A 144179-nucleotide genomic window follows, 5' to 3' on the forward strand; every position below is an offset into this window, starting at 1 on the left:
AATTTTGTTCCCTTTCTAAAATTATGGAATAATTCACACAAGTAAGGAAACACTGATAATTCCTACGGGTGTCAACTTTGGTCGTGAACTAAAATGAATTAAAAGTGCCATGTTCTTTACATGACTGTAGTGACAAATGATACTTTCTTTGGGTTTTATTTCTAATCTAAGACTTACACAAAGTGTATGGATTTGTGGGGGTATCATTATCAAGAGGGTCTTGGGCACTATAGGGCTTTGTTCTTATTGTACTTGATTTGCTTCTAATAAAAGACTATAACTCCTTGAACTCACAGTTAACCATATTCCAGAGGCAGACGCCGTTATGGAATTCAGAAGGACCAAATGATTTCATGTAAGCCAGCCAAACAGGCTGATAGAGAAGCAACTTACATAGGAACATTTTTTCCTCTGCAAAATAGAAAGCATAATATCTGTATGTAAGAGATAGACCTATATCCATGGAATGTTGGGTTAAAGTTGTCTATTGTATTTGAATTAGTATTATGCACAAGTGACAATTATTTGCCTTTCAAATTTATTTTAAATTATTCTATATTATGCTGTAATGGTGAAAATGTGTCATTATTAATTTGTAAAACCCATAGAATGTATCAAACAAAAATGAACCCTAACATAAACTTTCATTAATAATAATGTATCAATATTTTATCAATGGTAAAAAATGTACCACACCAATGCAAGACACTAATAAAAGGGATCATTGCATGTAAGGAGAGAAGGAAATACTGGAAGTCTCTGTACTTTCTATATCATTGTTCTGTAAACCTAAAATTGATTTTTAAATATATACATAGAGAAAGCAAAAGATTCAAATTTTTATCTGTAAAACTTCAAACTCACAAAAGTATAAACAGGAAAATTTACCTAAAACCTCACAACTCAGTGATAAGTATTGTCAAGATATTTTGATGAACATTATTCATTTCTGCTTCTCTCTCTTTCTCTCTCTCCTCCCACCTCCTGCCTTACTCATTATTTTTCAGAATTACTAGGAACATAGATTGAATTTGCACTGCCTCTGTCTGGATTCAGATTCTGGCTCTGTCACTACATAAAAATGTGGAATCAGGCAGGTTACTTGCTCACTTGTGCTTCATTTTCTTTATTTGTAAAAATGAGTAATTGTAGATCTTACATCATTGAATGGTGAAATAGTCAAATATAATCATAAACATAAAGAACTGATCTCACTGCCTATGCATAATGAGCACCAAGTAAATGCTACTGCTTTGCCAGTTCTTCTTCATATTCTTATCTGCAATACAGAGTTATTCCAGGTCAATGAATATGGAATGTGTGTGTCATCATTTTTAAGACTGCCAGCTCCATCAATTATTTTTATCAATTCCATTTTGATGAGCATTTGAGTTTATTTCCATGACAGAGGCATGGATGGCTTTCACATTATGCTGCCATAAATATCCTAGTTCATGAATCTTAACTGATTTATTTGATTATCTTCTTGGGATACATTCCCAAGCAAGGACTTGCTGGGCTCTCAGTTGCTATCAGTGTACATCTCCTTCCTGTGGTATATATACTTGAGTCTCCATCACCTTGCCCTTACCTGCCTCCCCATTCCTACACTTGGCCATTGCTTTCACTCATAGTCCACCCTCCTATCATGCTGAGTTCCTTTCAGCTCCCTCAATGAGTTGCACTTTTCTTCTTTCAACCCTTGCCCATATTGCTAACTTTTCTTCCAATAATGTCAGCATACTGTCTTGTTGTCATCTACTTTTTAAATTATCTGTAACCCTCGCTAAAGTCTAAGTTCTATGAAAACAAGCACATCTGTCTTTAGAGTTTGATTTCACCACTGACACCAGGTACTATAATGTTCTGATGTTTTAGACATTGCTATCATCCCTTCTCCCGAAGCAAATTAAGTTTCTGATTTAATTATCCATATAAATGAAGTTTTGTGAAAATTGAGGTGGCTGTACTGTGTATATCTCACTGTTATGATTTGAATGTGAGGTGTCTCCCAAAAGTTCCTGTATTAATGCAGAAATGTTCAGAGGAGAAATGACTGGAGAGCTGTGACCTAAGTTCATTCTAGTTTGAATAGACTGATATGGGTGGTATTTGTAGGCAGGTGGGGTGTGGCTGGAGAAAGTAGGTCACTGAGTACAGGCCCTGGAAAGGTGCATCTTCCCTGTGCCCACTTCCCTTCACCCCTGCTTCCTGACCCTGCATGAGCTGAGCAGATTTCCTCCAGTGGGAACTTTCCCATGATGTGCTGCCTCACCTTGATCCCAGGTAAGGGAGTTGGCTGCCTAAAGACTGAAACCTCTTAAACTATAAACCCCAAATAAACTTTTTCTCCTCTAAGTTGTTCTTGTTGGATGTTCCGGTCACAGCGATGCAAAGCTAACTTAAGTACATGCTGACCAGTGTAGCTTCTCACAGTTCAGTAAGACACAAAAAAGTAGCATATTGTTGCTGGAAACATTTTTGATCCAAATAAAGATCTTGAATTTAGAAAACCTAATTCATGCTACATCTCTATTTCACAAGAATCTGTCAGTTTCTCAGAATGGGGATATAGCTCAATTGGAAGAGTGCACAGGGCCCTGGGTTCAATCCCTAGCAACATACACACAAAAAAAAGTTTCCCTTTATATTTATAAATACCAGTTTTTCCCTTTATATTTATAAATACTCCTGCCTCAGCCTCCTGAGTAGCTGGGACTACAGACAAGCATCACTGTGCCCAGCTTTAAAAATTTTTTTTTTAATTTAATGATCGTTAGATGATTTTCTTGTCTGAAAATATTTATACAACTGTGCAGAAAGCATGCTTGGAAGATAAGAAAAAAACAAGGAGTGAAAGGAGAATATTCCATATAAAGTAGCATTGATATTATCATATCAGTCACTCCTCTGCATCTGTAGGTTCCACCTCCATTGATTTGAACACTGGCAGATTGAAAATACTAAGAAAAAGATAGCTGTGTCTGTACTGAACACATAGACTTTTTTCTTACCATTTTCCCTTGAACAATACAGTGTAACAACTATTTACACAGCATTTATATTGTATTCAGTGTTATAAGTGATCTAGACACAATTTAAAATATTCAGGAGGGTGTTTGCTGATTTTATGCTAATACACCCCATTTTGTATAAGGAACATGAGTATCTGAGGTTTCTGGTATCTTTGTGGGATCTGAGAACTAATCCTTCATGGGTACTATGGAATGACTGTATAGCAATGAAAGGTGGTAGTAAGGAGAGGAGCTCCCTAATCAATTACTGAATCCTCACCTAGATTATTAAATTCAGAGACTCAAATGTTCATTAAATACCACTAGACACATCATCATAGATTGACCATACATTTATAACATAATCATTGTTATAATATGCTATAATAGTTTGGAAGGGAAGGACAGTGAGGGAAGGATCTGCTTGGTTTGAGATGTAGGCTTGAACTAGCTCATGAAAACCATTGTTGAAAATTCAGGGGTTTTGTGAGCCAGTGATCAAACAACTGGCAGCTTGAAATCAGTCTTATTGGGAGCATTTGATCATCTAACACTATAACAGAACTTTTGTTTATTTATTTATTTATTTATTTTTTGAAGTTGATTCATCAGCATACCACTGTTTTCCACACAGTGTGCTAAGTGCCTTCAGCATATTATTTTAAAAGCAGATGGCCTTTCTTGGATAATGCTAGTAATTTTTGCACATCGTAAGTATGTTTTGAAGAACTATCTTGTCAGAATTAGGACTTTGTGGCGATGTGGTTAATGAGAGAAGTTGGGCCTTGCTCCATCTGTTGGCATGAGGACAGGGATGGTTTTTCCAGACACATAGACAAGGATTGTTCAAATCAGGAATGTGAAAGGAAACTGCTTTGCCTGGATCAGAGGCATCTTAGTGAGATGGCTATATAGATGCATTGGCTTCCTCTCATGATTGTGACAAATTTCCACAACTTCAGTGACTTGAAACAATGAAAATTTATTATTTTATTGTTCTGCATGTCAGAAGTAAAAAATGGGTTATCAGGGCTATATTGCATTGGAAGTCTTTAGAGTGGAATCCATTCTGCTGCCTCTTCCAGGATTTAGAGACTGACCACATTCCTCAGATTATGGCCCCACATCAAAATGACCTCTACTTTCTTCCTCATGCCTCTTCTCTAACTCTTTTGCTTCCTTCATTTACTTACAAAGAGGAAAATGTAATTGTTTTGAGCTCAATAAATAATCCAGAATAATCTCCCCATCTCAAGAAATTTTATTTAATTACATCTGTGGTCTGATCTGCCTTGTAAACTAACATACTTAAAGGTTTTGGGAATTAGAATATGGACATTTTTGACAGGTTATTACTCTGCCTAGCACAATGGGTAATCTGGGGTATTTGATTATTATGGGTCTTACAGGGTAAACTGAAGAGATTAGAGACATTGAGACTCATCAAAGGAGTGATTTAATGACAATGGTATTTTAATAAAATTAATATTGCAACAGATGGCTTACCAAGACTGGAAACTATTTTAATAGTAGATTACTTGTAGTAATCTATGTAGAAAGTGATTAGAATATGAACTATGAGATGGCATTAAAATACATGCTACCACTACGTATTTTCTAGCACTTTGTTCTGGACAAATAAAAAATGAATTCACACACACATATATATATATGTACCTCACATATATAATATATATAACATGTTTATATTTATATATAGATATATATATAGATAGATATCTTTTTGAGACAAAATTCACATTTTATCCACTCAATCCCATTTAATGTATATAATTCAATCATTTTTTAGAATTTTGCAACTACAACTAAAATTGATTTTAGAACATTTTCATAACCCCTAAAAATATCTCTTACCTCTTAGCATTTATCTCCAGTATCCTAGCCCTGGGCAATATAGGTAAATTCTCTTTCCCATAAATTTGTATTTTGGGGCACTTCATATAAGTCAAATCATACAGTATAAGGTCTTTGTAACTGACTTCTTTCACTTAGCATAATCTTTTCAATGTCCATCCATCTTATAGCACAATTAATACTTCAGTATTTTTCATTCCCAAATAAATTCCATTATATGAATGTACAGCATTTTATTTAACCACTCCTCAGTTGATAGATATTTGGATTGTTTCCTCTTTTTGTATATCATGAATAATGCAATTATAATATTTACATACAAGTTTGGGTAGACCTGTTTTCATTTTGTTTAGTGTACACCTAGGAGTTGACTTGTTAAGGAATGTGGTTATTCTTTATTTAACAGTTTAAGGAATAGCTCACCTGGTTTTAAAAGTAAAATGCATCATTTTACATTTTAAGCAGTAGTGCATGAGAGTTCCAATTTTTCCAAGTTCTTGCCAACATTTGTTATATCATTTTTTCTTTAAACCATCCTAGTGTGTGTGTGTGTGTGTGTGTGTGTGTGTGTGTGTGTGTGAAATGGTATCTGATTGTGGTTTTAATTTATATTTCCTAATGAATAATGGTGTTAAATATCTTTTTTTCTCTTTTTGTTAATTCTTAAAAATTTGTTCTAATTAGTTGTACATAATGAACATCTTTTAGTGCACTTTTTGGTCTTTGTATATCTTCTTTGGAGAAATAGCAACTCAGATTTTTTTTTGGGGGGGGGCGGAGGATACCAGGGATTGAACTCAGAGGTACTAAACCACTGAATCACATCCCCAACCCTATTTTGTATTTTTTTTAGAGACAGAGTCTCACTGAGTTGCTCAGTGCCTCACTTTTGCTGATGCTGGCTTTGAACTCATGATCCTTCTGTCTCAGCCTCCCATGCTGCTGGGATTACAGGCCTGTGCCACCATATCTAGTACAACTCAGATTTTAGTACTTCTGGGAATTGCTTTAGTTAACTTTTTACTGTTGACTTGTTAATACTCTCTATATATCCTGAATACAAATCTCGTATTAGATAACATGTGTGAATATTTTCTCCTGTTCTATGGACTATGTTTTCTTTGTCTTGATAATTTTAAAATACAAATCTGTTTAATTTTAGTGAAGTTCAATTTACCCACATTTTCTCTTCTTACTCTTGCTTTTGGTGTTATATCTAAGAAGGTTTTGTCTAACCCAAGTTCACAATGGTTACTTGTTTATTTCTTTTAAGAACTGTACAGTTTTTACTCTTACATTCAATGCTTATTATCTATTTTGGGTTAAAGTTCACATATGGTGTGAAAAAGTTGTCTAACTTCCATACTATGCATGTGGGTATCAGTTGTCTCCAAAATAAAACTCCCACAATTTGACTTCATACCTTGATCCAAAACTAATTAGCCATTAAAGTAAGAGTTTGTTTCTAGATTTATATTTCTATTCCATTGGTCTTTTTTTTTTTAATCTTTTCTTTTGTTTTTGTTTTTTTGTTTGTTTGTTTGGTTGGTTTTTTTTTATCTTTTTTTTATTGTAAACAAATGGGATACATGTTGTTTCTCTGTACATGGCGTAAAGGCATACCATTTGTGTAATCATAAATTTACATAGGGTAATATTGTTTGATTCATTCTGTTATTTTTTTCCCTACCCCCCATCCCTCCCATCCCTCTTTTCCCTCTATACAGTCCTTCCTTCCTCCATTCTTGCCCCCCTCCCTAACCCTAACTCTAACCCTAACACTAACCCCTCCCACCCCCCATTATGTGTCATCATCCACTTATTAGTGATATCATTCATCCTTTGGTTTTTTGAGATTGGCTTATCTCACTTAGCATTTCTCCAATTTCATCCATTTGCCTGCAAATGCCATAATTTTATCATTCTTTATGGCTGAGTAATATTCCAATGTGTGTGTGTGTATATATATATATATATATATATATACACCACAGTTTCTTTATCCATTCATCAATTGAAGGACATCTAGGTTGGTTCCACAATCTGGCTATGAACATTGATGTGGCTATATCTCTGTAATATGCTGATTTTAAGTCCTTTGGGTATAGGCCAAGGAGTGGGATAGCTGGGTCAAATGGTGGTTCCATTCCAAGTTTTCCATTGGTCTTTATGTCCATTTTTATTCCAATAACACTCTCCCAATAAGTTATAACATTGCAGTAAGTATTGAAATTGAGAAGCATAAATTTTCAACTCTGTTTTTCCAATTCAAGACTGCTTTGTTTATTTTGGGTAACAAATTTCATAAGAGTTAAGAGATCAGATTGTTGATTTTTGAGAAGGAACTTGCTGGGTTTTCTGATGCTTATATGGAATCTGTGATAATGTTGGAGAGTATTGCCTTTGTACCAATATTGTCTTCCTGTTCATGAACCTTTTTTTTTTAAGAGTGTCTTTGAATTTATTCCAGTCTTCTTAAAATTTTTCAACAAAGTTTTCAATTTTGAGAGCATAAGTTCTGTTCTTATTTGTTAATTTTATTTCTAAAGTATTTTATTACTTTTAAGACTATTATAAATGAAAATTTTCTTCTCAATTTCAGTTTTATATTTTTCATTGCTGCTGTATGGAAACAAAATTGAGTTTTATACATTGATTTGAAATATACTGAATTCACTAATTGGTTCTAATAATTTTTAGTTGACCTTAATAATCTTCTATGTACAAGAAGATCATGTCATAGTAAAAAGATTCTACTTCTTCCTTTTGAATTGGATGTCTTTAGTTTGAGTTTCTTACCTCATAGACCTAGCTAGAAATATCAGTACAATGTCGAATAAATGTGGTGAGAAAGGAAATACTTTTCTTAATGCAGATTGTAGCAGGGAGAATTTAGTCTTTCACACCTGAATTATAACATTGTAACATGAGTATAATGTCAGCCTTGCATAGATACTTTTTAAGAGGTGGAAGAAGTTCTCTTCTATTCCCAGTGTATTGAGTAGTTTTATCATGAATAAATAGTGAGCTTTATCAAATTTTTTTCCTGAACCTGTTGAGATAATTATCTGTCTTTGTCTTTTTTTTCCTATTTACATGTTGTATTGTTTAATTGATTTTTGAATATGACACCACCTTGCATTCCCAAGATAAATCTCTCTTGACCTTGCTGTAAGATCTGTTGTGTGTGTTGCTAGAAATCTTTTTGCTAGTCTAATCAATCTTCATTATTTGTAGTTTCTGTACTTGTGAATTCACCTTCTTGCTAAAACACACTATTGAAAATAACCCCATGATTACTTCTGAAGGAATGTCTAGTGTTTTTAAGAGAAGAAAGTCTGCAATGTGCCTTACGGAGAAAATTTGTGTTACCTGAACTTCATTGAGGTAAGGGCTACGGTACTGTTCACCATCAGTTGAGTTAAAAAAAAAAAAAATTTTTTTTTTTTTTCAGTACCAGGGATTGAACCCAGGGATGTTTTACCATTGAGCTACATCCCCAGCTCTTTTTACATTTTATTTCCAGACAGGGTCTGAGTTGCCCAGGTTAGCCTCAAACTTGTGATCCACCTTCTTCAGCCTCCCAAGTTGCTGAGATTATAGGCATGCACCACCACCCCCAGTTTATGTGTTCGACCTTAATAAATCAACAATATATATTAAATGAATTGCCTTTAAATAAAAATACACAAGTTGGGAATGTAGCTCAGTGGTAGAGCACCTGCTTAGTATGTATAAGACCCCTGGTTTGATCTCCAGTATAGAAAATAAAACAAAATAAACAACAACAAAACCCCAATCTAAACATAAATACATGTGAAACAAGGCTGTGTATTGACTGGTTAATGAAAATCTCATGACCATGGGACTTTAACTCCAAATTTCCTCTAGAACCACTAGTTCAGTACTAAATCAGTGTTCTCAGTGGTTTTATAGAACATAACTGCTATGAATAGAAAGAATCATTTGTGGTTTCTGAGAATTTTTGCATATATATTTATTAGAGAATTAGTTGACAGTTTTCAGTTCTCATGCTGTTTGCAATCAGGATAATACTGGTACTATAAGCATGAGTTGTGATTTGTTAATCTTTTTGCTTTTTGAAAGAGTTTGAAAATTTGAAATTATTGTTTTTTGATATTTGATGAAACTCACCAGAAAAAACAAAAAATCAAAACAAAAAAAAAATTAGACCTTAATATTATTTTGTGAAAAGATTAAAATTTTCTAAATGCACAAATAAAAGTTAATATAGCTGGCTTGACAAATCTCCTAGAGGGGCTTGATCATAGTTGGTTGGTGTCTGGGAACTTAGATTTTGGAAGGATTCCCAACCACTCCAGAATTGATGAGCAGCTCTCATTGTGCCTTAACTGTTTATATAAACAATGCAGTTTATGTTGAATGCTCATTTTCCTTCTAGGAGTCTGGAATTTGGGGACTAGACAGAGATTTCTACATGACCAGCCGCTGAATACTGTATCCTATGAGGTTTCACAGTTACTAACATTTCACAAATGTCAAATTTGTTGCTGGGAAATTAAGCATGTCCTGTGTGATTGATGACCCTTGGAAGCTTATGGAGTTTTTGTTTGATTGTTTTTGAATTTTATACCTTTTTCTGTTTTTTTTTTTTTTTTTTTTTAGATTGTGCTTGGTATCTTTTTACATAAAGATGAAAAGCCATGAATACAAATTATATGTTGCACACTGTGAGTTTTCCTAGAGGATTTCCAACACTTTAATTCAATCTCTTTTCATATTAAAGAACTATTTGGAGTTCCTCTTTCTTCTTGAGTCAGTTTTAGTACTTCATGTCTTTCCAGGAATTGTTCATTTCATAAAGTTAGCCGATTTTGGAAAAATTAGTCACAGTGTTCCTCTATAGTCTTCTGTAAGATCTGTAGTAATGTTCTGTCTTTCATGTTGTTTTTAGTAATTTGAATCTTGTATATTTTTTTCTTCATCTGACCAACTAAACATTTGTTGATTTTGTTGGTGTTTTCATAGAACCAGCTATATATGGTTTTATTAATTTTCTTTTTTGCTTTTCTGGTCTATATTTCATTAATTTATGATCTAATCCTTATTAGTTTTTACTCTCTGCTTGTTTTAGGATTTTTTACTTATTCTGCTTTTTCACTGTGTGAAGGTAGAAAGATGGGTCATCAATTGAGATCCTTTTCCTTTTTAAATATAGACAAGTATAGCTATAAATTTCCCTCTTGAGTTGTGGTACAGTGGTAAGGGTAGAGGCTCAGTGGTAAAGCACTTGCCTAGCATGTGCAAGGCCTTAGATTTGATCCCCAGCATCACAGAAAAAAAAAAAAAAAAGTAAAACACAAGCAAACAAAAAATAACAAATTGACCAACAAAACAAATAAAACAAAACAGAGAGAGACCGGAAGACACACATGTGCTTCTTCTCTCTTGCCATACAATACCCTGTGCCATCTCAGAACTCTGCCAGCAAGAAGGCCATCAGCAGGTGTGGACACAGCAGCAGCAGAGGCCAAGGCAGCCCCCCAGAGCAGAGGCTTCCTCATGGCCTCCAGAGCAACCAACTTTGCTGACACATTTGACTTGAACGTTTAACCTCCGGAATTGCAAGAGAATAACTTTGTTATTAAAGACACTCAACCTGTTTTACTTTGTCATTGAAACCCTAGCAAATGCATATAGGAGATGACAAAATGACTATTGTTTTAAGACACTAAATTCTGTGGTGACTTATTACATAGCACTAGTTACCTGAATACCCCCACCTCAAAACCTCATCTCCTTAAGATGGGAACTCTGGACTTGTGGGATAGACTTGTTAAATATTGACCATATGAGCACATGGGAAGAAGAATGGAGGCTTAGCTAGCTGTCATTAGTCTCATCTAATTATCTGAAGAACCCCAAAATTCAAGTCCCATCCCAGGGAATCAAGGTCTGGGAAGCAGCAAGTGATGACTACAAACTCAGAGACCATGTCAGTGTGCATTGCTTGCCTGGGAACCACAGAGAAGCCTCTAACGTGATGTACTTCCTGAGATAGCCAGTGCTGGAAAAAAATCAGAAATGTTAGCACCTGTACATTTTTTTTCTTCCTTCAACATAAGTCATAAAGAATGAAGTCCTGAAAGCCATATGAGGTCTGCAGCAGGTGGATAGAAGGGGGACACTGGGTGCTTCTGCATTCAGGTGGATGGACAATGAAGTAGCCATGGAGGGAGTTGATCTAACATTGTCATCTCTGGTGCCAGAATGTCTCAACACTACAGAGCTGCTGTGGGAACAGATAGCAAGGGTGGGCTTTTCGGAGACTTGAGGGGTTCTCATTGTCAATTCCCTGAATCCAGGCAAGTAGATACCTGCCATTCAAATGGAGGGAGTCCCCCCCACCAAAAGTATAGTGAAGCATTGTGATAGTTTGGATATGAAATATCCCCCAAAAGCTCACATGTGAGAAAATGCAAGAAGGTTTAGGAGAAATGATTGGGTTTTGGGAGTCTGAACCTAATCAGAAAATTAAACCCAGATGGGATTAACTAAGTGGTAACTGGAGGCAGGTGGTGTGGTTCAGGAAATGATTAATTGGAGGTGTGGCTATGGGGTATATATTTTGTATCTGGAGAGTCTCTCTCTCTCTCTCTCTCTCTCTGCTTCCTGATGATGTGAGCTGCTTTTCTCTGCCACACGCTTCCACCATGATGTCCTGCCTCACCTGGAGCCCTAAGAAATGGAATTGGCCTTCTATGGACTAAGACCTCTGAAATTGTGAGCACTGAAATAAACTCTTCCTCCTCTATAATTGTGCTGGTCAGATCATTTAGTCACAGCAGCAAAAAAGCTGACTAAAACAAATGTTAAGGTTAGAAGTTCATTATTGACCATTATTGGAAATAAGTCACAGGTAATGTACATTTGGGTAACAGAAATAATTACCTCTTAATAAGAACTTCACATATCCTGAACATAGGTACCAGTGAGAGAGAGGAGCCGAGTAAGGAGACACATCCCAGACAGGATAGGTACTTTACAAGACTGTGCAGCAGGAAGAGGTTAAGCTGAGTTTTGAACTAAGGCCAACCATATTTAGTGCTATGATCTTGCACACAGGCACTGTTGCCATGCACTGGAGAACTGAAGGCTGCATGTTTTGTAAGGCAGCAGGGCATGAATCCCACTGACACAGTGGCTCTGGGAGCTTAGGGACACTCTGTCTGCCTGACAGTGTTAGTTTTATTTAATCTGTTCAATGTTTTTAAATCTCATAAATGACCCATATGGCAATCATAGCCCTCTAAACTTGAAAATAACTACCTCCACTGACCAATGTTCTATAAAGATCTTTTCTACATGTCCTCATGTTCCTTGTGTCTATACTTAGATTATTTCATTGTGGCAATACAATATGATATTTTTTTCACTCATTAGATTATAAGCATGGCATGGCTCTTTATTTCCTATTTAAAGACCCTGTACCAATATCTTGCCAGTAGTTGCAGGACCTTCTGCTGTTGAATTCTAAATTTCTCTTTTTCTCTACTGCAAAACCATGGTATAAACATCTTCACACAGAATTGTTTTCCTTGTTTGCTTATTTCCTTCAAATATATTTCAAGAGGTGAGATTTTACAAAGCCAAGGTATATGACCATTTTTAATACTTCTTAATGTATGTTTTAAAATCATTTCCCAAAGGACTGTAAGAATTTGAGCTCCCATTGGTGATAGGGAAGACTACAGATTTATTCTCATATTACTAGTCCTGGGAGTTATGGTCTCATCTGACTTGATAAGCTGTTTTATTCTGCAGAATGAGGCTTGCGTCTGTCCAGGAAAAGCACATTTTGTTTGTTTATTTCTGTGAGCTCTAGTAGGACTAAGTGCATATCTCCTAATTCTCTTAATTTAAACTATGCTAACTATTAAAAGATCTGTATTTTCTAAAACATAAATTACCAAAATAAATCTCCCTCTTTCACTAATTTAACTGCTTTTACTTTTCACTGTTACTTTTTAAACTCTTTTTTTCCTCCACTCTTTTACTGCTTTTATTGCATTCCATAAATTTGGGTACGATGAGTTTTAATTGATCTAAAATAATTATCTAACTTTCTTCCCAACTCCTTCTTTGACTCATTATCTATTTAAGAGAGGGTTGTTTAATTTCTATGTTTTGTGAATTTTTAAAATTTTTAAATTTGTTTCTGAAATTGATTTCTGATTTCATTTCCTTGTGGCCCAAAAACATACTTTGAAAGATTTTGGTGATTTTAAACTTGAGGAAACTTATTGTATGACCTATTATATGTTTTGTTTTAGAGATTTTTTCATGTGTTTTTGATAGGAATGTGTATTATTGAATTTATTGATCTATATGTGTCTCCTGGTCTGTTAGCACTGTTAAAGTGTTCTATTTATCTGTTAATTTTCTGCCTAATTGTTCTATTCTTGATTAAAAAGTAGGATATGGTTATATTATTATTGGTGAATTGTCTACTGCTTACTTCAGTTCTATTAGCTTTTGCTTCATGTATTTTGGGACTTAGTTATTAGGTGCACATATGTTTATAATTGTTATATCTTTCTCATACTTGGATTGACACTATAAAATATTTTACTTTATCTCACTAACATTTTTTGCTATAAATTCTGATATTAGTAATGCCACTTCAGATTTTTAGGGTTGTCGTTTGCCATCCTTCCTCATTCATCTTTTTGTTTCTTGGAATTGAAAATATGTCTCTTGTAAATAGCATATAATTGAATCCTTTTTAAAATTTTTGGTTATTAATCACATCTAATAATCTCTCTTCATCTTCAATGTTATTATTAATATGTGTGGTTTTATGTCTACTGGTTTCCTTATATGTTCTATATGCTGTTCTACTTTCATTCCTCTATTCATCTCTTACTGCTTTCTCTTGTTTTAAGTAAATATTTGTAGTATAATATCTCAATTCTAGTCATGATTTTCTTCACTATATATTTTGGAATTATTAGTGGTTGATCTAGAGCTTGTCATATATGTATTAACATATCAGAAACTACTTCAGATTTGTACTTATTTTCAGTGAGATATGGAGATATTGCTTCTATATGACTTTATTTCCTCTTCCCCCATTGTGCTATTATTGTTATATATATTACCTGCATATTTGTCACAAGTCTAGCAATATATTTTTTTAATTATTATTTTAAATAATTTTATAATATGTGGCATAATATAAGGAGAGACATATGCTTATAAAATTTGACACATTAGTTTTATTGCTAGTTTCATTTCTCAGTTTCTGTGAATTGGAATTATTATCTGATGTCATTTTCTTACTTCAAAGCATCTTTACTCCAATTTGCCTCCTCCGTGTTGTTATTGTCAAATATATTACATTTCTATGTGCCATAAGCCAAGTAATGTAATTAGATTCATATTCTTCCACACAGTTGCCTTTAAAATTAATTATGAGAAGGAGAAAAATATGCATTTATGTTGTCTTTTGTTATTACATAATTAGTTTTCTTGTTGCTTTTTTTAGGGGGTATGGATTTGAATCACTGTCTTGTATTACTTGTTTTCAGCTTGAAGACTATCTTTTAGCTGGGTGCGGTGGTGCACACTTGTAATCCCAGAAGCTCACAAGGTTGAGGGAGGAGGATCGAGTTCAAAGTCAGCCTCAGCAAAAGCAAGGCAATAAGCAACTCAGTGAGACCCTGCCTCTAAATAAAATAGGAAATAGGGCTGGGAATGTAATTATAAATCACAAAGTTGGTGTGTGTTGGTTGGTATTCATTTTCTTTAGATTTTTCTCTCTATTCCTCAATTTGTATGATTATTATCAATTTATCTTGGTGAGGATCTCCTTGGCTACATCACAACAAGACAATGACAACATGGGGAGCACCCATGTGAGTGGGAGAGATCTCATGGGAATACAGGAAGCCAGAGGAATTCAGGGTCCATGCTTATACTTGGGTAACTTACTCTCGTGAGAATTTACTTATTCCATAAGACTAGCATTAATCCCTTCTGAGGGTGACACTTCCATGACTGAATTATCTTGTGCTAAGGCCCACCTCTTAAAGGTTCTACCACCTCTCAATGGTACCATTTGGATCAAGCTTTGAGGACATGAACCCTGTGGGCTCACTCAAACCATATCCAAACTGCAGCATTCTGCTCCTGTTCTCCAAGGTTAATAACCTCACAATGCAAAATGCATTCATTATACACCTAGAGTCCCCACATCTTAATTCATTTCAGCATCACTTCAAATCTAAGTACAAACTCTTACCTGGGATTCAAGGTAAATTTTTCCTGATGTGATTCTGTCAAACCAAAAGCAAGTTATATAGTTCTCTCACTAGAGATTTGAGGAATTCACAGAGAGGGAACCTCAACTCAGGACAGGTAGGATTCTTGATGTACATGATGAAAATGAATTTTAACATGTACTTTTCAGAGTCACAGACAAAGGTTTATTTAGGAAAGCAGAGACACATTCCAAGGAGAATGTGGCCTATCTCAGGGAAGATATTTTTTGAGAGTAGGGGATAAAGTAAGAAATACACATTCGAGGAAGAAAATTGAGCATCTTGACAGTGAAAAGGCTTGAGGGTAAAGCAAGGAATATACATTCAATAGAGAATGTGTGCCATTTCCAAAGGAAGAGACAGCAACCACTGGGTGTGGGTGTTAATATTTATAGAGGGACAGTTGTGGGGGCATGGACTAGTGGTGGAGCCAGGTCAGAGTTAAACAACTTCATGCCAGTTTTCTAGCACTTGTATTTTGCCCTCATGTTATTTTTTTTGCAGGCAAGGACATAGATCAAGGGTATGGGGTCAAGGGCACAGAGCTATGGGGAAGTCTAAGGAGAAGGGCTGGGTTGCTCAGGAATGCTGGTTTGGCATTTCAAAAGTTCATGGGCATTTTCTATCTTCCAAGGGCTCATGGTCTTTTTGTTTTCTTAGACTCAGCTCTTTTCTTTTCCATATCCCCTAATTTCTATCTCACTTCCAAGATAAAATGTTGACACAGGGATAGGATAAATGTTCCAAAATAAATATTTCAAAAGAAAGAAGTGAGCATGTTCTTTGCAGTGGAATGGGCTGGACCCCCAATGCTCTGCTGGTCACAGCCCACATTACTGTTCTCTTGGGCTACAAACTGTTGTCTTCAGCTTTCTCAAGCTGATGTTCACAGCTGGTTACCTTTTTAGGGTCCTGGCTACATCTCTACTTTTGTGGCTGTACTGGGATTTTTGGTGGAGAATCTGTGTAGCTCTGCCCCCATGACAAACTTCTTCTTGGTCTCACAGACTGTCCTTTAAAATCTTTGGTGGAAGCTTTCATGACCTATCACTCTTGGATTCTGTATGCCTGTGGAATTAGCACCACATGGATGCCTCCATCTGCAGCTTCCTTTTTACCAGAGGGGCAGCTCCAGTTGTGCATGGGCACAGTTTCCTATACCAGGAGCAGCCATGAAAACTTCCCTGGAAAGCAAGGAGCAGAGTCCAGAGGTGTTCCTGGGTAGAAAACCCATGGGGAGTGCTGCAGGTTCTTTCAAACAAATTTCTTCTTCTAAGCCTATGAGCCTATGATGGGTGGTGCAACCTGGAAGATATCTGAGATGTTCTCAGATATCATCTTGACAATTAGCACTGTTTTAATCCTGGCTAGTATCTTCAGTAAGCACTTCTAGACTACTCCCTTACATTGGGTTTCCTCAGTCCTTCCCTTTTTGAGCTATTAATTTTCTAAATCTATCCCTTCCACTTCCTTTTAATTTTGAATTCTACCTATAGGTCATGTAATTATTTCCAAGTCCTACTACAAGCAGTTAAAAACAAAGGAGCAGCACTTTGCTGTTCAGAAATTTCTTTTGCCAGGTAATCTCAATCATCACTTAAAATTTGATTTTCCATTAATCTTTAGGGCATGGGTATAGTTCAGACAACTTTTTTGCTACTTTATACCAAGAATAGCCTTGATTCCAATTTCCAATAAAATATTTCTCATTTCCATGTGAGAACTCAACAAATTCTGGTCCTAACCACTTATCTAATCTCAAAGACACTCTAGTTCTTTCTAGTCTCCATGTCTTCAAAGCCCTCACCTGAATTTCCCATAATAATTTGTGTTCGGTGTTCAAAGATTTTTTGAGTTTACTCCAAAATCTTCCAACCTCGGCCCATTAACTAGTAATTTCTACATTTTAGATATTGTTATAGCAATTACCTCACTCCTCAACATCATTACACTGGGGACCAAGCTTTCAGCACATGAACCCTTGAGGGACAAACCACATTCAAACAACAGCATACTAGCCCTGGTCCTCAAGATTCATATCCTTCTCAAAAACTATAATCATTCCTTCTGCAATAGTCCCAAAGTCTTAACCTTTCTAGTATTATTCAAAAGTCAGAGTCCAAACTCTCATTTGAAACTCTTGCATCTGTGACCCAGTAAAATAAAACACAAGTTACATACTTCTGAGGTATAATGGTGGAACAGGGATAAGATTAACATTCCTATTCCAAAAAGAAAAAAACAAAAAATAGGAGAGCAGAAAGGAGTAAGTAGACCAAAGCAACACCAAAAACTTGCAGGGAAGACATTATTTCTTAAAACTCCAAGTCCAGGATCCTGTGTACACTGGGGTGGAGGGTGAGTCTCCAAGGGTTTGGGCAACCTTGCCTCCATGGCTCTGCTGGTCACAGCACACATGGTTGCTCTATTGGGCTTCAAACTGATGCCTCTGATTTTACAGGCTGGTATTATGTACTGTTGGTGTCTCTAATTTCCTAAGGTCTCCAAAGTAGTTATTTTAATCAGCTTTTTCACTGCTGCCACCACAAGAACAATTAGAGGAGGAAAACTTTATTTTAGGGCTCATGGTTTCAGAGATTTCAGTTCATAGACAGCAGACACTATTCCTTAGGACTCAAGGTAAGGTAGAACATGGTAGCTAAAGAGTGTGGGAGAGGAAAGTAACTCAAAGACATGACATGAAGATCAGGAAGTAGAGAGGGAGAAGAGAGAGCTCTACTCAGCAAGGGAACCCACCTCCTCTAGCCATACCCTACCTGCCTGTAGTTACATTAATCCCTATCAGGGGATTAATATATTGATTAAGTTAAACCTCTTATAACCTAATCATGTCATCTCTTAAACTTTCTTGCATTGTTTTACATGAGGTTTTGGGGGACATGGTACTGAAATCACAACATTAGTGTTGCATTTGCATAACCATTAGGCATTATAGTGAAGAATCTACACCAGCTATGTCCTTGTTGTAGGCCTCTCCCTGTATTCCCACTTTCCTTAAAAAACCTGGAGCTTGAATCTCATTGTTCTTGCTTTCTACATGCCTGAAAAATCAGCACCAAGTGTAAATGGTCAAGGTGTCCTTAGTAGGAGACTTGCCTGGGCCCAGGTGAAGCTCACCTAAAATAGCTGTAGAACACTTTGCAAGAAAGTAAGGGCTGAATCTCAACATAGTCCCAGAGAGTGAGCCCTTGAAGGGCACTCTGGTCCCATTCCTTGAAACAATCTGAAATATCCAGACCTCTGGTCCTGTGATGGGAGGGGCAGCTCTGAAGATTTCTGAGATGCCCTTGAGGTCTTTTTCATATTGTGTTAATTAGCATAAGGCTCCCTTTTATTTATGCTAATCTCTTTAACAAGTGATTGCCTGCCCTGGCTACAGATTTACTGATTTTTGCCTTTGTCCCTCCTTTGGTCAGACTGCAAGTTTTTCAAATCTTTATTTCCTTTTACCCTGGAGATTTAACTGCAAACCACTGAGAGTGGCCAATAATTCCCATGCCACAGTGTGACTGCTTTGCTGTTTATCTATTTTATCTATTAGATATACCAGTTATCACTTCTAAATTTAGTCTACTATAAAGCTCTGAGGCATAGACACAGTTCAACCAAATTCTTTGCTACTTCATAACAAGGATGACCTTTTCTCCAGAGTCCCTTTGTCTTTTAAGTCCTCACTGAATTACTTGTAGTCCTCTCTTTACAGCATTGTAGGCTTTTTCTAGCCTGCTCCTCCAAACTCTTTCAGTCCCTACCCCTTTTTCTGGCTCCAAAGCTGCATCTACATTTTCAGATGTTATAGAAACTACTCCACTCTCAATACCAATTTTCTGTATTAATCCATTTTCTGTTACTGTGACTACTTGAGGATGCACACTTAAAAATAAAATAAATTTATTTAGCTGTAAGTTTTGGAAGTTGAAAGTCCAAGACTGGACAGCCCCATCTATTTGATAATCAGTGATAGCACCCTTGCCTGTGTCACAACATGGTGGAGGAGTAGAAAAAGTAACCATCATATGCACGAGGGCACCAGGGGCCAAATGCATGGAGTGGACTCATATAATAACCTCCTCTCATGATAACTAACTCATTCCATGAAGAAAGCATTAATCCTTTGCAAAGATAATAATACTTCCATGACCTCACTACCTTGTCATATGCCCCAACTCATAAAGATGCCACCATTTCTCACCATCCCCACACTGGGTATCAAGTTTTCAGTACACAAACCATCAAGAGACAAATTCTATCCCAACCATAGCAATCACCAAAGATCCATATTGCTATTTTCTATAGCCAATTTGTTTGCAGGAGTTCAGCACCAAGTTAATGTTACCAGTGGATATTTCCAGAGGTTATCTTGGCTCTTGTGTTCTTGCAGGAGAAAATTTCAAACAAGACACAAAATGGAGTGAAAATACAGCAAAGATTATTAGAGGAGCAAGGAAACATTCTCAAAGGAGAGTGTGGGTTATCAGAGAGGAGAGTGAAGTTGTGCCCCTTTTGTTCCCTACTTTTATTGGGGTCTTAAAGAAGTTTCTAGAGCCCTGACCAGGCATCATCTCTTAACTTTTGACTGACAGGAGGATTGCATCAGATTTTCAAGTCTCCACTGTGCATGCTTTTATCCACAGGTACCCAAACAAAACTCATGGGGGGAGCAACTTTATAAATACAATGAAATTCTGAAGATATAAAGGCAGCTCTCTGTCAGATTGGCACTCACTGACCAGCTATAATTGGAAATTGTCTTCACAGCTTTCATGATCAGTGCCCTTTGCTTTTAATTATCATATCTTCTTGGAATCTTTGGTCTGTGTAAAGGTCACAAAGGTCCCCTTTCAGGGTAACTTGTATTCATATTAACAGAGAGGAGTCTTTGGATGTACATTCTTCAGCCCTAAGAATAACCATAAGGATAGTAAGGTTTTTTTCCTCAAAGATTTAACATTCTATTGACTTAAGCCCCAGCACGGTTAGAATGACCTATAGAATTATCCCTATAACTTTTTGCATCTACCGCTGATGTCTATCTTCCACCTAATTCATCTGTTATTTGCACTGTGTTTAACACTGAACACAATCCCCTACTACTTCTAGAATCATAGTCTTGTCTTGATGTCCTTCATGTCTCTGATACTTTGATGTACTTCATGTTTCTGATATTCTGGCTATTCTTTCTCAATTACTTTACCAATTTATCCTTATTTCCCTAATGCTAATCCCTAAACTTTTCTCTTTCCAACCTATATTCAATCTCAGAATGATGTCATTCCATGGCTTTAAGTAACATTTTTAGGTATATGACACCAAAATACGTATTCTGCAGTAGATTCTTCCTCCAAACCTATATATCCTGCAGTCTATTCAGCATAGATTTGTCTATGCCCAAAAGAAAGTGCTAGTGTCTGAATTTGAAAGTGTTTCAAACTTAGTTACTGACGTGCAGTAACTTCTGTTCATTTACCTGTAATGTATTGCTTAATGGTGAGTACATCCTTCGAGTTACTTGGGCCAAGAACTTTTGTGTCAGTCTTGATTCTTTCCTGTCTGGTTTTTAAATAAATGTTGTGTAGTCTATCTTAAAAATGCATCCAGAATTCAGTCCTATGTCTCTTCACTTCACCTGCCACAATTCTTATCTTTGCTACCATCATCTCTCTCCTGATGATTGCAGTAAGAAACTAATTGGTCACTTAGCTTCTGTACTTGGAATCTCTACTTAACAACCTCTTTAAAATTGCTACCCCCAATGTTTCATATATACCTTTACTCTATGTTTTTTTCCTTTTGCATTCATTTCCCAGAATACTGAGTATTTTATTTTTAAATTGTATTATCTATCTTCAAAAGCATGTGCACTCTATGAAGACAGTTGTTTTTGTCTTCTTTGATTGCATCTTTGTTTCCTAAAAGAGTGTCACATAGATAAGAGCATGACTGGTTTGTTTGTTCGTTTATTTAAATAAATGAATAACTCAGGAAGGCTGTAATAAACATGGGGGAATGATACAGGTGACAAGGTAGGAGATAAGATGTTAGGTGGTAAGAATTTGAAGGAAATTTTTAAAACTCATAAATGTATACATTCTATGAGGACAAGTGTTGAGGAAAGCCAGCATCTAGACACAAAACAGAACCACTAAATTAGGGAGTAGAGAGAATAAATAGCCTAATTAGTGAGAGAGATAGTGAAAAGTTGACAGACTATATTGTGGAAAAGAAACACGAGGAGATAAGCTATATTAAGGGCAGTGGAGAATTTGATATGGGTCAGAATGGAGAAACTCAATTCCATTAAGAAAATGATTTAATTGAACAGTGTAAGGGCATCCATGAGTCCATAAATCAGATGACAAGGGTGCAAGGAAGCAAGGGATAAGTGGTGAGAGCAGTGGAGTTTGGATGTAGGTTGCTTGCTGGAAGATATAAGGTACAAAATAATGTAAAATGATAGGAGTAGTAATATTTTCAAGGAGGAAGACTTTATAAGATTTCAAATTCTAAACATATTTAATGAGAAAGGAGAATAAAAGAAAAAAAATAAATTAGAAAGAATGGGCAATAGCAGAGGAATGAGGTCTTTTTTGATGAGGAGATCCCATCTCAAAGAATAAGAAGTTTTACTCTGAGTAGATATCTTATGTGTATGTGATTTATAACTAATCATGAAAAGAGAGTTTGCAGGTTAAAGTGGACACTGTGCACTACTGAACAGTGCTCTTAGTAAACTGTCTCAACATTCTCTGTGGGGGAGAACATAGGTTACATTTTAAGTAATAAATATTAAACTGGTGTTCTGAATTGCTTTTCAATGATCTTGGAGGCCACTCTTAGAAATTCCTTAACTGTGCTGCTCAAATACCCAATTCATGTGTTTGACTCTGCAAAGTAGACAAAGTGACTTAGTGGCTAGTACACAAATGATCTGAAGACTGAAAGTTCTCAGACTATGAGTAGATGTGAGTCCCAGGCAACTGCAGAGGAGATTTGGTTAATAGTGTGGTATCTCCCTCCAGGCCAGCTGCCCTAGGCAAACTCCCCCTTTGACTGTGCCTGAGGCTGGCTTCTGGTTTGAATACAATTCAAGGGAAAAGGAACTGCTTAAAATCTCTGGTTCTACCACTTTTCTCTCTCTGATCTTAACCCTCACCTCTTCATGCCCCAAGTTTTGGTAACTTATACCATAATTTCCTCATGGTCATTACTAAGAGCTGAATGTGTAGGCAATTTTCATGGCATCTAAAAAAAAACATAAAATTTGGGCACTTCTGATATTGTGAGTTAAAAATGAAAGTTTTATGAAAACTAAGAATTAGCAGTAATGATGGTGATGTTAAACACCCTCATCTACTTCCATTACTGTATTTATTCATTCGTAGGTTCTCTTTCAGTAGTTTATTTTCATACAAAATTGAATGCTATTCCTGGCTGGGTGGAAAAAAGGATGCGCATTGAAGGGGACAAGAGTAATATTTCCAAGTTAGTACTAATGTGGGTTTAGCGCTATTCATTCATTGTTATTGCTATTGTTATATTATGTAAATAAAACTGGCCTTTTACCTTCAGTGTGGTTGTGTGGTGGATTTAATTAAATTTGAAATTGGGTAAGGACAGGAAAGCTTATCAGTTTTAAATAAATTAAAAATGAATTCTAACAATTTAGAGTTATAAAGCATTGCAGGTTTAAATTTAAGATATTAATATTGGTTTCTAATCAAACACTTTTGTACTAACAATTCACTAGAGCATTAAAAAATGTATTTATTGTATGCAATTATCAGACATCAGCATTTCTGCATAATATAAAACTGATCAACAAAATCATTTTTAATCAAACAGCAAAATATCATATTTTAAAGTAGGATATGGAAATAATTTGTGGTTATCTATATCATCTGAAATATTCTCAAGTAACAATGTGATAAGGCCTGTATGACTGTTTAAAACTATTTCTATTAAAGATATTTTTGTTTCACTACACACAAGATATCTGCTCAGAGTAAAATGTGTCCTATTTCTTTGGGATGGAATCTCTTCTTCCAAAGAGACCTCATTTTTGTGCTAGGGCTCATCCTTCTTAATTTATTTTTGCTTTCACTCTCATTTGTCTTTAAATATGTTTAGAATTTTAAAATTTTATAAAGTCTTCCTCTTTGAAACTATTACTCTGTTTTATACCCCTCCTATTATTGACATTTTATAGTTTATATCTTCTAGAAAGCAATCTACATCCAAACTCCACTGCTATATTCTCTCTCTCTCTCTCTCTCTCTCTCTCTTTCTGTGTATGTGTGGGTGTGGGGTGTTTTTTCTGAATCAAGTGTTTTATCCCATTAATCTATACCCAGACTATGATTTGTCTGCCCAAGAAAAGATATAAAAATATAGATTTTTTTCACTTGAGCACTGGCATAAATGCATCTATGTTCAACATTTGGTACTTATATATTAAGTGTAGTTTGTTGAGTACAGACTATTTGCTTCCTTTTCTAATTACAAAAGATTTGTGCATAGTACTAAGTCATCAGTTATCATAAGTTAAATTTTTATTCTTTCATAATGAGGGAATAACTATGTTTGAAGGAAAAAATGTTGATTTAAAAATAGAGACATTCTTGTGTTTTTTATGTGAACAAGTGGATTTAAAAATATTTGTAGTTTGGATTATTTGACATTGTAGTACACAGCTATGAAAGGAGTTTACATTTGGGGTAAAAAAAACATGATAAATCTATAGGTATTAGCAGAGAAATCATGATAGTTGATTTTTCAACTTGACTTAATCGGTAACTTTTTCTGTTCCTATGAAACTGAAAAGACAGTTGGTCTATCAATTTTGATACAAATAATGATCATTATCAGAAGAATGTAGCCATTAGAATCTATTGTTTTCAGTTAAAATCAGCTACAGAGCTTTAATCCAAGTAATAAGAGCCCCCATTCTTTCATTAATAGTTTAATGCCTGCGGCTTTACTTTCTTTTTTTAAACAAGTCTATTTTTTTCACAATTAAAAAATAACATTTTCAACATTATTTAAAGTAAAGGAATAAAATATGGGATTAAAAAAGAAACAGCTGCCCATCTGTCCCACCCCCACACAATTGTTCTAATTGACAAGCTGAAATCTGTGAAACCTTATTCCAGCAAACAAGAGACAGTGTGGATTTGCAAATGACTGAAGTGTCCTAATGATATTTTAGGAGCATTTATATTGCCTCTCTCATAGAAGAAATATGGTATTCTTTTCTGAAAAGAGGGAGAGAAAAAAGGGGACAGAGAGAGAGAGGAGAGAGAGATATCACCCTGTTACATGATTGATTGCAACAGAGTTTTTCTTTTAAAAGTCATATCTAACAATGCAGAATAGCAGATTGCATAGATGATAGCCTTATTTTACTCCCTTAAAACGTAAAACTTGTTTAGTAAAGAGCCTTTTAAAAATGGGGATTGTGTGTTATGCGCAGTGCAGTACTGCAAAGGCAGCTAGACCACAGGCAGTGTGTGATTGTCGTTTGAAGAAAGCAATAATATGGCCACCAGAAGGTTGCTGAAAATGTCTGTTGTAAATTCCAGTCTCTGCCCATGTGACTGAGTCTAAAATGAGCAAGGGAAAATTCCTTCCATGTTAACATATTTCTACTTCAAACACTTTGAATAGACAAACTCACCTTGCTAGGGTAGCTCATGTAAGCGATTTTATAAACAGTTCAGAATTATATAGTCCCTGCCACAGTTCAGAGATAAAACATTCAGGATCTAATTCCAATATCTTGCTGGCACTTGTGCATGCTTCACTTTTCAACATGCATATAAATGGCTACATGTAGAAAGACTGTATAACCATGACAATTGTTGGAATAAATGAGTTCTGAACATAAAAATTGTCACTATGACATGTTTTACACTACCTACATGTGAAAAATCTTTTATGCCAATAATTTGCATAACATGCTTAGACAAGCATATGTTGTCCCTCAGTTTCTTAAAAGAAATGACCCAAGTTAATAGTACAGTGAGAAATGTATTCATATTTCATTATATACGGTTAGTGTGGGCTATGGATGATCCCACACTAAATAAAAGGTAGAAATAAAGAGACTTTTAATATGATAGTTCAGCTACATATGTGTGTGTGTGTGTGTGTGTGTGTATATACATGTTTTCGTATATAAGTAAATGTTGGGAATTTATTTTTATCATCAGTGTCTTTCATGTTCTCATGTTTTGTGTCTCTTTTAAAAACTATTCTAGGTATTCAAAATATTTTTGAGTATTTACAGTGCACACCTGATGTTTGTATCTATAGATTAAATCTGCTAATCCAAGTATCAGTAACCTATGCAGTAAAATTGTTTTTTGAAATGCACATTAAAACTAATTGTCAATTTTGAAGAAAACTCAGGCTTTGGGGATCCTTGCATATTTTTTAAACATATAATAATCAGTTTATTAAAATAGTTGATGCAATTTTGAGGTCAGTATTGATTCCTGGCTCTCTATATATACATATATATGTATATATGTATATATTTTACATATTAGCTAATTTTATTATAAATGTCATCTAAAAAGTAAGCTTGCTATTTTAATAGGCCTACTCTGATAACATAAAATACATTGTGGAAAGAATTTCTGAACAGCAGCACTGACTCTGCTGTGTTGAAGTCATAACACAGTCCATGAAACAACCCAGCAGACTTTGTGTGGTTGCTGAATTCATACCCAATAGAACTGCTGCATTTACCTTTTGTTCATTTTCACTGTTTATCCAAGTTATGAAATTGTCAATTATTAACATTAGCTTAAAATTGTACTTCATTTTATTTGAAGAAGGGTAGCAAACACAAATGAGGACTTTGATCAGAAATAGAATCAGTGTCATTACTTAACAGAATAAAATATCATGGGATGTAGTTGACCTAGATTCCTTTATTTTTGCTGGAGAATTTCTATCTAATCACTTGAGAAGTCAGTTGTGAAGTGCAGTGAGATGGTTTGCATTTTGTTATTTTTTTTTCTCAAGATATTTCAAGCTGCCTTCTTACCTGCATAGGTTTTCAATCAGGTAGGCTCTGTGATGAGGATTAAACTGCCAGAAAATATATACAATGCACACAGTTGCTCAAAACACAATGAACTTTGAGCAGATTTTTATTCCTTTCTTTCTTCACCCTATCAGAATTTGATGCTTATAATTGCAATGCCTGTAATGTTTGGGTTGAACTCTATTGTTCTAGATTTGGTATAAATTATCCACTTATTTTAATGAAGCTCCTGACTGTGAAACGAGTCTTCTGTGGGTCACTACTTTCCTGCATGAGGAGAGTCATCTGCATAAAGATGAATGAGTGATCTAATTCTCCCCTCCACCCTGAAAGTGAGCAACAGCTACCCCCCCAGCCCCATGTCTGTCTCTCCTCACTCTATCTAGATCCCTTGTATATCAAGCTTATCTCTGGGAGGCAGGAGGCTTAACAGAGATTCATAGAATTGAATCCAAGGCTGGAGGAGGAAAGATGGTTTTCAATAGCTGTTCTCAGCAGCTGAGGTGGATATTACCTGGCTTCAAATGCCTTAGGCTCTGCTCAGGCCATCTTAGGCACCCATATTAAAACCAGTGGTGTCATCCTTAGGAAGTACACTGTCGGTGGCAGCCCCTGGGCAAGGCTGCAAATAAATCAATGAAGTGTACTTTCTTTGGTACCTATCCCTATTAGTTTTTTTCTTTGTATCAAGAAAGAAAAAGAAAGGAGAAAAATCTACTATAGTGTCTTCATCAGCAGATTAAGCTCTATTGTTTCCCTTCTTTGCCTTAGCAGAGATTTAAAAAAAAAAAAATGACTGGTTGGATTAAAAAGATGATTTTTCCCTTTAGGGTCAGCTATCATGTGGTGGCACAAACACTGGGCAAAGGGTAAGGCTATTCCCTGCCCAACCTACCTTTCTCAAGGCATATTGCTTATATCCTCGAACTGGTTCTGTCCAATAAAGTGGGGAAAGTGGTCTTTGTAATTAATTACCCATCTCAGTCAAGAATAGTGCCTGTCACATAAAATATGTGAAGGTGGAAGATGAGGCATATTAACTCAAAGCAACCCTCCAAGTTCTTTAAGCTCTCCTTTAGTAGGAATTTACACTTTATAAATCACATGGGCTGTGATTGAAAACAATATGTATGGCATCTTCCCATGTCAATACATATTACAACTTATGATTTAATTGTAGTGTAGTCTTTTATAACATTTATATACTATAATTTCATTAATTAGCTCCATGTAAGAATATAAAAACTATTTTTGTTTTCACTTTTATGAGAAATCCTGAAACAACATCATTTAAGTCTTCGTGTTTGTTTTTTGTCTGATTTTTGCCTGTAGAAATTTGATGTAATTAAATGTACCTACATTTTATCATTTTCAGTTTTTTATAATGTTTAGAAAGACTATCTCTAGACTCAGTTTTCAAATATTTAAACATTGTTTCCTATGAGTAAGTTAATGGTTTCCTGTATTCAAAGGACATTATTACTATCATGTTTTTGTTGTGATTGTTGTTAAACATAAGTAATGAGGTGAAGATCCAGTTTTACTTTTTCCCAAATGACAAAACAATTGTTTCAATATTGTGATTGAATAATCCATTTTCTCAGTAATTTGAATATTTCTTTTGTCATTACTGAATTTATTTCTGAATTGTAGATTATACTAATTTGGTTTACAAATTTTCGTTAATCTACACTACAAGTTACTACAAGTTAATCTACACTACAAGTTAATCGTTACTACAAGTGTTGTGAATACAATCATTATTTATCTGATGCTAACATCAGGATTTGGTGGTTTGTAGAGAATGTTCCCAGATGAGAGTCTGATAGGAAGGAGACTTCTCTGGTTTGAAGAGTTTAGCAATGTCTTGAAAAAGTTGATGGGAGTAATAAGAGAGGTAAAAGGAAGATGAAGAATATATAAATGAACAGTATTACAATCCCAAAGGGAGTTGAAAACCATATGTAACTATAGATTGGGGTACTGATATGTATTTTCCCACACAATATTCACTATGTTTTTTTCAGAGTGAAGAAGAGATATGAATGAATTCTTCCAGCACTGGGATTTAAATGGGACGGTTACAGAAGGGCAAACTGATACAGGCTTGAGGACATCAACCAACGCCTAGTTATAATGATGTCCTGCAACAGAGAGGCTAATTGAAGAAGGACATAAACCAGGAGGATACATATAAATTGAGAAAAGAATAGGCAACAAGTTTAGATGCTGATGACTTTCAAGAGCTCCTTAAAGGAAACAGAGAGTAAAATAACTGAGTAGATAGATGGAGTGGTAGCCAGAATATTGAAGTGTCTGTGGCTGTGATGAATATAATAAATACATTGTTCTTTTCTTTGTGTTGTTTATGTTTACATAATAAAATGATCAGAAGGGTGAGAGACAGTTGAATAAAATGAGGGAATGGTCAGGGAAAGTGTAAAATTCTTCTGCTATGATGATAGAGGAAGGGTTTAGGAGAAAAAGAGAAAACTTTTTTTTTTAAATAAAATCTTATTAGGATTAGGAGCATGATAGAAAAAGAGATAGAAATGATAGAAATGATAGAAAAAGAGAAATGGCAAACATTTTAGAATAAAACAAAAGTGGATCTGATCGAAAATGTGGTACCGAGTCATTGTAATGTAGCAGGAGGAGAAAGAGAAAGTGGGTATAAATATTTGAAAGGAGTTCTCCAAGTTCAATTAAATGCTTAGGCAGGTCCCCAAATTAAATTAGATGCCAAGAAATAGTTGGCAAACAAAGTGTAGTAATTAAATGCCACAGGGCTAGGAATGGGGCCGAGACTCACCACATTATGCCACCTCTTCATGTTCCCATTCCCACTCCACAATAGGAAACTTAGTAAATGAAACAAATAGATCACAGTCCAAAATGGCACAAAAAAGATAACTGAAACCAGATGCTAAGGATAAACACAACTGTGGCCAGAGATGTGGATTCCAAGGGCAACTCTGCATTGGCCAAATAGGAATTTACACTCTTGGATAAATAATGTGCCAGGATCCTGGGGTCCAGTCTGAATGAAGGAAGATGCTGTGCTCATGAGAAAGAAAAGCAGGCTGTAAATTAATAAGCTGTGAGTACCCTTCAAATAAAGATATGCATGGTTTTGCAGCCTTGGTAATAACAGAGTTTCAATCTTCTAATAGAACATACAGACACTGGGTTGTAGTTGTAGCCTTGGCAGCTGTGACTAACATATCAAGAACATAGGCCCAATTGCAATCTCAGATTTGGATGCAAACACCAGAAGCTTGAAATAACTAACAGTTCTATCAAGGTTCCAACATTAATTCATCACTTTTAAACTATGTATTTACATATGTATATAGACATATATCATCATCTTATACTTTATTATTATTTTGACTTAGTTGTTCTAATGATTTTGAATTGGCAGAGATAGTAACTTGGAGGGGTTTTTTTTTGTTGTTGTTCTTTAGATCTGTATATCTAGGATGCATATATAATCACTTCATATTATTAGCATTAGTTTTGCTGTGTATGGGGGGGGAAAGCAAAGAGGAAATCTTAGTGTCTGAAGAAAATTTCATTGCTACGTAGACTACCTAGAACACTTTGCAAGAACCAGAAACCAAATTTTAAGGTATTGTTACATGTAAAGGTTCAGAAATTACACTTTCTTTATGAGTAACAACTAGTGCTTCTAAAGGAAGCATTCAACCTAATGGTTTTCAAATGGAGTGTTTTCTTTCATTCATTTTCTTCAGCCAAATTTCTACATTCATTCACACAGAATCCTTTAAGTAGATCCAGAGGCCATGTTCTCCAATTTAGGAATGTGCAAGTGAATACAGAAAGCTCTCTGGTGAACTATCTAAAGAAGGAGAAGACCAGAGTTCTGCTACTGGTTTAATCCTCTTCTAACTGGTTCACACTTTTGTAAAAATACTTTTGATTGTTAAGGCCAAAATAGTCACTGGAGTATAATCCTCCAATGAAGTACTTCAGACTATGACAATAACATAAAAATTATAATATGATTCTTGGTAAATCACCTAGCTAAGTCACCAAAAATGGTCTGAATTGTAGGTTATAGTCTCAAGCATTTTGAGCAAAATTGCAGAAAAGTAGAAAGCAGAAAAGTTTTTCATTTTTATAACTGATATAAAAACTACTTTTGAATAGCATTATGTATTAGAGAATTTTGTCTAAATAAAGAAATTGTCTGGGAAATGGGGATAAAGCTTATTTTTCTTTACTTTACAAGGAGTGAGGATTAATGAATAACCCTGACAGAGTGCTCTAAACTGATTGGAAAAGACACGAAAGAGGGATACATCAGGGTATTGTCAGTACACAAGAATTAATGGGGAAAGATTCCTTTTTCAGAAGGAAATGTTAATTCATTTATAATTTAAGTGGCAAATGCATAAGATACTTAACATGTATTCTCCATTAAAATCACATCCTAAATATAAGGTTAAAGTAATTTCATTTTATCTCCAGAGGAAAAAAAAATAAGAGAAATTTACATTTCCCAAATAGAGATTAAAAACAGATATTTTTAAATCTCATTACTTCACAATCTGCTAATTTATATTTTATATTAGTTTAGCCAGGACTGAATTGAGTTTTAGCATACACTTGTCTTAAAGAAAAAGGCTTCTTAATTAAGTTAATGAAGTATGTAAAAGTGTTCTGTTACTCTAGAAGGAAATATTTATCTTGCTTAAACATTCAAGCATATTTTAAGTAGCTTAATAGTACCTACTGGCTACAAATAGTAATCTTTCAAATGATTTTTCTAATAATCCAAGAGTATTTTACAGAAAACTTGCTTTTTGACATTTTATTTACTACTATTTTTGTATTGCTGTCTGTACTAGAAAGTTACTCAATATATTTTGATGCATTATAATTATACATAATAGTGAAATTCATATTACATATTCATAGATGCATACAGTATAACAATACAATTTTATTTTTTAATGATAAAGTTCAAACTGTACAGCATTCAAACTGATTTTTCTCCTATGAAATAAGCTTTTCTATAATATCTTATACCTACTCTCTATTTTCCAGCCATTCTTAAAAAGGTTTTAGACTAGGATTTTAGCATTTGTCAAGTGGATTATTGCAAGTCTTCCATGTCACTGTATCTCTCTGGAACATTGTATTTCATGGTCTCTCTCCTTCCCAGTGTCCATCTGCTCCTACTATTGTCATAATGACCTTTGGAAATGGCATTTGATATTACTAACTTGTTGTTTAAAATTCTTTAATAATTCCCCATTATCTGTAAAGTCTGATACCTTACATTCACATTGTTAAAAAATACCTTTAGAGAAATTAAGTTTAACAGGGTTTATTTGAAGAAAGAATGATTCATGAATTGGGCAGCACTTGGAACCAGGTGAGGTTCAGAGAGCTCCACCCAGCAAAATGGAGTAAGGAGTACTTAAAGACTGAAACAGAAGTGTCTACAAAAAGAAGCTCAATTGGCTGCAGCTGGGTATTTTCCTTATTTGCAAAGAATGTGGTGAGCCTTTTGTTTTTTATGGCAGCCTTTGGTTGCAGCTTGGCTTCTTTGATTGGTTGAGATTCAGGTATTTGTTACAAGAATATGTGTGTTTGCCTCTGTGTGTGTGTGTGTGTGTGTGTGTGTGTGTGTACCTTGTGTATGCCAAGCATTCACTCTACCACTGAGATACATCACCAGTTCCTAGAATACTCTTAATGCTGTTTGTTTACATAGTAAGTTGGGTGGTAGTTCTCTAGGTAGGGATTTACAGTAATGTGGCAGTGTCAGGCTAAATTTAATACAATGCAAATGATTCTTCAAGCCTCACCCTTGAAAATCTTTACCTCACAGAACTAAACTCCACTTATAAAGCCTGTACTTAGGTTTATTTCCCTTTCCAGTATTCCTTCCCCCTTGATTTTAGTGCGTCCACATTCTTTCTTATCGTTTTCACTCTTCCAGAAATGCCTTTTAGTTCAAGTCCAGTCCTTCTTACAATATGTGACAAACTATCCATGATTCCAGAGGGCCCAGGTATTGCATGAGCTGGTGGCAGACCCTGGCATTATTAATATTCCCATGCTGACATTCCCAACCTTTGCTTCCTATGCACACCTACTTTTATGGGTTAGATATGAGGTATCCCCCAAAGCTCCTGTTTTTATGCTACAGCATTTGGAGGTGAAATGATTGGATTATGAGAGCTTTGACCTAATCAGTTCATCCTAATTTAAATGGACTTGGTGGTAAGTGTAGGCAGGTTGGGCATGGCTACAGGAGGTAAGTGTAGGCACTAGGGGTATGCCCTGGAAGGACTCATCTTTCCTGCAGTTTCATCTTCCTCTCCTGCTTCCTGGCCACCAAGAAGTGAGCAGTGCTCCTCTGCCACACCATTCTGCCATGATGTATTGTCTCACTTGGGCCCAGAGTAATGGAGGCAGCCCACCATGGACTGAGATTTCTGAAACAATGAGCCAAAATAAAACTTTTCCTTCTCTAAATCATTTTTGTTGGATATTTTGGTCACAGCAATACAAAGTTCACTAATGTAGCTACTAAACATTGTAAACATACTAATAATCAATAATGATGTCTTACTAATGGTTTATTGAACACTTTTCTTTATTTCTCTGTTTTTCTCTCCCCTTCCCCTAGTACTGAAGATTGAGCCTAGGGGTGGTCTACCACTGGGCTACATCCCTAGCTCTTTATTTTACTTTGGGACAGGGTCTTTTTAAGTCACTGTGATTTGACTTGAACTTGCAATCCTCCAGCCTCTGTTCCATACTGAGATTACAGGTTTGTGCCACTATGCCTGGTTTATTAAGAACATTTCTTAAATATTTTATGGATTATATATTTAGAATTCACCATCCTTTGAGTGCCAAGGACAATGATGTATATACATATATATATGTATTTATATACAAATGATGTATATATATGTATCTATATATAAATATATATTTATATATATCATTTATAAATTATATATATATATATAAAATCTTCTTTACTGCAGATTCTGTGATGCTTAGGGAGAGTAAACAATAGGTTCAAGGTATTTCAGCTAGTAAATAAAGGAGCCAAAGTCATACTCTACTTTCAATGGCCCCTTTTCTTATAGGTCTACGTTTCCCTTCAACAGAGCAAGCTCTGAGAGCAGAAACAATGCCTTTTCAGCATCCCTAACAAAGAGTACATGTTGTAGAAAGAAATCTAAGAATATATGAAGAATCTCATAGTGGATGAGCTACTCAAGGAGGCAGTGAAATCATTAAGGTCAATTGTAAAATTCAAGATTATAATTATTCTTTCCATGTTGAAATATGAAATGGTTTCCAACTGCTTCTTTAAGATCTATTTTACTAAATGCAAAGCACTCCTTGTTTTCTATCCAATGGTTATATTCTACTTTTTCTTCATGGGCAATGAACTCTTATTTTGGCAAGAATATAAAGGTCCATGATATGAAGGGCCACTTCAGAAGGACTTCAAAGATGAATGTTAATTAGTTTAAGCAAATCATAATTATTTCTTTTTTTCTTTTTTTCTTTTTTTGCTGGAGATTTGTTTAGGAAGGGACTGTGATATAATTCTAGCAGGAAGGGTCAGTTCTCCAGGTTCTGGGAAAGCTTTATTAGTCTTCAGAAAGGGTATGGTCTTTGAATATATGCAATGATGTGCTTCATGGTGCACTGGTAAGCATCTTTGATCACAAAGAGAGCAAATTATTTACTGAACATGGCAAAGAAGAAACAAAGATTTGAGTTCTTGTCATATGTGTGGGATGCTGAACTAGTCCATTCCCATACCTCTGATGAAATGAGGTCATACATTCTTTTTCCTGAATATGTCACTTAAACTTTTTTGATGGCTGGATTTTAGCAGTTTTTCTATAATAAGCCTCAGTGCAGTTTTCTTGGTATTTATCCTCCTTGAGGTTCACAGGTGGATATACTTGTGGATTGTGGTAGATGCATTTTATCTGCTTCCACAAATTCTTGGCTATTCTCTCTTCAAATAGTCTTTCTAGACCATCTGCTCTCTTCTTTCCTTCTGTGACTCCAATTATTCATGTTACACTGTTTGCTCTGTTCTAATTTAGTTTGTACAATTTCTATTGAGCTGACCTCAAGATCCTTTGTTTTTTGTCTTTCTGTTTCCAGAGTACTGATCACCTATCAAATGAACCTTTCATTTTTGACCTAATCACTTTCAATTCCATTTTTCCATTTGGCTCTTTTTTTTATGATTTCCATGACTCTGATGAAATTTCCTCCCTGTTAATTTATTTGTCCCTCTTTCTCACTTTCACTGAGCACATTCACCATAATTAAAATTCCTGATAATTTCAATATCTATTCTACTTTTGATTGTGCTTCTATTGATAATGTGTCATATTCTTTTTTTATATGCATCATTTTTTTGCATGCAAAATACTATATTTAAAAGAATAGCAAATATTCAAGTAGATAACTGTAAAACCCAGAAAAGGGTGATCTCTTTCTTCTTCCAAGTCACTGGAGTCAGGATCTGAGTCATGTTAATCTGTTGATGATTGAAGCTGTGGTGCTACTTAGGTTTAGTTGACCAGTGGCTTTAAATGATTGGAGGTCAAAACTGGGACCTTCCCCTGTGGCAGTGTTGAAGAGCTGGACACCCAGGAGACTCGGGACACCACCTTGTGCTTTGTAGGCCATTGCCAGCTTTGCTTCCTGGAGAGCTCATCATGGTCAGAGCAGGCTGTCAGTTGGTGGAGTTGCTGAGGTGTTCTTTGGAATTCAGTTCTGCCCCAAGTTTCTGATCCTTAGGAGATCTCTGTTCACTCTGCTGCCAAATGCCATGATGGGAAGGACTGAAGTGGTAGAGTTGGTGAAGGCCTGGAGTATCCACAAGAGGTTTTTCCTCAGGCCTCTGGCCCTGTACTCGGGCTTGGCTAGTCCTTCATGCTGCCTGTGGAGATGGTCTCATTCAAATCTCCTACCCACCTCATAATTAATGGGGCCACTTCTTCATACTCTGTGGGGGATGGGATTGCTTACCCTGCACTCTGCTTTCTTCAGGACCTCAGCTCTTTCTAGTCTTCTATGTGACAACCTAATGAGGGCCCTGTTGGAAGGAGCTGATGGGAAGGAGCAGCTTGTATATGTGGCTACTGCCCACTGGATTCTAAACTGACATGCCATATCAACTTAAAGTTTTCTATAATTTTTAAAATTTCAATAATTTTTCCTTACCCCTGTCCTTCTCTCCTCACTGTTCCTCCAAGGATGAAAGGGATCATGGATCTCTTTCTTCATAGGAAGAGCTTGCCACTTTCTAGATTTTAGTTATTTATGTTTCTTTGCATCCTAGTTTCTGTAGATGGCTTTAAAACAACAATGTAGCTATAATTGTTGGGTTATCTGACTCATCTTCACTGCTAGGATGGAAGTAACACCATTCTCAGGTGTCTTTATTCTAAGTGGAAAAGGAAGTCTTTTTAATAGACCTTTTGTTTTCTGATATTTAGTTGAATATATCCTAATTTGATATACACTATGTTTGAAATTGTTCTTGGAGATGAGCAAACCATATGCTATGCTAATTAATATTTTACTGATTATAATATTAACTCACTTTTTGTTACAGAAAATATAAAAGATACAGAAAATCACAGAAGAAAATAAAACTGATCCACAATCACTTTTTATAGAGTTATACACTAATATTTTGTCAGACATTTTTTTCTACTTTTTCTATAATGTCTATTTATTTATCATTTAGGGCAAATTTACAATTTTGTAAACTTTCTCCTTGTAAGATATTCACATTTTATATTTTTTTCATTTTTAAAAAAATTTAAAGATTGCATTTTGATTCATTGTACACAAATGGGGTACATCATTTCATTTCTATGATTGTGCATGGTGTAGATTCATACCATTCGTGTAATCCTACATGTACATAAGGTAATGATGTCTATCTCATTCCACCATTTTTCTACCCCCACCCCCTCCGCCCTCTCATTTCCCACTACATAATCTAAATTTTCCCCATTATTCTCTCACCTCTCATCCCCATTATGAACCATCATTCACTTATCAGGGAAAACATTCAGCCTTTGGTTTTTTGGGATTGACTTATTTCACTTAGCATGATATTCTCCAAATCTATCCATTTATCTGCAAATGCCATAGTATTATCCTTCTTTGTGACTGAATAATATTCCATTGTGTTTATATAACACAATTTCTTTATCCATTCACCTGTTGAAGGACATCTAAGTTGGTTCCACAATCTAGCTATCATGAATTGAGCTGCTATAAACATCGACGTGACTGTGTTACTGTAGTATGCTAATTTTAAGTCCTTTGGGATAACTGGGTCAAATGGTGGGTCCATTCCAAGTTTTCTGAGGAATCTCCACACTGCTTTCCAGAGTGGCTGCACCAATTTGCAACTCCACCAACAATGTAAAAGTGTGCCTTTTTCCCCACATCCATGCCAACATCTATTATTGTTTGTGTTCTTGATAATAGTCATTCTAATTGGAGTAAGATGAAATCTTAGAGTTATTTTAATTTGCATTTCTCTAATTACTAGAGCTATTGTACACTTTTTCATATATTTGTTAATTGCCTGTATATCTTCTTCTGTAAATTTTCTGTCCAGTTCCTTGGCCCATTTATTGATTGGGTTCTTTGTATTTTTGATGTAAAGTTTTGTAAATTCTTTATAAATTCTGGAGATTAGTGTTCTATCTGAAGTGTGTGTGGAAAAGATTTTTTTCCCACTCTATTTTCATATTATTGATCATATCCTTTGCTGAGAAAAAGCTTTTTAGTTTGAATTCATCCCCTTTATTGATTCTTGGGCTTTGGGAGTCTTGTTAAGGAAGTCTGATCCTAAGCCAACATGATGAAGATTTGGGCCTACTTTGTCTTCTGTTCAGTGTAGGATCTCTGATCTAATTCCTAAGTCCTTGATCATTTTTTTAAAAATATTTTTTAGATGTTGATAGACCTTTATTTTATTCATTTATTTTTATGTGGTGCTGAGGATTGAACTCAGTGCTTCACACTTGCTAGGCAAGTACTCTACCACTGAGCCACAACTCCAGTCCCCCATTTTTTAAAATAGTCTAAAAGCACAGCTTTTAATTCTGTCTACTATTATATTTTAGTTTTGAGATTTTTTAATTGATAATATATTATTGGGCATCCTTAAAGTTTCTAATTTATCACAATATCTAATAAACCTCATTGATACCTTACATTTCTTAAAGGGTAAAATTAGCCAAAAGTCAAATATCTGGTTAGTGGCTAACCTGCACTAGGTGTAAAGTCACACCATAGCTCCTTATGCTGCCACACACTGCTAGTAATGGAGAAGCAGGAACTGAAAGGGAAAAGGGAAAAGGGAAAAGGAAGGTCAGCGAGCTTATTATGACTGGAGAGAAACGTAGTATAAGAGCCCAGAGTATAAAGGGTCAGGAACTCAGGAAAAGTTTCAGAAAAGTCAGGAGTTAGGCAAGGTATCTAAGTATTGTGGTGATACCCTTTTAAATACTTCTGACTGGGCATAGAGTGGATATGAACTATAATCTCCTTAGACTCCCAGTGCCCACTCACTGACTTCACCCCCTTCCCCACAGAGCGCTCCCCACGTTACTTGCCTCCCTAAGAGTGAGAACCTAATCTTCCCCTTTCCCCCATTTCTGCCATCAATTTACTTTTATTTCCAGAAATTACCATTCCTACCTTTGATTACTGTGAAGCAACCACACTGAATTTTTTTTTTTTCTTTTTTTGCCTTTGGTCAGTTGCCTGCCCAATTTATTACATCATTGCTCTTTATTTAAATTGCATAATGACTTTGTGGACTTCGGTAAGAAATCAAACCCCTTAGCTCTCTTGACACATCTTCTCGTGATCTTGTCCCTGCCTTCCACTCGAGTCAACATCATTTGCTAAAATCCAACACAGAACCTTCATTCAATTAAAGTGAGCCTGCAGCCGTATTTCTCTGTATTCCTGACATTGGCCCGGTCCCTCCATCTCTCCCACCAGTCATTATTTAATCTACCTTTTGAAATAGAGTTTTGGTTTCATCTTTATTGGAAATACGTGATAACACCTTAGTCTAATATAGATTGTTTGCTCTCTACTGCCCAAATATCCTCTTCCTATACTTACCAGCACAAATTACACTGGACCACAATTTCTAGTTTTGTTTTGTTTTGCTCATTTGCATAAGCAATGGTTTTATTATGACTTTTATATTCTGAGTACTTAGCACAGATTGGCTCTTAGCCAATCCCTTAAACAATGTTTATTAGAATTCTGTAATAACAGTAATCTAATAATAGGAAAAAAGTGAAAGTACTTACCAATTGCTCACCTCCATCATTCTCCTAACTTTCCACATACCACAAAACTGTTAGGGGGGAAAAAAATCCACCCACACACCTTGATACGCCTCTTTCCTTTGGTAAATAGTCATTATTTACCCTTCATATTCCATCACTGAATCCTATTGGTCTAAATGCATCCCAACTCTAAGCACTTCTCACCCTTAACTGCCACCCTACACCAAAGTAGTATCATTTTATTTTTCCTATGCTTCATTTTGGCTTTCTAACAGTTTTTCCCCTCCACCTTTTAAAAACCCTGACCTCTCACAATAGTCTATTCTCCATCCAACAAGAATAGGAGTGGGAGTGGTACCATAGCTTTCCAGGCAGCTTCCCTATCACCCTTCGGATGCAAGGTAGAGTCCTTTGCTTGGCTGACAAGGTTCCATATAATTGGTAACTGCCCCCATCTCTACCTGTGTGCATCATTTCACCCACTCCCTCTCAGTCCACACGTGGTGGCTCTCCTGCATTTCCTCCATATATGCCCCTGCCTCAGGGACTTTGTATTTGTTGCAGCCTTGGCAAAAATGTTCATTTTCACATCATTCAGTTTCCTGCTCAAACATCAAGTCCTCGGTAAACCTTGTTCACAGCTGTGTCACCAGAACCCCCACCACTGTGGTCTTTTACTACAGATCATATCACATATACATTTTGTTTTCTTGTTTATTTTTTGATATTCCAATATTACTTATGTTCCATGAGGCCATAGACTTTTTCTTGGTCAGTGCTGTATTCTAATGATAAATATTTATTGAACATAGGAATTAAGAGAAGAATTTAATAATCTAGATTCTTTTTAAGGCACTTTATATTTTATTTATGGACAATTTTATAGATTAATATGAACATGATGTACAGTAAGACACATATGCTATACAGCAATACATATACTCAGAAACACAATTGATAGATGTGTCTCACAAAACAGCAGTTATTCTTACTACATGAGGTATTTTTTCTTATTTTCTGTTCTAATTCTTTTTTCATAAAATTGATCTTACCACTTAGCCATATACCCAAGATTACTACTTATGGTTATGTAGGCTATGTCATGCCAAGGGAGTTATAGCCAAATACATATATGTTAGATATAGAGAGAAATAGAGAAATAGAAAGAAACAAGAATGTATACACATATCTGAAAGTATTTATTACATCAAATTTATCTTCATAATAAAAGAGTTATAATAAAACCTAAATAGAATAAAATCTTTTCTGGAGATTGAGACCTGGAAATGAGGATATTTCTATTCAACAAGCAATTTCACTTGACGTATTGACTTGACCTTAAGAAAATATTTATTTTTAAAGATCAGGTTAATCATAAAAATTAGTTAAAACTAAAAATAATGAAACAAAATATTTCTTAGGCAAGGAAAAATATATTATAAATGGGGGGAAAGTATATTTTTTGTTAAAAATAATGTACATGACAAAAACTCAAAGGAACACAATTAAAAGAGAGTTTTTCTCCTGAGTTCTGATTCTGACTCTTTTAGCTAAGGCTCCTAGACCAGGAGTAAAGAAAGGGATGTACTCTTTCTTCTGAACCTGTCATTAGAATTTAAGTTTGTAGAATGAGAAATGCACTTTTAGAGGTTCTAAGGAATCATGGCGCTGATGACAGAAGGGCAGAAAAGTTGGAATAAGGTCAAGGAATTATTTCTGTATCCTTTTTTGTTAAGCCTGTAAATTTCAATGTGATTTGTCATGTTCATTCATCTTGTTGCATTTCTCAGGCAGAACACTGGGGAACAGCAAAGAGAATTTTATTTATATAAATTAATGTGCTAATTAGCTGCAGTCTCACAGCTCTTGGAAAATTGCCATTTCATTTTATTGCACATTAAGGATTGGGTGTCCCAACCCTTGTATTCCTTTGGAAATGAAGAAATAATCCTACTAAGATATTTCTGCTACCCCAAAGGGAAATGTTAAATCAATGGGCCCCGTGCTTGGTTTCTGAGTGCTCCTTAGTAGTCTATATTTTTGTATTCATGCTTTTAGTCTAGAATCTCTTTTATTAAATAGAATTCTTTAAAGTTTTATCTCTTACATTTTATTATGTCAATTAATACCTGTGTTTATATCTAAAATACATAATATTAATATATATATTCTGATATACCCCCCCAAATATAATGTTAATAAACAAGCCATACCAAATTGCATAAAATATGAATCCCGAAGGCTGGGATATTTTAAATTTGGAGATGTCAGTGCCTTAAGGAGTATGTTCCAGAAGATTTTATTCTCATCTGGGATCTATCAGTGGTGAGCTAAGCAATTCTTGTCTAAGGTTTTCTTTAGTGGGGTGATTGTACAATGATTGAAATATTTGTCTACTTCACATTCATGAATAGTGTTTTGGAAAAAATGCCTCCACTCTCTCAGAAGACCTCTGATCATTTGTAAATGCAATGAAACACACATTCGAGGTACTTATCACCACCACCATCCCCACACCACCAACGAAGTCTATTAGCCAATAAGAGTGTTAGTTATTAATCATTTCCACATTAAATGATAACTTGTTTGTCCAACCTTCTTATATGACTAAGGAAGATTTGCTTTTTGCAACATCTCTTATGCCTACTTTCCACCAAAATGGACACGATTCCTCCCCTGCCCTCTCTCATTTTTCCTGTTGGTGCTGTGGATTGATCTCAGGGCCTAGTGTATGTGAGGTGTGCGCTCCCCCACCCCTAGGACTCTATAGCAGATAAAGAACTAGCTAGCTGAAGTATGATCAGGAAGCAACCCAGGTCTTCTAACAAACACTCTACTCCTGATTTTCTATGCATAGAGATGTCCCATGCCTCCTGAGAAGGATGTCCTCTGTCTACTCTGTCTAAGAAGCTGTTTTCAAATATCTTGATTCCACCAGGCACTATAGCACATGCCTTTAATCCCAACAGCTCAGAAAGCTGAGGCAGGAAGATGGTAAGTTCAAAGCCAGCCTCAGCAACTTAACAAGGCCCTAAGTAACTTAGCAAGACGCTGTTTCTAAATAAAATATAAAAATAGGGCTGAGGATGTGACTCAGTGGTTAAACACCTGTGGATTCAATCCCTGGTACAAAATATATACATATATATACCTTATATATATGTATTTTATGCATATCTTGATTACTTCTGATGTATTCCCAGAATATTGGGAATGAATTATATATTTTAACATTCCTTTCTATCTTCTATAATATGGAGAGAACACCAAAGAAAATTTCACTAGAAGGAAGGATGAAAGCAATGATTGTGAGAAATGGGATAATTAAGCATCTCCATGGGCTTGGAGGATTAGGAGAAACAGCACAGAATGCAAAAGGGGTAGGTGGACTCAGACATTCTAGGCCCCCTCTCCTCTCCTCCAAAAACAAAGTCTGGAAAGAAGACAGGGAAGCATAATATGCCATAAAAGAGCAGTATGCCAACCAGTATATTCTATGTTCTTGGTTCTGATCTTTGCTCTATTGTTTTAAGATTTACTTTTAAGATTTACTTAAATTTTAAGATTTTAAGATTTACTTAAATTCAGGTGAAATTATTTTGTTTCACTGGCACATCTTTGACCTGTAGAGTGAATGGTTGGCCTCAAAAATTCCCCAAACCCAGCTGGTTCCATGATTCTCCAACTATATATTTCTGTTTTTTTTTTTTTTTTTTCAGAGAAGTTCTGACCCATTAATAAATGCTATATATCAGCTATTGCAAATACATCCTGTTTCATTAATTACATCATGAAAAGCAATAGTGAAAAGGGGTCCCGTAGTCCCAAATTAGCAATGTGCTCTAAAAACATTAAATATGATAAAAGTGGTAATATAAGCACATAACTTTGTAATTCTTGTAGGTTTTATGTTTGAAATATTCTAGAATCAAAATCATTAGTTCTGTTGGTAATACTTATTATGTATGGTGTATAGCATTATTTCCTGTGAATACTGTCCAAGGAAGAAAAAATGGAGATCATACAGCAGTTATAAGTGATAGGCTAGCCTCTTTTCCAAAGCTATTTCATGCTTTATTCTGTTTTAAGTCTTTTTTTCCTAGAAGTCCATCAATTGAGGACTATTTGGGGACATCAACATTAACTTACTAGACAATGGCATTTGCATCTTGAATTATTCTATTAGATTCTAACCTTGGCACAGTATAACCCTTTTGCTGAAATATTTATAATTGCCTAGTAACATGGGAAATACACAATTTATTCCTATTATCTGTGTGCATGTTTTGATATAGAAAAAGCAAACCGTGAATGACTGGGTACTAATAAGATCATGGAATGTCCCCAGCTTGTCATAATGGCTAGTAACAAACATTTGTATCAAGTCTTGGTTATCCAAATATTCCTTATGAAAAGTGGATGAGTGGGTTTGATTTCTCTAACCTTGCAGAATCATTTTACTCTATTGTTCCTGTGATGGATATGGAGGGTAATGCAGTCCAAAGCCTTCAGGCAATGCATGAATTGAATATTTGCTACTTGTGTAGCATGTTGTTTCTGAAGCGTCTAATTTGGGAGTGATTTAGTAAATACAATCATCATGAACATGGTGATGTTTTCCCTTTGGTTTTACATAGGGGATTTTGAAACAGAGTTCCCTTGCCTCCAATCATTTATAAGAAAATAGGAAAAATCACCTAAGAACACTTTTATTGGGGAAAAAAAAAAAAAAAGATTACGAATGTGTGTGTGTGTGTGTGTGTGTGTGTGTGTGTGTGTTGGTGGTAGGGTTACTGAACTTGCAGGGAATAAAATGATTTCAAATGAATGCGTGGATCCAAATTACAGAATAGCCAAATTTTTACATTAACTTTTATATTACCAGACAGAAAAATGTTCAATTTATTAGAGAAGACTGCTAACACTAAATAACTTTGATTAAAAAGATCATCTTTGCAGGACCCACAAATATTGTTGTGGACACTGTCTGAAAACCTGAGTATAACATCAAAAGGCAAAGGCCTCATTAGAAGTCAGAACCGTTTTAATTTAATGAACTAATATTTAAAAGATTCACATGGTGCATTTCTCACCATCTTTCAGTTGGAAAGGCATTCATTAAGGAAAATCTATGTTAATGTTAGTAGCATAAACAGAATTTCAAATAAGGAAGAACACAATGAACATCCTGAAATGCCCCATGGTATTCTTAAAGGATTCGCTGCTTGGCTCATCCCTGTGGCAGCCTGCCACCCCCATCAGAGCCCCCCTTGTCCCTCATCAACAGTGCTACTGTGTTGATAGGGGCTCGAGACACTAGCTTCTGGCTACCAATGTTACTGATAGGGGACACTGACTGCCTCAGAAAAGTTTAGAATCAGCTCTAGTTTGGTAGTCTCAAAGCTTGACCTATTTCAGTCTTGATTTCATTTTTATTCCCTTGGGAGGAAAAGGTATATTTGCATAATTGGGAAAAAATAAATATAAAAACTTAAGTGAGTTAAAAATCTCTTCACATCATGCTCAGAATTGGATCGGCTAAATGCAAGTAGATCAAGAGAAAATAATTCTACAATTCTATCTTTCTTTCCAACTGTCCATGGCGCAGGGGGGTATGTTCTAAGACATACTGGTCTGTGTAATTCTTTACACTCTGTTGAAAGAAACCTTGACTGATCTGAACAAAATGCCTCATGCTTCTAGATCTTGGCTTCCTCATATATGGAATACAGGGTTAAATAAGTCATTAGAATCATTACTGAATTCCTGCTTGCTCCAAAAGGAAAATATCAATCAATCAGTCTTATTTTGTAACTTTGATAATGTTTGGCATATAGAAAACCTGAAGCATGGGAAGTTTTGCTTAAAAATTTCTGAGGCCTAGGTATTGTAGAAGTGTAACTCAAGATATTTTTCTGGAAGTTATCTTTCAAGTCTTTGGGGTAGGAGATGAGTCATCTAGTAGATTATGAATTTTCACATTAATTTTATAAAGGTTATCCCCAAATGAAATATCTTGGCTCCTCCATTTAAGTAAAGTAAAGCAAGATGGAATTAAAAATAGGTATTAAACTGTTCCATATGTTTATCTTTCAAAGTATCGGAACCTACACATAGAAAATTGGTCCAGGTGAAATAGAAGGATTTGATGACTCCCTAGTTAGATAGTGCCCTACCTAATTCATGGGAATCTAACTAATTTAAGTATGTCAGTAGGTAAAACGCTTATTTCATATATCACTTTATATACAAAATTATATATTGATTAAACCAATATTTCTAAGTTGTATTTAAATTTTTTTAACTTCTACAATTTTTGGTAAGACAAAACAATTTTTCAAAATAAGTTATAAAAATTTAACAACCAATTTTTCTAGAATTTTGGGCAGAAGAAATAAACAAAACATTATATTTTAAAATGATTTTACTTAACAATTTATGCCATTTAATCTGATTTAACCCCTTAGTGAACATTCATAGGAAGAAAGTAATCAAGCTGGTTTATCATCATTATATTTGAAATTTTATAATAATATGATCTGCAGTAAGTGGATACATGAAAATAAAAATTTTGTGAAAATGTGAGATTCACACTAGAAATTCAATGTTCAGGGTGTTATCTAGTTCTAATAATCCTCTTAAACCAATGAGTGGGCATTGACCAAAATATTTCTACAAGAAACTTTTTAGAAATGTTTTCACAAGATGTGATTTTCAAACTACAGGCTACCATCCAAGGTTGTAAACCTTTTCCACTGAGGATTATTTTGGTTTTAGAAACAATGAGGATTCTTTCAAAACCAAGTCTAATGGTAAATTGAGTAATCCAAACCGGATAATGTCATTTTGGGGGGTCTAAACTTGTGATGCTGAGGTAGTAAGACTGACTTTCTTGTGTGACTAATGGAAGAAATAACCAAATAAAGAACTCTATAGGCAGAACCCGATGAGTTGGAACCAAGTGTGAAAGCTCTCTATTTAACAAAAGGCAAAACCTGGAAGAAAATAGCCTGCCGACCAGGCCTAAGCCTAAGTTCTGTTGCTCCAGTTTCTAACTGTGCTGCTCCTCTTGTTTGTTTGTTTTTTTTCCCCTGTCTTTCAAGATATAAATGTGATGGAAGGCAACAACATATTGCCATAAAGTAATGCATATTTAAAATTAGCAAATGAATGTGGGTATGTTCAAAAGAGGTATGTCCTTCAAATAAGCCTTCTGAGAGCCCATATATAGAGATCACCAATACTGCTGAATGCTTAAGATTTATTTGGAGCTTTTTTCTGAATCCGCTCATGAATCCCACAAGTTGATCAGTCACATGAGGATGTCACCAAACTTCTTATTATCTTTCTTCCTATTATTATCTTTCTCATCTTCTTTTAACCCAAACAAGCAGGATCATTTACTTCTTCAGCAAAATTGGCACTGAGTGATAAGTAAACCCTCTCAATATCTGATAACTTAATCTAACTGAATATTTCCTAAGAGGATGTACATCAAGAAGTAGTTTTGAAGAAAAGAATGATCATGCAGATAGAATGAATACAGACCCTTAAGGTGACGCTTCTCAATAGGAATACTTTATTTGAAAATATAAGTCTGGATTTGTTAGACTGACTTCATCACTTTATATTCTAACCTTTTATAAGTTATGCAGTTCTTATTCCCCAAATCAGGAAATAACTATATGGTCCACAAGTGGAATCTGCCAATAGAATGACTTGTAGCATCTTAGAAGAAAGTGGACTAAAAAAAAAAAAAAATCAGTAGAGTGTTTTAATGAAATTGACCACATTTTAAAGATTTTTAATCTCACCTATATGCTACCTTAATTTTTTTTTAATTTTTTAAAAATAAGGAGCCTCATGAGCATTTCAGAAATTTCTATAATTCTATAAGTGGTTATGTGAATATGAGGGAAAAGGGGATATTGAAACATTATCCTTGAAATGTTCTGAATCTATGAGGTATAGAAAGTAATTAATTTATCCACAAAATGAAATTTAACTTCTTGGTAAAAAACAAATTGGGAAACAATAATCTCTCTTTACACCCCCAAGGAACACACAAATCAACATCTTTGGTTTTCACTTTCCTTCAAATCTAGTAGTTCTCATTCTTCAATTTGTTGATTTGCTGGAAAAAAAAATGGAAACTATTACTTTTTTCATTAACTGAAGAATGAACACTTTGGTTACCTTACAAAATAAAATAGATACTCAAGCTTAGATTCTTTTCTTATTTTTGAACTCATCTTTCTCTGTTTTCTCTCTGGAACTACCATAACATCAAGTGAATTCTAATTTTAAATAAATAAATACATGCATAAGTTTCTTAACAATCAGATATTAGATTACCTTTTTTTATATTAAAATAAACCAGCATGACAACTGAGAGAATACATCTTAGGATATATTCATTCTTACAGATTCATTTAAAGCAATCCTGTTTCCTTTTCCAACCATGGATATGTAGTACCACATTTTTAAATATGTCTTATACAATTTGGTTTGAAAATAAACTCCAGTGAGAAAGAGTACAATTAATACCACATTTAGATCTTTAACATGCAGATGCCATCATCGTTTGACTCTCTAAAGTGATGGAGCCAGGATTATTTCATAGTTGAAACATGTTAGAAATATTTGACACTTGTAATCAGGGCTTCAAAGATGTCTGTGTGTTATTTTAAATATTTCCTGCATCTGTGATCATTTCTTCTTCTTCTTAGGCATAAAGCTTTCTCACCCATCATTCCCTCTCAGTACACACACACACACACACACACACACACGCACACACGCACACACGGAGAAATATATCCACATCCTAAATAAGATGATCAATTAAGAAAAATAACTGTTTAGTTCAATTAAAATTTCAAAATGTAAAATCAATCATTACATGTATTTCAGTATATCCCCCTCTATCAGGTCATTCCTGTCAATTAAAATGATCAGTGAAAGAAAAGAAAAAAAAATGTTTGATCATGTCAGAAATACCTACCTAATGAAGACTAGGAATTTTGTCAGTTTTCCAATAAGATGCTCCTTAACACCTTCAGAACACTATTGATATAAATGGGACCGTTGCTTCCTGCAGGGAAATTTTTTAATAATGAGAAATTGGACAAGGAAAGGAAATCTTCATGTCATCTGCAAAATTCCAAAGCATTCTACCCTGTTACACCTCTGTGCACACTTTTTTTCACTTTTTCATTTATCAGTTCTGGAGACTTTGACTCTCTAACCCAACATTTCAAGATGAATATACATATGTCACCCATACACTAACATCTCTCAGCATACAAAACAACAAGGTTATCTGAAACGATTATTGAATTCATAGCTACGTGTCCTTTTAAAATGGCATTTGCAAATGGTCACACTGCACATCTGTGGTTTGCTCCAAATAAATGTAAGATTACAGGATTACCTTTTTAAACCTGCAGATTCCTCTTTCTATAAGCTTTGGCTTCAGCAAATCTCTGCTATTCTTATTACAACCCTTTCTCACCTGCCCCCAAGTGAGGAATGCTTTGCAAGCTTTTGGCAAGACATTTTGGTGAAGCTGAGCTATTTATCTGATAAACATTTTCACTAAAACTCAGTTATTTATTTTGTAATCTTTTGTTCTATATCACTTACAAAATTCTGTACTATTAAAGTGGGAAAGGAAGAAAACCACAGGGATAATTGTTATTTTCATGGGAGTATTCATCATTGTATCTTTCAAATAACAAATTCCCTTCCTTGTTTCTTGAAACTCATTTAGCTAATGTTTTCATATGATGGACGACCATAGAATCTTTAGTTTGTTGACAAGGAGCTTTCAGTGATGTGGGAAAATTCTAACAATGCACTTCAGAGCAACAGTGCAGAATATCAAATTGTGTGTAATTTATAATATCAATTTTTATAAAATGCAAATTTCTAGGTGTTAAAAAAAAAAAGACTGGAAGGAAACATTCTAAAATGTTTCCTGAGGTGGCTTTTTGTTGATGAAATTGTAGATAGTTTCCTTCTTATACATTTTCACTATTTTTTCATATTATATACAATGGATTAAAAATGGAAATATATTAATGAAGATGTTTTACTTTGGATAAAAAGAGTGTGGAAATATTTAGAGTAATTTTTACCTGGCATAAGGTAAGACATGTAGGAATGCTTTCTTAAAATTAATTTTCTTAACCAATTTAAGCAATTATTTGAATAAAACCTAGACAATTTGATTGTGTGATTTCATCTTTTTAACTCCTACTTATAAGAGAAATTTATTAACCAAATGTTACCTAGAAATAGGCATGTTAACAGTTAAGAATTCTTGTTTTAAATAATATTATAATCCTGTGATACTTTATTTTTTGTGAAAGTTTAGAGTATCAAGTAACCAAAAACGTGCTACAAAAAAGTTTACATAAAGTTAAACATTTAAAAATGCCAAAGTAATTTTCAAATATATTTTTTAAAATCCTCAGTTTGCCCACAGAATTTTCTCTTCTTTAAATTATATTCTACATCCTTATAATTACTGGATCCTCTAAATACTTGGTAAACAAATAATTCAAGGGTTTTTTTTTTAAGTAGAAATAACAGTATATATACAAAACTTTGATATGGCTAACAACATTTTTGATATTATCTTCATTTGACGGAAATCTGGTTTTCTAATTCAATTTTTTTAACAGAAAAAAAATCTGTTGTATAAATCAATATCATAAATGCTTTTTGATTCTTTCCCATAGATCAAAATGGAATTTTAAAAGCATATTGATTAAAGGTATACATAATAATTGAAATCCTTCTTCCCAAATTCTATGCAGAAAGCAGATGAAATATTGGAGTAAGATAAGCAAAACAGTCTGGAATTCAGTTGTGCATGAATACTCAGCAATTTAAAAATACTAATTTTGTTCCATTTAATGGTAGGGAAACACTTCTTTTTCTTTCTTTGCCTAAAGGTCATCTATAATTGAGGACAAGTTAGCAAGAGTCCAGAGACTGAGTGTGATTTTGATCTCCGTGTCCAGCCTTTCTGGGTGCAAATCGTTGAGGAAAAAGGTAGGAGTCACCTCCAGGCTTTGGTTGCCTTACTAAAGGTTAAAGAGCTTCCTTCCCCACCCACTGCCCCCATTCTTACTGAGTACCTATACATAGTTGCAGCATTTGAATTTGTGTAGCAGAAATTGTATTCAGGTATAATAGAAAGCTTGGAATTTGTTCTTCTTTATGTGCACTTGGTTATTTTGATTTTACTCAGAGATTCAGGGCATGTGTTTGTATTGCTGACTATATTTATTAAATCATTAAAAAATATATAACTGATTTTGAATAAGTAGACTATTCTTATATTCAAAAAAGGATTAGAATATAATTTTTCATACATACCACTTCACATGATGCTTTGATTTAAATAGCAGGGCAATAGCATTGTTACTCTGTTTCTGTTGTCAGTTTTAAGTAACAAGAATACCACTAATCCAAATTAGAAAAAAATTCTGGAAATGTTAAACCCACATAAAATTTAGGTACATTGATAGAATTTTTTAGAATTATTATTTTTTTATTTTTTATATGTAAAAATTAATAAGACAAGAAAAAGATCAAGATTTTTTACAAATTATTTACACTGCTTTGTACAATGTGAAAACTTGGCAGTAATTTTATCAAACATCTTATAAATCATTGTCAAAGTAGTGTTTAACTGTCATTTAGAATTATTCAATAACCATTTGTTTATAATCAAATATTTCATCAATTAAAAAATGCATTAATCTTTTATTTCACTTGATAGAAGTAAAGTTAACTATTTGCAAAAACTAGTGCTTCTTGTAAGTCCTTTTGCATGGCCAATTTGTGTTCACATAATTTTGCACTTTTTTTCTATAAAACAAAGGTATTTTTCATTGAGGCAATAAGGTGGTTTTAGCTTCAATTCTCATACTACTTAATCAATATATGTATTTACAAAAGTATGTTAAATGTTCTCTAAACTTCAAGACAGTAATGATAGCTATACACTATTTCCCAGAAATACCTTGAAGATGTAAAGATAAATTTATCTTGAAGGATAAATTCTTGTGACAAATCTTTATGGATTCTTCTATTATTTTAGCGATTCAGTGTTCTTTAACTTTATGTAGATACACAAAAGACTGCAATTAGAACAATGACTATGATTTTTGTGGTAAAAACTGAGTGTTTACTATTAAAAACTAAAATGAAAATGTATTTTCCTATTATACACCTTTTTGTGAAATAACTTCATTCCAGTAACATACTAATTCTGTAGTGTGCTTCAATAACAACAAACCTCTAATTGCCCACAAGTCTGTGTTATATATGTGGAAAGATTTGGGTGTCTACGGAATGGGCTTCATATATATATTTATAATTCCTTCACTATTTATTTCCATTTTCTATATTTTTATACTTTATTATATATTGTGAACACATTTGTGGTAGTATCATGAAATATCAAGTTTCTTACTTTCAACTAGTTACATAAAAACAGATCACAAGTACATAGGGAGTAATATTTATAAATGACTGTACAATATTGTATTAACACACATATAATTTTTGTTCTTAACATTTTGAATAACAAATTCTTCTATTAAAAATCTATCAGCATAAACATGATCATTTGCTTTTTTAATCATGGAAAGACTGTTTTCTATAGTACTCGATCTTAAAATTGAACACAATACTACTCTTGAATAATATTAAATTTAGTAATTGAAACTAAGTCCTCCTCATTTTGAAAATTCCCTGTATTTTATAATCTGTAATATAATTTTATTTTCATAGCACAATTATGAATCACCTTTGTGCATATATCCTGATCATGTATTAATCATAAACTCTTAACTCTTGCTTTCCTGAAGATGTCCCATCCTAAAGCCAACAGACAGAAAAATTTCTTGCATGTGATACCTTATCCCCAAGAAAAATTATTCTTGGTTTGGTCTGAATATCATTTGTAAAACTAGAAATAGTTGTTTTCCCAATCATGTAATCAATAAGAGCCCATTTTCCTACTATGGTTAGTAATAGAAGCGATCTCATTTAGGAGAGGGGGCAGGTCAATGGAAGTGTGTCCTCATACAAAAAGAAGCTTGTCACACTCTTTTCTAAGAGTGCAGGATTTCAGCTCCCCTTTATGCAGACATTTGCACCTAGAATTTTCCAATTCTGTAATGCAAACATTCACAGAGAGGTTAAATACAATGTTGGCCCTGTAATATGCATGCAGGAGCACAGCTCATGTTTTGCCCAGTCATCCCTGAATTTAACCCTGGGTCAACAGATATGCTTAAATGTGGACTTCAACATAAATAGTACCTACCAAAAGAAAGTAAATGAGTGCAAAGTTTTTATAAAATGTCACAATTGATATAAGAACCAGGTCTCAAAGAGGGGAAAAGCAATGGGGGATGAATGTTCTAAAAGCCCTTGGTTGAACACATATTTCATCATTTAATTTGGTGGCTGCACCAAATCACAAGTAGCCAAATTGTAGTTATAACTATCCACTAACATTTTCTTTTCTACATTCCTGATACGTTCTCTTACTTTCCAACTTTTCTATTTCCAGGCAGTCCTACCATATGAAACTGACAGCAATTGTTCTGATTCATGGTTTAGGAGGAGTAGCTGATTAATCCCATGTCAGCAGTCTTGACCCTACGTGGAAAACAGAACCTTAGAAAGCCTACCTGACAATATATCAGAGCTCAGAGCTATGTGGCTCGCCTGGCTCTCAAATGTAATGAAAGTTTAGGGCAATGCCGAACAGCAATTTGATCCCCCTCCCTCTTTAACCTATATTTCCAAAGAAATTCTGGGAGAGGAGATGGGAAAAATTAAGATTATTTTCTGAAACAAAATCTTAGGTTTAAAAATACGTTGTATCCTCCATGAAAAGTTATACAAAACCCTTTTTTTCCCCTTAACAATAATTACTGATTTCATTTTGAAATAATGACTTTATGTGTTTATTTAAAACCTTCAAATTTTCAACATTGGCCTTTTTTTTTTGACTTCTCTAATAATTATAGAATGCTCTCCTACCTTGAATGTAGAACTCTAATTTGTACTTACAAAATAATTGCAAATAATTCCAAATTTCAGAGTCATATTTATAGGACACATTCAATTTTAAAGAGGAATTTGTATTCTATATTTAAAAACACAAAGACAGGCTACAGGACAACCATTTTAGCCCTTAAGATGGTATTTTTGACAAAAGCCCTGTGCATCTATTTCTACTATGAAGTAAGAGAAAACCTTAGTGCTCTGAATTATGTTTTCAGAACTTATGATTAAAATAAAGGGGTAAAATGAAATTGCATCTTTTCCAAAGAAGATCATGTGCTTGAAGCCATTAATGTATGAATTTTATTTACAACTATAAAACAGACAGAAATGCCAAAACAGCTTGAAAATATGTCAGATAATACTAAATCTTCAAGCACGGGTTCTGGAAATGGTGGTCACAGAGGACAAGTTGAATCTCAGTATTAGAAGCTATGCACAACTAGTAGGGGAAAAAAGGAAAGAAGGGAAAAAAAACCCACCACACAACTACCCAGTGTAACTAGATAAAGCTGAAATGTGCTGAAATCTTCCCTTGCAAACTGCATAATAGCACTTCCAATGTTCTCTTTCTGTCACCCCCTGTAACCATCAAGCCCGGATTTCTGCTGCAGTCAGGTGAACAGTCGCAGAGCTCTTACGGTTGGCCGCATAAAATTCCGAGGAAAGACACATCTGTACAGTATTTCCTTGGACAATATTAAATAATAATTTCTGGTGCACTTAGATTTTTTCCTAAATATATTTGAAACAAATTGTGCAGGAGTTTCTTATGTACCTTCCTAAAGCAAAGGTTTTATTTAGACTGAATCCTTCACTGTGAAAGTGCAGCCCTTTGATCAAGTAACATTTGCATTTCTGCATGGGGTATTTCTGTCTTGTGTTCTTTTCATACATCCTGTCTATAGCTATGTGGAACATGTGGGTTTGTGCTAGTCACCATTTTAAAACACTAGGTACCAAGTGTTGCTTTGTGAACGGGATCCATATGTATTAAGCAGAAGACAACAGAAGAGTGCACTTTAAAATTCAAAATTAATAGGTTGTTTGAATGGAACATATTTTTAGCATGGCTATTTTAAATAGTGTATGCTCAGATGCGAAATGCAATATTTTGGTATTTAAATGCAGCACCTTCCGATTGTCTTATAATTTATTTATTTTTAAAAAGAAGAAAATGGAATGCTTCTTGAGGCTCTTCTTCAGAGCCAGAACCTGGTATATTCTGTTAGGGTAGCATTAAAAAGACAATAAAGCATAGGTTACATTATGATGCTCAAAGAGTTCCTAAATCCAAGACTGTAGTTTTATAAAAATGTGTATCTTGAAGAATCAGCAAGCATGCAGCATTGTCTATAAGAAACAAGAGATTTGTAAGGGGTGTGTGTGTGTGTGTGTGTGAGAGAGAGAGAGAGAGAGAGAGAGAGAGAGAGAGGGAGAGAGAGGGAGAGAGAGAGATCTTTATCAGGTTTTGGGTTCTTATTTTTTTTTTTAATAGGGTAACAATTTATTTTTTCTTTGCTGCATGGCAAAATTTATTTTTTTCTTTGCTCAGAAAACAAACAGAAAACACTACCTTTTCCCTCCTCGTTTTGATGGCATCTTTTCATAGAAAAATCTCAAACCTCGTCTGCCTCATTTATCCATGTGTGGATATTAAAACTGCCTGAATCTCAAAGGCATACAAACACCTTGTCAATAAAGTAGTAAATTAAACAACTGACAAAAAAAAAAAAATCAGTCAGTGGATTTTCTCATTAGCAATCAACTATTTGGGGGCACTTTCAAGCTTGTATTTAATATTTCCTCAAATTTAAATAAGACAAGATTTGAGTATGTTGAGAAGTAAACTGTAAGAGACACTGAGTGAAGTCATTCATTTTATCATTTTTCAGAAAAATATTTCAATGTAATATTTCTCTTATAAGAACAATAGCTTTATTGCAAGGTTTCATATAGCACATTCTTTTAAAAATACAAGAAGAGTTTGCATTTTGAAGCATTGTGTAAAAATAAGAGCTAAGTGGAATATAAATTCATATGTCTCAATCAGTGAGAGTTTGGTTTCTAATGTGAGGAATGTGTTATTGGAGGAGAGTCTTTTTGTGTCTTCGCTAATCGGAGGGTTCTCTCTGCTCTTCCTCACCTACGGAACAAGGCAGCATGTAGGATATAGGAAGGAGCTTGATGTTGCTCAGATAATGTGGTTTGGAAGATGCTGTGTGCAAGCTTATTTGCTTCTGAGTTGTGTTCATAAGCAGGAGAATATAATTCATTTCTGCATATCTGCTAGACTGGACAAATCAAGGTGACAATCCATGGTTAGCTCTGTCAGGCCCTTTGTCCTACCGCTGCTGCGAATGGAAGTACAATGGAAGCAAAGTGAATATATAACCGTCCAGCTGCCTTGTTGTGACAGCCCCGTCCCGCCATGGCAGTGTGTCAGCTCGTGTTTGTGTACCAGTAGCCAATCCATAAGATGACAATGCAAATTGTGTGAAAAGTCTTCTATAAGATAACAAATCATGTTGGGGGGTGAGGTGTGCGGAGGAGAGGAAGAGGGGAGGCTGGACACATGTCTTAGAAAAATAATGACCCATAAAAGGTTATATTTTTGGTACAGTGATTACATTCAAATGCAGGACCCTCATCCCAATTGTGGCATGTGTCTCAAAGACGCAGGTAGGCGCTTACACTTAAATCGATCATACCATTTCTGTGTGCGAGGTTCTGCATTAATGTTACTTTTAGGGCTGTTTATATTTCATTTACGCATGCAATTAATCATCTTTACTGTGTTGATGCTACTAGCGTCAGCAGTGTGACTTAATTAAATTTGAAATTATAGTACAGTAAATATAGGCTTCCAACTAGCCAGTCCAAATTAAATGCTGTGGTCTATTTCTTACCCATGGTGTTTTCCAATTTAAGTGTTCATTTGAAAGGTTACATATCAGCCTGAAAGCAGGTTTCTTTTTTAAAAACTTAACTGTTGCTAAACTAGAATAGCTCTTTCAATGAGTACTTTATTCCTATTATCTCTATTCTCAGCATATAAATACACTGTGATCCATATGTATTATATTACCTGTAATATTTATCTGATTAGATGCCAGAGGTTCTTCAAGGAATGTCTTTACTTACTTAATATATCTTCCCCTTCCCTCTGATACTTCAGCCCAGAGCTGCTTTAAAAAGGTCTCGCCTCCATTTTGTTTCAGGCTGGTAATCAAGCAATTAGCCCACAAAATGGAGGTCCTTGCTCTGCTCTATATACGGTCGGTCTCCTAGATGGGTGGTTTTACCTGTTTGAAAGCTGTGGCAGAACAGTTTACAGCTGATCTTGTGAAATTGGCCTCCGAAGACTGTTCTCATGATGTCAAATAAATGACTCTTGCTTAGGAGAAACCTTAGGAGCTTGAGACCTTTATGTTGTTGTCATTAGAGAATTTTCTTATATGCAAGACCTGTACGTCTCTGATCTTCCAACTAGATAGAGTGAAAATTTAAACTCTTTAATTCAAAATGCCAATGATAAAGGACCAAGCTCAAAAACACTGCAAACTTTATTTCTTTAAATGTTTATTATTACATGTAGTACAATATTCTCCAAATAATTCATAACATGTCTAGCAAGGTATCTGACCAGAAATGCACACTCCTATCATATACACAATACAGGGTTTGAATACTAGAAAATTTGTCATCCATAAAGTGCAGCACAGGACTTGTATGTAAAAAGCACACGCTCTTTTCTTTCTTTCTTTTTTTTTTAATGCAGTGCTGCCTTGTCTGCACTTTTTGAAATTGCATATTTATCAGTACATGAATTATTCATGAGGTTGGAAAAATGGAGGGGGGTGCTTAGGGAGGATGAGGAAGAAGAGCATACAAAAAAATGTATGCTTGAAATACTTGGGGTAGGAGAGGCTTTTAATGTGAATGCCAGCAGTTCTGCTCAAGAACAGCTATAGTTTGATTTTTTTTCTGTGTGTTCTGTTTAGATCTTCCATTGTATATGTTGGCATTTTAAAATTGTTTTGCTGTCTTCAAGCTTTCTGGTGAAATTAGGAAGGGTTCAGTTTGTTTAGAATTAGAGGAAATGGGGTCTAAGATGAACAGTGCATTTCAAAAACTTATAAAGTGTAGAGTATTTAATAAATATTAATCTTTTGTCTGTCAGCCTCGATTGCTGTCAAAAAACAGCTGACAGATTGAGGATTAATGAAATGTTTCATAAATTAGAAATGAAACTCTCAGCAGAATGTCCAAAGTAGGAATCAAACATTGCTCAAGCCAGAGATTTAGGCAAGTGCAATAGCCCATTCTTAAATTCAATCATTCTTAAATTCAATCTTTTTTTTTTTTTTTTTCAATCCATGGGAAAAAAAATCAACTTCTTTTATCTACTGACTGAGAGCTTATATTCAGCTTTTTTAATTAAAGAAATAAATGGTGGCTACATGTTTGTTCAGCCTGTTGATAGTTTTCACTTATATTTCTCAAAAACAAATTAACAACAAAAAAGAAAAAAAGTCCTCAGAAATGGCTATAAAACCAAGAAACTAAATTCTCAGAGCTCATTAATGAGTAAAAACATTTTCAAAAGGTAAGAAAACACCAAATGTTATTGGGATTATAGCCCTTCTCTTCCCAAGAGCTTTCTTAGGGTATGTGTGTGGGGTTTATTTGGGAGTGGATTGTGGGACTAGAGGAGGGGGCTGCATTTGGGGGCATGCTGTAACTTTCTGTTATACTCCACAGTATAAAAAGACGATAGGCCACAAAATCTCCAAAACCCATTCTCCCTGTGAAAGAAAGATGAATGGTGTGGCCCGTAATAATAAATTATAAAAGTGATATTTTCTTACTCTTAATCCCCATGAAATATCTTATATAAAGTATACGACATATGAAAGCATACTAGCCTAAAATACACAATAGGGATAAGTGACGCATTACACCTTGGAAAACCATCATGTTAAAAAGAAAAATAAATTGGGTATGTGTGTGTAATGTGACTAAACTCTTCATTTTTAGTTTGTGAAAATCTGATTTAGGTATTATCAGGTCAAAGTTGAAACTAGAGCGCTTTTAATTCTTCTTTTACTGTTCCAATCATTTAGATTTATTAACTTTTCCACATGGTTGTTCCAAACACTCACCTGAAGTACCTTCTTCCTATCGGCCAGAGATATATAATTTGAAAGTGGGCTAGTAGAGTGTATAAAAATGTTTAGCCTAATCACTCCCTAATGACAGCGACTTATGTCCTTAGTGCAGTCGATTTGTTTCCTGGGTTTTAAAAGTAGATTATTTCCATGGTGCAGGCTTAGTGTAAGCTGTTGAGAAGCCACAAGCACTGTACTTCAGCCTGAGTTTGGGACGTTCGCCAAGGGTAATCTGATTAAAAGGGCACTTTTTACAACATTGTGGCTTTGAAAATTCTGTGCAACCCACTAGAGTGCGGCCAAAAAAATTGCTTTTTGAAGACTACCTAGTTTTCTTGATCAGAATTAAAAGCCCGATGATTGTCTTCAACTTAACTGCAATGGATAAACAAAATGTCCTCAGTAACACATCTGTTACCTACACTAAGTAATTTCATGATCTATTTCATATAGTCTTTTGCTTCTTTGATTTGTTTTAAATCACATGAACATGCACCCTCAGCCCGCCACTCTTGTTTGGTGGATATGTATAAGTACAGTATGTTTCTAGTTTTAGTTCTGCTGTTCTTTGACCTACATGTAGATGCATTGTGCTCTGCCCTGAGAAGCAGCCACTTGTGGTCTCCACGGAGAACCAGTAACAGCGATGGTTGCTTGAGAAGTTTAGCAGCTGTAAGTTGTTAAAAGGTAATTATCATATCTCAAATCTTGGGTGTCTTTTAAAAGATGGAATATAATGCTAATTAAATATGGCACATTTGCACACATCAGAATGCTCTCAAAAGAACCTCTCTTGCATCACATATTTTATTGAAGTATTTTCATATTCTTCTATGAAATCTAACTGGGCAAAAATAGGTAGATGACAAAATCTGCTCCCATATGCCTGACATTGTCAGACTTGGGTGGACAGCACATTGACGTGAGAATCCGTCCATTGAAATAGAATAGGGCTATTTGGTCCCAAGCATTTGTATACACTGCTTACAGATGTTTGGTTTCTGTCACTTCTTAAAACTTGTTTTCTAATGGACCTGATTGGCATTTTGTCTTCGTTGGAGGGACCTTTAAGAATTTCCTGTTTTGCCTCCAACAAATCAAGGATTTTCAAAATAACTAAAATGTAGTAACAAGATTCCATGACACGATTCTGAAAAGGAAAAAAAAAAAAAAAATACATCTTAATGCCATATATTCCTGTTTCAACAAATGGGCCAAACATTGCACAGAGTGTTACCTCTGAATCAACCCTTGTCCACAGTGGCTCATACTTTACCGAGGGAGGGAAAGTATAATATAAAGGAGAGAATCTAACATTCAAGTAAAAGTCCAAGTCCTGAAATCTGAATAGGGAACTGCATTCCTTCTTGAAAGAAGGTTGGTATTAGTGAACTAGAGTTAAAAAAGAAAGAAAAAATCCTCCTTCCAGGAGAGGAATGTTCATAATTCCCTTGTCAGTGTAGGAGCTGACGTCAACAAAGGGACACAGATAATCTCGTGTGTGCAGTGCACACGTCAAAGGCCCATTCTTATCTGTCAGAAGCTTTCTGGAGCATTAGTGGTACCCCAAGAAATGTTGAACTATTCTGCATTGTGTACTTCTGAATTTTCTGGTCTACTTTTTCATGGAAATAAATCCTCAAGCATGTTGTTCTCAGTAAATATAAAAAATGGTGGTATTTCCTAAAATACACTTTCTAACTTATGGTAACATGGAGAGAATGTGCTGAAAACAGCTCCAATCAAAATAGAAACCTGGAGATACTGCCAATTGAACTGGGCCTTCCCCCACAACAAACATCCATCGCGTTTCTTTGTTAAAGATGACAGTTTTTTTTTTCAGAGCCATCTTTAACTCCCCGGGAACTTGGTGTAGAATGGCTGAAGAATATGTGATATGGTAAAGACAATTAAATGAAAAAATATGGTGCTTCCAAAGAAGCTCTTTGTAGCCATCAGGTCATGTTTCAGGACAAGAGAGTTGCCACTTCAGTGCAAAATTCTTATCTATGCCAATGAGGTTGTCCTTATGGCTTCAAAGAGCATTTTATGGTCTTCCCCCACCCCCCTGCAGAACGGAGAGGGTAATTTGACTCAGGCACATTAATATGAATGGCTTGGAGTTATATGATCGAAGATTTTTTAATACTAGCACCAATATTAGCTTGTAGGGCAGAAGCAGTGCCAATGAACCCAACTACATATCCCCGTGACCAGAGAGACAAAGAGAAATGAATTTATTCTGGAGAGGTATAGGCAAGAATGAAGAGGTGTTTGCCCACTTTCTCTGAATCAGGCTTATAATTTGAGAAGCAGTCCTTTGAAAACCTTCTAGGAAAAATTGGCCGTAAGGAGCTGGAACTCTACGTATCTGCTTGTATAACACTTTCGAAACATCAGTCATCATTAGGAACCAATTTTACCCTTTGAAGTTTAATGGTAGGTTTTGTTTTAATTTAGTTTTTTTGGATATCTCTTTAAGATTTTTGAATTTTATGCCACTTACAATGAGATATTCATGTCAGGAAGATGTCCTGCTGTTCTAGGAAGGGGAGGGGGACACCATTAAAAAAAAAATCTTGATAATCAAGGCCACCTGTGATCCTAGGCTGCTTTCTGGAGCACAAAGACAGTGAGGAAAGCTGTTCTCCGAACCAAAGCAAATTTCTGTGATCCACAAGACACTTCAGCCTCTTCCCACTAAGAAAAAAAGGAAATCATGCTACTGCAGGATCAGCTGCTCTCTGTTCCTTCTTTAAAAAAAAAAAAAAGAAAGAAAGAAAAAAAAAATCGAGGTGGCTGCTATTTAACACAAAGCCCCATGACCCTGGTACCGTGACTGCTTTGAAACACCGAGCTATTTAATGATGCAAATTACAAACAGAGGGAAAACATCAGAAGAATCTGTCTGGAAATTAGCTTGTTTGACTGAAAATTAGCTAGCTTAATCGAACTTGCAGGACTCAGATTTTCTCTGCAGAAGCCTGGCTTGGAGCTTTGGTCCATTTGCATTATCTCAGCACTCAGTAGAACCCTTGGAAAGGTTGAAAATTAGAGACAGCCAAAGCTATCTTCTATTTACATGATTGAAATAGCCAAATGCCTTCTTGGATTTTCAGTAAAGGCCTTATGGTTTCCAAAGAAACATTCTATTACATACTTATGAAAACTCAACCTGGAAAATTAAGTTAAATCATTTCTATATTAATAGTTCTTAAAATGCTGAGACAAACTATTCTTTGGTTCTAAAGAGAAAGGAGGAATCATCATTCATTGATACATAATTATATTTTGCCTTGGTTTGAGAACATTGTTTGGTAGCAACATGACCCAATTCATGCAGGGAGAATTCTTGTAAACATTGAATCTAGTCAAAGACTTCAAAGACATGCTTAAAACACAGGACTGTGTTTGAGGCTTATGAATAATTCCGAAGGTCAAAAACTTGTGCCATGTAGAGATAACAGCATCAGGTCATCAAGATCTATATTGAACATCAGTTCTTAAATTAAGAAAGGGGGTTGACAGCTTTAAAGCTGTATTTTTACTTTTCAGAAGCGATGAATAGGATTGCAGAGTGATTCCTTTCAATAGTTTTAGGAATATTTGTGCTTTCATATTTTTGTAGATTGATGGGATGACTGTGTCTGTTTTTATTTATAATACCAAAGTAACAAAAGTCCTAAACCATTCACCAAGTCTATCTTCTGCTTTATGTTCAACCAAGTAACCAAATATCTCTGTCAGATAAAGAAAAATTATACATATATAAAGAAATACACATATATAATTTATATAATAAATAATATATAAAGATATGATGATACGTAGTACAGAACATCCCTTCATTTCAAAATAATCTGCAAGTGATAAGAACATAAAGAATTATAAAATAATTTTATATCCTAAAAAATAATAGAATAAAAAGTTTTTAACTTGAGAAATGTTACAGTTCAAAATATAATTGGAAGCTATGTAATGGAGTAGATACAGTGGAGAGAAATTTACTGCTGTTATTTGGGTCTCATAATAAAATATAATATTTATATCTTTTGGTAGAATTTGTCAAAGTGAAATGATAAATATTTTTATCATTTTTCTGTTTTAAAATGTCAAATATATATTGTTATTTATAGGCCTTAAATTTTAATGAAAATCTCTGTTAATTGTTTCTGAATTTCTATTGAGAAAATTGACATTTCATAAAAATGTCAAATTTAGTTATTAGGAACATATTGTAATTTCTAACTTTTATAGGAAAGGTAACTTATTTTTGCAACTACTTTGAAGCAACTGATCTTATTTGAAAACTTAGAGTCTTTTGAATTTTTAAATTAAATGGTGTTTAGTAATGCCATACTATTTAGGCTTTCATAGAATACCAGTATCAATAGCAGCAACTGGCCAAATTATTTGATTGTGATATTCTATTCCATTGCAGCTAGAATAATGGTAATTCTATTTTAAGCATTTCTTTTCACAAATTAAATGACAGATATATTGTTGCTTAGTATTCTGACAAATGTTGAATGAAATTCATCTGCTATCATTAAGTGCTTTTAAAATCATATTTTACAAATTAATGTACAAACCTTATTTGAAAAAAATATGATGCTATCAACATCTCCAGGCTCTGTTTAAGTAGCCCTTTAGATTTTCAGTTATTTGTTTACCTTTGGTGTCTTTAAAGTGATGGAGAGGCAAGAGAGCAATGGGCCTCAAAGAAAATAGACTGTGAAACTGTTTTATTAAGTCTCTGGATTTCTTTGCTATGCACGATCTACCGTTTGTTGATTGCATACCTCAATGGTTTCTGTTTTCATTCTCTTATAACTAAGATAAACATCCAGTACAAAAAAAGAGTCATTTAAATAATTCCTTGTCATTGTGAAATTACATTTAAGAGTAAAAGCGTTTTCTTTCTCATTATCATTTGAGGTCAGTTTTCATAGTGTTGCTCAAATTAGGTGCTTGGTTCCAAACAACTTTAATTCTGCTAATCTGAATGATTTTCTGACAATGGTCCACCTCTTGAAGAAACAGTTCCTGATATTTCCTTTCTTTGCCTTCTCACTGCCCACCCTGAATCTGCTTCTGGTTTTCTGCATAGGCGAGTACTGAGCATCATCACCTGGCTTGCTGTTTAAATGCCTTGCCCTTATCTAACTCTTCTAATACATCAGCTTTAAATTTTATCATCCCTGGGGAACGCTTAGGCTGATAATAGAGTGGTTACGCAAAAGAGAAACACTGAAGCACACAGTCATTATTTCTGTTCTATGAGGTTGGTCTGCACTGTGAAATTCACATTGGTTAATATACTTTGGTTACTACTCTATTTGGTTGTACTACTCTGTTTGGTTTGGTTCTTGTTCCTTATTCCACATTTGGTGAGTGAAGTCCCCTCCACCCCATCCCTTAAAAGTATTGATTATGTGAGGTTTGTTTAGTGACTAGGATAATTCTGCAAGACAACACGTTTATACAAAGTCAGTTACATTAGTGTATATAAATATATTGTTATACATAAATAAGTTTAAAGATACAGCACTTACAATACATATTACATTACACTTTTAATGTATTGATATATGTATGTCAACACATTTATACCACTCTAGCTGGCAAATTAATTTATTAGTTCATGCCATTTCAAAAAATGTCCTTTGTGAATCAAAACTGCAAATGCTTTGTAGTCAGGGTATACATTTTACAATGGGAATTTTTTTTCTCCCTTAAAAGACCATAATGGCGGTTAGCTTTTAACTTTCACTTTGATAAATTCTGAGTGACTCATCCTCAGAAGGTGGGCATGGAGGGGAGGGATCTCTGTGCCTCCCCATGTACAGATACCGTGAAAATGCAGGGAAACGGCCCCTCTGCTTCAGAAGCACATCCATCCTGATCCCAGACTGTGGACAGCTCCTCCGTGGAGAAATAGCTGATGGCCTCACAGTTCCTCTTTTCCACCCCACCCCCCATCCCCTTGCTACATTCATAGCAATCGGAGCTCTGAATGTGAACTGCCATGACTGACATTCTGCAGCAGGAGCTGCAGGAAGAACCGATATTGGGTGCACGTGCCGGGGGGCAGGCAGGCGCTGGCAGATCCGAGAGAATTGGGGTGGCAGGGGGCAGATGAAGCTTATCTCTTCCCACTACATCACCTTGGGTCTCAAGGCTGAGAATAGAACTGCCTATTTTAGAAAAGCAAATCCTATTTAAACATATTGTCTTCTTAGACCCAGAGAGCAGTGGACAACACCTATTCGACTTTCCTTGTCAAAGGCCAGGAGCCTTTGGGGGATTTTTTTTTCTTTTTCTGTACAGTATTGCTTTTTCTGGAAAGCTTTTATTTGTTTACTTATTCTACCGTCCCCAACAGGTCATTTGTACTTCTGGCATGCTATCATCATTACAGAAAAGTAAATATTATTAACAATAGGAATAAGAATTTGGAATTAACTTTACACACATGTAAAAGTAATGCTTTCCTTTCTGCATGGACAATGGAAGTTTGAAAGACATATAAAATGTGCTACAGAATTGCAAAACTAAAGTTTTTCTGAGGTCGGCATCCTCTTTATTTTAAAAACTAAACATTTAAGTAGTAATTGGCAAAGAAGATACTGCATATTTGAGACGTTAGTCAAATAAATTGGACAGTTTAGTTAAATGAATTCTGTATATTCTGCACTCTTAACTTTTTGTCACGTGACTTCCTGAGTAATAAGTCTCACTTAGCATTTTCTCATTTTCTCAGTGTAGACATCACTCAGACTTATTCAGTGGCAGTGAATACATGGAACGTACACTTACACCCTTCATAAAAAGATCTGATGCAAGGCAGACAGCCAGAGAGAACTTCAAGGATTTGGCAAAGGCAAGGACATATCTTAACCTATCCCAAATTCTCATTTCCAACATGTAAAATTTCAGTCACTTTAAAAAATAAATTTAATTATGTGTAGTTCAGTACTTTCTTCACAGAACTGATACTAGAAATAGTTTAAGAACAAACTGTTCTAGGTTTTATTTTTACTGGATCTGTAGGTAAAACTGCCAAAACTGTCACTTAAAAATGTTTGCAACCAGATTTTGGAGTCCTCGTTTCTGGTTCAGAACTTTGAAATTAGCAGCCAAATGTTTGGATACTTACTTGTTCAGTTGTGCAGATAAAAATTCCAGGAAGGTCCAAAGCATTTCCTATTTCTAAATGGATGATAATAATAATAATCAGAAGAAGCATGGAAGGGAGGGAGAGTTGCAGGAAGGAGGAGATAAAACAACCTAATCAGAAAAGTTACCAACACTTGGCTTTGACCTACTTCAAAAACTTTTTCTTTCTACCAAACTATATTTGCAGAGACAGAGAATCAGCTTGCTCTCAGAGCAACATGATTATTCTTTCATGACACCTTAGAAATCAAAAAGGAAAAGACCTCTGGGGTCGCCTTGACATTTTTTGCCATTGCGGGCTGAGTACAGCCCCTTATGGCTTGGGCGAGGTGATGCATTATGGCAGGGTCAGTTGCTAATGTAACACCCATGATTAGAAGGGGAAGAGATGGCTTTTACAAACTCGGTTTTGTCACTGCCATTTCCAAGTTGCTCAGCCACAGGCACTAGTTCTACCTCCCCCCGTTCTCATCTCTGTCCCTCCCCAAACAAAAGGAACAGGACTCTGAACATTTTTTGTTGTTTGCTGGGTTGCTCTGGTTGAGCAAAGATCATCATGCTGTGATTTAGTGTTTTCAAATAAGTGTGCCCTCTGCTGCACACTCTATTGAGAGACAACACAGCCTGAGCGGGGAGTTCAGCATGGCCACTAATAAAACACAAGTGCCGCTTTGTCAGGCCACGAGTGATTACTTGAACAAGTGCCAACGAAGAAACCAAACATTAGAGCTCGGCGCTTCAGACCCTCAAGACAAAGGGCCAATTGACTTTCCTCATTAGTTTTTGTGCCAAACATGTAAACACAGTTTCCTCTCTATCTTTGATGCTCAAAACATGCCAGCTTGTTAACATCTTGGGTGGTACTGTGGTTTATGAGGCTATAAAGACTATTATGTTGGGTTGGGTATTTTTCTCTCTTTTCTTATTGAAAAAGATCAGCTTATCTATAAGATTTTTATTTTTTTAATAAAAGGAGAGTCTTTGGGGCATTTTTTTTTCACTTACTACTAGTCCCATTGATTAAAATAAAACAATCCAAAAGAGAAAGAGAGAGAGAGAGAGAAAATGGAGGGGGTCAAGAAAGGAAGAAAGAAGAAGAGACAGCCATGATCCTTATTTAGGTCTATTATAAATGTTTTCCAAAGTAAAACCTGTAAATAGGTAAGTGGGAGAATTAGTCTAAACCCTGTGGAGAACCTAGGATTCAAGCAAGCCAGTAATGGTCATGAAGTCAGGTCAGAGCTCCGACTTGAGCAACTGGTATCAGTCCTCCTCACCAAGTTCTCTTGGAGTTGGAGTTACAGATGAATAGCTCACTAGATTCCAGCCTCTTCCTTAGCTCTTCCCGCTTTATGCCATCTTTCTATTATGAATCTCCTTTTATACATGTGTTTACCAATGCTTCATGACCCTCTTCTTTCACTCTTAACTTCTCAGTTAAGATGAAGTAGATGAGTACAAATGTGTTGTCATTCGTTTGGTCGCACAGAATACATTTTTCCTGTAACTAGACAAAGAGGAGAGAAAGGGTGTTGGCTCTATGGTCATAGAGCCATAATTGTGAGTCTTGGCTCCATGATTCATCTGAATCACCTTCTTAAATGTTTAATCATTTTTTTATTTATTAAATTGGTTGACATTGAATGTGATAGCACAATATAGTGTGGAGACAAGTTTAATTATTACAGACTCTGGATGGGTCATATATAAATATTAAAAATGCATGTATCCTATGTGTCAACAATTTCATTTCTTTTGGAATTTATTGTACATGTATAAAGGCTTATTTTTAAAAAATACTGCAGTACTGTTTGTAATAATAAGACTTTAGATGGGAAAACTCCTATCACCAAGTAACTGGTTTGATAAATTATGGTACATCCATACAATGGAAAATTATATATCTATTAAAAAGAATGCTGTTATTTTGTATGTATTGAGATAGAGTCATCACAAATTGATATATTTGTGTGTGAAACAGAAAGATACAGGACAATGTGTCTATTAAGTTAACATTTATATAAAAAGTACATGTACACACATATCAACATACATGCATATATGTGAATATATTTATAAATTAACTCTGGCAAAATACACTATAATTGGTAGAAAGGTTGCCCACATAAGAGAAATTGGACTCTTAGGATCAGATCAGGCAAGGAGACATATTTCACTTTATAACATTTCTACTTTTAAAATTTCTTATCATGTCAATGTTTACCTTAGTCTAATGAAATAAAATGTTCAATATTAAAGCATATGTTAGAAGTAACACATAAATGTAATAAATTCACTATTAGCTACTAATACCATAATTTGAGTTATTTTCTCCTTAAATAAAGGCTAGCTAGTGTAATCTCCTATGAGATTAGGACTGACTACTGGTACATTTTGCCATGGAAGAGTGAGGTGTTTGGGTCAGGAAATCAAAATTCTAACCAGTAGTACAAGCCTTAGGGATGCAGAAAAATGAATACCTGCAGGTGGTATGAGGATTTTGGTAGGTTAGATTATTGGAGGGAGAGGCAGGGGACAGAGCAAGAGTTTCTAAAGCAGAAATGAGATCTGTGAAGGCAAAATGAAGACCATTTGGTGTGATGCTATCCTTAGCCAGAAAACAATCAGTGTTCTATGGAGGATGTGGAAGAAATGTTGGGAGCATCCAAAACCTTGCAGCAAGTTCACCATTATGGAAGGTGCATTAGCTTTTTTGGGTCACTAGGGTACCATTTACTGTAGTGTTCTATCATTGTGACCAATGGTCTAGAAACAGATTATTTCAAAGTAATGATACCCCAGAGGCCTGGAAGAGTTAATGTGCCTCCTAAGTGACTAACTTACCATTAGGGAATTATTTAGCCTCTAGGGAAGATAGAATTTGTTCCCACAAAGGCAGAGAGGATTAGCAGATAACACTGAGGAGTAGAACACAAGGAGCCCTGTTCTATCTTGGCTTCCTTGCATATTTGTCCTGCTACCATACTAAACCACTTTATACCTCTCTATGCAACTGTGAAACAGGGCCACCGTCCTTTAGTGTACCCAAATCTCAGGCATGATGTATGAATAACTAAAATAGCAGCAATAAAGAACTTGGAGAAGAGTATTCCCTAACATGGGTGGGTCAACCTGCTAGAGAGCCCCAAAGGCCACAACCAAAAACCAAATGAGCAGATTCAGTGCTCAGATTGCTATTAACTAACCTGTGGACTTTGTATAGCTCTCCTATAATTTGCTGAACAATGAAGTATAAAAAGAATGTGAAACTTTAAAAAGCGCATCTTGCTTAAAGGAGATAAATATGAAAGAAAAAAGGGAATGTTATCAATTGATGATTTTTGTATCTTGTTTTTTTTTTTTTAAGATGAAGCATGCACTCATGAAAAAGGAAACACAAAAGATTTAAAAGGAAACCTATTCAACAGCACAAGTAATCCATAGTCATATAAAGAAGGTTATTAAAGTCAGGCGTGGTTGAACCAGGAAGGCTTCCTGGTAGATTAAAAAAAATAAAAATGAAAAGGAGGAGATTTGAGTTAACAGAATAAAGGAAAGAAGATACCATAGTGGTTGAATAATTAAAAGGAAAAGGAAAGAATTAAGAAAGAATAATTAATATAAATAGAGGTGCAAGCAAAATGGCAATATTAGAATTTGCATGAAAAACAATAAAATATTGGATTAAAGAAGTTAACAATCTTGAATAGGTCTGTTTATTGATTTAAAAAAATTTAGCAATGATTATGGAGGGGAATTTTTATTAAAAATACAAAGGATTCATAAATGTTTTGGAACAGAATTGATATATAATATCTTGATTTGAGAGACATTTCTGCCAAAATAAAATCATTAAGGTTGAAAACAAATTCAGGTAGACCAGCAAACAAATACATATTGATTATTATAATTAATAATATTTAAGTGTTACATTGTTTTTTACTGCCTATCTGTAACAATAACAAATGAACATCTGTAAAGTGTTGTAGATGAAATAAAAACAACATAATGTTAAAGAAGGAAAAGCATTGTTGTTCCAGATACAACACAAGTTTTCAGATTTTAGAATCTAGTCAATGACTAAATAAGTTTATAATTAGCATTAGAATACATAGGAATAGAGTTTAAAGGAATTCATTCACCATTTTGTTTTCTAATTAAGGATTAGATGGCACTGCAGGAAAAATATCATTTTATTGTGTGCATTACATTTTATGTGTTGGGATGAGCATATTTAAAGAGATTATTCTCAGATAAGTGATTGTCTGAAACATTTGTTCCGGCTTCCTCGCACTTCTATTGTAGATGGAAAAAACACAAGTAAAATTTGCAAAAATGTATCTAAATAACCAACTTCTTATTCAACATCTTGTTAACTCTGAACTGCAGATCTGCACAGCAGACAGTTCAGACTTAATGCTATGGTTTGCAAAGTCCTCCTGCTTCAAATAAATCTATAAATCTCCATCTTGGAATTTAAGTATTGCACATCAACATTGTTACAAAACTGAATGAATTAACTAAATACATTAATATATGCTCTAACATACAAAGAAGCATAGTTAGTGATCAAATGGCCAAAACAGATGAAATGGACCAAAAGAGATGTATCAACACTGACACATGAATCCCATGGACTTCACTCATATCAAGACCTGTGTATTCTGATGGTATATGTGATTATAATCAGACTGATTACATATATTTATTTCTATTAACTCTTTGGAATATTTAGAGTAACAATTACCAGGAGAACAGACAGGGCTGCTATTGACGTGCACACTGGTCAACAGAGACCCATGAAAGCTGTCACATGGGAGGGAGGTGCAGACAATAAAACTATAGAACCACGGACACAAGGACTTGAGTAGGTGCAGGTTAGAACCTGAAGGTGAAGGAACAAACTCAGTAACTTTTCAGGGCAACTGGTGATTGTATTTCTGTGATCATTGATAGAAATAATAATAAGCCTGGACTACAGAAAGCAAAATAAATTATAAGAAGTGCATATGGTTGACTAACAGTGGAAACTAAAAGAATGCTGTATATTTTTAGGGGTTAAAATTTGTCTATCCAGAAAATTCAGCTATGTGGAGAAGCTTATTTCCTTAGGATTTCAGGTTGCCAAGGTTTAAAAAAAGATCCCCCCTTTCTTACTGAATGTTCTCTGAAAGCATCATTTGGAACACATGAGCAAAAGCTCTGCAATTTAAGTTTGAAAGTTAGTTTTAGGGTGTGATGCATGGAAAGTTTACATACTTTATTTCAGACTTTCTCAAATGCAAAAGGGATGATATAACAATTGACTAATGATGATTTAAAAAATCACAGTAGAAAGCGTTCATTGTGTACCAGTCTCCATGCTAAGCTTTAGACATTAGTACAACCATCCTAGCAAGCATGTCTATACTCATCACACCCAGATTATACTTGATGAAACTGAAGAATTCAGAGACTGCAGCATTTGTCCACAGTCATAAAGTTACACAGTCACATAGTTATACAGTTGCAGAAACAGGATTTAAATTCAGGTTTTTGGCACCAGTGTTTATATGCTTCTAATCAGTCAGGGATTCTTATCCAAATCACAGTGCTGAGCATGACAAATTGGACTCTGACTAGCTTCTTCTGACCTTCGGTTTCCTTTCCATAAAAAAATTAATACCTAACAGAGAGCAATAATTTTATTTTTCTAATCACTGCTCTGTTATTGATGTTAGGCACTGTCTCTCCTGCTGTACCTCACAAAGCCTGCTAAGGCTCCGCAGTGATGGCTTATTCCACTCAACATGTATTAACTATGGGACTCCCATGTGCTGGGCACCAAAGATATAAAGGTGACATGTGTGTTCTGGTCTTTGAATTGTTTGAAGCCTGGGGATCAAAGGGGCACTATCCATAACTATCCAGCTTCTCAGTCAACACTCTGCTTTCATAGATAGAAAAGGAATTCTGTCCATGGATTTTTATGTTTTTTTTTTTTTTTAATCTGATACAGGGAGTACCCACTTAATATAGGACTGAAGTTTTGTACCTCCTTTGGACTGTAATTTTCAAATGTATTCCTGATTTACTTCTCTCCAATTGAACATATGGAAGCTGTCAATAAGGAATTGCTCTGAAGAACATGGGGGCGATGGGCGGTGGCTAATAAAAAGTATTTGGAAAGAAAGTAAGAAAGACATGATTAGTTTTACAAGTATTTGGAAGGTTAGGGGACAGAACAGAGTAAAGATGGGCTTCCATTAATTCGATTTTGGATATTGGAGCAATTGAGTTAGTAGAGTTTTGCAAGAATCCTTGGCCATTTCTCACTCTGTCCCATTATGAGGAAGCACTTTTTTGAGTAATATATACAAGTTATTGTGAAAGAAATGACACATAAAAATAAAGATATATTATTGAGAAGCAAATTGCCTAAGTAATAGTATTGGGAAGTGGGGGCTTTAAGAAGGGATTAGATCATGGGGCACCATCCTCATGAACAGATTAATGCTTTTATGGAGAAAGTAAGTAGTTGTCATTGAAGTGGGCTCCAGATAAAAAGATAAATTCAGTCCTCACCTTTCTACTCTGCCTCCTTCACTCTTCTTCCATCTAACTAGAGGCTGGCACTGATCCTGCCTCCAGAACAGTGAACATGTATTGAGAAACATGGCATAAACCAAGAAAGTATAATGGAATTTTCTCTCTCTCTTTTTTTTTTCTTTGCAGTGCTGGGGATTGAACCCAGGGTCTCATGCTTGTGAGGCAAGTACTCTACCAACTGAGCTATATCCCCAGTCCATAATGGGATTTTATAGATGCTCTCTTAGTTCAGGCTGCTATGAAAAATACCATATTAGGTGGTTTATAAACAACAAAAATTTATTTCTCATTGTTCTACAGGCTGGAAGTCCAAGTTCATCGTACCAGCATGACTGGATTCTGGGTAGGGCCCTCCCAAGGTCACAGACTGCTGACTTTTTCCATCTTCAGCATAGAAGAAAGAGGGTGAGTTAGCTCTCTGGCTACATATTATCAGGACTCGGATCCCATTCATGAAGGCTCCACCCTCATGAGCTAAATGCCTCCCAAAGGCCCTACATTCTAACAGCATTGCACTAGGGTTAGGATTTTAACAATAGGAATTTGGAGGGGACACAGATACATTTATTTCAGTCATTAATAGATGCCAGTAGTAGATTATGTAGAAAGTAGTTTGGGAAAGCAAAAAAGGAAATGGCCAATTCCCCTTTAGTGGAAGTCATAAAATAATTCACTAAATAAAGTTGATTTTAAGGGATGGTTACAAGTTCTTGATGTTGAGATACTGGCAAAGAGCAAGAGAAGTTGAAATTTCAGATGAAAGGGGATCCTAAACAGGGAGCCTGAACAGGTGGTGGGATGGGCCTGGCCTGGCCAGCTGCTCATTCTCATGGAAGTTTCTGGTGCAGGAGTGCTTGCAAAGAGAGGAGGTTGAACATCAGCAAGAACCTGAAAAAGAGCTCTCTAGAAATCAACAAAAGTGTCAAAACTGACACAATCACCTGCATATAAGAGGAAAGTCACCCTGGTACAGTGGTGGCAGATGGTTGAAGTTAGGTACAACTAATGCTATATGTTTTCTAAGCATTTCCATAAAATTGCCTATGTATTATATATTGGTCTTTAATCCTGTGGATGTAATGAAACTTTGTCTTGTATTTCCTATCATTTCATATTTTTTAAGACATTAACATATCACAGGAAAGTCACTCCTCAAAATACCTTTTTTATTTGTATCTCTCCTGAGATTTCTAAGCTGTGTATTCCATTAAAAATTCTCTAATTAATTGATTATGATTTAATAAAAAATACTATAAAAGTAAATCAGATATGCCATGACAATAGCTAAAATTCACAAAGTATCACTGGAAAGCGAAGCTTCAATTCCTATATCTCCAAAGTCTTTGTCAGAAATCCTCACCCTGAATCATTTTTAGTGTATTGAGTTCCTCTGGTGGTCACTACCATAATTCCAAATAATACTGTTCTAGCTCTTTTTTGATTTTAAAGCTTGTTTAACCTTTAAAACCACTGAAACCATCCCTGTAATTGTGAGCCACATTTATTTTTGCTTTTTCTCAGTTATTCAATTCATGGTGCTAATAATGTATTTAAACCATTCTTAACTCATTAACAAAATTGTTATATAAATATAATTCTCCACAGAACAAAGCACATGCTGGACCTATGCAGAAGGTTACGATCCTATGTTTTTCTAACGTTTTTGCTTAAAATATAATGTTCCAAAGCATCAGATTCAAGTGGCATTATTCTATTTGTGACCACCAATAGCTTATTGTTCTGCCATGTGTTCATTCATTCCATATTTAGACCATGATTTTATTGAACAACTTCTTTCCCTAACATTTCTAATTTTCTTTTCTTTTTGACAGAATTCTTCACTATCTATTCACCATCTCGTGGAGATCTTTCAGCTCTTTATTCATATAACGTTTTCACTAGAAAACATTTTCTTCTTGGAAAAATTATTTTTGTAAAGACTTTGACTTCCTATTCAAATCTGGATCAATTACTTTTCTGTTTTGTTTTTACTAATATTCTGAGAATTGTTTTGTATCCAAGAGTTGTTCCATTTTTTTTTGTCTTGGTGTGCATATCTTTCTTTGTTTTATATATACATCATATATATATATGTAGATATAGATAGATACACACAAATATTTGCTTGTTTTGCGGGGGTTGTTTGTTTTTCAGAATGAGTCTGTTGAGAAAGTGAATAATTTATGCTGATATATGGCATATTATAGAATTTTATATGTAAATTGCTTTATCTTTCAACTTTGAAGGTGTTACTTCATTAACTACCAGCATGTACTGTTTTTAATATCATTTTATTGTAATGAAAATTTTTTAAGATATTCTTATGGTTGTTCCTTTGCTTCTGTTTCCTGGAAAATTTCAAGATTTGTTTTTTATCTTTGGTATTTTTAAATTTCAGTAGAATATATGTACATTTGTGTCTTTTGGCATTCATCTTTTTCAATAATTGATAGAGCATTATTTATTTTTTTATATTTATTTATTTTTTTATTATTGTATACAAATTGGATACATGTTGTTTCTCTAATTGTACATAGAGTCAAGGCATACCATTTGTGTAATCATACGTTTACATAGGGCAATGATGGTTGATTATTTTTTTTTCCTTCCCCCCCACCCCTCCCACCCCTTTTTCCCCTCTATACAGTCCTTTCCTTCATTCTTACCGCTCTCCTTATCCCTAACCCTAAACCTAACCCTAAACCTAATGCTAACACCTCCCACCCCCCATTATATGTCCTCATCCGCTTATCAGCGAGATCATTCGTCCTTTAGTTTTTTGAGATTGGCTTATCTCACTTAGCATGATATTCTCCAATTTCATCCATTTGCCTGTAAATGCTATAATTTTATCATTCTTCATTGTGGAGTAATATTCCATTGTATATATATGCCACAGTTTCTTTATCCATTCATCAACTGAAGGGCATCAAGGTTGGTTCCACAATCTGGCTATGGTGAATTGAGCAGCAATGAACATTGATGAGGCTGTATCTCTGTAGTATGCTGATTTTAAGTCCTTTGGGTATAGGCCAAGGAGTGGGATAGCTGGGTCAAATGGTGTTTCCATTCCAAGCTTTCTGAGGAATCTCCACACTGCTTTCCAGAGTGGCTGCACTAATTTGCAACCCCACCAGCAATGTATGAGTGTTCCTTTTTCACCACATCCTCGCCAACACCTATTGTTGCTTGTGTTCTTGATAATTGCCATTCTAATTGGGGTGAGATGAAATCTTAGGGTAGTTTTGATTTCCATTTCCCTTATTACTAGGGATGTTGAACATTTTTTCATATATCTGTCGATTGCTTGTACATCTTCTTCTGTGAAGTGTCTGTTCATTTCCTTAGCCCATTTGTTGATTGGATTATTTGTATTCTTGGTGTAGAGTTTTTTGAGTTCTTTATAGATTCTGGAGATTAGTGCTCTATCTGAAGTATGGTTGGCAAAGATATTCTCCCACTCTGTAGGCTCTCTCTTCACATTACTGATAGTTTCCTTTGCTGAGAGAAAGCTTTTTAGTTTGAATCTATCCCAGTTGTTGATTCTTGCTTTTATTTCTTGTGCTATGGGAGTCCTGTTAAGGAAGTCTGTTCCTAAGCCAACAAGTTGAAGATTTGGAACTACTTTTTTTTCTATAAGATGCAGGGTCTCTGGTTTGATTCCGAGGCCCTTGATCCATTTTGAGTTGAGTTTTGTGTAGGGTGAGAGATAGGGGTTTAATTTCATTCCATTGCATATGTTTTTCCAGTTTTCCCAGCACCATTTATTGAAGAGGCTATCTTTTCTCCATTGCATATTTTTGGAACCTTTGTCTAGTATGAGAAAATTGTATTTATTTGGGTTTGTGTCCATGTCCTCTATTCTGTACCATTGATCTACCTGTCTATTTTGGTACCAATACCATGCCGTTTTTGTTACTATTGCTTTGTAGTAGAGTTGAAGATCTGGTATTGCAATACCCCCTGCTTCGCTCTTGCTACTGAGGATTGCTTTAGCTATTCTAGGTTTTTTATTCTTCCAGATGAATTTCATAATTGCTTGCTCTATTTCTGCAAGGTACATCATTGGGATTTTAATTGGAATTGCATTGAATCTGTATAGCACTTTAGGTAGTATAGCCATTTTGACAATATTAATTCTGCCTATCCAGGAACATGGGAGATCTTTCCATCTTCTAAGGTTTTCTTTAATTTCTTTCTTTAGTGTTCTGTAGTTCTCATTGTAGAGGTCTTTCACCTCTTTTGTGAGATTGATTCCTAAGTATTTTATTTTTTTCAATGCTATTGTGAATGGGGTAGTTTTCCTAATTTCTCTTTCTGAAGATTCATCACTTATGTATAAAAATGCATTGGATTTATGAGCATTGATCTTGTAACCTGCTATTTTACTGAATTCACTTATGAGTTCTAAAAGTTTTCTGGTGGAATTTCCAGGTTCCTCTAAATATATAATCATGTCATCAGCGAACAGGGATAGTTTGAGTTCTTCTTTTCCTATTCGTATCCCTTTAATTTCTTTGGTTTGTCAATTGCTCTGGCTAGAGTCTCAAGGACGATGTTGAATAGAAGCGGTGAAAGAGGGCATCCCTGCCTTGTTCCAGTTTTTAGGGGGAACGCTTTCAGTTTTTCACCATTTAGAATGATATTAGCCATGGGCTTAGCGTAGATGGCCTTTATAATGTTAAGAAATGTTCCCACTACCCCAATTTTTTCTAGTGTTTTGAGCATGAAGGGATGCTGTATTTTATCAAATGCTTTTTCTGCATCTATTGAAATAATCATGTGATTCTTAACTTTAAGTCTGTTGATATGGTGAATGACATTTATTGATTTCCGAATGTTGAACCAACCTTGCATCCCTGGGATAAAATCCACTTGATCGTGGTGCACTATCTTTTAAATATATATTTGTATGCGATTTGCTAAAATTTTGTTGAGAATTTTTGCGTCGATGTTCATTAAGGATATTGGTCTGAAATTTTCTTTCCTCGATGTGTCTCTGTCTGGTTTAGGTATCAGGGTGATATTGGCTTCATAGAACGAGTTTGGGAGGGTTCCCTCCTCTTCTATTTCATGGAATACTTTGAGGAGTATTGGAATGAGCTCTTCTTTAAAGGTTTTGTAGAACTCAGCTGAGAACCCATCTGGTCCTGGACTTTTCTTTGTTGGTAGGCTTTTGATGACCTCTTCTATTTCATTGCTTGAAATTGGTTTATTTAAGTTGTGTATGTCCTCCTCGTTCAGTTTAGGTAATTCACATGTCTCTAGAAATTTGTAGATGTCTTCGAGGTTTTCTGTTTTGTTGGAGTATAGATTTTTGAAATAGCTTCTAATTATGTTTTGTATTTCACTCGTGTCTGTTGTGATGTTTCCTTGTTCATTCCGAATTTTAGTAATTTGAGTTTTCTCCCTCTTTCTCTTTGTTAGTGTGGCTAACGGTTTATCAATTTTATTTATTTTTTCAAAGAACCAACTATTTATTTTGTTAATTTTTCCAATTGTTTCTTTTGTTTCGATTTCATTGATTTCGGCTCTGATTTTAACTATTTCCTCTCTTCTACTACTTTTGGTATTGGTCTGCTCTTCTTTTTCTAGCACTTTGAGCTGTAGCGTTAAGTCGTTTATTTGTTGATTTCTACTTCTTTTGTTGAATGCGCCCCATGAAATAAATCTTCCTCTAAGTACTGCTTTCATAGTGTCCCAGAGATTTTGATATGATGTGTCTTTGTTCTCGTTTACTTCTAAGAATTTTTTTATTTCCCTCCTGATGTCTTCTGTTATCCATTCATCATATAATAGTGTATTATTTAATCTCCAGGTATTGGAGAAGTTTCTGTTTTTTATTCTGTCATTTATTTCTAATTTCAATCCATTATGATCTGAGAGAGTACAAGGTAGTATCTCTATCTTCTTGTATTTGCTAACAGTAACTTAGTGGCATAAAATATGGTCTATTTTAGAGAAGGATCCATGTGCTGCTGAGAAGAGAGTGTATTCGTTCTTTGTTGGATGGTATATTCTATATATGTCCGTTAAGTCTAAGTTGTTGATTGTGTTGTTGAGATCTATAGTTTCTTTATTCAATTTTTGTTTGGACGATCTATCCAGTGGTGAGAGAGGTATGTTAAAATCGCCTAGTATTATTGTGTTGTGGTCTATTTGATTTCTGGAATTGAGAAGGACTTGTTTGACGTACGTGGATGAGCCAATGTTCGGGGCATAGATATTTATGATTGTTATGTCTTGCTGATTTATGCTTCCCTTAAGCAGCATGTAATGTCCTTCTTTATCCCTTCTGACTAGTTTTGGTTTGAAGTCCACATTATCTGAAATGAGGATGTATACTCCAGCTTTTTTGCTGTGTCCGTGTGCATGGTATTTTTTTCCCATCCTTTCACCTTTAGTCTGTGGGTGTCTCTTTCTATGAGATGAGTCTCTTGCAGGCAGCATATTGTTGGATTTTTCTTTTTAATCCAATCTGCCAGTCTATGTCTTTTGACTGATGAGTTCAGGCCATTAACATTCAGGGTTATTATTGTGATATGATTTGTATTCCCAGTCAATTGACTCATATTTGTTTTTCACATGATTTGTTTTCTCCTTTATTTGTCTATTGCTTTAGGCTAGTGCCTCCTGTTGCTGATTTGCATCGTTATTTTTCATCTCTTCCTCATGGGATATTTTGCTGAGAATGTTCTGTAATGCTGACTTTCTTTTTGTAAATTCCTTTAGCTTTTGTTTATCATGGAAGGATCTTATTTCATCGTCAAATTTGAAGGTAAGTTTTGCTGGGTATAAGATTCTTGGTTGGCATCCGTTTTCTTTCAGGGCTTGGTATATGTTGTTCCAGGCCCTTCTAGCTTTTAGGGTCTGGATTGAAAAATCTGCTGATATTCTTATTGGTTTCCCTCTGAATGTAATTTGATTCTTTTCTCTCGCGGCCTTTAAAATTCTGTCTTTATGTTGTATGTTAGGTATTTTCATAATAATGTGCCTTGGTGTGGGTCTGTTGTAATTTTGTATGTTTGGAGTTCTATAAGCCTCTTGTACTTGGTTTTCCATTTCATTCTTCAGATTTGGGAAATTTTCTGATATTATTTCATTGAATAGATTGTTCATTCCTTTGGTTTGTTTCTCTAAGCCTTCCTCAATCCCAATAATTCTTAAATTTGGCCTTTTCATGATATCCCATAGTTCTTGGAGATTCTGTTCATGGTTTCTTATCATCTTCTCTGTTTGGCCAACTTTGTTTTCAAGATTAAATAATTTTTCTTCAATGTCTGAGGTTCTGTCTTCCAGGTGTTCTATCCTATTGGTTATACTTTCTATGGAGTTTTTAACTTGGTTTATTGTTTCCTTCATTTCAAGTATTTCAGTTTGCTTTTTTTTCAGTATCTCTAACTCTTTATTGAAATGATCTCTTGCTTCCCGTATTTGGTCTTTTAACTGTTGATTGGTGCGATCATTTAATGCCTGCATTTGCTCTTTCATCTCCTCCTTCAATGCCTGCATTTGCTCTTTCATCTCCTCATTTGCTTCCCTGATTGTTTTAATTACGTACATTCTGAACTCCCTTTCTGACATTTCTTCTGCTGTGCTGTCATTGGGTTTTATTGATGTAGTATCTAGGTTTGTTTGGGACATTTTCTTCCCTTGTTTTCTCATATTGGTCAGATGTCAGTGGGACCCTGAGATATTGCAGATTTCCGCTATTGGCTTATAGTGTCCCGGTAGATTTCCAGTGTATCACCTCCCAGCCTTCAGTAGCCTGATGTCTTGGAGGAATTTGATAATGCATTGCTTCCAAAGAAAGCTGCCCCTAGCCCCCTACTGGTTCCAGGGTTTGGAGCTGGCTCTGTGTGGAAAGGTTCTCACTGGGGGCCTGCATCGTGCAGCTGACCGTGTGGAAGGAGCCCACTGCCGGAGTGTGGAAGGCTACCTGGGGAAGATTCTGGCTGCCCTGCCCTGCTCTGATAAGCCACCTCTATCTGTGCCTGCCACCCAGGCCGAGCTTTACCCAGTGGGCAGACTCACCTGTGGCTCTATTTCAGTCTGAGTCTCTCAATGCCTTCCCTTCTTAACTCCTGGGTTCTGGAGTGACTGGGGGTGCAGTCACCCTCTAGGCTGCCATCTTGGATCACCCTGTGAAAAAAAGCCTGCGGCCGGAGTGGGCAGAGCCGCCTGAAGAGGTCTCTGGCTGCCCTGCCCTGATCCCAGAGGCTGCTTGCAGATCGAAGCTCTCCATTGGTTCGGGTACTTGTGGGCTGGTTTTATGTAGAAAGCCTCTCACTGGGCGGTCTGGTCCGAGAAGCTAGCCTTGAAAGGCACCTCCCACCGCAGGGGTCCAGGCTACTTGGGGAAGTCTCTGGCTGCCCTATCCTGGTCCCTGAAGCTGCTTGCGTGCCGGAGTACGCTGCACTGCTCTGGCTCCGGGACTTGGAGCTTGTTCTGGTCAGAAAGGCTCTCACTAGGGGGCCTGCTCCGAGAACCTGGAGAAGCTGGCTGTGTGGGAGGGGCCCACCGCCGGAGTGCGCAGGGCTGCCTGTGGATGACTCTAGCTGCCCTGCCCGGCTCCGATAAGCCACCTCTATCTGGGCCTGCCACCCGGGCCGTGCTTTACCCAGTGGGCAGACTCACCTGTGGCTCTATTTCAGTCCGAGTCTCTCAATGCCTCCCCTTCTTAACTCCTGGGTTCTGGAGCGACTGGGGGTGCAGTCACCCTCTAGGCCGCCATCTTGGATCGCCGATAGAGCATTATGATACCAAATTCAAGTCTTTGACTTTGTGAAATGTTGTCTACAAATTGTTTTCTTTTGAGTACTGGCAACTGAACTCAGGGCACTCACGTACTGAGCCACATCCCTAGCCCTATTTTGTATTTTATTTAGAGACAGGGTCTCATTGAGTTATTTAGTGCCTTGCTGTTTCTGAGTCTGGCTTTGAACTTGAGAGTCTCCTCTCTCGGCCTCCCAGGCTGCTGGGATTACAGGTGAAACTCACTTTTTATCCCTTATTTTTCCCTGTTATATCTTTTCTCTCCCTGCTCTTTCTTGAGGCTTTAGAAGCACACATAATGGTTATAGTAAATTCAAATCCTGTAGTCATCATCACCTCTAATATACTAGAATTTAGGAAAATTATTTATATTTTTTAGATTAGTCTTCTCATTTGTAAAATGAGCATATCATAGAAATTGAATTATAAGGTTTTCATGATGATAAAATAAGACAACACACAACAAACACACTCAGATAACACTTAGAACATTTAAGCCCAAAATAGCATAAGTGGTATACTGTAAACACATAGCATTTAATATTGTTGTAAGCTATACAAGTTCTTTCTGAAATTCCTCTTATTAGTTACATATTACCACTCTGAACTGATAGTTTATTTTACATTTCAACCTTATTTTTCATCGTTTTTTCTTTTTGCTACATAGTTCAGAAATCACATAATTAAATAGGAATCTTCAATGTACTCAATAGGTATTTGGGGACTCTACTAATTTAAATATTTTTAATGAAAAATATTTAAAACTTAGATTATACATAAAAATATGTATTTTTAGGCCCCTTTAAACTTAAACTGCTTGAAAATCCTCACAGATTTGGAAATGAATGGTGAAGTTGGGTAATAATAGGTATAGTCATCATGAATCTCTTCTGTGCAAGTGGGTAAACAGAGCTTTTCTCAGAAAGACAGAGCTGGGTTTGAGGTCTGTTCATTTGTCTGAGGCATGTCCACCTGCAAGTTTCATGGTTTGGTGTGCTGGTAAGAGTTGACTGCCCTTCCACCAAGTCAAAGACAGGGTTTCATTTTAGAATACCAAAACCCCATCCAATTTAGCTCTTCTTAGCAGATTTTTTTTTCCCCTTTCTTTTAAGATGTAGAGCTCAAGTACAAACTCTGCCAGAGATAGTCTGAACTTCAAAACCTGAGAAAAGAGAAATGACTTGGTTTTTGGCATTTGTTCCTATAACCTAGATTACTTCCCCCCATCTGAATCTTGTTAATTTAGTGGTTTACGAGATAATGAAAGTGCCCTTACCCTTGTTCTTTATTTTATTTTATTATTCTGGTATTGAAAAACTGAGCCCAGGGACAATTTACCTTTAAGCTACATCCCCAGTTGTTTTCTTTTCTTTTTTCTTTCTTTCCTTCCTCCCTCCCTCACTCCCTCCTTTTTTTTTCTTTCTCTATCTCTTCCTTCCTTCCTTCCTTCCTTCCTTTCATTTCAAGGCAGGTTCTTATAAAGTTACTTAGAGCCTCATTAAGTTGCTGAGACTGGCCTCGAACTTCCAATCCTCCTGCCTCAGCCTCCTGAGTCAACTAGGATTGTAGGCATGTGCCACCATGCCCAGAGCCTTCCTTTTGTTCTGAAGATTTTTTTAAGAGTTGCTATTGTTTTTGCTTCTTGTTAGATGTATTTTTCTTTCTCAAGTGGGAAGAGTTCCATTGCAATGTACTCCTTATCCTAAATCCATTTTCTGTCCATTTGAGTGTTCATTACATCTCTTTGTCATGATGCTTGCGAGAGGGCAGGCTGATATATTCTACTCCTAGACCAATTTCCAGCATTAGCAAGCATTTATTATTTATTTATTTATTTATTCTATAGACGAAGATATAATTTTAACCTATTCCTGTTTACATGATCTCTTTTTCTGATGCAGTGGAGTTTGGGAAAAAACTATAATTCCAAAAATGTTCTAGCACCTGGGCACCTTCTGTTGCCATACTCCATGCAGTGCCTAAATGATTTGGGATGAGGCCTTTGCACTGGTGACCTTGCTATGCCCACTGCTCTCTTCCCTATTATTTTGTAGAAATTACACTTTCCAGATTGATACAGCAAGAAAATTGTGAAAAGGAAAGGGGAACAAATAATTTACGGATCTCAAAAGACAGTAAAGGAATGATTGTCCAGTGTTATTACTGCAAAAACAGTAATATTGTATTGGAGGGTAGCAGTAACAGTGTATTGGAGGGTGGCTGAGGGCATGTCAGAAAAGGAAAAAGAGTGGCTTTCCTCATCTTCCTTTAAGCTGATGGGTCTGTTTCTTGTGGAGTGGAATATTTTAAATGAGTCATCAAATTTATATTGTAAAATTCTATAGATGTGTAATTCATGGTTGATAAACATATTCTCTGATTATGTTCAGCGGTTGACCATCAGTAGGTTTTGATCTCTTTTTCCTATTTGTGGGGGGGGTGGTTAGAGGGGTTGGTCTCCCATATATACTTTTATTTAGAAGATAGAAATCCTGAGCTAAGTGCATTTTATTTAACACATATCTGTTGAAGTCTGTTGTGAACACTGCTATGAATTTTGTGTATAAACAAGTAGCTTTCCTAAGCTAATGGGTAAAATATCAGTTTTAAAATGCCCAAAAGAAAAACATGAATATACTTAATTATATTAGTTGAGTCAAATAATTTACTTTTTCCAATACTTCTCTATAGTTCTGACTGGTTTTCTTTTTGTGTATTATTGACTGGTCATATTTTTGGTCTTAAATTTTTTGCATATTTTATATCAACATAAATAAAGTTTTTCAACTCTAACCACTAAACCTTCCCCATCCTTTCTGCTGTGCATATCTTTCCTGTAGTCTATGTCTTTACCTTTGTAATATCAGAAGATGATAATGCTTAAGGTGTCAAATATTTCTGTATGATGTAGTGCTTATAGAGCTCAGGGTTAAGGAATAGCAGGAATGGATATAGGTTCTGAGAGTCACCAGGCAACCTTAGATCAATTACTTATTGTTATTTTAATTATTATTATTATTTGGTACCAGAGATTGAACTCAGGTACACTTCATCACTGAGCCACATCTCTAGCCCTTTTTTGGATCCTATCCAAAGACAGGGTCTCCTTCAGTTGCTTAGGGCCTGCTTAGGCAGTTGCTAAGTTGCTGAGGCTGGCTTTGAACTCAGGATCCCCCTTCCTTAGCCTCCTGAGTTGCTGGGATTACAGGTGTGTGCCACCACACCCGGCACTTAATCTTTCTTAGCATTTTTAATCTCATTTGTAAAATAGGAATAATAATGTATATTGCTTTCAACACAAGCATGTGGATGCTAAATGAAATAACAGTGGGTCTTACAGGCCTAAAACTGACATGCATTAAACACAGACGTGTGTCCGTCTTTGGCATTGTTCTTTTTTATTCCTAATATTTTTTAGTTTGTTTTTAGTTCAAAATAAACTTTTCCACAGTTACAACTATCCTATTGCTTTCTTCATTCTTTTCTGGAATATGCATTTTTTTGCTCTTTATTTAATATATGTGGGTTTTATTTTATTCTTTATACAGGATGAGGTTAGAATCTTAAATATCCCCACCATTCTAAGTACTTTTAAAGCACATCACTGAATATTATTTTTTCCATCTTAATGTCTTGATTTCACTAGGTACCTAATTCTGAAAAATAATAGTAATTTCAGTTAAACATTAGAATTCTGGATTTTCCAACCTGTTTGGCAAACAGATTTCTCAATCACATAACCTCTCTAATTCTCTGTGTTCTCATCTATAAGATAGGAATAGTCACGTTCCCCTTAGGGATCCTTGGCTATAAAACCACAAATCCCAGGTAGTGGTCATTAAAACCCAAAGTACTCCAACATGGTAGTACATCTTTCCACTTTCACTGTTTTTTTTTTTTTTTTAACTACACAAATGACCCTGAATCTTAATCAAAATGATATGAGTAACTGGATTAGTTAAAACAGGTGAAAAATGAATTTTCCCCCTGAATTCTTTATCTTTAAGATTATAATTGCCTGTTCTCTCTGATGCCCACTTCCACTGCCAGTCCATATTGCAGGGATTAGTGGCTAAATCCAGACCTATGGTGCTACCCAATGTGGACAGCCCTCAGAGGAGCAATTTTTTCATGTGCTTGGACTTGCTGATGACAAGGAGCCATTTTGAATAAAAATTTTCTGAGAATGTCAAAACTTTAAAACTGAGCCTAAGACATTGTTGGTGTTGCCTGAGTCAGGAATCCCAGGTCCTCACCATCATCAGGGCTTCAGCCCCTGGGTTTCCTATCTTGACCTCTGTCCATGGCTCTCAAGCCAGGCTACTCATTTCCCACCAGCCTGGTAAGAAGAGGCATGGACTGAGAACCTAGCTAGTCTAATGATTGTGGTATTCTTCTTATAACTGGATTATTTTCATTAAAAATACAGAGAGTACTTTTAGGTTTGCTTACATCAAAGCTACAAGAAGAAAAACCTGCCTGTATTATTTATAGGGGAAGGAAGAGATCAGTGGTGCTGTGGACAGCTGAGGAGCCCACGGTGCTGGTGTCATGAGACAACATACAGACAGTGCTAGGTGGTCCTCTTGTGAATGAGGGTAGCCTTGTAGTTACTGAATGTAACTTGGAAGGCAAGTTGTCAATTAAATCTACTGTATTCATCACAATGAATAAACCCTAAACCTTTGAGTGAGTCCTGGCCACTGTGGAAATGGAACTGAAACTCTGGGGTTTGGCCACAGTGTTCATTATTATAACTTTTGGGCTTACTTCAGACCAAGTTCTTCTCAGTAAACACAAGTGCCCTGATGGAGGATTCATGCCAAAGCTCCACTTATCTGTTTAGACAACAAAGCAGCAGAGCATATTTTAGAAATAATTTGGAATGGTTACCAATATGCAACAAATGTTGTTCTTCTTGTACTAGCGAATGTTCTAATACAGGTTAAGAAATGTGCCAGATCAACACACCAAATGCTTTCAGCCTGCTGACAGGGAGTGATGTTGTTTCGTTCTGGATCATAGTTTGAAGTTCTAGGCCTAATTTTACCTTTTAAAGTAACACAGTCATGGATCTGGAACTATTTATTTCTTTTTCTGATATAATAGTCACTTGAACATGCAAAACTTAAAGGACAAAATAACAAATACATTTTTATTAATGTGAATTGATCCTGTGAAGGAAAAAGTCATTTTCACTCTGTGTCTAAGATTTTCTACACGTAATGAAAAGAATATAATGTCATTATTATAAACATAGTGGTTTACCAAGTTAACACATTATTACTCTTGAATAAGAAACAATTTTATGAGAAAATATTAAAATGACTAATAGTAAAAAAAATGAGAAATATATAATCAAAATGATCTAAATAACTTAAGAATGCAAAGTGTATCAAAGTGATCAATGATAAAACTGATGATGTTGTGAAGTATACCAGTATGTTTACACACACTGAGGACAGAATCCTCGGGTCATGTGTTTAAATGTATGCATTGGCAGTAAGTTATGTTACTGGGGTTCTGTTGGAAGCCTACCTTCTTTTTATGAAAAGTATATTCTAAACTGATATCTTTCTACGGCAGAGGTAGTTTTGTAATCTATTGATCTATTTGGGTAAAATGCTGCTATGCATGAAAAAATTTATGAGATTATTCATTTAATAAATGTCCATCCTATTTCCTGACTGCTGAATATTGCCTTGTAAACCTTTTTTGGAAAAGAAAAGATTGCCATTCAAACATGGTAGTATTTATTGAGTATCTACTATGTGGCACTCAATGTACTAAATGCTATTACCCCACTTGATCTGAACAAACAATAGGACATGTTTACAAGTGAAAAGACATGGACAAATGTGTCTAATTGTGCCTTTTCAAAGATGAAATGGGGCAGTAATATATTTGAGTTCTGAACTAATCAATCACCTAGAACATAAGGTGAATTTTGATGAGTCTCATGCTCAGAAACCTTTTTCAGATTTTGCAAGCTTTACTATATATTGGAATTCCGAATATCATGCTGCTTTTCTTACCTTTGTTCTTCTGCACTGATAGTTTTTAAAATGAAAGCCCTAATCTGTATTATATAGGATCATTAATTTCTGCATTTTACACTTGAGCAACAGCACTCTGATTATCTGCTGCAATGAAAAGTAAGCAGCACTGCTTTTGCAGACTTAATTACCTACTGCAGGGCCTTTCTTCTCACGTTACCACAAACAGTCTGGAAATGGGGTCAAAAGCATGATTAGAAACCAAATTAGCCACTGAATCCAGAAAACAAACATGGAAACAGATCCAATAAGCCACTCTGATACGAAAATCAGTTTCCTCTCACACTTGAGTTTATCCAGAGGGTCAATCTCATGTTTCTTTCAAGAACAAGGCTATGTAGCAAAGAGATCTTCAATGACTTTTATATCAGACAAAACAAAATGAACTTAACAATAAGTGGAATATCAGTGTTATGGGTAGGGGTGTGGTCAGTCAGTCTAGATAACAGAATCTTTTAAAATATTTGATTTATGGGGTTATATAAATGCCAGTAACATTCTCACACAGTTTTAAAAGGAAAATCAATCTTCAGAATTTAGCTTAAAAAAATGGAAAAAAAATTTATGCCATTTGTTGGTTTGTAAATTATTTTTATAATGCTTAAAAATTATCATTGGTCCATATTCTTTATATATCTGCCCTTTGAGTATTTCATTATTTACCAATTTATGGGTACTTTCTAAATTTCTGTTAATCGAGATGACAAATCTTATCTACTTTGATTTTTCTATTATTTACACCCAGACTCTGATCACAACCCTAATGTGGCAAGAGGATTTGGAGGCATTTTCTAGCCACACAGAAAAGAAAGATGTCTCTCAGATGCAGATCTTTCTTCTCAGAGAATTTAATGGACAGTAATAGAATTTTATACCAACAATGAAATGCTGATCAACTTACATTAATGGGGATAATAGTGTTTACTTACAATATTGATAGGAATAATAAGAAGATGATCTAACTTTCAAAGATCATGGAACAAGACAGCTATTGTTTGAAAATATGCATAAAAGACAAAAGGGAAGTAAAATGATATAATATTTAAGGTACATGCAGGAAAATTTCAGTAAAATTCAGAGTTAATGTTAAGAGATCATTCGGTACTGTTTGTAGTTTGCTAATGTGAATATATTGCACACAATTAAATGCAACTAATCATGGCAGCTAAAGCTTAAAATATCAAATTGAATTTTTTTTTGTAGGATGAATGTTTAAAAAAGTGATTGTTTAATATGATTTACTCATCAGTAAAGTCTTGACTAATTAATATGGCTATATTTAAAAATCATTGTTTATGTATTTCAGTTTGCTATATTCCAGTAACATATAAACACAGTCTCCACCGTCACAGACCGTATGAGTTATCTAAAACTCACCTTTAAAAATTATGGGAAAGCATAGATTTGCTTAGGATAGCTATTCCTTCTCTGTGCATTTTATTTTATTTAGCTAATCTCTTTAATCTAGTCATAACCAGAGATGGAAAAGTTTACACTTCATAATGAAAATGCTAGATCTTCTTAACTAAAGTAGAGAAAGGGTCGAACAATTATATAGTGACTGACTATATGTGAAGCATACAGAATAGATAGGACAAGCCAGATCACAAATCTTTTCTTTTAATCAAAGTTCTTTCATTCTTTTCTTTTGTGGAATGTATGTAGGGTTAGGGGGAAGTTATTTTTTTCAACATGAATTGCCCGATAATTTGGCGGATGCTTCCATTTTATGGCTATAGCCCTGAATAAAGTGAAGACTGCAAGCTCACTGAATTAGTTTTGAAACAACCTCAGAGATGACCTATGATTTTCTGACTTTTCAGAGGATACCAGTAAGACATAATGTCTAGGTATTATTGATCTGAGGATATTTTCAAGAAGAAAATGATCTCATTGTTACTTGCTCATTTTTCTAGAGCTATTTTCTCTCATCAACAGACCATTGTCCAGTGAGTATAATTTTGGAGCAAAGGAGCTTTACTGCCTTTCCATGTTGAATAAACCTCTGCTACCTGCCTATTCTTATTTTGAGGAATGGTGACACAAAAATTCAACCAGTTGATCAATATTTATTGTCTGTGGAGGTGATTTGTGTTTAGAGGATGTAAAAGATCTAAAAGACCCCAAAAAGCTCTGATTCCATTGAAAAGACTTTTAAAAAGTAACATTTGTTACATTAAATGCATTCAATAAGAGTGAGCATTGGTGCCTTAGAAGGAGTATAAGCTTTAGAATTAAGCAAATGAAATCAAATTTTACCTTTTCCTCATTTGAGGCATGCTACCTTAAGCAAAAGAGAGGTTTTGGAGACTTAGTATTCTCACCTATATAATGAGGATAGAATTATCCAATTCAAAGTGATTTTGAGAAGATTGGAAATTCTGCATTTTTACCACCTGGCATATGATATGTGCCAAGCACATGGTTGCTAATTATGATTATGATTGATTGCTCCCAGCAATCCTGGGTATAAGCACATTGTATATAATGCACATGCATGTGTTCTAGAAGCTATATATAAGGTGGTTTGGAAGGCAGAGAGAATGAGGCAGAAAACACACAGAAATTGCAGAAACCTCAACAAGTGGTACTGAGGAAGCCAGGCAGTTATTTTGGAAATAGAATTAAAAAGCAGGATTTTGCAGACAATATAAAGAAAGATGCTTACTGGTGATTTGGACATAGGTATAAAGAGACTAGATATTCAAAATAAGCAGTATTCCATAATGTAAAATTCATAAATTTTGGCATTCAATCATAGAATATCATGCAAAGAGGTGAGAAAAGAGTTCATGAAAAAGGAAAATAACCAATCAATGAAATCTCCCCAGAACTGATACATTTATTGGAATTATCAAGATTCTGAATATTATTCAGATTAAATGATAAATTGCACTTCTAAATATGCCAAGAGATACTTAGGAAATGAAATTCAGGGAAAATGTCACTTAAATATTATCACTGTTTTGAAAGTATAGGAATAGATCTAACAAAAGATTATTACATCGGAAACTAAAAATATTAAAGAATATATAAATGAATAGGGGACAGTATAGTATGTATCATGCATATGAATTATGATATCCTGTAGTAATTTCTTCCTGAATTGATCTATAGATTTAATGCATTTTTCAATTAAAACATTTTTGACAGACTAATTCTAAAATTAATAGAGAAACACAAAGGCCAAACTATTTAACTTAGCTCTGATGAATATGAACAAGACGTGATAACTTGCTTTGCCATATGTCAAGAGTAGAGTTATTAAATGATAAAATTAATACAGAGAGAGCATACATAGCCCTGGAGGAAAACAGAAAGCTGAAAATCACAGTCAAAGATATATGAAAACTTAATTTATATCAAAGGTGGCACTGTAGTGTAGTGGAAATAGGAAAACACTTCAATGATGTGCCAATTAGCTGTCCATATGAATAAATTATTAATTCTGAACCCCATCTTACAATATATACAAAAATTAATTTCAGTTAAATCTATACATGAAAGTCAAAGCAATAAAGCTTCTTGAATATATAAATCATCATTAACTGTAGGTAGGAAAGCATTTCTCAAATAAGATTATTCACAAAAGAAACATGATGAATAAGAGTATGTTAAAATTAAAAATTTCTGTCTCCACAAGAAAATGAAAAAGCAAATAACACAGAAATTTTGACACTTATAATTCAGAGATTCATATCTAAGATGCATAATCTTTTTCAAGTTGTTAGCAAAAAGGTCACACAATGGAATTATATACAAAAGACATAAACTGGCACTTCACAAAAGAAGATATCCAAATGGAAAATTAATAGATGAAATGTTTTCAGCTACATTTGTTATTAGGGAAATGCAATTTAGAAGCATAAGGAGATATCACTGCATACCTTCTAAAATACTTAAGTTTAGAAATATGTGGAGCAACGGATACTCTCACACACTAGTAGTGGTGGCATGAACTGACACAATCACTTAGAAGACCTTTGGAAAGAATCTTAAAATTTAGCTTATGTATAGCTTAGAACTCAGCAATTCTGACCTGTGTTCTACGTGCAACAGAAATGTGTAGAAATGTTTACCAAGAAATATGTACAAAAATATTCATAGAAATATAGTTGGTAATATAAATAGACTCGACAGTAGCATAAATGAATGTATTACATTATGGAACAGAACAAAGTAATGAAATGAATGAACTGTTGTCATCTACAATAATATGGCTGAATTTTACATTGTAATGAGTGAAAGAAACAATGCAGAAAAAATTATGCTGTCTATATTTTAAGTGTATATGTCACTACAATATTCATATGTTTGCATTTAAGACCTAAGGTGATGAAACTAAGACAAGTAGCTTTGGGAAGAGAATAGGTATTGTGGGCTCCACCAGCATCATGGGTTCTACAGAAACAGGCACCTTCTTGTTTCTGTGGAGCAGAGAGCAGCTCTCTACAGACACCATATCTGTTGGTGCCTTGATCTTGAACTTTCTAGTCTTCAGAACAGTAAGAAATAAATTTCTGTTCTTTAAAAATTACCTGGTGTCAGTTACTTTGTCATAGAAGAATGAATGGACTAAAATAATGCTACATACTTTTAATTATATAAGGTCTAAAGCAAGTAAAAGCATACTGTAGTGTTATAAGTATGAGAAAAAAAGCTATGCCTATGGCCAAGGGAAGTCCCATCTGAAAGGATTAGAGGAAACACTACTCAGAGATGACATAGGGCAAGGAATAGTGACCATTCATACCAATCAGATGAGATAAACTTATAACTCACAGGGAGCTGGGTGCAGTACTCAGAATTTTGCCTCTGTACAAAACCAGGAATAATTAACCACAAACTGAACACTACTCTGAACATCCTACAATATCATGAAAGCATGAACCTAAAGGCTAAAACTTTCCAAATAACATAACTGCATCTCAGAACAAAACTCAAGAAAATAAAAATATGCAAAACTTCCTACACACAATACTCTAAGATTCATAATGTCTGGCATCCAATTAAAGATTACAGGCATGCAGAAGAATAGGAAAACACAATCAATAACGAGAATGATCAATGAATCAAAGCTGCCCCAGAACTGACACAGATGTTCAAATTAGTGGGCAATTATATCAAAAGAGATATTATAACTGTATTCCTTATGTTCAAAACGATATGTAAAAACATAGAATATGTAAAAAAGAGGGGGAAAAACTTGTCAAACCTGAAACTACAATTATGAGTTGAAAATGACCACAAGAGGATTTAACTGCAAATTAGACCTTACAGAAGAAATTGGTGAACTTTAATATTTAGCAATAAAAATATACCCAAACGAAACAGAGAGTTAAAAAGAACATTTTTTTTTAAAAGGGGAGCAAAAAGACCCCAGTGATCTGTGGGACAACATCAAGGAAACTAACACACATACAGTTCCAGTTTCTGAAGAAGAGAGAACAGAGAAAATTTGAAGGAATATTTGAAGGAAAAAAAATTTTGAAAACTCTCCAAACTTGATGAAAACTATAAACCCACATATCTAAAAAGCTCAATGAATCCAAAACACAAGACACACAAAGGAAACTACACTGAGGAACATCATAATCAAATTGCTCAAAGCCAATAACAAACAGAAAATCTGGAAGCAGCCAGAGGCAAAATAAAGACTATACACAGAAAAACAAAGAAATGGATAATGACACATTTCCTGTGGATCCAGCAATCTTTGCACAGGAACAAAAATTTTAATGTACTAATAAATTAAAACTTTCATCCTAGATATTGTACATATATATTATACAGAGAGATTACCTTTTTTCCCAAAGAAACAATGTACTTCCCAACCTCACCATTTCCACCCAAACCACTAATCTTGATTCAGTCCCTCAAAATTTACCTATCCTGAACATTATATTTAAGTGGAATTATGCACTATTTGTCCTTTGTCAAATTTTATTCACTAGCATATTTTCAAGGTTCATCCATGTTGCAGTGTGCATCAGTGCTCCATTCATTATTTTTCCTAGTGACTAATGATGTATATATCATCTTATCCTGTGCTTATTGGCTATTTGTACATGTTCCCTGTAGAAATGTCTATTCATGTCCTGTACCCATTTTTAATTTGAGTGTCTTGGTTTTCACTGTGACATTGTGTAAGAGTTCTTTAAATATTCTGATACTAAGCCTTTATCACATACATGATTTACAAATACATAATTCTATTCTGTGGTTTATTGTCTGCTAATGTACTTAGAAGGGCAAAAGTTTTAATTTTTTATAGTCATGTGTGTCTGGTTTTTTGGTTGCTTATGTTTCAATGCAAAATTACCTTTAGGAATGAAGTTTAAAATGAATATATTTTCAGACACATTGAAGTCAAAAGAACCGATCAACAGTAGATTTGACCTTCAAAAATCTTAAAAGTTCTTCGGGGAGAAAGAAAATGACATCTGATGGAAATGTGGATCTACACAAAGGAACAAACCAGAAATGGTCCCTGTATGTATGAACATGCAAGGTTTTTTCCCTAATAATTCAAATTCTACAAAACTGCATAAAATAATGACAATAACATATTGTGAGGCTGATAATACACATATAAACAAAATTCATAATAACAACCAGAAATAAAACATAAGAAAAGGAAAAATACAATGTTTGTATATGAAGTGGTATAATAATACTTAAAGACAGACTCTGCTAAGCTAAAGCAAACACTAATCTCAAAGCAAACACTAGTAACAAAGTAGGGCTATCACCAATAGGCTGCCAAAGTTAATACATGACATAATAAGAAATATGTTGCTATGAAAAATACAGGAGAAGAAAAAAAGAAAAGAAGAGTTGGGACAAATGAAAAATCAAATAAGAAGACAATACTTGATTTAGGTATATGAATAATCACATTAAAAATAAAGAATCTAAACACAACGATGAAATTAAGAAATAGTTTGGCTACTCAGATAAAGAAATAAGGCCAAGTATAATCTGAATAGTCTTATAGCTATTAAAGAACTCAATTTTTTTGTTTAAAATGTTTTCATTAAAAAAAGACTGAGTTTTAAATAATTATTACCCTCTTTTTAAAGGAGAAATAATTTAAGTTCAACATAAACTCTTTTAGAAAAGAGTTATTTTAGAAAAATTTAAGATGAAACATTTCCCAATCTGCTCTAGGAAACTAGCATTACGCTGATCCACAAACTAGAAAAGACTTTAAAAGAAAAGATTATAGCAGAACAATATTGCTGGTGACAATATTTGAAAAAAAATTAAACAAAATTTAAGCAAATGAAATACAATGGTATGTAAAAATAATAACAGACAAGTACAATGGTGCACACCTATATTTCCAGCAGCTTGTGGGGCTCAGGCAGTAGGATTGCTAGTTCAAAGCCAGCCTTAACAACCTAGTGAGATTCTATCTCAAAATAAAAAGTTATAAAACAAAAACAAACAAACAAAAAAATGGGCTGGGGATGCGGCTCAATGTTTGAGTGCCCTGCAGTATAAAAAAAAAAACAAAAAAAACAAAAAAACAAAAAAACAGATAATACACAATGACCAACTAGTGTTTACCCTTGAGATGCAAACTTGGATTTACATTTGAAAATTAATCAGTATAGTTCAACATGTTAAAAATGAAAAAAAAATGATCCTCTCAATAATGGTAGAAAACATCATTCAGAAAAATTCACCATTCATTCCTGATTTAAAAGAAAAAAACCCTCAGAAAATTAGGAATAGATAGGAATTTCTAAAATGGATAAAAACCTTACAACCAACCTTACAGTTAGCGTAGAAAGATTGATTTCCCTCTGAGATGAATGAGATAAAGATACATACCCTCACTCATACATTGTTGGTGGGACTGCAAATTGGTGCAACCACTATGGAAACCAGTATGGAGATTCCTCAGAAAACCTGGAATGGAACCACCATTGGACCCAGTCATCCCACTCCTACTTAAAATCACTGCAATATAGTGACACAGCCACATTAATGTTTATAGCAGTTCAGTTCACAACTGCTAAACTATGGAACCATCCTAAATGCCCATTGACAGATGAATAGATAAAGAAAATGTGGTGTATATATATATATATATATATACATAATGGAATATTACTCAGTCTTAAAGAATTAAATTATAGCATCTACCAGTAAATGGTTGGAACTGGAAAAGATTATGCTAAGTGAAATAAGTCAATCCCAAAGAATCAAAGGTCAAATGTTTTCTCTGACACGCAGATGCTAAATCACAATAAGGGAGTGGGGGTAGGGGGGAAGAATAGAGATATTTTGGACTAGACAGAGGGGGAGTGAAGGAGGGGGAATGAACATGGGAGTAGGAATGATAGTAGAATGAATCTAACATTATTATCCTATGTCCATATATGGTTATATGACCTGTGTAACTCTACATATGTACAATCAGACAAATAAGTTATACTCCATTTATGTATGATGTGTCAAAATGCATTCTACTGATGTATAACTATTTAGAACAACCAATAAAAGATGTTTACTTTCACTGTTTCTTTTCAACATTGTGAAAATATTCCCAGCCTGTGCAGTAAGTCAAGAAAATGGAAAAAGAATCATCTCTGAAACTGCCTTTATTAGTGGACAGCATTATCTCTCCAGAAAATCCAGTGAAATTGACAAGAAAGCTACCAGAACTAAAAAATGAATTTATCAACATTGGAGGATGCAAAAATCAATTCATAAAAATCAAATGTTTTACTTAATTGCTATAAAAAATTGGAAATTAAAAATCTAAAAATAGTATTTACAATTCTTTCAATACTATATGAATGCTTAGGGATAAGTCTAACAAAACCAGTGCAAGATCTGTACACTGAAATCTAAAAATTATTCCTGAGAGAACTTAAAGACTGAAATAAATGAAGGGAGATACCATATTTATTGATCAAAAGACTGGATATTGTTAAAATGTCAGTTTTCCCTGAATTGATCTTTAAATTAAATGTAATTCTAATAAAAATATCTGAAGGATTTTTTTGTAGAAAGAAAAGTTTGATTCTAAAATTCATATGGAAATGTAAAGCACATAAAATAGCTAAACACAATTTCAAAGGGGGAAGAAAACAGCTGGAGGGCTCACATTACCTGACTTCAAACTTGATAATGCTGTTTTGTGGTATTGGCACCAAAAATAGACATATAGGTAAACAAAACTGAATAGAATCTAGAAATATGATATAAAATTGTACAACCACTGTGGAAAAGATTTTGGCCAAATATTTCTTAACGTAGAATATAAACCTACCATATAATCCAGTCATTCCATTTCTAGATGTTTATGTAAGAAAAATGAAAGTGTATATACATACAAAGATCTACATATGAATGTTCATATTAGCTTTGTATGTAGTAGGCCAAACCTGAAAATATCCTAGATGTCCAATGAAACAGGAACAAATGTACACATTAAAATTGGAATTACTTACAAATGCTTCAAAATCTGTTATTTTCAAAATATTTATTCTAAGTTAAAGAAGCCAGAAAAAAAATGAAAGCATATTGTGTGGATTCATTTTTATAAAATTCTAGGATATATAAAGTAATTGTTATAGAAAGCAGATCTTTGGTTGCCTGGGAATAGGGAGTAGTAAGGGGCAGAAAGGACTAGAAAGGTCATAAGGAACTTTTTGGAGATAGTGGATATGTTCATTCCATGATTTGATTGTGGTTCAGCAGATGTATACATACATATGTAGAATCATGTCAAATCATACATTATATTATGAGCAAATTTTTGTGTACAAATGATTTTTAAAATTATGTCTCAATAAAGCTATTAACATTTGACTAAGGCTGCAGAAAGCATAGTTCTATAAGAAAAGTGAATTACAAAGTTTGAATGAAAAATATGTAATTTTATATCAAATGCATGTAATCACATTAAAGCATTTAATTCAATTAAAATAAAGGATTTCAGAAGTAATATCTGCTGTAGTTCAATAAATTAAAAGTCTGTTATGGGACTATAGGATTACTTTAAAAATTTTCAAATATATAATCCAAAATGAACTATAACTTTCATACATCTGTGTGTGCCAAATCATTTGGCATTAAATAAATGAAGGCAAACTTGTTAAAAATGCATGGAGAAACTGAATGATACAGTCTTAGCTCTGCATTTTTATCAAAATAGCATAAATCTGGAGGATTAAACAACAAACATTTATTTCTCACAGTTCTAGAAGTCTGAAATCAGGGTGCCAGCTAGGTTGGGCTTTGGGTGAGGACCTTCCTTTTGGTTTATAAATACCCATGCTATTGCTGTGTCCTTGCAGAGCAGAGGAGAACCAGTTAACTCTTTGGTCTCTTATAAGGAAACTGATCCTGTTCATGAGAATCAGCCTGGAAATTTGGGGGGAGAACATGAACATTCAGTCTATTGCAGAAACATAATTATATGGCAGATTTTTATACATAGTTCTTAGTTTTGGCAAGTTAAATGAACTGCATCACACACAAGATAGGCAGTCTAAAGTAAGTAATTAATAATATGAATCTAATGAACATGTATCCAATTCTGAAATCTCCTAAGTTTAAAAAAATGCCTTTCATTTAATTACTTTATAGCTTGATCATAACTATGCCCAAGAAAATCCTGATAAATCCCCCAAAGTAGATAGCTTATAATGTATGCTTCCAATGACAATTTAACAAGGCTAGAAATGTTTCTTAACAAGTGGGAAGAAACAGCTCGGCAATTTTATAGTTTAATGCACTTTAAAAAAAAATCTCTTACTTCCAAAAGTAAACAGTGGTCACGAGCACATATTTTATTATTGTTCAATACTTTATAAGCTTTATATTCATGGTGATCTTTTTTTAGTAAAGTCTCCCAGGAAAGGTTCTGTTTGGAAGGGATAGTCTCCAATGATTGGTACAGAGAGAGTTGGACATGTGCATGCCAAAGATTCACTTAGGCCCGTCATAGGAAAAATTATACACACTACCTTAGACTGTGAAATTTCTAGAGCAACTAGACGAAATTTTGTGATCTTGGATTAGACAAGTAGTTCTTAGAAATGACATATGTTCCACCAAAAAGCAGTTTGATAAAATTGACTTCATGAAAATTAAAATCTTGCACACTTCAGAAAGCATCGTTGAGAAAATGTAAAGACAATATAGACTGGGGGGAAATATGTATAAATCATACCTAGTAAGAAACTATTAAGAATATGTCAATATTTATAAAAAATCAATATAGGAAAACTAACAATTCTTTCAAACAATGGGCAAATATATGAATAGACATTTTATCAAAGAAGGTATACAAATGTTTAATAAGTACATGAAAAGATCCAATGTCATTTGTCATCAGGGAACTGTGCATTAAAACCATAATGAGATTTCATTACACACTTACTGGAAAGTAAGTAAAGAAGATATACAATAATAAATATGAGCAGGAGTATATGGTCCTGGAACTTTCACTTATTGCCATGAGAATGCTAACTGGTATAGTCCCTTTGAAAATACTTTGGCCATTTTTTAAATTGTTAAACTTATCATAAAACCTAGCATTCTACCTAAGAGAAATGAAAATATATTTTCATACAGACTTATAAAAAATGTTCCTGGAAACATCACAATAGTGAAAAATTAGACATAATCCAAATTTGCATCTCTTGGTGAATGGATAAAGAAATCTCTGCCATGGAATACTATTCAGCAATAAAAAGGAATGAAGTACCATATACATTTGACAAGAATTGACATCAAAACTGTATTACTAACTGAAAGCCATAGACACAAAATACTACATATAGTATGATTTAGTTTATATAAAGTCAAATTGTAAAAACAAAAATTAGATCATGGGTTTAGGGCTAGAGATGGGTATGATTACTAATCATAGTAGATAAAAGGGAGAAGGTAATAGAAATATTATAACACTGAATTATTGTGATGGTTGCACATCTACATTTTGGTTAAAAATTAACTTGCTCTCTACTTACATTGTCGAGTTTTATGAATATTATACTTTGCTTAAAACACTTGCAATTTCTGAAACTTGTATGTTTAAATACAGCACACATTATATATTAAGTAATATATATGTAAAGTACATGTATAGTATACCAAAGAGAAATTGATAGAAATTTACCATAAAATTAAATGTGCTTTTCCTTACAAAGTAAAGAATGAAAAGCATGAAATATGGGCTTAAGGGTACTGTTACTTTTTAAAAATATTTTGGTCCTTTTAAAGTTTTAAAAATCAATATATTCTACTTGAGTTTTAAAACAATAAAAAGAAAAAAATCAAGAGTGAAGTTATTTTAAAATGTTACCATTTTGAAGATTTTATGAGTCATCTAAAATTATATAATGCAAATATGAAATTTGGAAACATGACTTTTACTTAGTAAGACTTATGTGAATATATGAATCCATTTTTATTCCCTCCCTAACTCCTCTTAAAAAACAGTTATAAGAACAATAAAAATCTGAATGCACAAAAAATCTTCTGGGGGGAAAAATAGGACAGAGGAGAGATGCTAAACATTTTTGGACAATAAATAAAGACTGAATAATTCACGCTGCTGGATAACCTCCAATCATGTGTTTTCTAATAGAAGCATGCCAAATAATGCCAATGAACCTAAGAAACTTTCCAGAATTTGAGATATGGAAGAAAACAAGGATGTAGTTGCTGAAATATTGTGGAATTAGAAATACAATGTTTAAATACTAAATTAGTTTAAAACATCTATATTAAATGCAAACAGATTCCGGAGGACTTACTCTGTATGGTCTTAGAACCCCTTTTCCTCCATCACCAAACAAGAATCAGTCCATAAAAAATTTAAACTAGATTATCTCCAAAATCTGAGACACCAGACTTTTCGTAGGACAGAAGCTCTGTACAAAAATCAGAGAAGTAAAGTAAAACTCTGCATTAGAAACACCATTTCTCTCAGACCCTATGAATATTGGTAGCCAGGGAATAAACGCTCCTACCTCTTACCCTAAAGTACAGTGTTGTTGAATATTTCTCCAGAGGAACTTTAAAGAGGGCCAGCAGAAGTTGCTAGTGAAAGGAGATCTACCAAAAAATGACTAAATCCACAGGGGTATGGGAGGCCAGTTATTATTGATTTGTGAGAAACAATTGTTAAAATTTCAAGAATTTGGGGAAACATGTGAAGTCAAACATATCTAGATATATATATATATATATATATATATAGAGAGAGAGAGAGAGAGAGAGAGAGAGAGAGAGAGAGAGAGAGAGATAGTAAGCCACATATGTACATTTTGGTGTTTCACTCTGCATTGTTCATCTTTCCTTTCCCTAAGAAATATGTGAGATAATGAGACTACAGGTTTATTCTGGCTCATGGTTTCAAAGGTTCAGCGCATCGTGACAGGAACGTGTGGCATAGCAAAACCACTCACCTCCTGAGCAAGAAGCAAAGGAGACAGGGGAAAAACAAGAGCTCCACATCCCCTTCAAGAGCAGACCCCCAAAAGTCTAACAGTCTCCCAGTAGGCACCGCCTCCTAAAAGTCTCACCACTTCCCAATAGTGCAACTCTGGTCACAAAGACTTTAACACATGAGCATTTGGGGAACATTTGAGATACAAACCATAGCATGTTCTTAAGTACGAATGAATATCCAAGAATAACTGGAGGGAACTCGTTCAGAAATACAGACACCAAGAAATAAACAAAGAAACTAAAAATTAATAGGAATAATCCTGGTAGAAAAATTAAACTTCTAGTAATGTACTATTATATTTTTCAAAGAGAAAGTGAACATATTTAAATAAAACTATAAGTGTGAAAAAAAAAAACACAAAGAAAACAAGAAAGAGTTTTTGGAAATCTGATGGTTGAAATAAAAAACAAGCAATAGATGGACTGTTATATGCATTTGAAGAAATCTCCCAGGAAGTACACCTAAATGTCAGGGGTAATTAAAGCATGACTCCAGGGAATGCATCTTCTGACTAATAAGAGGGAACAAAGCAAATGTAGAGCTGAAAAACATCAGAAATAGCACAACTAAAAAACCCAGAACTCTAAAACATGACTTTTCATTGGAAAGGTTCACAGCAATAAATGAAACACACACATATACCCATGACAAGGCATAGCACATAAACTTTCAGTACTGTAGAAATAAAAAGAAAAAGAAAACAAAACTCTCTAAACTTGAGGAGTGGAGGGCACAGGTTATATGAATAATTAAAAGAAACTAGGAATACAGTTTTTTAACTATAGTTCTGCAAGTTAGAAGACAGTAGAGTGATGTCATCATTATTTTAAAGGAAATTTGTGATTTATATCACTCTAGACACAACCAAACTGCGATCTGAGCAGAGAATAAGCATTTTAGATAGATGCTATCTAAAAAATATTTACTACAAACCCTCAGGAAGTTAATAGAGTGATGAGCTAAAAGCATAAGAGAGTAAACCAAGAAAAGGGGCAGTATTCTGTCCAGAAAAGAAAAAATTCCTACCCAGGAAAGAATGGATGGCAAGTTCTAGAATGAAGGTCATACAGATAAAGCAGCCAACCTTAAATAATAAAGAGAACAGTTCCAACAGGAATCAGGTCAACATTTGATAAATCAAGAAGTAATGTTATATTTACAAATAAAGTTATATCATTATAAATAATGTTATATCATTTAGAATTATGGAGCTGAATACCAGAAGACACAGCTGCACATGCTTGTCTCTATGGTTTGAGAGTGGGGACAAGTAGAGAAAAGAAAGCTGTTTTCATTTTAAGACTTGAATAATTTTTTTTATTTCTAAAATATGTGAATCCTTCCACTAAAAATAAAACAAAATATTAATATCAGAATCCCATGTCCATTTCTAAATTAAAAAAAACTTATGTTCCATTAATGGTATATAATGATAAAGGGATATATTAGGGATATAGTATGGCATTCTCTGAAATTTGTACTTATCTGAATCAGATCTTTGTTGCCATGAAACTGTGTAAAGTGAATACACAGTTCTGGTATACATGAGTTTCCATTAACATGGTACCATGCAAATCACACTGCCCTTACTAGTTTCAATAAATTACATTTGGAAATTAATTCTTTATCATTAACGATTTTACTAGTATTCTAGAAAGATTTTTCTCCTTAATTCCTGTAAAAAGCACTTTTAGAAATTTTGTTTGGAAATAAATTGCTTTAAGAATGTATAGGTCTTAGAAAAGGAACCATGTTAGATATATATTTTGAGAAAGACTTCTAGAAGATTCCTGCTTTATCATAAGCACCAAAATATCTTTCTTTCAGGAATCTGCTGCATATAGTCCTCAGTGAAAACAAAGTAGTTAGAGGTGCATTGATGTGTAAAAATCAATTAAAAGCACAACTGAAGTTTTAGGATTTCCTTTAATTTTGTTCCAGTCTTAGATGAGGGTTCAGGTCAATTCTTACTTTATCCCTATCAGTTCGTCCATCATAAATTATAATTACCTTTATTCTAGTCCTTAATTACTTTTGCCAATAATCTATATAATATCCAAGATGATTTAAATTGTATTATCTGAAAGAAAATGTTTAATTCAGAGTGATTATTCAGTAGAGTTGATAACCACATTGTTTTCCCTACAGGAAAGGGGCACTTGTTCAGAATAAAGGGTTTTAACAGAAGCAAGGGAAAAAATCCATGCTCCATTGATAGAAAAGTGCTGAAACCCCTCAAATTTAATTAAATAGGGTACATATGTGCACATATACATATATATGCACATATATATATGTGTATATACACACATATATGCAGATGTGAAGAAATTAATTCAATATTGAATTCAGTTATTTTTAAAAATAATATTCTTATGTTTTATAAATATAGTTGTATTTTATGATTCCTTGTTACTTTTTAAGTCAATTTGAATATGGAATTTAAAAATAAGAGAGAGAATTTTTACAAATGTGTACATCTCTGTTAATGACACCATAATTGGTGTATAGAACATATTTATGACCTCAGTTTATCTTATGTTGATTAATAGTCAACCACATTCCTATCCACCCAAGCAACCACTGTTCTGCTGTCATTGCAGATGGTTTTGCCTGGTCTAGAACATCATATAAATGGAAACAAGAAAGATGCACTCTTTTTATTTCTGACTTCATTGTTCAACATAATGCTTTTGAGGGTCATTCATGTTATTGCCTATATCAACATTTCATTCTCTATTGTTGCTGAGCAGTATTCCATTATTTGTGGACATTTGTGTTTTGACTTTTGGTAACCATAAATACAATGCAATGAATATCTGTGTACAAGTTTGCATATGGATACATTTTTAAAAATTTTTTATATGCCTAGGAGTAATATAACTGGATCATCATATGATGAATGTATGTTTAACATTCTAAGAAACTACCCATCTTACTTTCAAAGTAGATGTACCATTTTATACTTCAATCCACAGCATATGAGAAATTTGGTCATGTCTCATTCTTGCTAATACTTGTTATTGTCAGTATTTTAAATTTTAGCCTTTCTAATGTGTTTAGTGCTAAGTCATTGAGGTTTTAATGTACATTTCTCTAATGAATCCTGATGACTAATGATATTGAGCATCTTGTTATAAACTTACTGGCCATTTATTTCCTTTTTTAGGGTGGTACTGGGGATTTAGCCCCTAGGAGGAATTTACTACTGATTTACATGCCCAGGCTTTTTTATATTTTATTTTGAAACAGAGTCTCACTAAGTTCCTAAGGACCTCACTAAGTTGCTGAGGCTGGACTTAAAACTTGTGATCCTCCTGTTTCAGCCTCTCAGGCTGCTGGGATTACAAGCATGTGCCAGAGACTGACTATATATCCTTGCAAAATAAAGTAATTATTCAAATTGTTTTTACATTTAAAAATTAAGTTGTTTATTTCTTACCATTAACTTATAAGACTTTATCTTGTATTCATAGATGCTGTGGATATAAGACATTTGTATATGCTGCTATCAATTTCTTCCTGTCTCTGACATGCCATTTTATTTTCTTAATGGTATATTTTTAAAGAGATGAGTTTAATTTTAAGAAGCCTGATAAATGAATTTTTTCTTTAAGTTTAGTGCTTTCAGTGTCTTATTTAAGAAATATCCCTAACCCAAGCAAAGATTTTATCCTTTTTTTCATGTAAAAGTTTTAAGATTTCTGTTTTTAAAATACTGTTTTTCAGTAGTGGTTCCTGTCTTGGTATTCTGGAGTCTCACTCGTGCATAGACTTCTTAATATTCAGCCAAAGTCCCAAGGGGACTTCAATGCTGGTGTGTCTCTGTGTCACTCCATTTTCTCCAGACTCTGCTCCATCATGTCCGACCCTCTCTGTCTCGGTGCACTTCAATCTTTTTCTCTTCCACTTGACTCTGTTTGAGTTTTCCCTCCCAGTGCCATAATCTTTAAAATGCCTAAAGGTAGAAAGCTTGTAGTCCAACTTTTATAATTCTCTTCTCTTTAGGATCACAGTCTGAAAACTGTTGTTCAGTGTATTTTGTCCAGTGTCTTAAATTGTTCACAGTGGGAAGACAGGTCTGGTTCCAGTCACTCAGTCATGACTACAAGTGGAAATCCTGTGATGGTTTTTGACCCCTCAGGCAGGTGGGCTCCTAAATAAAATACATAAAACCTATGCTAGGATAATCAACAAATACTCAAAATCTCTCGATTTCCCCCCAAGTTTTACATTCCTAAATGAAAACCAGCAATAGGAGGAAACCATGAAAACAGTGGAGAGTTCAGGATATTTTCCAGGTAAGTTATTAAAACCATTAAAGGATAAGACATTTATATTTCAAGCAGATATTGAGCCATTATGTCTAATAAACCCATGGGGATTCTAATATGTACAATATTACCTTGGAGCAATTTACTTATTCTCCAAATAGTATTAGCATCATTTATAAACTTTCTGTCATTAGTCAACATTGTTATAACAGAGATATTAGGGCTGGAATGTGTTATTAGTTCTCCTTCACACAAAGTAAGAAGGCATCCTGCAGTTACCAGAAGATGCGAGGCAGGGTTGTTGCTTCTGCTTTAAAGAAATAAAAAGCCTGAAATGCAAAGGAGAATTGATTTTAGTGGGGGGAAAAAAGAGAACAGTATAAGAAGATTTTCCACATATGTACTTGTGGCTGCCTGCTTATTCATGTGATTTGGATGAATTAATCAGTTTCTTTAAATTTACCAGCCAATTTAATCTAACACCTGTTTTGACTACTTTTTCTCCTTAAAATTTGACTGTGAGCATCCAGGGATAGTTTTTAACATTATGCAGAGATGGTTGAATATTTTCAGTCTCATATTGCATCCAGTCTATTCTATTTTTTTCTCATTTCCATTCTCCAGTCCACTCAGTTAATTTATTCTCTTTGCAAGCATGTGAACTTTTCCAGACCATTATTGTAGTATGAGAGCAATGAAGTATTTACCAAATGCTCTTCCATTGTTCCTTTTTGTCTAACTTTAACAACACTAAAAATAATTATCAATTACAATGACCAACATCAGTGAAGAACTTAGAGTCAGATAGCAGTAATAACTACCTTTCATTGCATTCTCTCTTTTGCTGGGCACTTTGATACATTATCTGTGTTCTGAAGTAAGCATTATTATTTCACATTTACTGTTGAGTATTTGGAGATCAGAAAAGTTAAATAACATACCCAAAGTCACATAGCTGCTAAGTGGATGAAGCCAGAATTCAAACTCAGATTTACCCAAAATCGCTGGAATTTAATTATACCACATTGCCCCTTATTTTTAGTTGAGTTTTTCTGAATATAACTTGATTCTAGTAAATTATCTTAAAGGGTATAAAGAGGTTCCCATAAAGAAAGCTGTCAACCATTGATATTTTTCCAGGAGATTTTTTTCCCCAATACTTGAAGTGACAACTCTTATTGATATAGAGATGCTTCTTCATCTTGTACAGCACATGAAAGGATAAAGAGGGGTCAGCTCACTGTACACTCTACTACGTCTCATACTTGTCCCCCAGGTCCCACCACAACATAAGCTCTGCCTTCTAACTATATTAACATTTGGAATTGTATGCTCCCAGTTGTGGATTGAAGTGCCAGACAGTAAATATTACACACAATACCAGTAGGAGTTTAATTTTACTAAAATAAACTTTATCCTTTCTGTTTTCTTGCCTCAATTAGGGGGTTACTTTAATGTCATTTCACTGTGTTAAAATATAAGAAACATATTAGTTCATTGACAGTTGGTTTCATTGCTACAGGGGCTACTGTGACTTTGGAAAAGTCATTCAATATTCTTTATCAGTCCCTGTTTCAAATGAAGATAATTCTCTAATTCCACCTGAATGATGTGACTTAGTAATAGTGACTCAAATGATGAGGAATGTATTTAATAGAGTTTTGAAGATATAAGTTAATCTAGACCATCATGTTTGCCTCAGAATGTGTAGAATCTGATGGTCTCATTTATGCAAAGAATTTGAATAGGAAAGAGGCATTACAAAAGTCATAGGTTCATGAGAAAAATGGTAATTTAAGATGGAGACAGTAATTGGCAGAGAAGTAGGACTTGCATAGAGTTTGCTTTATTGTGCTTCTCTGGAACTGAACCCAACTGCGTGCATCAGTTAGGGTTCATGAAGAATCCTTGAGGTATCCAGGCATCTTCATTCTTTGTTCTTTACTGAAATAGACACCATCCCTGGCTAATTTCATATTCTCTACCTAGAGTAGAAAAAGAAATCTTTAAAAATTATGTTTTGCCAGGATCTCTGATGCATGTTGATAATTCCAATGAAGTGAAGGCAGGAGGATTACAATTTCAAGGCCAACCTCAGCAATTTGGTGAGACCCCATATGGAAATAAAATAAAAAGAACCAGGAATGTAGCACCATGGCAGAGGGTCTTTGAGTTCATTCCCTAGTACAAACACCACATAAATAAATAAATAATAAGATAAAATAAATAAAAGCAAGCTTTGTTCTTCGGGACTCATTGTTGGATCATCTTGCCTCTGAAGTTCCCTAATCTTTTTTTTTTTTTTGAAGTCTAAATTTATGCATATTTATACTAGATTTAAAATTCACCTTTGCAATTCTTTTTTTTTAAATACAATAGTTTTTTATTATGAGTTACTTCAAACACCCAAAGAATAATATAATACAGACCAATGTGCCCTCTCTCCAGTTTTAACTTGTATTAGAAGTATGCCTGACCTGCTTCAGTTTTTTTTTTTATTGTAAACAAATGGGATACATGTTGTTTCTTTATTTGTACATGGAGTCAAGGCATGCCATTTGTGTAATCATAAATTTACGTAGGGTAATGTTGTTTGATTCATTCTATTTTTTTTTCCTTCCCCCCCACCCCTCCCACCCCTCTTTTCCCTCTATACAGTCCTTCCTTGAAGTTCCCTAATCTTAAATGGAAGCTTCCAATGACTCACTCTCTCAAATGCTGTGACTGCCCTACCTTGAAAATGACCACATTCAGGGAAATATAAATGGATTTTTTAACTCATCATTTTAAGTTTACCATTCAAAATTTTATTAACATAAATTTAGAAAACCTCATCTTTCAGTCATGCACTCTTTCAACCCTTGAACTCTTTAGGTTGCTGTTTCCAATTCCATAAACAGTATCTCTTTCCAATAGTATTTCTTTCCAATAGTATCTCTTTCCAATACACCACCAACAGCAAGGAAAACAGCTGAGGTACCTGTGTTCAAGCAAGAAGAAAAGTCCTTTCTCCAGAGTGTTCATTCTGTCCCGCTAGGGGAGAGCACAATGTCACCATATGATGGTTATGAGATGTCAAGTAGGATCTCCTGACACATGGTACAGAGCCTGGAGAGGGGTGGACTACTTTGCTAAATGCTCATAGCACAGCTTAGAGGGTAAGGATAATGATTCTCTGGTGCTTTGTCTCTAGGAAGTATTACCTGATGGCATTGTGAGTGGGTGAGCATGAGCCGCAACATGATCCAACTCAAGAGCTAGCCATAAACCTTACGGAGCCAGGAGCCCTGACCATATGAGGATGAGTCACTTAATGTTAGTGTGTCAGCCTCATTTTGGTGGGTTAAGATTTGTGAATTTCATTGCAGAACTGGGCAATGGCATGACCCCTGAGACATGAGTCCAGGGGCTCCAGAGGACATAGGTCCTACCCACATGCCAGTACAGGTCAAAATGTACTGGAAGAGAATAAATCCAGCATACAACAGGTATGTCTAGTACAGGGCTCTGAACACCATACTGAGAAAGCACTCCTAGCTCTGCCTACAATCATCTACAGAAAGGGGAACTCAGAAAATTTGGAGGTAAACCCTTCAGGAGATCAGGGTCTATGCAGGACTAGATCTGAGCTTCATCCTAGTTACCAGATAAGAATTTAGAAAGCTGAAGAAAGGTGCTTTCAAGCCCCTATTACCTCAACTAAAGGTGAATATTGAAATCCAAGTGCAAAAGTCCTAAGGGGACAGAAACAAATCACCTCCTCCAAGTGAGCAGATAAATCTTGCCCACTACAGACTGCTAGAAAGTATCCTCAAGGGTGACACGACAGGGACTATTTTTTACTCTCCTTCTCCCACTTCTGATCTTTTTCACCACATTGAGGGAGAGAATGTGTGGGAAGGAGAGGATATTCAATTCATATAGGTAGCATTCATATAAATACTAAATATGATTTTTCATTTGTCAAGTTCACTTGTTGATCACTATGAGGGTGTCCAGAAGGACCTTGAAAAGGCCAGTCATATCAGCCACACTGATGGGACGGTTTCCAAGACTGGGGGAGCACTGGAAATGTTCATGTGTCTGGTCTATTTTCATTGATGATGGAGTTTTATCTGACATTTACTTTTTCCTTTATCTTATACTTAGTTTAGCCTGAATCAAGCTTTATAAGTAATTGCAGGGGAACATAACAATGGGGAAAAGAAGTGAAATGTCACTGGACAGCTGATATTCAGTATTTCTTCTTTGTTTCTGCCATTATAACAGGGCTCCATATCATATGCTAAGTATAATATAATAAGGTTAATTACCTTAAGACACCCCTTAATTTTTGCTTTAAAATCTGACTTTTAAATGTGCTAGCACAATTAGCTTTGAATCATAGACTTGTAACAGTAAAATTAGAATTTTTATCATTTGGAGGGATATTAAGTTTTTTTGTGAACTTGCATTATTTTTAAATATGTACTTCAGACATTAATGATAGAGGTAGAAATTAAGGGCTTTTCTCAAAATGATTTCAGTTATATGCAATAGTATGAAATCAAATTCTTTGATGGTTCTTTATATTGCAAATTTTTCCCAGTTTGTGACCTTTTTCCCCTCCGAATGATATTTTGATGAACCCCAAATTTGTAAATTTTAATGTAATCAAAATACAACAATCTTTTATCTTAATTTTGACCTTCTATATAGTGCTTAATATATGGAAATAAAGAAATAAAAAATTATCTTATATTCTCATATATATATTCTCCTGTGTGTGTGTGTGTGTGTGTGTATATATATATATATATATATATCTCCAAGATTTTCCTTTCAACATATGTCTCTGTTCTGTTGGAATTGGTAACTGATGATTGATGTAAGGTAGGGATTCATTTGAACCTTTTAAAAATAAATTTTATATAGATAACAAATTTCATAATTTTGATTTTTAAAAATCCCCATTGATTTGTGGCATAAACTCACATATCAGTCTTTTGCTTGATGTATGCAGTTGCTGGATAATTTTTTCTAACATACTGACCCTTTTCTCTATCCCTGCACCAACATCTTAATGTCACAATTAATGTAATAAGTCTTAATTTTGGCAGAGATGGCTCTCCATTCTTCTTATTTAGGAAGATGTATTATGGAGATGTACTCTGAAACTATGTATAATCAGACCTCTGTTTTAATGGATTCTTCATTGGATTCAACCAAATGCAGACTGAAAAGATTTGGAAAAAGAATTGTCTGTACTGAACATACAGATAGTTTCTCTTGTCATTATTCCATACAACACAGCACTTCAACTATTTACCTACCATTTACATTGTATTACATATTATAAATAATCTAGAGATGATTGAATGTATATGGGAAAATTGCATAAGATATATGCGGTTGGTCATGTTTATACAGAACTTGAGCATCTGCTGATTTGGGTATTCTCAGGGCATCCCACCAATCCCCATGGATTCTGAGGGATGACTGTATTAGGGTTTGTATCTGTCACAATGTCACTTGAACAAGTTACTTAATTTCTCTGATTCCCAATTTGTCAATTGTAAGACAGGATGAGAAAATAATAAAATCCACTTTGTGGACTTTTGGTGATTGAATAATTCAATGAGTGTAAAATGTTTAGCACAGTGCCTCACACATAGTACTACATAGCTATTTGCTATTATTATTTTTGTTTAGGACTATCTTTACTACAATCTGTTTTTTCACATAAATTTAAGAATCAGGTTGACATGTTCTATGAAAAAAATCTCTCCCAATTTCTTTGGAATTGTATTGCATCTATAAAGTATAGAAAATTGCAATCTTTATGATATTAAGACTCCCTATAGATGGATGAATTGTGTGTATTCATTTATACAGGTAATATCTTTTTTAAAATATTTAATTTCCTGAATGAATTATTATACTTCTTCTTCTATTGGATTTACTTCTTGGTACTTTATATTTTTCTTGATGAAAATGTCACAAAAATGAATTTTCTTACATTTCTTGTTATCTTATAGAAATTGAACTGATTTGTATTATTGATCTTATGTCTAGAACAGTTGCTGACATCTGTGAATTCTTTCAAGTTTCCAAACCTTCAGTCTTATATATATTTGGGGAGGGATACCTGGGATTGAACTTAGGGACAATCAACCACTGAGCCACATCCCCAGTCGTATTTTGTATTTTATTTAGAATTGCACCCTGCTTATATGTATTTTTGATTGGAATTATTATTAGAACCAGGAGCAATGCAGAATCATAGTGGAAAATTAATGTTATTGCTTTGTTCCCAACTTGAGCTAATATCTTCTACTGTTTCAGTGTTGAATCTGATATATAATATCAGGTTTCTGTTTTGCTTAAGTTTTATGGATAATTTCTCAGAATGGGGAACTTCCTTCAGATGCTAAGAGTTCTTTTTATCTTGAACTATTTACCATTTATCAAAGTATTCTTCCTTCCTTCCGTCCTCCCCTCCCCTCCCCTTCCCCCCGCTCCCTTCCCTTCCCCTCCCTTTCCTTCCCTTCCTTTCCCTCCTTCCCTCCCTCTTTTCTTTTCTTCCTTCCTTCTTTCCTTTCTTCCTGCTTGCTTGCCTACCTTCCTTCCTTCCTTCCCTCCCTCCCTCTTTCTTTCTTCCTTCCTTCCCTCCCTCTTTCTTTCTTCTTTCCTTCCCTCCCTCTTTCCTTTCTTCCTTCCTTCCTTCCTTCCTTCCTTCCTTCCTTCCTTCCTTCCTTCCTTCCTTCCTTCCTTCCTTCCTCTTTCTTTCTTTCTTTCTTCCTTCCTTCCTTCCTTCCTTCCTTCCTTCCTTCCTTCCTTCCTTCCTTCCTTCCTTCCTTCCTTCCTTCCTCTTTCTTTCTTTCTTCCTTCCTTCCTTCCTTCCTTCCTTCCTTCCTTCCTTCCTCTTTCTTTCTTTCTTTCTTCCTTCCTTCCTTCCTTCTTTCCTTCCTTCCTTCCTTCCTTCCTTCCTTCCTTCCTTCCTTCCTTCCTTCCTTCCTTCCTTCCTTTCTAACCCACGCTGCTCTACCACTGAGCTACAGCCTCCAGCCCTTTTATTTTTTATTTTGAAACTGGGCCCAATAAATTGCTTAGGGCCTCACTAAGTTGCTGAAGCTGACCTTGAACTTGTGATCTTCCTGCCTGTCTCCCGCATTGCTCTATCACACCTGGATCAAAATATTATGCTACACAGTAGATGTGTTGAGATGTTTTCTGTTATTTAGTTTTTTCTGACCTTTAATATGAAATGGAGTAAATTTCATTAATAAATAAATCTTTAATGAGGATTTTCTGATGTTAAGTCAGTCTTGCCTTTCTGTAGTAAATCCATCTTAGTCGTGATATACCATGCTATTCATATATTGTTAATAGTTTTTATATGGTGTTAATTTAACTACTAGGTTTTTACATCATTTCTTACTGGTAAAATTGGTCCATAATGTTCCTTTCTTACATTTTGTTCTTCTCAAATTTAGGTCACAAATTTTACTAGTCTCAATAAGGAGTTGGCAGTTTTATATATGTGTTTTCCCTGAAAGAGTGTACTGAGGATTTTAACTATTTTAACTAACTAATCTGTTCCACAAATATTTGGTAAAGCACACATATAAACCCATCTGCAACTGATATTTTCTTTTTGGAAAGATTTTCAATTACTGATTGTATGTATTATTTAGGTATTTAACTTCTTCCTGATAACATTTAATTTACTTTCTTCTTTCTAAGAAAATTCCCATTTCATCTCAATTTTCAAATCAATTGGTACATGTTATCCCTAATATCCTCTTATTCTTTTTAATCTCTTCACCATCTGTTCCGAAAGTCTTTTTATATTCTGAATATTGGTGTTATTTATTATTTCTGTGTGTGTGTGTGATCTATCTTTATGGAGGTTTTCTTTTAAACAGTAAACTTTTGTCTTTATTGTCTTGATTATATCCTTATTTTTCATTTTATTAAGATAATAATTAATAATTATTTATTAATTGATGTTTTATATTATTAATTAATGTTATACATACTTATATATATATACAAATGCTGTATTTCACACATGCCTATTAGATAAACTTTGTTAATGGTAGTGTTCAAGTCAGTAGACATAATTTTCTTTACCTATTAATCCCTGAAAGAGGTATTTCAAAAATCTTTCATCATGCAATGTCAACCTCTCTTTATAATTATATCCACATTTACCTTTTTTATAGTTTTTTATAGTTTCAAAATAATGCTATTAGTTACATGCAGGTTTAGAATTACTATATATTTCTGGCAACATACTCTTGTTGGTATATGACTATACCATTTGTCTATTTCATAGAGTGTTGGTATGACCATACTGTATTCTTCTTTAGCTATTATTCAGTGTATTTTTTATTCTTTTACTTTTAATATTTTTGTTGTGGGTATGTCCCATTCAAAATCTGGTTATATTTTACTTATGTTACTTTTAACTTTATTCAAGAAAACAATCTTCATCTTTGAATTAGAGTTTTCAGATGATTCATATTAATAATTTATTAATAATTTGAATACTTTTTTATCTACTAATTTAATGCTTTTATTTTTATTAATTTCCCAATTATCTTCATATTTTTGGTTTTTCTCTTCCTAGCCTCATTCGCATTATGGTTGTTTATGTATTTTTCCCCATTACATCTTTTCTCACTACTGTTTGAGGAGCTATGTATTTTTTTATATTTTTATGACTATCCTCAAAATTTCTACATTAGCATTTATCTCAACAAAATCTAAGGTTATTAATATATTTTGTCTCCTCACAAATAATACTGGAATTTCAGAATGCTTGAATTTCAGTTGTTCCTTTCCTGACTCATGTGCCATTGATATCTAGGATTTCAGTTATATATTATTATTATTTTGTCTATACTCTTTTTACTTACCCCTCATTTACTCTGGAATCTAATGTATTCTTTCATCATTTCCTTCATTTACTCTGAAATCTAATGTATTCTTCCATCATTAGAATATTGTCTTATTTGGAAATAGAGTTATTGCAAATATAATAAATTAAGATAAGGCCATAATGTCACAGAATAAACTCAATCCAATATGAACTGGTATCATAAGAAGAGATGCAGTAACACAGGGGGACAAAGCCATGTGATGATGGAGTTAGAGGTGAAATTTCTGCTGCTAATAGCCAAGAAATGGTGGGGATTGCTGGAAGTAATCAGCAGCTAGGAGTATCAAGGAGGTGTTTTTCCCTACAGGTTTGACAGGGAGTGTAATTTTGTTAGTACCTTGATTTTGGAATTCTACCCTCCAAAACTATGAGGCAAAGGTTTTTTGTTGTTTTAAGTCACCCACTTTGTGTACTTTGTTATAATAGCTCTAGGATATTAATATAGGTAGGCAACTATATCAGTTTACTCTATGTCTGAAATTTCTTTTACTATGCCATTTTCCTGAAAAGATAGTTTTGCTAACTACAAAGTTATATTCACTGTTGTCCTCATGTTAATGATGTAATCCCTGTTTTCTGATTTCCTTTAATTAGTCTTCTTTCCAATAATTATTATGTATAAGGAAGCCTATATTTTCCAACCATATATACAATTATAACAATAAATTGCAAGACTCACCTATTTATTCATATTGTTCTTAAGTGCCACTCTGATATGGCAAGATTTGAATCTCCTTGTATGTATTCAGCTTAGAATGTAGTAAACTTTTGGAAAATTAGTACTCACGTCTACATCAGTTCCCAGTTCCAAGAAATTCTCATCAAGTATTTCTACTTTTCTTCTTTGTATTATATCCCCTGAAATTTTAATTAGATTTTTTTCAGACCTTCTTCTCCACCTTCTGATCTCCTTCACACATATCCTCTTTCTTTCTCATTCTTTTTTGTTGTTTTTAGATATACATAACAGTAGGGTGTATATTTTGATGCAATTCATGTTATTCCATCAGCTCTGCTTCCAACATTCTGTTCCTCTTTCAACTCTTTCTAGCTTCTTGCTCATATCCATGAGTTTCTATAGTAATATTTTTTTCCTAGATGTCTTGTAAGTTTTATTTCCAAATCTTCCTTGTAAACTCTGTTAACCTATTTCTTTTATTTCTTTGCCATGTTTTAACACAATCTTCTATTTTAAAATGTTAAGTTCTTTATTTCATACTCAGTATTTTGTTTTTCTAATGATTAGCATTCACTAATTTAACAAATATATATCAAACACACATCTCATACCATATTCTTGTCTAGGCACTTGTAAATCATTAACAAAAAAGCAAAAACAAAAGTCCATGTCTTCATGGAGCTTACAAGTCAGTGAAGAGAAAGGTGTAACACATACTTGTCTATTAGCAGGCAATATAAGTTGTATAGAAGAAAGACAAGAAAATTGGATTGGAAGTAGTGGCAGGATTTGAGCTGGGCTGCAATTCTAGATAAGGTTCTGTGGCAGTCTAGTGGAAGGAAATGAGATCACAACTGATAACTTGGGGCAATCAGCTCAAGGTGAAAGGAAAAGACCCTGTGCCAGACGACCAGTATGAACGATGTGTAGGGAGCAAGTGGGGAGAATGCTGGAAGATAAAGGCAGAGAAGTGTCATGATCTAGGTTGTGTTGAGACTTGCAGTTTATTGTAAGGATGTTAGTTTTTATTCAGAGTCAAATAGGGAGCCATTGGGGGGTTTTAAGCACTGAAGACATGAGTTGATTTATATTCTATAAATGGTTTTATGAGTGATATGTGGATAATCACCTAGAGAGGGGCAGAGATAGCACCAGAAGACACTTTAAAAGCCTTACAATAATTTGAGTAAGAAATAGTGATAACTGAGTGTTGGAAGTGGTGGAAGAAAGTGAATTCTGAAACCTGAGGCTAATAAAAGGGAACTCTGTCACAGCAAGAAGAGTAAAATAAAATTTCAAAATTTGGGATCTAAGGGATGAAAAGAATAGCAGTGCCATAAATAAATGTGGAGAGAAATTATGGATGGAGCATATAATGGGGAAAGAAGGAGTTGATTAAGCATTTTTTTTTACCTTTTATAATTTTTAATTTTATTTGTTCTAAATTAGTTGTACATGCCAGTAGACTGCATTTATACATTTTGATAGATCACATATAAGTAGAGTGTAATCTCTCATTTTTCTGATTATATGTATTGCAGGTTCATATCAGTCATGTAGTCAGTCATATATGTACCTAAGGTAATAATGTCTGTTCCACTCTATTATCATTCCTTCCCCCATACCCTTTCCCCTCCCTTCAGTCCCCTCTACCTAATATAAAGTAATTCTGTTCTTCCCTATCCCCCATCCCACCTTATTGTGAATTAGCTTCTGCATATCAGAGAAAACATTCAGCCTTTCAATTTTCTGGGTTTGGTTTATTTCGTTTAGCGTGATATTCTCTAACTTTATCGATTTACCAGCTAATGCCAAAATTTCATTCTTCTTTAAAGCTGAGTAATATTCCATCATGTGTGTGTGTGTGTGTGTGTGTGTGTGTGTGTGTGTATACAAACATACATTTTCTTTATCCATTCATCTCTTGAAGGGTACCTAGGTTGCTTCCATAGTTTAGCTATTGTGAATTGAACTGCAATAAACATTGATGTGACTGTGTCACTGTAATATGTTATTTTAAGTCCTTTGGGTATAAACTGAGGAGTGGGATAACTGGGTCAAAGTGTGGTTCCATTCCAAAGTGTGGTTTTCTGAGGAATCTCCATACTGCTTTCCAGAGTGGTTGCACCAATTTGCATTCCCACCAGCATTGTTTGAGTGTACCTTTTTCCCCACTTCCTCAACAAATTTATTGTTGTTGGATCAATAAATATATGAAAAAATGTTCAACATCTCTAGCCATCAGAGAAATGCAAATCAAAACTACTTTAAGATTTTAGCTCACTCCAAGCATTCAGTTTTGAGTCTATCCTGATTCAAATTTTTACTGGACATGCAAGTGGAAATATTGAGTAGGTAATTTGATATCCGGATCCAATTTGGTGTTTCTGAAGTTCAGGAGAAATGTGTAGTTTGGGGACATAAATTTGAAAACTCTGGCATATAAAAGGCACTTAAAGTCATAATCTTGAATGAAATTATGGAGAGAGTATGTGGAGATAGGAAGGAGAAAATCAAGGAGCTCTCATGGGCAACATGAAGAAATTGCAGAGGAAAGAAAGAATCTTCAGAGCAGTCAAGACGGAGAAGGCATTCAGGCAGAAAGGACAGTAGGAGAATGAGTTGTTCTGGAGGCTAAGTGCAGTGGATGTATCAAAAAGAGGGAGTGACAAAGTGACAAACATGGCAAATGTCACTGTTAAGAATGAAATTCATTCTTCATTGGATTTTATGATGCAGAAGTTATAAGGAACTTGCAAAAACATTTGGCATGGACTAGGTGGGAAAATAACGTAATTGAAGCTAGTATGATACAGACATGGATATGTGTGTGTGTGTGTGTGTGTGTGAGAGAGAGAGAGAGAGAGAGAGAGAGAGAGAGAGAGAGAGAGAGAGAATGAGAAGACAACCATAATAGCAACCTGTTAGAAGAGATTTTGCTCTACAGGGTACAGAGAAGTAAGGCAGTGTCTAGCAAGAAAAATGGTGTCAAGTGATTTTTTTTATTTTTTATTTTTTATTTTTTTAGTTTTACAATGAAATAAAGGAAAATATACTTGTTGTGTTAAATAGAGATAAAATGAAGATGTAGGAGTATAAGAGAGAGGAGAAACATGGTTGAAGCACTTTGCACAGGCAAGAAGGGAAGAAATTAATGTTTTATTGCAACAAAGAAGGTTGACTTCATATAGCAGTAGGAATAGTTCATCTAAGGAAAAAAGATGTGCCTGCACTAGGTGAAGCTGTGTGAGTGCATGCAATTATGGGCATTTGCGGAAGTTCTGTTCTGATTGATTGGAACAGTTTTTAAAAGCTCATTTATATGGTCTGATAACAGGAAATTTAAAGCTAATAGTGTTTAGAAATGAGGGAGGAGAACATGATTCGGAAGCAGCAGTGAGGTACAAAGAGTATGCCCTCCAACCTGGAAGGTAGAAAGGCTATCAAAGAAAGTAAAACATCATCAACACATGACACGACTGTGAAGAAGAAGGGTTTTCCTCAGTGTTACTTTTGAGGCAGAACATACAGAGAAATATCAAGAAGAGGTTCATGACAGAGCAGATTTTCTTAATGGCTCATTTCTTCCAAAGAGCACAGAATTGAGACAGAATAGGAAATGGAGGCAGGGTAGAGGATGTACAGAGTCTTATAGATATTATAGTGGGGGATGGGAAATCCCAGAGTCTAGGGCTTCTTCAGATGACTAATGTGTCCAGGCTAAAGAAAGAACAAGGGCAATTCTGGTGAATTGCATCAAGTTGTGGACCTCCAGATCCTGGCTAGAGTTGCTGATACATTAACGAGCCTCCCCCTTAACTTCTGTTGATGTGGTCTGGGGAAGCAGCAGCTATGAAATACTTAGGAAGTGTGTGTGTGTGTGAGTGTGTGTGCGCGCACTCTTGACCCCACAGAAGTTGAAAAGCCTGGGATGCCCTTACAACGTTGTTCTTGGTGATTTTATTTCTTCATCTCTTTTAGTGAGTTTTAAATATGAACTCATGATATTTGCAGTTTTCTTTATAGGGATGTTTGAGGTCTTTATTTAAAATTAATTCCTCTAGAAAAGAATGTCTTGTACATCTACCAGTTATTTGGTTGCACTAACAATCTGGAAGTGATGTTATTAAAAACTGAATTGTAGTCATTGGGACAGTTATTATTCCAGTTATGGACCTCCATGAGTGTAGATCTGTGGTTTGGAAATTCCAGAGACTTTTCCCCCATTTTGTCTGTTCTACTTGGTTAAGCATAGGAGAAGCAAGGATGCATACTCCCATTCCATTTATCTAGATACCCCTCTCAGTGTAGCCCTTTAGGAAATTCATTTCAAGCAGTAATGGGGTGATGGGTAACCAACAATTACCCGGCTCAGAACTTAGGCTCTGCCAGTGGCTTTATAAATACAAGTTCTGGGTCACCTACAAAGATCTATAGACATCATCTTAACAGATGTTGGCTCCAGTGCTGTCATGTCCTTTGGGGATCTCACCTTCATTATATTTCTGACCGCCAAGGAAATTTCTTTCTTCTACACCAGGTCAGGTATAAATCTAATGTTTAATTTAATGTTTCTTTCCATTTCTATTGGGTTGCACATATTTATTTAATACATTAATATGCATTGTCTAATTTCTTGAAAAAAGTGCAGATATGCACATTCCCATCAGAATTGCTTCCATGAATCATCATGAACTATTGATACTGTCTTTCTTTCAATTTTCCTAACCTAGTGAGTAAAATGCTATTTCTGATGGTTGTAAGAGTCAGTCACCATTCTTGTGTTTTTGCTGAGAATTCATACATAGTAAATATTTTTTAAAATGATTTAAACAGTAATATTTTTATTGTTAATAATACTATAAACAATAACACTCAAAGAAAACATATCAAAGTATTCCAAAGACACATCAAAGACTGTATAAAATAAGCTGAAAATATTAATATGCTAGACTCAAAAATAAAAGTGAACAATCCCTTAATATCCATTTGAACTTGATATATAATTTTAGATGAATTACTGAATTTATTTGGTTTGGAATATATCTCTGTATCTATCTATCTACCTACCTACCTATTTCTTCAATTTTATTTTTGGACTTCCAGTTAAAATCTATTGAACCTAGTAGGCTGCTGTTGGTAATATTTTAAGGAGAATTTCACTAAGTATGGAACTCTGTATTCATTGGATTTCTTTATATCTATGTATTTATATATCTATATCTATCTACCTATCATTATTCACCTATTTACATACCTCTCAGTTTTAGTTTTGGATTTCTAAGTGAAATCCAAAGATCTTGGTACACACCAGTGTTAGTAATATTTTATGGAGAGTTTCATTAACTATGGAACTCTATATTCATTGGATTTTTGATTTTTTAAATGCAGATGACATTTATAATTATCAATTTGAAATGAAAAATTTTATCTGAATGGAATCAATCTTTCCATGATATTCTGAAATCTCTGGTTCATTTGTGGTATTTTTTTCTTCTGAACTTTGTAACTTCAAAGAATATTTCTGAAGAATTACACAAAGGGATTTTTTATGCCTGAATTGGTGAAAAGCATTTATTTGCAGATTTAAGCTAAAAGTGAAAACTACTCTCTGTCATTATTGACTCTTACAGGTTTGCAGACCTAAGTAATTAGCCTTTGCATATTGCTTAAATCCCTTTTGATTTAAATATCAAATTAAAAGAGGAATGAATGTGTTGGAATATACTGCTATGCCATTGTCAATATTTTGTGGTGTGTTTCACTATCACTGATCAGAGATTTAAGCTCATTTCTAGAGGTTAATTATAAATTTTACACCTATAGTTAAAGTGTCAAAACCTGCCTTTTTCAGTCTTGAAGAAAACGAATCTTTTCCCCAAGGGTATATTGGTCAGCTTTGTCACTACAAAGACCGCTTTTCTTTCCACATCCTTTAAGAGTCAAAGGAAAGCCAAAAATAGATTAAAAATTAACTGTAAGTGTCTGTTCCCTTATCTCTTATCATATTAAGATTTCTTTGTTATAACACAAAATTTGATGACAGCTATAAAAGAATGTCTTGTTTCATAGAGAAAATACATAAGGAAATATAATTCTGAATATAGGTAAGTCTCTCTTTTCCCATTTATGCAATTTGGCCTACTTAAGGTAAACTGTTAGGAAACAACCTAAAAAATAATAAGCATGTTTAACTTCCTTATTTAAAATAAAATTGGTAGAGAAAGATGATTTATGAAGGAAGAATGAAATGCATTTAAGAAACAAGAAGTTTAAACAGTGGTCACAGTCATAGAAAGGCAAATGCCATATAATCTTGCTTATATGTAAAGTTGAACTCATAGAAGCAGAAAATGGGCATTTGCCAAGGTTTAAAGAAGGGGTTTCAGGGGAGATTAGGGAGATGTTGGTCAAAGGATACAAATATAAAATTTTCAGTTAGGAGTAATAGGTTCAAGAGATCTACTGCTAAACATGACGAATATAGTTAATATTAAAAAAAAACCTGTATAGTTAGAAAATACTAAAAGAGTAGATTTGAGAGTATTCACCACACACACAAAAAATAAGTATGTAAAGTAATACATACATTAAGTAGCTTGGTTTAGCCACTTCATTGTGTATGCATACATATTTTAAAACATCACATTGTACACCATAAATATGTGCAACATTTGTCAATTTAATAATGACAATGATAATAATAATTAAGGTGTTACCTTCCAAAATATTTTTAAGTGTTAGTGAACTAAAATTTAAGCAGTTGCGAAGACTTATTAGTACAGATATAAAATAATCACATCACTTACTGCATTTCCAAACAATCTTTTTTGGGAATCATGTCTTTATGTAGAAAAGTTTCATTTAATATATCTCAATACATTCTACCCTTTCTGAAGATCAAAATTTATTTCTATTTAAAAGTGTTTTAACCATCAAAAAATTATTTTCTCTATAATAGCATATTTTCTTTGTATTCTTGGTGATGTTTTTTCAAATTTTTCCTTGAAAGTACGCATTTCTTCAATAAGGATTAAGCTGATATTTTCCTAAAAATACTACATTAATTTGTGTAATTTCTATTAGAAACATTCTAAATATGTTTTGTATTTTAAATAAAATTTATTAATTACATTTTTATGAGCAACAATATTGAACAGGCAATTCTGCCTGTGTTAAGATGATCACTTTAAAAATATAACACAGAATATACATGTGATAAGTATTTGAAAAAATTTATATTAGAAATTCAATGTTATGAAAAGTATCAATAAATATTTTAAATTAATATTTATTAAAGTAATTTTAAATTATTGATTTTTAATATACAAGAATCATATTTGATATCTTTTTTGAAAATAGTCATTATAATGTAGTTAAGAAAGTTTAAAGTTTTCCTTTGTAGGGGTATTTAAGAGTAAAACAGTCTGCCTCCACTGTAATTATAACATTTTATGCATTTTTACAAAATTTTTCAGTTATTACAAAAAAGGAAGATAACCACACACTGAAATAAACTTCAAAATATATAAATTTTGCTTTTTGAAAATTCACTTGGCATTTTTCACATTTTCAAGAGACCAGTGAGAACTTTGACAAGAACTGATTCTCAATCATTGCTTGATATTTGGGTCCAAATTTTTGTCAACTTCTGTGATTTTCATCCTCCCCAATGTAGCTCTCCGCTAAGGGACCTTATCATGGTTTATGTGCCTGAGAATCACAAGAAAACATTCCCGGTAGTGACTCTACTGCTAGTGTCCACTAAAACTGTTTCCATCGTCTAGAACACCCTTGGAAACCACTAAAAACCCAGAGCACTTATGCTTCTGGAGTATATACAGAGGGGGCTACTGCAACAGTCAATGAGGCTTGACTCTTCCTGTTGAGAAACCCTGATGGTTTGTGGCAGGCTCTAGGAAAGTCGTTGTTCTTTTGTGTCTCACTAGGTCCTTTCAAAGAGGAGAGAATCTTCTTCCTCAGTTTCATTTCATACCTAAGACAAATCTGACTAGAAGAGATAATGTCCATTTTGACTACTGGAGCATTGTCAATTTTAATGAAAAATAGCATGCTTTCCATTACATGTTTTATTAATATATTCCATTGTATATTCTATTACATATTATATATTCTTTTTTTAGAGGGGGTGGGTACCAGGGATTGAATTCAGGGACACTCGACCACTGAGCCACATCCCCAGCTATATTTTTTTGTATTTTTATTTAGAGACAGGTCTCACTGAGCTGCTTAGCACTTCACTTTTGCTGAGGCTAGCTTTGAACTGCTATTCTCCTGCCTCACTCTCCTAAGCTGTTGGGATTATAGGCATGTGCCACTGTGCCCAGCATGATCATTTCTTTTTTAAGTTCCCTATCAATTAATCCCATGGCACAATCACCTCGCCATTTCTCCAGATGTGCATATGTATATTTCCAAATGCTGAAATTCCTGATTCATTGTGTATTTTGAGGCAGTTTCCAGGAAGTTTTCAAATCTACCTCTTTGTATCATTGCCAATCACAAAAGTCCTAATTCACCATATGAATGTACTGTTGTGAACTGAAGGATTTTCCAGTGAATACACTGTATTTGTGGGCAATTTTTGATACTAATCCAATATCAAAGAGGACTACATAGATCATAATGGGGCCCTTGTGGGAGAGAAGTTGTTATGAGACCTCATTATAACAAATACTAAACTATGAAACTGTTTTGTTTAAGAGTTTGTCATTCAAAGAAGATGTTTGCTCCATCTGAAAAGGACATCAGATATACCATTTTAAGAATTGAGGTTCTGTTGTCAGACTAGAGCTGAATTGAAATCCTAGTTCTGTAATCTACGTGTACTGTAGATTTCTTTAGCTAGTTGCTTATCTTTTTGTTTCTTACCCCCAAAATGGGGTTGTTATTTCTTCTCTGTGGATCTGTTATGATGATTAAATGCTTTAGTTTGGTGAAGATGGTAGGGTAAAAAACAAGCAAGAAAACAAACAGATGAACCCTGCCACAGATGACATGATATAGGACAGAACATTGACGTGTTGATCCCAAATTTGCACAGAACTGTCCAACAGCACTGTGGATGCAATTATATATAAGCATATACTGCTAATTGTATGTACTGCTTCTTGCTCAGAGAAGAAACAAAATGTATGTCTTCAATAACTTCAATAATAAATATTCTTTTGGATGATTTCTCTTTTAATAACCCTAACATATTCTGAGTCATCTTTCCTTCAAGCAAGCACTTCTTTCTTTTACATATAGTGAAATGTGTTAAGATTTTATAGGATGTGACAAAATAGCAGTATTAAAAAGGTAGGTCAACTTGACAAAATAAAAATATGAATTAATTTTGTCAATAAGGGGGGCATTTCAAAGTTTGTACTGAGCTTTGATGCCTTTAATAAAACTTGAGGTTGCCCAGAGATGTAGGCAATGGTTAAATCTTTAAAAAGGTATCTCTTAGATTCTGGTTTGAATTTGAGTCTACAAAGCTGTAAGGAGGTGTATTGGTCATGGTAGCAGTCTTATTTATATCCATTTGATGATTTTAAAATAACACAATGAACTATAGCAGCATGAACTACTTGAAGGTCACAAGTACTAGTAAGAGAGAAATTGTCATATTTCCTTAGGACACATACCTGGATTAGAATTCCAGTCCTTCAATTCATCAACACATCCACATTCAGGGCTACACTGTGGCCATTTCACATTAATCTTTTGTCCTATGTAGTCTTCATATATTCAATTTTAGCACATGATATAATTGGTTCCTCTGTGTCTCTCCCACTCCAGATCAAACCAGAAACCACTAGGGAACATAGTTCTATTTAGACCTGATTTACTCTAAAAATCTTAGCTTATTTGAGTTATTATAAACACTCATCTATGCCTCCATCTGCTTTTAAATTGTATTTTAAATTTGTTATTAATTTTGGATGTTTATGTTTTGCATCTTAAATTAATTGTGTATATGTTAAACTCATTGTATTTTTGTTGGCCTAATACTGATAAAGATGATCGTTCTTAATAATATTCTCTGTCATGCAATGCTTAATAAGTTGAGGTTAACTACCCTTTGTAGCTATCTATAAGACTTTATTCTAATATTTTGCTAAGTTGTATGCTAGGAGGTGAAGAAAGAAATATTTTGACTCAAAGTCCATATAGAAATTCCATACTCTGTCCTTTAAGTTCCAAACCTCATGGGAAAGTATTTGATTTCATTTCTTACATTAAACATAAAGTTGTCTTATGTATAGAATCGCTTGGTGTTATGCAAAGTCCAGCCTCAGATTTTGGGTAACAGAATTGATAGTAACTAGGAATTGAAGGTTTCCTATGCAAATCACAAGACAAATTAAATTAAAAACTTTTTTTTCTTTTAGTAATTCTACTTTTCATAGTGGCCCATGGGAGAAAATCCAGGAAGATTATTTTAAATTTGCAGACTGATAGCTACCACAGGACAGTGATTTTCACTTCCCATTATCAGTCACCATCCTCCCACTGACCTAAGTGGCACATCTACTTTCCAAATGATAAAGCTTTACAATGTAGAACCAGTGGTCTGTTATGTCCTTTTGATTCTACAGATGACTTTCAGAAAAGCTTTCTACCTATCCTGTTGTTTTAGTCAGCTTTTTCACTGCTATGACTAAAGGACCCAACCAGCACAATTGTAGAGGAGAAGTTCATTTGAGGGTTCATGGTTTCAGAGGTCTTAGTCCATAAAAGGTTGGCTCCATTACTCAGGGCTCAAGGTGAGGTTGAATATGGCAGAAGAATGTGGCAGTGTGAACCGGCTCATATGATTAAATAAAGAAGCAGAGAGAAAGATTCCACTTTGAAATACAAAATATATACCCCAAAGACACATTCCCATTGATCTACCTCCTCCAGCCCCACCCTACTCACCTTCAGTTATCACTCATTTAATCCCATCAGAAGATAATCCACTGATTGTGTTAAGATTCTCAAAATTCAATCATTTATCCTTTAAACATTCTTGCATTTGTTTCACACATGAGCTCTTTGGGGGACACATCACATCTGAACCATAACACCTGTTTTGAACAGAAACTCCTCATGGTTTTGTTTCATTATTTTTCCAAAACAAGAAAATGGAACTCCCTTAGAAACCAAATAGGGATTAATAAGACTTCAATAGTAAAGTACTTGAAGCTTAAAGAAGGAGGACCTCAAATAAGGTCAAACAACTGTCTTTTCCAAACCAAGCCATGCATACTGTGAGAGTCTCCCCATGGATCAGCTCATTCAGAGCTATCTACATGGATGAGGTCTTCTGGGACTGAAGGGGTTTCACTTTCTAATTTCTTGATGCTAAGGAAAGAAATGAAAAGTTTCAGTCCTTTAAGTACATAGTCATTTATCTCAGTATAAATTAAGTGGTTCCTATCAGAAGTATAAAAAAGAGTAAGATTTCTATTACAGCTGTTTCAAAACAGGGTGGTATTTTTGTCAGGAAAAGTAGCAGGAAATCTTAAACTCCTTGCCTTTTGTGAAGAAGCGTGAGGTTACTTTCCTTTTGTTGGCATTTTAGTTAGCTGACTTCCTCTTCACTCTAAAGTGGAGGTCACAATTTGTTTTGAATTTGAGCTGGAAATAAGATAACAAATATTGCCTAGGGCTTTTTGTGATGCCTTTTGTATCTGAATTAGATTAGACAGTCAAAAACTATTGCACATCTTTTATTATTTTGTTTTTAAGCCCTATGAATCAAAAGCAGTGTGTACAGGCAAAGAACACTTGAAAGATTAGCTTATGGTAAATATAAGTGCTTCATATATATTTTTCCTCTGTTATTCAATTTATAGGAAAGAAACAGAAATCGCCCTTGCCTGTTAACCTTACATTTTAAAAATCCTCATTGTCCTATCATAGGTTATAATTTTTAATGCAAGGTGTGTTGGAGGTGTAAAGTTTAGTGTTATTAGTGGAAAAAAGTTTTATTTTTTTCCTTTTCATTGGAAAAATTCATGTTAATTATTCGTCTGCACCTGCCTAATGGGGCTGAAGTAATTCAATTGTCATATTGTTGTAGATTGTTGCTTTGTGTAATGTATCACCCCTGCTGTTCCATTAAAAAAAATTCTATACTCTTCCATTATTCAGCAAGGCCTAATGATTATTCCAGCATTTGTACATGCTGCACTGTTATTTTGATTTTAATTGACTTCACTTTTTTAATTAAGCACATTGGTTTTAACACCCTTGTTGACAAGCTTGGTTTTGCCATTATCAGTATTTGCTTCTCTGTACATTGCATGCCTATTGACGCTTTATTTAGATTCACTATAAATGATAAGAGTAATACGTGCTCTGAAGGTTATCACCACTCTAACTTGAATTCATGTAACATATTATTTATAAATAATGGTCTGCCGAATATTTTAAAGGACCAGCTATTCTGTTTAAAGTCTTTTAAAGCTAAATTATTAATCTATAGCTTGAAAATGAAAAATAGAAATCTGACTATTTTTTAAATGTGTGACAATCTTTCAATGGAAAATCATGTTTTACTCCATCAATTAAATATAGTCCACATGTAATAAACACATATGGTAAGAAAATGTTGTCTGTGTTTAGTAAGACATAAAATTATGGTTTGTATATATTTGAAAATTAGTCACTTATGGTAATCCTTTATTTCAAAAGGAGAATTCTTTTATCCTTTAAATTATTTAAAGATTTATACATGATTTATTAAAAATAAATCCTTTAAAAATATTTATTGAAGACATTATGTTCTTTCAAGTATAGCACAGAACCTGAAAGAAGACAACAATATCCTTGTGAAATTCATTGAAATGTCTTATTTTGAATGATATCTCAGCCATTTATCACAACCTAAGATAATGAAGAAAGGACCACAGAAAGAATAATTCAAGCTTTTTTTAGCTGAGATGCTAGAAATTGCAGAACTGCTGGAGCAAGAAAACAATAATGGTGAATTTTATGATGAGTAAATGTTTGCATGTTTAAAAAAACTATATAAAATACTTCATGCTTTTCACACTTCTCCAAACACAAATCAGGCACAAATATTGTTTGTAAAACTCTGTAAATGGTACAGACGCACCTTCCTAGGAAGAAGGTTGACATGAGAACTCTTCTTTCTCCTTTGCCATTTGTGTTTTGTTAATGGACACGAATGAGCAAATGAATGAATGGGAGGGTGAATGAATAGGTCACATGGGACTTGACTGTCATTTGGTCATCTGAGGGATAGAGGACAAAGATTTAGAAGGGGGCCCTTCTGCCCTTGTTCGGTGCAGCTTCATTGCAGCCCTTGTGATTGTTGATGAGTCTCTGGCCTGGGATTTATGCCTGGCCTCTCCTTATGCCTTGGTGTGCCTGACCCAGCTCTATTAGCATAACTACCATTCCCAGTGACAAAATGAATAAAAGATGACTGGTGTGACCTCAGAAAGTGGCAAGACAGTATTGATGTAACGAGCCCAATATCCACTGTTTTATGCATTGCCATACAATAGCAATCTTAATAAAACACTAAACAGTATTATAATGTGTGTCTCCTTGATGTCTCTCTGACTCATAAACTTCACTTTTTCATTCACTGTTACTCCTTTGAGAGAATCACCAATAATCAAAGTTCTTATTTTGTTTTTGACATGTCACCAGTTCTTTATTTCCTGGAGCTTAAAAAGAACAAAGTAAACAATCAAGTTTTGCTTTCAAAGTTGTCTCCATATCAAAAAAATAATTTTCTTTGGCCTGCTATTGGCTTTTGTTTACAGCAATCATCACTGTACAGAAATTAAGTATCTGCATATCCTCTGACTTAAAAATTCATTTTGATATTCAGAATTCTTCCACGACCCATTTATTTTCTTGCTTTTTCACACTGGGAAAATAAAAAATACAATCTTATTACCAGAAGCCTCTCAACACCAACATAATATTGCATTTTCTCCTTTTCATCTTGGACATTTTAAAGACCTGTTATATAAGGAATTCTTCGATGCAGATGCCTGGATTATGTTGCTCCAGAAAACCCAATGAAAAGAACTGCAAATGCACGTAGGAAATAATCAAGGAATCCTCTTTCTGGAAGTTTCTAACCACAACACCAGTCAGTTAAACCTTTCATCACCCTTCTTTGTAAAAAGGCTGTGGAATAGGTAAAAAGGAAAAGAAAGATGAGAAAATAGCAGGCACATATTTGAAGTAATATCACACCTTGTGAAAAGCATCCTTCATCATATTTTTCCTTCAAAGTCAAGGCACAACTGGATTAATATTGACTCTTCTAATAACAGAGAAAAAATGGTACGCTTTTAATACTTCTCTTAGATAGCAAATCACAGCATTCTTTTAGTTTAACAGTTTTAGTCAGCTTTTTTGCTATTATGACCAAAAGATCTGACCAGAACAATTTTATAGGAGGAAAGTTTATTTGGGTGCTCATGGTTTCAGTGGTCTGAATTCATAGACAGCAGGCTCCATTCCTCAGGGTTCAAGGTGAGGCAGAACATCATGGCAGAGGGAAGAGGTAGAGAGAAGTGGCTCACTTCATGATCAGGAAGCAGAGAAAGAGAGTTTCTACTCTCCACATACAAAATATATACCCAAAGCCATACCCCAATTCTCACCTCCTCCAGCCACACACTACCACTTCAGTTACCAGTGAGTTAATTCCAATTAGGGGATTAAATCACTGATTGGGTTAAAACTCTTCCAACCCAATCACTTCTCCTCTGAACCTTTGTGCACTGTCTCACATATGATCTTTTGGGGGATACCTCATGTACAAGCCATAACAATTACTCTTTGCTTTTTTGTAAGGTCTGTCTAATGACCTGGAAATATGATGATATGTTAACAGCTATCACTGTGCATCTTTACATCTTACAGGTAGATTAAAAGTCATTTAAAACCAAGCAATGTCTGAAGTATCCTTCCACCTCTAAACTCAGATTTACTGCTTGACACATTGGTTGGGTCATTCTGTATTTTGAAAGGGTGATAGGCAGCACATAGGATACACATTTTTGAAATGTCTACCCTGCTGCCTTGGTCAAATTGAGTCTTGTTGGGACACTGCACACATAACATAACAGAAGGTAATCTGATGAGTTGGAATCATGGTATTCTAGTAGATTGTTATGGTTTGGATATGTTGCGTCCCTCAGAAGTTTGTGTGCAAAATAATGCAAGAATGTTCAGAGGTGAGATGATTAGATTATTAGAACTGTGACCTATGTCCACTGATATGTATTAACTGGGTGGTAACTGTGGTTAGGTAGGGTATAGTTGGAGGAGATAGGTCTCTGGGGTTGTGCCTTTGGGATTTATATTTTATCTCCAGTGAATAGAAGTATCTCTGCTTCCTGATTACCATATCCTGAGCTACTTTCCTCCACCACAACCTTCTGCCATATTGTTCTGCCTCACCTCAGGCCCAGAGCTATGGAGTCAGTCCACCATGAATTGAGATCTTTAAAACCATGAGTCCCAAATAAACTTTTCCTCCTCTATATAGACCCTAGAGTCATAGATTTGAATGAGTACTTTGGGTATATCAAAATGTAGAGGTAATTAGATCACATTCCCTGGAACTTTGTCTTAGAAGAAAACAATCCACCATCATACCTACAGGTTCTCTAATAGGATAATTGAGTAGTGAGAGAATCATGTAGGATTCCTATACCTACTGAAGATTTACGTGTGTTTTGATTCTGAAAGAAAACTCTAACAGCACTACTTCATTTGTCCCTCTTCAATCTGATAGTGATTTCAACTAATGAATGTTAATAAAGTCTCTTGCATAGGCAAAAATTATAAGAGATATTCCCAATCACAATTAAGGTGACATTTGAGGTTTACAAAAGAGAGAGAGAGAGAGAGCAGTAGAAAACAACCAGGATTCTATAACACACACTATGATGTGGATCATTTCACAATTTAAAGAGAGACACTTGATGAGGACTAAGTAGATATGAACACAGCCCTACAAAATTCAACCATGAGATTGCCAGGAAAAAAAAAAAGTCACTGGCTGCTCAAAAAATTGAAGCAGATGTCAGATGCAAGCAGCTGTGGCCTGGGAAATTCAACAAAATTCCAATATTCAAATTGCTTCTCTGGATATAAACTGCTTGATAGCACAGTTTCAGATTTGATCTGGGCTGCCAGTGAACCATCTGTGTGAAATGAAAGTAATCTGCTCATGCTGTCCATACAGGTAGGCATCAGTGTCCTTTGGTCAGAGAAAGATGTTTTCTGGCCAGCTTTTCAGGAAGTCTTACATTAACTAAACACAGTTGCTAGAAGAGTGATGACCAGAATAAAGAGAGGATAAAAGAATATTAGTCTTGATGTTTAAGGACTATTTGGAGTGGTGGAGACCCCACATCCCAATTTTAGGTTCATATTACATATTCGGATATTCTGTGTAGAGATTAAAATTGGGTGAGACTATCAGGAAAATTACATTTCCACCACTAAGAAAAACAGGATGATGGATCCGTGAAACCTGAGCTTGTGAGGATTGTAAAAATATGTAGTAGGTTAACAAGCAAATTGTTAGTCAAATTGAGAGCTTTAAAAATTTAGTATCACAAATATAGGAATAATTCCCTGGAGGATCAGAGAATATAGTTTTTATTTTATTCAGCTATGTATTGAATAAAATAAACATATGTAGATGCTGAAAGGTTGCTCACAAATAGGTCAGCTTGTGGCGGAAGTCTTTCATAATTCAAGATACATCAGCCTTGGCAGTAGCTGGGAATAAGAGCGGGTAATCAAAAGTGACCTAAACCATGACACCAGAGTTTCCAGATGGTATAGAAAAGAGTCCATAATTTATGATTGCCGGTGCAGTAAATAAATCTAAAACAATAGGCGTGGATAGGGAAGCAGTCACAGCTGACCAAAAGAGCAGTTGTAATGCAACCCACAGAAAGCTTGGTGCCAGAAGTAATTGACATAGTCGTCAAATCAATTTCCTAGGGTGCAGACACTCGAGCACTCAATCTGATTCTGTATGCTGCACAACGTTTGGATTATACAGCTGCCTCTAATTCAGATAGCCTTAGCTCAATTCAAGAAACTGTCTGGAAGTGAACAGTAATTATTTGGACTTCCTTTCTGCAGGTTTACTGTTTTCTGGTCAAATTACTTTTTTTTGGAATTGCACACATTTCATATTAATTATTTTACATTTAAATGATGTTTTTTCTCTTTGGGGTCACTTTACTTAATGGCATCCATGAAATACAAGACCTGAGCACCAGTGGGATACTGTTTCAGGATAAGAAAAGATCATGCACAGTAGGATGTTCTGAAGAACATGTTGACTATGGAATTGGTTAGTTGATTGCAATGCATCATACCCATGTGGGGAAGTGTTAATTAATTGTTTTTTCCTGTATTTTAACTTAGTTCATTTTTGCAGAGATTAAATAATCTTTTGCTGAAAATAATTTCATTCATTCATTCATTCATTCATTCAATATTAGCAGACTCTGCAGTAAAACACTCTTTTTGTTTTAGTGTTCTGTTTTACTTTTCTGTCTTGCTTATGTTTCTTTTTATAGTAATGATCTATCTTTTTTATAAAATTAAAAAATTATTTTTAAGGTAAATTGTTAATCAAGAAATGAAAACAGCATGATAGAACACTTTTACAAAGGTTGACAGCAAATAGAAGCAAAAACAATATAACATTATTGTGAGGCTTATTGTGAGAGAGGAAGAATTTTCACAGAAGAAAAATATCTGCAAATATGTAAAACAGGGATGCAGAGGAACCTTGAATATTTTTCCTCACAGATCCTGAGACTGTTTTCCTTGGTAGCAGATAATCGAACTATAACAGATTCTTGATGAGACACTGGGGTATGGAGATAAGGCACAAAGGTTCTATCTTCGAAGAATCAAGGTTTAGTGAATTGATGAGACAGGTAAAGAATCACATGAGAAGAATTACAGAAAAAGTAAAAAGGTCAGGAGCAGGCAGAGAAGCAGCCGATGAACCCAGCTGAGGGAGGACTACATTTAGAAAGCAGTGGGTGAAGGCTTTTGGAGATGTCAACATTGCCATTGAGATTTAAGTGTAAGGAAAACTTGGTCAGCTTGACAAAGAATTGAAAATAGTCATGGAAGACCCAGCATCAGAAAGACCATAGCATTCTCAGGCAATCATATACTCTTCATTGCATCAGGAACACAGGGTTTGTTAGGAACGTGAATAGCAAGTGTGAAGAGAAAAAGGGGCAGGTGTGGATCAGATGGAAAAGGGGAAGGGGTGGGAAGCACTTTACAAAATACTTTCACTCAGTGTCTGGCTTCATCCAGCAAGCTTTGGGACCATCATTGCCCTCATTTGCATATGGGCAAGGATCAAAAGTGAGAGAGGCTTGGTCATTTACATAAAGTCACAAAGCTGGGAGTAGGTCCAGGTCTATCACTTTAGAGATCACAGTCTGAAGAGAACTTTGTATGACTCTGTCAAGGGGTTCCCATGGTACTGTGTACAGTCATACAGGAAAATTTTTGAACTTTTGGAAACTAGAAAGGTGGAATGATGAGTCTAATAGCAGTATTTGGGGGTGTGGGAGAGAGGAGAGAAATAGAAAGTAGAAGGAAAGGAGGAAAACAAAAAGAATGTACACCATTTTCAAATACCATAAAGGTAAAAAAACTGGCCATTGACCTCTGGGGGATATGGAAAGAAGGAAATTCCACTACAGGTGCTACAGAGTCACTGGAGTTTTTATTGCTGCAAAAGATCTTTGTGAGAGCAGATTATAAGATGATAAATCAAGTCATTAATGAGATATTTGTTTGCTATTATTTTCCATTTTATCTTTAGCGATATGGTAGGCCGAAGGGTCAGGAAGAATGGATAGCGAATTGATTATGGGTGCAAATGGCTGAACCATCATGGAGAGATAGAGACAGAGAACCAGGATATGGCTAGACCTGGTGATATTAAGGAAAGAGCAAAGACAGCAGCACAATGATAGGAGATAGAACTCAGAAAGAATTCTGAGAAGCAAATGAAAAAGAAAGATAAAGGATATAGCAACTCACAAAAACAAAAGGATTAAAACAGAGCGGGGAAACAGTAGAACTGAGAAGAAATTAAAGTGAAAAAAGACAAATAATTAAATTTGTATTTTTAAATAAAATTCATCTTATGTGTATTTACAAAATAACACTTTAAACTGTAGAAAAACTAAGAACAAAGAATGCTAGAAAAAAGTGAAAATATGTTTCTACTTCACAAAACAACAGGTTTATATTTTGACATACCTCTTTCTAGTCATTTTCCTCTAAACACTTACACACAATTGTGATTATAATTTAGGAATCTTTGTTTTCCTTTTTATTCTAGCACTTTATAAATTTTTGCAATGCTATATAATCAATATTTATTAAAATGTCCTTTCAAGCATAATTTAGTGGCATTGGAAAATAATTTACTATTGCTTAGTTTTGACAATAATATTTTAGTTAATGGATAATTTCCAAATGAAAGAGATTACCTGTTTTGTTGTATTTCGATTTAAGATTTTGTAGTCACAGAATAAAACCAACTTTATTCTCAGAGTTAAAAGATATTGAAACAGAAATTACACTAGAAAGTTTAAAGAAGACATGTTTTAAACATGAACTGTATACCTAAATATTTTCTGTCCTATTCAGTAATTCAAATAATGAAGGAAATTTATTTTTATGTCTCCTCAAATTTTATGAAGACAAAACAGAGAACAATGCATGGTCCAGAGTCCATATCATCCACATCAAGAGTTTATACTTGGAACGACCTGCAAGGAGAAAAGAAGCCCTGCGGGAGAAGACACGGGCTTCATTTCATGAACAGAGTGTAAGAACACTGAAGGTTGCCTGTTGAAAACACTTCATTCACTATTCTTCTAGTAAAAATATGGGATCACCTTGGCCTTTTGACCTACCTCAGGAACTATTGGATTCTTGAAAACCAACACTATATTTACATAGGAATTTGTAAGTATTTTTGCGCTTGATCAAGTTCATTTCATCTAGTTGTACAAGTTTAATTTATTGCGATTCTAATAAACCATTGTCAAAATTAACTAAATATTACCTTTCAGTCTCTGTATCAGTGAAATCATTATGTCAGATTGTTTTAATGCAACATGTCAGATTCTTCTTTATCTAGGATAAATAAAGTAAATTTTTCAGAGAGAAGAGAACGACAACACTGGCATTTTTTTACAAGTGAGGCTAAAATGATCCTCTGAAATCCCCAAGGATGACAATTTAGTGAAATAATCATCCATTCACAGGGTTTCCATTGAAATATACTACAAAGAATAGAGATATTCAGGTTATAGTGAAATATGTTTGGCGAAACAATTTCTAGAAAATAAATGTGGAACTAATTGTACTATTTGGATTAGTAGATCCAGGGTTTCAAATGAAGAGATTAATTTCTTTTACAAAGATGTCTTTAGGGAGGCTGAGGCAGGAGGCTTCCAAGTTTGAGGTCAGCCCCACTAATCTCACAATACTCTGTCTCAAAAAATATATATATATGTGTGTGTGTGTGTGTGTGTGTGTGTGTTATCTGTAAATATGTATGGGAGGGTGGTAGGGGAGAGGGATTAGGGAAGTAGCTCAATGGTAGAGTGCTCCTGAGTTCTACTTCCACTACTAACAAAACAAAACAAAACAGAAAACAACAACAACAACAAAACAATAACAACAACAGCAACAAAACCCTTTAAAATGTTATATGACAGTCACCAAGTAAACACAAGTAAACAGAATAAACCTAGCCTTTGCCTTTATGGAACTTTGATATGAAACATTTTCAAAAATTATTTCAAAATACTAAGAATAGTTAAATTCATTATATCATATACAAGAAAGTACATGAGCTGCATTATTTTTATACATGTATATGTGTAACAACTTGAATGGATTTGTAAAAGATGAAGACTTGCTGATATTTACAGTTTAATGAGAATAAATGAATAAAACAAAAACAGAACCCTATACCTGAAAATTGTCTCATCTCTCAAATGACACATTTAATTATCCTAGTTGTATTTTTTTAGTATGTAAAAGCATTGGCAAATCTTTGAAGAAAGAATCTCTCTTAGACCAAGGATGTTTTCTACAATATTTGGTAGTTGCATTTTGGACTCTTCTTTCTCAATTTTAATGTGTTTTTTCAAACCACAGAACACATTTTAAACTAATGTAGTACCTAATGATGTTTAAAAACATCATTTTGTTAATATTAATTCATATTACCTATTTTTCTCATATGAATTACTTGAATTATAATGTCCTAGGAGCAATGTTACATCTTTGATGTAAATAATAATAATCTGATAATTAACTCCAAAATTCTTCAGCACTAAATGTGAAATCAAAATGAATTAGTGTTAATAATGAGGGCAATTCCAGACTCAACAGCCCTAACTATCAAGAGTTTCTTTCTTTGTCAAGAAATGTGTCATTTAAAGATGGGAGTTTAGCTCAGTGGTAGAGCCCTTGCCTGCATGCACAAGGCCCTGGGTTCTACCCTCAACACTCAGAGAGAGAGAGAGAGACAGAGAGACAGATAGACAGAGAGAGAGAGGGACAGAGAAATGTACCAATTACACTTTTTTTTCTTTTTCAGTTTTCAGAAGGAAACCTCTGTAAGTAATTTTTCATGATTAATGATCATGGTAGTGTTTCTTTCAAAGCTCAGGCTGAATTCTTGTGACTTCTTTTGTCTGATTAGCATAATACATTTATTTATGTGAGTAGATGACTAGCCTCTAACCCCCACTGCCAGTATCTGGTTTCAGAGAGCATCACTCATTATGGAACAGTTGCTAAACACTTTTTATTGATGCAGCTACCAGGTCTAATTGTTGAATCAGTTTGTAATCCTCCTGCTGCTACAAAATGAGGATGTGAGAAATTTGTTGATTCATCTATCTTACTTCCAGTGCTTAGGGCAGGGTACCTCAAGATGTCACCACTGTTCAATAAGTCACTTTCATTAAGGGTAGAATTGATTCAATTGTGTCATCACTCAAATGTACAATTCAAGAAAAGAATGACACTTGTATTTCCTATTTCAAAACATAGATGCACCTTTAAAAAATACATATTTTTCTATCGTGACCATGAAATTAACATATTATCTAGAAGAAAGTGTGATATATTAGTGAATATGCTGATATAAAGTTGTGGGAATTTCTTTGAAAGAAAAAGACTACCATATATTTTCATGCTGTCTAGGGAACAGGAAGTTATACCATGGGTCCAGAAGAAAAATAAACATTTAGCTAAAAGGTCAATTAAAACAGAAAGGATGAAAAATTCCCAAGATGCATGACTTTCTCTTATAAAGTTTTACTGAGTATCTGCCCTCAAGGGAGAAATTCAGTAACTAAATAGGGTTTTAAGGCAACTGTGGAGAAGATGGTGGTGATAAAGTTGGAAGGAGTTAGACTTCACCTGTTTTTGAAGCCAATTTCACCTTGTTTATTTCTTCACAGTGAGAGTGCCCCCTGAAGCAGAGGGCAGGTGTGTGTGTTGTCCAGTGTAACCATAATGTGTCCCTCTGGGACAAAGGTTGAGAATGTTTACTTGATAAAAGATTTGGGATTCCTACTCCAAATACCTGTGATATAAATTCACTTTTTGAACAACTTCTCTCTGTGACCCCACAGGGACCTAAGGGGCATGAACAGCCAAATGTGAAGCTCCTGCTGCTGTTGTGCCATGATAAACAGCATCTGAGGATGCATGAAAATAGGCAGGCTAACTACCTAATGTAGAGAGGATGACATCTCAGGTCCTTGGACAGAACTGACACTGCCATGTGGAATTTAGGGGGAAGAGAGTTAAGTAAATATAATTTTTTCATTTTCTAAACCCAAACATTTTACTTAAATTTTAAACTAGCATTTTAATTTGTCCCTCTTTTCTTTTATTCATTCTCATTCCCTTGTGAACTTAACTGATTTCACATCTAATTGATGGGGATTTTGTAACATTCCTATCACTTCCTAAGCACATAAAAGTCTTTGCTGGCAGCTTTTACAAGACTAATGTATGCTTTTACAATTCCTGTCCTACCCATACCCTCATAACACCAATTGCAAAGAACTCACTTTCCCTCATGAATAGATATAGGATGGCTCTATGAACTCTGAACAGGCTTTGCAGGGCTTCCATCAGGGACCCAGGTCGTCTAGACAGGAAGAGAAAACTTGAACTTCAGGTAGAATTTTAACAAATTCTCAAACAAGTAGTACGATGCCACAAAATGGGTCACGTGCTTTTCAGACTCTTAGAGACATATTATTTTTCCTTTAATATAATGACCAAGAAATCCAACTAGTATGCAAAATATAAATATATGCAATCAGATATTGGAAGGAAAGCCACTCTTGATGGAGAATCCCTGAGTTGTTATACAGCTGATGGTAGAAGACCCATTTCAAGACATACTTTAGGAATTCCCTTCTGTAAAGGAGGATGTCAAAATGTCACCTAAAGGTGATTCATGTGAGGGGATTCAGCACATAAAAATGTTACTGTGTAATTCCCTAACACTGACTATAAAAATACAAAATCTAAGTTTCAGTTCAGAAAACACCAGCCCTGTGGTGTTTAGTCCTCAGTACAGGCATTGTGTAGGAGTTTCCAACATGCTTCTCAGTGTGGCATGATGTTCAATTGAGTCAATGTGTGAAATCTCTGCAGAAAATAGGTAGGAGAAAGGATGTAATCTTATTCTGCCAAATAATTCCTCTGAGCCATGAAAATAAGCACCAGCCATGAGTCTGAATCAAACTAAGGTGATACTAATCAGAACATTCCATGAGGTAATTTTATACACTTAGGCCATTCTTTCAGGTTTCTGGGGCTTTATCTTCCAGAGACTCTGTTGGATTTCCCACAGGCAGATATTGTGCACTGTTAGCATTTTGGAGAGTATTGATTCAGGAAGACAAAAAAGAAGGCAAAGATGATCACAGAAGAACATTGAAGCCCCTGATATTGCCCTGGGAATCTATGTTCCAAGACAAGATTAAAGAGATCTTAATACTTATAGTTATTTGAGTAGTTTCCAAATTAATACCAGGTAGGTAAGTATCCATTTTTCTATGCCACATTCCACTCCAGAACAAAAAAGATAGTCACATTGATAAATTCTAAAATGTTTATAAATGCAGAATTCATTATATACATATATATATATATTATATATATATATATATATGGATAATGAGAAACTTTGACAAATTCAGTAAATTTTCTTAACTTTCTTCAAGGTCAGATTAATTTAGACCCTTCAATGAGTACATCTTCCCTTCACTTTATCCCATACCAGGAGTCCCCCGTATGCTCCTAGCACAGGATCAAAGAATTGTGACCACGGCATACAGAATGAGTGAAGGATTCCCTCTCAAGACTCCAAGGACCTACCCACAGAAGAGAGGATGCTCTTCTAAATTAAATGTACTATGTGTTGGACCTGATGTGAGGTGTCCACTAAAAGCTCACATGTGAGAAAATGCAGGAAGTATCAGAGGAAAAATAATTGGGTTGTAAGAGTCTTAACCTAATCAGTGAATTAATCCCTTATGGAATTAATTGAAGTGTTAGGGTGTGGCTGGAGGAGGTGGGAATTGAGGTATGACTTTGGGGAATGTGTTTTGTATATGGAGAATGGAGTCTCTCTCTACTTCCTGATCATGTGAACTGCTTCCCTCTGCCACAGTCTTCTGCCATAATGTTCAATGTTCAGCCTCACCTAGAGCCCTGAGGAATGGAGCCCGGCCTTCTATGGAGTAGGACCTCTGAAACTGTGAACCCTCAAATAAACTATTCCTCCTCTACAGTTTTGCTGGTCATTTAGTCACAACAGCGAAAAAACTGAATAAAAACACCGATGAATTTCACATCTCTAATTTCCCTTCACAAGTGGCAGTTATAATCAAGGTCATGACATTTCTTTCCAACAACACACAATTGATTCCTCACTTCTGTTTTGTTTTGAAAATGCAGAACAGGCATTTAGGGGCTAAATATCAATACCATGAAAAATGGAAAGATGTCAGGAAGAACCATTTGCAGCCGACCATGTGCCTGCCCCAAGAGCTGGTTACACAGCTCAGCAAATACATGGCATGCACTTGTCTAGAAGAAGATGGACTGCAAATAAATTATTAAGATTTTCCTACTGGTGGATGGGACATTTTCACATAGACTGCAATGCGTGTCATCACATACAGCAAAAGGATAAACAGGCATGGACCAGCTTGAGAAAAATTGATAGTGACTAGTACATCCTTATTCATAACCACTTCTTTTCAGATTAAGAAAGCTTCAAACAGAAGTTTCTATAATAATGCTACAGACCCTTTTATAGATCTCCCAAATCACCCCCCAACCACCACCACCATGATGACCACAAAAACAAAAAATTCACCACTGATTAAAAAATAAGAGTTTTAATTTTCTGGCTCAGATACTTGCTGAATTATCAAATCAGATTGTATTTTAAGAGAGGTAAGTGAGTTGGAACACATAGTTAACTAGAAGGTAAAGCATGAAAACTTCTTTTTATTCTATGCTAAGAACATCCAAATTCATTCTTATGAGCAATTCTGTTTCCCTTCTGTGACAGATGTCTATTTGCCTCTGTCTGTTTTAACAAAAGGAGATTATTTGGGGCAATAGGTGACTGACAACCTGAGAGGCTAAAAGTAAAAATGAGACCTAAACAAATATTTCTTATTCTATTTAAAAAAAAAAATCTCTAATAGTTATTACTCTAGTTTTTTTTTTTTTTTAATAGAATAAGAAATATTTGTTTAGGTCTCATTTCTGCTTTTAGCCTCTCAGGTGGTAAAGAGATAGGTCCAGGACCAAGAAAAAATGAAAAAGGAATGAAACAGAAAGAACAAAGAAAGCAAAAAGAAACAGAAAAGAAAAAACATTCACTGTACTTTCATGTAAAAAATAAATGTGTCAAGGATTGCAAGTGGCAGAATATAAAGAAAGAAAGTGTTGGGAGCCTGTCCTTTCGATGAATAGCAGGGAAAGCCATTAAGAAGAATTTTGTGGGCATCCAAACCTCAACTCAAAGCAAGCCCACAGTGTTGAATTTATGTTCCACCACTGACATTCACTGTTCTGCAATGGAGCATATGGTAAGAAAATACTTTTGTAGCGTATCTGGCCCACAATAGTTATCCAACAAATCTTACTTGAATCTATATATGCATGAGGGATTCAGAAGGTTTTATTTTATTTTCTAAAATTCTTGCCTATGGATGAAAACCTGTTTCTGATTTTGAATCATGTAATTATACAAAGGACTGGATTCTGTTAAATTTAACATTTCAAAGGTTGAGGAGAGTTGTACTCTCTCCCCACTTATTGGTATCTCTAGAAATATTAAGATGAAGTCTAAAGCCTGACTAAATTTCTCAGTGTGACCTCACTCTGGTCATTAACAGATGGGCAAATGTATTAAGGTAAGTAATAGGAGGTTTTACCCAAAGAACTTTTCATCCTTACTAGCATCAGATTCTGTAGTTTCTTGGGGAGGATATAAAAGAAAATAAAATCATAATACTATATCACAGGCAGATACATGTTGAAGGCCAGAGTGACCCATTTTCTCTCTCCTTAGTAGTTCAGCCCACAACTGACTCAGTATGAATGTGATTTAACTCACTGGAAGAACTACTGAGAGTAGACTCTCTGGGGGCGTCTACTAGACCAAAGCACTCAAATAGTGTCCTCTGGCCCTTTAAAAGCTGAGTCCCATGACTGTTCATGACCCAGCCTATCCTGTTTCACCTGGTTTGACCATCAGACCCTAGTAACCTTTTCACATTTGTATAATTTCCAGCTAATAGATTTTTCTCCCTAAATCTTGTAGGATGTGCACACCTGTGTTATATGCGATGTTTGTGTGTGTGTGTGTATTTGTGCATGCATGCACAATCTTGGAACAGCAACTGTATGACAAAATTGGCAAAAGCTAAACTGATAGATGACTACTCTCCCTTAGAAGTTGAGGGACCACTGTGCTTGACACTCAGTCATGTTCTTGGCTCCAGTGAAGCTGTGGTCTCTTTTTCTAAACTGTCCTAGGATGCTGAATCTAAGTGGGCTTGCTTCATAACAAATACTTGATGTGTGTGTGTGTGTGTGTGTGTGTGTGTGTGTGTTTTACTCTGTTATTTTCATGAAAAAAAACTTTTCTATGTCATGGACTCTTCTAATTGCTTTCAGGTATTAATTCCTTTACTGGTTGTGACAACCTTATGAAGTAGATAGTATTTTTAGGCTCCTTTTAAAGAGGAGAAAAATAGGCCACAGTTTTGCTGAAGCTCAGCCAACCAGGAAGTGGCAGTTTGGATTGGAGCCAGGTGATCTGACTTCTCACTTCCTGTTTGTGTTTTCTCACTATGCTGTGCTGCTTTCTACACTACCCATTTTGCTTACAATAAATAAACAAACAAATAAATAAATGACAGTCCCATGGCATAAAACTTAAGATTACAAAATCCTTTCAGGTTCCTTTTTCCCAGTCTTCAATTTCTTGTTGCAGATGAAACTTTTGCTGTAGCATCCTTCACTATGCTTCCAGAATTTTCTTAAGTAAATATGAGTAAGGATAGCATATATACTACCCCTAACCTTTTAAACACAAACCTTTCATTAACTAAATACATCATTTAACCTGTTGGGTCTTTTTTCCACTTAATTTTGCAGTTTTTTTACTTCAGTTTCAAAACACTCTTTCTTACTTTTTAAATTGGCTGAATATTTTGCCCATATATAAGTGTAATAAATTTATTTTACTAATCTGCAGTTAAATTACGCAATTAAGTTGTTACAAATACTTTGCCATGCCCAATATCATACATGTCACATACACATCTGTGAATTTTTCAGTTAGATACAGTTCTAGAAATGGAATATCTTTATTTTTAATTTTTAGTACCAAATTTGCTTGATAGGGCCTTGTACTAATTTACATTCCCACAGCAGTGTGTGGTTCTCCAATGACTTTGCCAACACAATGTATCCTAAGCCTGCCAATGTGTATTTGGGATTGCCAATTCCATAGGTGAAAATAGTGTCAGTAATTTTAATCTGAGTTTTTATTTAATTCCACTAAGATTTTTTTTTCTTTTTGTAACTTTTTTTTCATATCTTTTCTGCATTTTTCTTATATTTTCAAACTTTCACTCATGGATTTATAGAAATATTTTCCATGTTTAAATGCTAGGTCTTTGATATTACCTAATTTGCAATTATTCTTTCTCAGATTGGCATTCATCTTTTGACTTTATTTTAGGTCATGAAAGAATTATTTGCATGCAGTTGATTGATTCAATCATTTATTTTAGTGACTTGAGGGGTTTATCTCCCATTTAGAAAAGTCCTAACTTTATTGAAATAAAAAAAAAATCCTCTATATTTGCCTAAGAATTTATGGTTCTACTTTTATTTTTCCATTTACATATTTGATCCATCTGGAATTTATTTTTGAATACAAAGTAGAGTTGAAATCCAGCTTTTTTATTTGTTTCTTTGCCCAAACACCTATCCTGTTCTGTTGATATCCCTCTTTTCAAAAATAATGCTACTTTTCCATTTTGAAATATTAATTGTATCATAATTTTTTTATGTATAGATTCACTTGTATTTTCTATTCTGTTGCATTGATTTGTATATTTATGTACCAGCATGGAAATATTCTAATTGTTACTACTTTCTACTACATTTGAATCTAGTGGAATAAGTTATACCTCATTATTTCATTGGTTTGGTTATTATTGCTATTTCAAGATTTTTAAAAATCAATTTAAGAATTAACTTGTCCAGTTCAAAAAACTATATCATTATTTTAGTGTTCATATTAACTTTAAATATTAACTTAGGTGGGATTGATATTTACATAATGTATTATGGTGACTACTCCAAAAGATGGAGACTTCTAACTTGTTTAAATCTCCTTCTAGGTTGTAGAGTAACATTCAGTGCTCACTTCTTATAGAGGATCATGAATACTTCTTTCTGTATTCATACATGTTTATACCACTGAGATTGTATACTTTTCTTCCTTTTTTTCTTCAAAGTGGCTGTTTTTTATATGAATGCTATTGGATTCCATATTAATATATTTCTCTTTTACTTTTTCCTTGACCTGCACTAATGAATAATTTATGTTTTCCTCATTGCCATTTCTTCCCTGAGCTTTTATATCTCAACTGTGTGCTTTTCTATTATAAATATACTGTATTAAATTTTTAAATTCTAGATAAATTGTTTTATCACAATTTCTATGTCTTGTGGCAAGATTCATTTCTTTTTAAATGTTTTTCATTTGTCATTTGTTTTTCTTTCTTTTCTTGCCTCTGGTTTTTGTGTGTGCATGTGTGCGTGTGTGTGTGTGTATGTGTGTATGCATATATCTGAACTATCTATAAATTCTGTTCTTTTTTCATTACTACTAATATTGAGGACTGTTTTAGTCAGGTCTTTTACTGCTGTCACTAAAACATTTGACCAGAACAGAGGAAAAGAGGAGGAAAAGTTTATTTAGAGGCTCACAGTTTCAGAGGTCTCAGTCCATGGACAGCTGGCTCCATTCCTTGGGGCTCAAGTTGAGGCAGGACATCATGACAGAAGAGTGTGGAAGAAGGAAGTGGCTCACGTGATGATCAGAAAGCAGCAGAGAGACTCCTCTTGCCAGATATAAAGTACATACTCCAAAGGCACACCCCAAATAACCAACCTTCTCCATCCACACCTGCCACACCTTCAGTTACCAGTTAATCTAATCAGGATCACTTCACTTATTGGGTTTGGATTCTCAACCCAATCATGTCTCCTCTGAACCTTCATGCTTTGTCTCACACATGAGTTTTTGGGGGACACCTCACATTTAAACCTTCAACAAGGGCTATAATTTCTCCTTCACTCAACTGTCTTTAGAACATTTGTGTCAAGGAAAGTTAGGGTCATAGCAGATATTATTAATTTTTAATCTTTATTTTATGCTAGCCCCAAATTTGGAATGATTTGTTTGTTTCAGTGTAGAGATTCCTTTGCCTGACCTTGTTGACAGATGTTTTCTTTCAAATATGGCTTATGTGTGTTATTCTTAATTTCTCTGCCACGTCAAACCAATTCCAAGTATGCCTACTAGCACATACAGGTCATTTTTTTGTCACAATGAGATTTCCAGTTCTGAATATCACTCTAGTTAACAATAACATGCCAGCCATTTTTT

This window comes from Sciurus carolinensis, chromosome 1 (assembly GCF_902686445.1).
Source record: "Sciurus carolinensis chromosome 1, mSciCar1.2, whole genome shotgun sequence".
Classification (NCBI taxonomy): Eukaryota; Metazoa; Chordata; class Mammalia; order Rodentia; family Sciuridae; genus Sciurus; species Sciurus carolinensis.